We start from the raw sequence: 144,179 nt of genomic DNA, 5'->3' as shown, positions 1-144,179 counted from the left end.
ACAGTGCTCGGCACATAGTAAGAGCTTAACAAATACCACCATTATTATGACTTCACTTCTCTGTGCCTCAGGCACAGTCCATGTCCCAAGTGGGGCTCCCAGTCTTAGTCCCCATTTCACCAATGAGATGACTGAGGCCCAGAGAAGTTCAGCGACTTGCCCAAGGTCACCCAGCAGACAAGTGGCAGAGCCAGGATTAGAACCCACGTCCTCCAACTCCCAGCCCTATGCAATTTCACGTAGGCCATGCTGCTTCTCCATCTACTGTGTGCCCAGCGCTGTACTAAGCACTCGGGGGAGTCCAGTACAACAGAGTTGGGTAGACAAGTTCCCTGCCCACCACAAGCTTACAGTCCAGGGGGGAGGACGAATGTGAAATGTATTACAGACAGGGGGAAAGGGAGGGTGGAAGGATATGTCTCTAAGTGCTGTGGGGTTGAAGATGGGGTGAATATCACGTGATGTTGGGGGTGAGATCTAAGTGCATAGGCTATGCAGAGGCGAAGTCAAATAGGGGAAATCAAGGAAGGCCTCTTGGAAGAGATGCCGCTAACCTCCTCACTGTACCTCGTTCTCGCCTGTCCCGCCGTCGACCCCCGGCCCACGTCATCCCGCGGGCCTGGAATGCCCTCCCTCTGCCCCTCCGCCAAGCTAGCTCTCTTCCTCCCTTCAAGGCCCTGCTGAGAGCTCACCTCCTCCAGGAGGCCTTCCCAGACTGAGCCCCTTCCTTCCTCTCCCCCTCGTCCCCCTCTCCATCCCCCCATCTTACCTGTATATATGTATATATGGTTGTACATATTTATTACTCTATTTATTTATTTATTTATTTATTTTACTTGTACATTTCTATCCTATTTATTTTATTTTGTTGGTATGTTTGGTTCTGTTCTCTGTCTCCCCCTTTTAGACTGTGAGCCCACTGTTGGGTAGGGACTGTCTCTATGTGTTGCCAATTTGTACTTCCCAAGCGCTTAGTACAGTGCTCTGCACATAGTAAGTGCTCAATAAATACGATTGATTGATTGATTGATGTGATTTAACAAGAGTTTTGCATATGGGGAGAGGGTTAATCTGGCAGAGAAGCAGCATGGCTCAGTGGAAAGAGCCCGGGCTTGGGAGTCAGAGGTCATGGGTTCGAATCCGGCTCCACCACTTGTCAGCTGTGTGACTTTGGGCAAGTCACTTAACTTCTCTGTGCCTCAATTCCCTCATCTGTATAATGGGGATGAAGACTGTGAGCCCCACATGGGACAACCTCGATTACCTTGTATCCCCCCCAGCGCTTAGAACGGTGCTTGGCATATAGTAAGCGCTTAACAAATACCAACATTAGTATTATTATTATCTGGCAGAGAGGGAGTGGGAAGGAATTCCAGGTGAGATGGCAGTGAGATAGTTGAGATTGAGGTGCGGTGAGTAGGTTGGAAGTGTACAGACAGGATGTAGTAGGAGAGCAGCAAATTAAACAGGATGGGCAGAGCTGATTGAGTTTCTTAGGGCTGATGGTAAGGAGTTTCTATTCCCTGTAGAGATAGTTGGGCCATCATTATAAGTTCCTGAGGAGTGGGAGCGTTGTGGGTTGAACCTTTTTTAGAAAAACGATCTGGGGAACAGAATGAAATCAGCACCGGAGTGGGTAGAGACAGGAGGTGAGGAGGCTGATGTAGCAGTAAAGGTGGAAATTAACAGGTGCAGGAAGCACGTCTTCCAACTCTGTTATATTGTACTCTCCCAACCACTTAATTCAGTTCTCTGCCTAGTAAGCACTCAGTAAATACAACTTGTTGATAGATTGGATGTGAGGCGGCAGTTTGGATGGAGAGGAAACGGTGGATTCAAGAGATGCTTGGGAAAATAAAACTGACAGGATTCAGTGATAGATAATAATAATAATGATGGTATTTAAGTGCTTACTGTGTGCCAAGCAGTGTTCTAAGCACCGGAGTAGATACAGTAGATTGTCCCATGTGGGGTTCACATTTTTTAATCCCCATTTCACAGATGAGGTAACTGAGGCACAGAGAAGTGAAGTGGCTTGCCCAAGGTCACACAGCAGACAAGTGGAGGAGCCAGGATTAGAACCCACGTCCTCTGACTCCCAAGCCCAAGCTCTTTCCACTGAGCCACGCTGCTTCTCAGATGGAAATGTGAGTTGCTTGAGAGCAATGAATGGAAGATAATGCCAACGTTTCAGATGTAAGAGATGGGGAGACTGGTGGTGGTGTCTACAGTGATGGAAAGTCAAGCGAAAATGGTTTTGGGGGTGGGAAGATGAGGAGTTCTGTTTTGGTTGTGTTTTAGTTTGAGGTGTCGATGGGACAACCAAATAGAGATGTCCTGAAAGCGGAAGGAAATGTGAGACTGAAGAGAAGAGGAGAGTTCAGGGCAAGGATGGTGGATTTGCAAATCATTTGTGTAGAGGCGATTAGTACAGCGGTATGACCTAATCGCTTTCTATGAACTGTACATAAGTGCTGTGGGGCTGGGAGGGAGGATGAATAAAGGGAGCAGAAGAAAAGGAAGAATTCCCTCATCTGCAAAATGGGGATTAAATCCTACTCTCTCCTACATAGATTCTGAGCCCCATGTGAGACAGAGACTGTGTCCAACCTGACTATCTCGTATCTGCCCCAGCGCTTCAAACAGTGCTTGAGACATAGTAAGCACTTAAAATATATAATAATAATAATTAATAATTACTGAGAGAGGCAGGTTTAGAACCCGGGTCCTCTGACTTACAGGCTGGTGCTCTTTCCACTAGGCCATACTGCTTCCTCAACAGATGACATGTAGTGATAGAGAGGGTCAAAGGCCATTGTGACGTGTGGGTGTGTGGCAGCAGTTCATTCCAGTCCTTACACACATGCAACATGACAGCAGAAACCCCTTTACGTGGGCGAAGATAAACCTGTAATTACACTTCCCACCTGCTTGTTTTTCAAACTTTCTGAACAAATCATTAAACATCACTTTGCTTGTGTTACTCCTCATTCATCACCAGACGCACTCGATCATATTATCAATGCAGATTAAGCTGAAATTAACCTTGTTCTCGCCATTTAGTCTATCATAAAGAGTGATATCCATATCTGTAGACTAATTGCACCAAGAAAGTTCCCCGCAGGGATATAATTAATAGACCATAATGTTTGCAAAGGTGACATTTCTTTCTTTCTTTGAACTCTCAACGCGGTATTTCAATTGGAGAATAAGGCATCGAATGTGGGATTTTTAAAATCTAGAGTGGTGTCTAGTTGGTAGTTAGTGGAAAATGCCTCCCTTCCCCTAACAGCCGTAAAACAGAAAGGACTAATTATGTCTTTTTATAAGTGCAATTTGAACTTAAAGCTCTAGAGACTTAAAAGCAGTAAACCAATGTTATAGTTAGTTTCACCATCTGCACCTGAAAATTAGAGCCATGGAACCAAACGGACAGACAGACAACTTTAATCAGTCAGTCAATCGTATTCATTGAGCACTATGTGCAGAGCACTGTACTAAGCGCTTGGGAGAGTACAGTACAACAATATAACAGACACATTTGCTGCCCACAGTGAGCTTACAGTCTAGAGGGGAAGACAGACATGAATAGAATTAAATAAATGACAGATATGGACATAAGTGTGTGGGGCTGGGGGGGATGAATAATAATAATGATAATAATAATATTTGTTAAGTGCTTACTATGTGCAAAGCACTGTTCTAAGCACTGGGGAGGTTACAAGGTGATCAGGTTGTCCCATGGGGGGCTCACAGTTTTAATCCCCATTTTACAGATGAGGGAACTGAGGCACAGGGAAGTTAAGTGACTTGCCCAAAGTCACACAGCTGACAGTTGGCGGAGTTGGGATTTGAACCCATGACCTCTGACTCCAAAGCCCGGGCTCTTTCCACTGAGCCACGCTGCTTCTCTGAATAAATAAATGAATAAAGGGAGCCAGTCAGGGTGATGCAGAGGGAGTTGAAGAAAAGTAAAAGACGGCGTAGTCAGGGAAGGCCTTTCGGAGGAGATGGGCATTCAATAAGACTTTAAATGGCGGTGGGAGTAATTGTCACATATGAGGAGGAGAGCATTCCAGGACAGCGGTGAGATGGATAAGATGGAGATACAGAGAGAAGGTTAGCATTAGAGGAGTGAAGGGAGCGAGGTGATCGAGTGCTTTAAAGCCCATAATAAGGGATTTCTGCTTGATGTGGAGGCAGATGGGCAACCTCTCGTTCTTGAGGGGAGGGGAAAAATTATCCGGGCAGTGGAGTGAAGTGTGGACTAGAGTGGGGAGAGACAGGATGTTGGAAGGTCAGCAAGGAGGCTGATGAAGTAATCAAGACGAGACAGGATAAGTGATTAGATTAACATGGTAGCAGTTTGGACGAAGAGGAAAGGGCGGATTTTAGCAATGCTGCGAAGGTCGAACCGACAGGATTTAGTGATGGATTGAATATGTGAGTTGAATGAGAGGAGTCAAGGATAACGCCAAGTTTACGGGCTTGTGAGACGAGAAGGATGATGGTGCCGTCTACAGTGATGGGAAAGTCAGCAGGAGGGCAGGGGAGTTCTCTTTTAGACAGGTTAAGTTTGAAGTAACGGGAAGACATCCAAGTAGAGATGTCTCTAAGGCAGTAGGAAATGCAAGACAGGCAACCCAGTTCCAAGTTGGAAGATATTCTAGCCACGTTCTCTAGTGACTCTCAGTCAATCAGTAATATTAATTGAGCACTTAGTATGTGCAGTGCACCAGACCGAGTGGATGGGAGAGTACAGTGCAGCAGAATTAGCACGACACATTCCCTTCCCATAACGAACTCCCACTCTAGAGGGGGAAACAGATATCACTGTGAATAAATTATGAATTATGAACAATGAATTATTCAAGTTAAGATTAAGGTGAAATTCATATTTTTCTTTCATTTTTACCAGAGAGCAAGTCATCACTGAGCCATCTGAAAGGCATCTTCTTAATAAAAAAAAAAAGTTTGAATGAACACTGTCTTCTCTCTGTCGTCAATGACGATGCCATTTTTCCGCTCTTAACACTTTTTCCATTTCTTTTATTTTTCGGCAGTCTGGAAGAGTTGAGATCATATGGGGCCTGAATATTCCTTGAGACCCCACTGAGTCCTTCCCCAAATCCTACCGTGATTGGATTTCAGGACTTTTGGGAGCTTTCGGCACCTCCTGGAAAGTTTCTCCTGGATTTTGGAAGTGCTTACCCCCACCAGCAAGAGCAGGGCTCGTGTCATGACCTTTCAGGCCCCCTACTAAGCACTTAATGCTGTTCTGTAAACAGAAGGTGCTCAGAAAAGACAGATGATAGATTGGTGATTATGTCTGCATATTTCGGGATGCATATCTGAGGTTGCCTGTGTGATACCTAACTAGCGACTGCCTGGAGAAATATGCTAAAATGTTTTGAAAGCCATAACTTGGAAAATGCATGACTGACCTATTCCTTTCCTTGAGTTGTAAATGTCAGTGGCAGGGGATATTTTCTGACCAAGTTGACAGGGTGGGATTGGGAGCAGTGATGCCGGTGTGATTGGATTTCCAGAAAGCGGAGGATTGGGTTTCCATCACAACTAAGCCACCCAAATTCATATTCAGAGCAAATATGTCTGGAAGGAAGTCCTCAGGGTTAAAAAATAACAACCAGCGAGTCTGTAAAATGGGGATGAAAAGTGTGAGCACCATGTGGGACAACCTGATTACCCTGTATCTACCCGGTGCTTAGAACAGTGCTTGGCACAAAGTAAATGCTTAACAAATACCATAATTATCATTATTCTCTCCACCTTTGCTTTGTCAATTTTCTATTCCAAGGTGAGGCAGTGGGGAGTAGGGGGGATGGAGAAGCTGTGTGGCTCAGTGGAAAGAGCACAGGCTTTGGAGTCAGAGGTTCAAATCCCGGTTCTGCCAACTGTGTGACTTTGGGCAAGTCACTTCACTTCTCTGGGCCTCAGTATGGGGATGAAGACTGTGAACTCCCTGTGGGACAAACTGATCACCTTGTAACCCCCCTCCAGTGCTTAGAACAGTGCTTCGCACATAGTAAGCGCTTATCAAATACCATCATTATTATTATCCCCATTCTAGACTGTAAGCCCGTTGTTGGGTAGGGACCATCTCTATAGGTTGCCAAATTGTACTTCTCAAGTGCTTAGTACAGTGCTGTGCACACAGTAAGCCCTCAATAAATACAATTGAATGAATGAATGAATAATGGAGAAAGCAGAGGACCAAGAGACCCGAATTCTAATCCCAGCTCCACTGCTGGTCTGCTGTGTGTCCCCAGGCAAGTCACTTAACATCTCTGAGCCTCAGTTTCCTCATCTGTAAAATGTGGAAAAAGTACTGGATCTCCCTCCCTCTTAGATTGCATGTCCCATGTGGGCCAGAGAGTATTTTTGTTGGGTTTTGCAGGTTTCTCATGGTACTTGTTGAGTGCTTACTATGTGTCAAACAGTGTTCTAAGTGTTGGGTGCAAGTCAGTTGGGTCAGACACAGTCCCTGTCCAGCATGGGGCTCACCGTCGCAAGTAGCGTGGCCCAGTGGAAAGAGCCCGGGCTTTGGACTCAGAGGTCATGGATTCAAATCCCGGCTCCGCCAACTGTCAGCTGTGTGACTTTGGGCAAGCCATTTAACTTCTCCTGGCCTCAGTTCCCCCATCTGTAAAATGGGGATTAAAACTGTGAGCCCCCCGTGGGACAACCTGATTACCTTTTAGCCTCCCCAGTGCTTAGAACAGTGCTTTGTACATAGTAAGTGCTTAACAAATACCATTATTATTATTATTATTATTAAGTAGAAGTGATTTGGGTCTGATCTGAAAATCCTGAGTCTTTCCCCAGCTCTTAGTACATAATGAGTGCTCAATAATTATCATAATCATTAAGCATTATGTCCCAGGAGGCCTGGGAGTCAGAAGGACTTGAATTCTAATCCCAGCTCTGCCACTTTCCTGCTGTGTGATCTGGGCATGTCACTGTGCTTCTCTGGGCCTCAGTTACCTCATCTGTAAAATGGGGATGGAGACTGTGATCCCCACATGGGACAGGGACTGCATCCAACCTGATTAGGTTGTATCTACCCCAGCACTTAGTACAGTGCCTGGCACATAAGCGCTTCACAAATACTATTTTTTATTAAATCGTGATTCATTATGGAGCATCTTCTGAGCAACTACTGTGCACAGAGCTCCCTACTAGGTGTTCAGGACCCTATAATAAAAAAAGTTCCTGCCTTTGAGGAATTTACAACTGAATGGTGGGGACAGATGGACAAATTCAATCAATCAGTGGTACGTATTGAGTGCTCACTGTGTGCAGAGCGCTGTTATATACAAAAAGGGGGAGCAGGATGAAAGGAGAGCTACTGTAGGGTAAAAGTCCGGAATAACGACAGGAGTGAATGAAATATTTGACTTGATACGGTACATTAGCAGTATAGGCAGCAGTTTGGATGACATGATCACGGTGAAATTTCTGAAAAGGGAGAGATTTTTCCATCTACTTCACTGAGGTGCTGTGAGATGAGTGTGAAAACTGGCATGAAAGTGCCAAAAGCGTCAATATTATATTCGTGTCCGACTAGCTTTCAAAAAGAGAAAAACCGCGACTTGCTTAAAATATGGTATTGCATGGAATTCTGGAAGAGGTGTCCAAGTTGGTATAAAAATAATAGGGCTAGAGTACAATTTAGAGAGTGGGAAAATGGAAATGAACGGATCTTTTTTTCTCTTCAAAACTCCTCCAATTCCTCGTGAGCCTGAAGGCCCACCTCCCCTGAACCGAGGTGACTCGTTTGAATAATAATAGTATTTGTTAAGCGCTTACTATGTGTCAAGCACTGTTGTCAGCACTGAGGGAGATACAAGGTAATCAGGTTGTCCCATGTGGGGCTCACAGTCCTTAATTCCCATTTTGCAGATGAGGTAACTGAGGCACAGAGAAGTGACTTGCCCAAAGTCACACAGCTGACAGGTGGGGGAGCCGGGATTAGAACCCATGACCTCTGACTCCTAAGCCCGGGCTCTTTCCACTGAAGTAAGCTGAGGCTGGAGGGGAGCAGGGGACTGTGGAAGACTGTTCTCAAGGGAATCATGGCCCCAGGCGTCTGGAGATCCAGTCAAGTGGAAGAGGATTTCCTTTAGGCAGAGTCTCTTTCCAATGTTTTCTCCCACCGAGATTTCCCGGGCACCTGGAAAGTCATCATCATCATCAATCGTATTTATTGAGCGCTTACTGTGTGCAGAGCACTGTACTAAGCGCTTGGGAAGTACAAATTGGCGACATATAGAGACAGTCCCTACCCAACAGTAGGCTCGCAGTCTAAAAGGGGGAGACAGAGAACAAAACCAAACATACTAACAAAATAAAATAAATAGAATAGATATGTACAAGTAAAATAAATAAATAGAGTAATAAATATGTACAAACATATATACATATATCCAGGTGCTGTGGGGAAGGGAAGGAGGTAAGATGGGGGGGATGGAGAGGGGGACGAGGGGGAGAGGAAGGAAGGGGCTCAGTCTGGGAAGGCCTCCTGGAGGAGGTGAGCTCTCAGTAGGGCCTTGAAGGGAGGAAGAGAGTCCAATGGGGACCAACGGGGTCCAGAAAATACTTGGGGAGAGGGAGTATTGTGGGTAACAGACGATAAAAGCCCAGTGTGGCCTAGTGGTAGGGCCAAGGACTGGGTGTCCGGAGGACCTGCATTCTAATCCCGGCCTTGCCACTTATCTGCTGCGTGATCTTGGGCAAGTCGCTTCAGTTCTCTGGGCCTCAGTTACCTCCTCTGTCAAATGGGGATTATTCATTCATTCATTCATTCAATCGTATTTATTGAGCGCTTACTGTGTGCAGAGCACTGTACTAAGCGCTTGGGAAATACAAGTTGGCAACATATAGAGATGGTCCCTACCCAACAGCGGGCTCACAGTCTAGAAGGGGGAGTCAGACAACAAAACAAAACTCTTCCTCCCTTCAAGGCCCTACTGAGAGCTCATCTCCTCCAGGAGGCCTTCCCAGACTGAGCCCCTTCCTTCCTCTCCCCCTCGTCCCCTTCTCCATCCCCCTCATCTTACTTCCTTCCCTTCCCCACAGCACCTGTATATATGTATATATGTTTCTACATATTTATTACTCTATTTATTTTACTGGTACATATCTATACTATTTATTTTATTTTGTTAGTATGTTTGGTTTTGTTCTCTGTCTCCCCCTTTTAGACTGTGAGCCCATTGTTGGGTAGGGACTGTCTCTATATGTTGCCAACTTGTACTTCCCAAGCATTTAGTACAGTGCTCTGCACACAGTAAGCGCTCAATAAATACGATTGATTGATATTAACAAAATAATATTATATATATTATAACAAATAACAAAATAATCGGGTTCTAATCCTGGCTCCGCCACTTGTCAGCTGTGTGACCTTGGGCAAGTCACTTCACTTCTCTGGACCTCAGTCCCTCCATCTGTAAAACAGGGATTAAGATCGTGAGCCCTCTGTGGGACCGGGACTGTGTCCAAGCTGACTATCTTTTATCTACCCTCAGTGCTTAATACAGTGCCTGGCGCTTACAAATGCCACAATTATAATATTAATAATAATAATGATAATAATAATGGTATTTGTTAAGCCTTTACTAAGTGCTGAGCATATAATTATTAGACATGGGCCCTGCCCCTGGAAGGGCTCATAAGCTAGAAACAAAGCCGGGGGAGACTGTTGCATTGGGAGCAGTGAAACAATACAAACAATATAAAACAATATAAGACTGTGACCCCGTGTGGAACAGGGGCTGTGTCCAACAGGATTATCTCGTATTGACCCTGGTGCTTAGTACAGTGCCCGGCACATAGTAAATGCTTAACAAGTACCATTATTATCATTATTATCATGATTATTATTGTATTATAATCATTGTTGGTATCATGATTACCAAACCGACTTGCGCCTCTAAGAGAATTAAACCTTCCCAGATATTTAAAAGAGACGTGAGGGTTTTGTCTTGGAAATGATCTGTCTTTGGTAGTCTTCTTGTATTATATCATCCACTGGTAGCCGGACAGAATTTATTTGGGTGGCGGTGACAGTTACATGATACATCCGTGTGTTTGGATGCGTTCCATCATTTTTATAGCTTCCCCAGGCCTAGTTCTTGTTCTCCAGAGTTATTTTCCCATATATTAATATTAGCTAGGAATCAAACTCATAATTTCAACTAACCCTTCCCTTTCTTCTTCCACAATCATCATTTTTCCACGTTAAAGAAAATAATGCAATTGTAGCTTGGTATTATTCAAGGTGCATAGTGTGCCAGGAGGATTTAGGAAACACCTATTGAGAGTCAGTAACACATCTTTCTGGAGAGATTCAGAATTGTCACCTGAACGTCACTCTCAGTCAGTCCTATCTATTGAGCACTTACTGTGTGCAGAGAACTGTACTAAGCACTTGGGAGAGTACAATATGACAATATAACAGGCACATTCCCAGCCCACAGCGTGCTTACAGTCTAAGGGGGGCTATTCTCTTTGCATTTTTCGGACGCTTGGTTAGTTTTTTCTCCCCTCCTCTTACAGGTGAGGGACAGTTTCAGCCAGGACAAACTGTCTTTGGATCTGTAACAGCCCTGCAGTAGTGGAATTAATTTGTTATTTGAGGCTATGATGACATCTCAATTAATCAATCAGTCATTCAATAAATGAATGGCATTCATTAAGCATTTATAGCATTTAAGTATATATATATATATATACTTAAGTATGTATACTACATATATACTTATTAGCATTAAGTATATATACTACTAATGCTAATCTATATATACCTAGTATATACAATATATATACATATATATATACTTAGCATTAGAACATAGGTTCTAATCCCTGCTCCGCCACTTGTCTGCTGTAAGACCTTGGGCAAGCCACTTCTCTGTGCCTGTCACCTCATCTGTAAAATGGGTATTAAGACTGTGAGCTCCACATGGGACCACCTGATTACCTTCTATCTACCCCGGTGCTTAGAACAGTTCAAAAGTAAGCGCTTAACAAGTACGATCATTATTATTATTGTTGTGTGCAAAGCACTTTACTAAGTGGTCAGGGGAAAGTACAACATAATAGAGTTGGTGGTCACCATCCCTGCCTTCAAGAAGCTTACAGTGTGTTGGGGGAGACAGGCGTTATAATAATAATGATAATTAACTACTATCATTATTATTATTACTGTTATGGTATTCGGTAAGCACTTACTAGATATCAAGCACTATTCTAAGCACTGGGGTAGATACAAGTTTATCAGCAAGGACACAGTCCCTGTCCCACTTTGGGCTCACAGTCTACATAGGAGGGAGAACAGGTATTGAATTCTCCTTTTACAGATGAGGTAACTGAAGCCCACAGAAGTGAAAGTGACTTGTCCAAGGTCATGAGACACACCAGCGAATGAGCCAGGATTAGGACGAAGGTCCTCAAATGTCCAGGACCGGGCTCAATCCACTAGGACACACATAAGGGAACGTGGGTGAGTTTAGGGTTAGTACAAAAGTGCTGAAGGGCTAAGTGTAGGGTGAATATCAAGTTCACAGGTTGACATAGAAGTGAGCCCATGGACAGAGAAGGTCTCTTGGAAAAAGCAAGATTTCCGTGGGGCTCTGAATATGGGGAGTGGTTTGGTCTGTTGGATATGAAGAGGGTGAGAATGCCAGTTCAAAGGAAGGAAATGGGCAAGGGGTTGGCAGGAAGACAGACAAGAGCAAGGTACAGTGAGTAGGTTGGCACTGGAGGAATAGAATTTCTGGGCGGAAGAGGAAGGTAGGCAGGGAGCCCACCTTCAAGACTGTGAGCCCGTTGTGGGCAGGGATTGTCTCTATTTGTTGCTGAATTGTACTTCCCAAGAGCTTACTGTATGTAGAGCACTGTACTAAGCACTCTATAAATAAGATTATACATATATACACCTGTATATATGTATATATGTTTGTACATATTTATTACTCTATTTATTTTGCTTGTACATATCTATTCTATTTATTTTATTTTGTTGGTATGTTTGGTTTTGTTCTCTGTCTCCCCCTTTTAGACTGTGAGCCCACTGTTGGGTAGGGACTGTCTCTATATGTTGCCAACTTGTACGTCCCAAGCGCTTAGTACAGTGCTGTGCACACAGTAAGCGCTCAATAAATACGATTGATTGGTTAATTAAGGTCTGTGCTTCTGTTGCAAGCGCTTAGTACAGCGCACCGCACCTTGGGGGCACTCAGTAAACACCACTACTATTTGTTGCCTGGGGACTAAGCAGGCAATCTTGCTGTTTTATCAAATCAACTTGCTTGCCCATGTAGATATTAAAACATTTGTATTTGGACCAAATATCTTCTTGGACATTGAACCCAGAAACGACAAAGCCCCTGTTCAAGGAAAGACATTGTGATATTGAATTGCGGCATTTGTTAAGCACTTACTAGGTGCCAAACACTGTATTGAGGGTTGCCAACTTGTACTTCCCAAGCACTTAGTACAGTGCTCTGTACACAGTAAGTGCTCAATAAATACGATTGATTGATTGATTGATTGATGATTGACCAGCTAATCAGCCTTGGGGCTCACAGTTTAAGTAGGAGGGAAAACAGTTATCTAGCCCCAAATTTACAGATTTGGGAATCGAGGAACAGAGATGTTAAGTGACTTGTCCAAGGTCACCCAGCAGGCACGTGGCAGAGCCAGGATTTGAACCCAAAGTCAGGATTTGAACCCAGAGCCTCTGACTCGCCAGCCCAGGCTCTTTCCAGTAGGCCACGCTGCTTCAATCGTGAGCCCCATGCGGGACAGCGACTGTGGCCTATTTGATTATCTCATATCAACCCGAGTACCTCCCACAGCGCTCGGTACATGGCGAGGATTTTACAAATACCAGCAGGTTATTCTTTTCTTCCAGGGAGGTGAAAGCCACGGCGTTCTTGGTCTGAGATAGATCAGTGAAGTTGTAATATAAAGCATTAGGTAAAAGGAAACTCGGGTTTCCAAAAGCACATGAAAGTACCCGTTATCATCAAACCTGTCATGAAAACAGGCACTCACACTGTGAAATGAGGAAATAGTTGTGAAGCTTTTAAATGGCTCCATCAGAGCAGTTTATTGTCGAGACCCGAAAGGCCAAACGGAACACCAGAGTTTCCTTCACTAATGACCCCAAGTTCCTTGGTTTGTAAGCCTCGATGGGGAACTAATTAGACCCCTTGGAAACGGCATTAATTCTTTCAGACCAGTAGGGTCCCGCTTGGTGTACCAGAATGGAAATTTACTTAGATGCGTTCCCGATAGACTCAGGGGATTGATTCTGCTTCCTTTACGTGCCCAAAATATCAGGAAGCCCGAGAAGAGTTAGGAGAGATTCCTGGGATGAGAGGCCTGAAATGAGGTTTTGGAAGGAAAAGGTGGAAATATAGAGGAGAAAGTTAAGGAGGATAGATGGTCCATCACTACCCATGATGCAGAAGGCTATAATCAAGAACTATAGTGCTAATAATAATAATTGCAGCTGTTAACTACTTGTTATGCATTCTGCCTTGGGGCAGATAATCAGTGCTATTCATTTATAGAAGCAGCGTGGCTCAGTGGAAAGAGCATGGGCTTTGGAGTCAGAGGTCATGGGTTCAAATTCCGGCTCCACCAGCTTTCAGCTGTGTGCCTTTGGGCAAGTAAATTAACTTCTCTGTGCCTCAGTTACCTCATATGTAAAATGGGGATTAAAACTGTGAGCCCCCCGTGGGACAACCTGATCACCTTGTAACCTCCCCAGCACTTAGAACAGTGCTTTGCACATACTAAGCACTTAACAGATACCATTATTATTATTATTATTATTGGGGACTTGTTGTGTGCAGATCTTTGTGTTAAACACTGATTGACTGCCCAATGCTCTTCATATAGTGGGGGCTTGCTGTCATCCATCCTGTCAGTCAGTCATATTTATTGAGCACATAATAATAATAATAATGATGGCATTTATTAAGTGCTTACTATGTGCCGAGCACTGTTAAGCACTGAGGAGGTTACAAGGTGATCAGGTTGTCCCACTGGGGGCTCATTTACTGTGTGCAGAACACTGTACTAAGTGCTTGGGAGAGCACAACAGAACAAAATAACATACCCTGCCCACAACGAGCACACAGTCTAGAGGGATGGTAATAATAATAATGATGGTATTTTTTTAAGCGGTTACTACTCGTGAAATGCCAGGGTAGATCCAAGCTAGTCACATTGGACACTGTCCCTGTCCCACATGGGGCTCACAGTCTCAATCCCCATTTTCCTGATGAGGTAACTGAGGCCCAGAGAAGCAAAGTGACTTGCCTAAGGTCACACGGCTGGAAAGTGGAGGAGCCAGGATTAGAACACGGGTCCTTGTGACTCCCAAGCCTGGGGCAACATTGCTTCCATGAGGGTGGAAGGAGTTGAGGGTGGGGCCAATCAGCAGTACTGTGGGTGAACTATTCTTGGCCTTCTGTCTTCAGACCGCTCAGAGACTTCCAATTAATCCAGAGTTCTCCTTCCAGGAATTCTCCTATGAGGTTTCTTCCTTTCTAACCCATCTTTTCATTCTGTCAGAAACAAAAGCACCACTCCCATGCCAACACTTTATTCCTTTACATCTCTTTGTCCTTCCCTCATAGTAATAATAACGATTGTGTGGGGTTTTTAAGTGCTTACTCCATGCCAAGTGACATGGTAGTTATAGGGGAAGCAGCATGGCATACTGGATAGAGCCCAGGCCTGAGAGTCAGAAGGTCATGGGTCCTTATCCCAGCCCTGCCACTTGTCTGCTGTGTGAGCTTGGGAAAGACACTTCACTTCTCTGTGCCTCCGTTACCTCATCTGTAAAATGAGGATAAAGTCTGTGAGCCCCATGTGGGGCAGGGACTGTGTCCATCATCATCATCAATCGTATTTATTGAGCGCTTACTATGTGCAGAGCACATAGTCCACAGAGCATAGTCCAACCCAGTAAATTTGTATCCATCTCAGTGCTTAGTACAGTGCCTGGCACATTGTAAGCACTTAATAAATACCAGAATTATTAAGTGGATCAGAAATAGTTCCTGTTCCACACAGGATTCACAGCCTGAATAGGAGGGCACTAGGTATCAAATCCCTATTTTACAGCTGAGGAAATGGGGGCACAAAGTGGTGAAATGACTTGCCCAGGGTTACCCAGCGGGCAAGAGGGCAGTACTAGCTTAAGACCCAGATCTTCCAGCTCCCAGGCCTGAATCCTTTCCTCTCATCCTTTTTCGTCTTATTTCCTTCCTCCTCTCCCCTTCCCCTCTTTCTCTCTCCCAAGAAAATCACCCCACAGTGACAGGCGCTTTGCTCATTGAGACCAGGTCGGCCTTTTGGCGGGATTCGGGCTAAAGAAGAAATCTCTTTCTCTGACAACCCTGGAGTGACTTTTTTTCGGAGGCGGTTCTCGGGAGAACAGAGAGAGGAGCGTCGGCTTCAGTCGGCAGGGCAGAAAGCACTGATTGATGACGCCCAAACCCCCTGCTGAATTCTTTGCCATTTTCTCTGGTACCAACATCCAGACCAGAAGTGAACAAGAGCATATAACTCCTCATTTTCTTTTCCAGGAGGGCTGTTCAGTTGAAATCCTAGCATCCCTCAGGCCGAGCCCGACAGCACAGACAAATTAGGCGGTCACGGCGTCGTGAGGACGGAGAGTCTTGCTGGAGTCCCTCACACACACGGGGCTCCTCTCCCTGCCCCCTGTGCTGAACTTGAACTCGCTTCCCAGTGACCCATGCCTGGTGTGTTACCCTCTCTCCCTTCTCTCCACCCCAAACCCCTAAAACAACTCCGCCAGCGAAAAAGCCGAGGGTTCTTTGCCAAGTGAGCACCAGGTGGAAAACTCTTGATCAATTACAGCGAACTTGACCTTGAAGTCTTAATTATTAAATTGTTTAATACTGTGCCTTGCAGTGAGGACGCTCTCATTAATTTCACAGGATTTCTCATCCCCATGGTATTTGTCATGAAATGAATAATAATTTGGTCCGGGGACTATTCTATTGATTTACATGGTTGCGTATATAGATTATATACAGTCTGTGTTCAGGGTATTAAAATATATCACTCAGACGAAACAAATAGCTACCAGTGATTGGCCATTTATTTTACTGTAAGTGGTTCCATTTTTTACCGGTTGGCGCTTGAACCTACTGTGGGCATTAGAATCCTCGATATGTTTCTCTTGAGTGTCGCTTTTTCACGGACAAGCTCAGCTGTTGGGCTCTGGGGAGTTGACAGTCGGAGGAAGAGAAGAGTTGCAGAAATAGACCCCCTTTTGAATGGTATTTTTAAGCGCTTTCTATGTGGCAAGCACTTCCTAAGCGTTGGGGTAGATGCAAGTGAATTAGGGCAGTCACAGTCCCCATCCCCTGTGGGCCTCACAGTCTAAGTTCACTTTGGGCAGAGAATATGTCTGCTGATTATGTTGTGCTCTCCAAAGCACATAGTATAGTGTTTTGCACATAATAATGGCATTTAAGCGCTTACTATGTGCCAGGCACTGTACTAAGCACTGAGGTGAATACAAGCAAATCGGATTGGACACATTCCCTGTCGCACATGGGGCTCAAAGTCTCAATCCCCATTGTCCAGATGAGGTAACTGAGGTAAGTGAAGTAACTTGCCCAAGGTCACACAACAGACAAGTGGCGGAGCCGGGATTAGAATCCATGACCTTCTGACTCCGAGGCCCGGGCTCTAGCCACGACACTGAGCTGCTTCCAACTCTGGTACAATGCTTGACACAAAGTAAGCATCAAATACCACTATTATTATTATTGTTATTGTTATTATAAACCCATCTGTAAACTGGGGATTAAATCCTCCTCCTTCAGATTTAGACTGAGTCCCATATGGGACCTGATTATCTTGTATCTGCTCCAGCTCTTCTACAGTGCTTGACACCTAGTAAGCATTTAGCAAATACCACAATAATTGTTATTATTATTACCATTGCCCCCTCTGTAAAATGGAGATTAAATCCTCTTCCCTCTATCCTCTTCCCTCTGATTTAGACTGTGAGTCTAAATCACTACTCCTCACTCTGGCCCACGTCCTCCCCCCGGCCTGGAATGCCCTCCCTCCACATATCCGCCAAGCTAGCTCTCTTCTTCCCTTCAAAGCCCTACTGAGAGCTCACCTCCTCCAAGGGGCCTTCCCAGACTGAGCCCCCTTTTCCCTCTCCTCCTCCCCATCCCCCCCGCCCTACCTCCTTCCCCTCCCCACAGCACCTGTATATATGTTTGTACAGATTTATTACTCTATTTTACTTGTACATATTTACTATTCTATTAATTTTAATGATGTGCATTTAACTTTAATTCTATTTGCTCTGACGATTTGACACCTGTCCACATGTTTTATTGTCTGTCTCCCTCTTCTAGACTGTGAGCCCATTGTTGGGTAGGGACCGTCACTATATGTTGCCAACTTGGACTTCCTAAGTGCTTAGTACAGTGCTGTGCACACAGTAAGTGCTCTATAAATATGATTGAATGAATGAATCTCCTTGTAACCTCCCCAGCGCTTACAACAGTGCTTTGCACATAGCACTTAACAAATGCCATCATTATTATTATTATTACGTGGGACAAGAACTGTGTCCAACCTGATTAGCTTGTATCTACCCCACTGCTTCGTACAGTGCTTGGCACATAGTAAGTGCCTAACAAGAATCATAAAAAAAGATTTCTCCATCTGTGATCCAGCTGTGGATTGCACTCATTCATTCTATTATTCAGTCATATTTATTGAGTGCTTACTGGGTGAGGAGCACTGTACTAAGTGCTTGGAAAGTACCGTTGAGCAATCAGGAGACAATCCTTGCCCACACCGGGCTTATAGTTTAGACTCCTGCATCCCCTTAGTCAAGGTGTATGATCCTGTCACTCTAACATCCCTGTCTCCTTGTGGTCACCTGAGTAGCCCTTATATTCCCATATCAATGGAGGAACAGCTTTGGGATTGGGATCTCCCAATCCCCATTTCTTTGGGATGATGAATGTCCTAGTATGACGTAATAATGATAATTGTGTTGTTTGTTGTGCCCTTACTATGTGCTAAGCACTGTACTGAGCTCTGGGGTAGATACAAGATCAACCGGTCCCAGTCTACTTAGAAGGGAAGACACGTTTGAATCCCCATTTGCCGATGGATGAACTGAGGCACAGAGAAGGTCACACAGCATATAAGCCTCTTTACTTCTCTGGGCCTTAGTTCCCTCATCTGCAAAATGGGGATTCAATGGCGGTTAATAGATTCATCGATCAATCATGGTATTATTGAGTTATTATTGGGGGCCGAGCACCGTTCTAAGTGGGTGAGTTCAGTGCAACAGAGTTTTTAGGCCACATTGCTTCTCACAGTCCATTTTGGACACAGTACCTGTCCCACACGGGGCTCACAGTTTTAATCCCCGTTTTAGAGATGAGGGAACTGAAACCCAGAGAAGTGAAGTGACTTGCCCAAGGTCACACAGCAGACAGGTGGTAGGGCTGAGGTTAGAACCCAGGCCTGAGCTCTATTCCTGCTAGGCCACACCGCTTCTCCAGATTAGTGGGGGGAAAATAGAGCAACTCTGCTCCTCACTTCTACCTACGGCTGAATCAGAGGCTCAGTAAAGAGCTTCCGAAAAATGTGATTTGGGTGGTTAAGTAACAGTTAATGTATTTTCAATCACTTTTCTTATTTTTTCTTCAGTTGCTCTGTCAGTAGGAAGTCAAATTTACGGTGTTAAGGGGGACGATGATGCTTCGACTGCACGGCATTCGTGTAGGAATGTTACTTACTGCAATTACGGGGGCATCGGAAGCACTATGGCTAATGCGAAGGTGTTTTCTTCCATCGCCGCTCCGTGGGGAAACATTTCCAAGAGAAATAAAAAGGCTTTTCATCCTCTGATCACCCCATGGTGTCCCCTCCCTCGAAGTAGCTTGGCCTAGTGGCTACAGCCCGGGCTTGGAAGTCAAAAGGACGTGGCTTCTAATCAGTGGTATTGCTTATCGAGTGATTACTTTGTCCATAATTCAGTACTAACCACTTGGGAGGGAAGTCGCGTGGCCTAGTGGAAAAAGCATGGCCCCGGGTGTCCGTGAAGCTCTAATCCCAGCTTTACTCCTTGTCTGCTGTGTGACCTTGAGCAAATTACATCAATTCTCTAGGCCTTAATTTCCCTATCTGTGGAATGGGGATTAAATCCTACTCCTTCCAGCTAAGCTTGTGAGCCCCACATGGAACAGGGATTGTGTGCAACCTGGTTATCTTTGTATCTACCCCTGCACTTAGTACAGTGCTTGGCACAAAGTATGCACATTATTAATATTATTGGGATCCTAGACTCTGGCCCGCTAGACTGTAAACTCAGTGTGGGCTGGAAGCTTATCTACCAAATTGGTTCCGTTATACTCTCCCAAGTGCTTTGTACAGTGCTCTATCCACAGGAATCACTCAATACGTTTGACTGGAAAAGCACAACAAAAAATAAATTAGAGGTGGATATGTATGTCTGTGCTATGAGGCTGAGGGAAGGAGTGAGTAGCAAAGTGCTTAGGCAGGGAATTGAGAGTTTTCACATGAGGAGCCTGAAAGCTTACCTAAATCAAGCTCAAATCATAGGCCCTTACCCCAATCCCTCTCTATTTTTTCGCTTGGCAAGAAAAGACTAAAAGAGATTCTTTTCAGTTGAAAGGAACAGATGAATCTAGTGAGAATTTAGGCGGCACAGAGTTTTATAGCAGAGTGTGTTTGATTAAATATTAATAAGTTGAGGTCATTGTCTTTAGAGAGACTGTATTAGTGAACTGCACACCCGTGGAAAAGCAAAATTCACCCTCAGCATTATCTGCCTTTGTGCTTTGTCCAGGGCTTGGTGATTTGCCCTTTCAGGGTTTGTTTGGCTCATCAAAAACACAAGGAATGTGTCTGTTGTTGCTGTATTAATAATCATCATCAATCGTATTTATTGAGCGCTTACTATGTGCAGAGCACTGTACTAAGTGCTGTACTAATAATAACAATGGTACTGGCTAAGTGTTTACTATGTGCCAAGCTCTGCTCTAAGCACTGAGGTAAATATAAATTAATCAGTTCGGACGCTGTCCCAATCCCACTCGGGGCTCACAGTCTTAATCCCCATTTTATACATGAGGCGACCGAGGCACAGAGAAGTGACTTGCCCAAAGTCACACAGCAGACATGCGGCAGGACTGAGAATCCACTAAGCCTGTATTCGCCCAGGCGTTTAGTACAGTGCTCTGCGTGCAGTAAGAGTTCAATAAAAATGACTAACACCGCTATTATCACCTTGCTAGGAGAAAGAGGGAGAGGGCAGGATTGGATGCATTGAAGAGTAAAATCCCTCAAATAAATCCAGGTTAGAGGCAACCATCGAAGCACGGGAGGGATGATAGAAGTGGCAGATTTGGGACAGATTAAAAAATGGAGGAAGGGAGGAATGGGGGAGCGGGACAAATAGAGTGGAACTGAGGTCAGAGGTCATAGGACTAAGGTCACCGTGTTGGATGTGGAGGAGAAATGACCATCTCATCTCCGGGCTTCGGTCTGCAGGTGGGAGAACTTCCAGGCGATGGAGAAACCTTCATAATTCAGCTGCATTTCACTCATTTTGTGAACCAAGTTAAAGGCACACAGCAGCCCTAGGGACTTAATGATTCAAGATCTAATTGGTCCCACTTTTCCAGTGTTTTGTTGCAAAAACACTTCGCGTCTGAGAATGGGGAATTGAGAAGAAAAGAAATAACCCGGTCGGTTCTCACCGCAGTGCTTTCATTCCATTCACAATGGCCAAGAGAAATTTTTCCCATTTGCGATTTCGTCCTCGCTTACTTGGCATTGTCGGGTTCGTGCGGCCCCTGAATGTTTGACTTTTCCATTATTTTTTTAATGCATGCAAACCACCAAGTTTTCAGAAGCGTGGGAATAACAACTTTTCGGTTAATTTAATCGACCTTGGACAACATTCCCTCGGCAAGATCCAACACACATATTCATAGCTCGACGGGAATGAAGAGTTCTGTCAGTAGCCATGGTTGGGATCCTAAATCTTAAACACAGACCAGAGGCGAGAGAAAACACCACAAATTTCCACAGGGCTTCATGTTAAGGTATTTGTTAAGGACTTATTATCTTTGCACATAGTAAGCACTTAATAAATGCTATTATTATTATTATTATTATTATTATTATTATTATTATTATTATTATTATTATTATGTACCAGGCACTGTACTAAGCACTGGGGGGCATAGAAGAAAATCTGTTGGACACAGTCCCTGTCCCATGTGGGGCTCATAGTCTCAATCCTCATTTTACAGATGAGGTAACTGAGGCATAGAGAAGTGACTGCCCAAGGTCACACAACAAACATGTGGCAGGCAGGATTAGAACCCAGGATTAGAGAGGCAACGTGGCTCAGTGGAAAGAGCTAGGGCTTGGGAGTCTATCAATCAATTGTATTTATTGAGCGCTTACTTTGTGCAGAGCACTGTACTAAGTGCTTGGGAAGTCCAAGTTGGCAACATATAGAGACAGTCCCTACCCAACAGTGGGCTCACAGTCTAAAAGGGGGCTCACAGTCTAAAAGGGACTCTGACTCTAAAAGAGTCAGAGGTCATGGGTTTGAATCCCGGCTCCGCCAATTGCCAGTAGTGTGACTTTGGGCAAGTCGCTTCACTTTTCTGTGCCTCAGTTACCTCATCTGTAAAATGGGGATGAAGACTGTGAGCCCGCCATGGGACAACCTGATGACTTTGTAACCTCCCCAGTGCTTAGAACAGTGCTTTGCACATAGTAAGTGCTTAATAAATGCCATTAAAAAAAAAACCCATGACCTTCCCACTCCCAGACCCAGGCTATATCCACTCCACCATGCTGCTTCTCACACTACCAGACAGGGGCCCAAATGGGACTCCAGCTCCTATCTACTGATTCCCAAATCCAAGCCCTATCCACTAGACCATCCCTCCCTGATTGTCACCATCACCAGAGAGATGGTTGAGCAGTCTCCTCACCACCCCAGTCATATAGAAGGTCATGGGTTCTGGTCCCGGGCCCCGCCACTCGCCTGCTGTGTGACCTTGGGTGAGTCATTTCACTTCTCAGCATAGCTTAGTGGAAAGAGCCCTGGTTTGGAAGTCAAAGGACGTGAGTTCTACTTCCGGCTCTGCCACTTGTCTGCTGTGTGACCTTAGGCAAGTCACTTCACTTCTCCGTGCCTGTTACCTCCTCCGTAAAATGAGGATTAAAGTGTGAACCCCTCGTGGGACAACCTGACTACCCTATCCCAGTACTTAGAACAGTGCTTGGCATGTTGTAAGCGCTTGACAAATACCATTATTATTATTCTCTGGACTTTGGTTTCCTCATCTGGAAAATGGGAATTGAAACTGCAAGCCCCACATGGGACAGGGACTGTGTCCAACCCGATCTTCTTGTATCCACCCCAGCGCTTAGTACAGTGCCTGCCACATAGTAAGCACTTAATACCAGAATTAGTACTATTATTATTAGCAAATCCCATCCTTCCCGATGAGGCGTAGCCCTCTTGATTTCCAGAGCCTTCTGCTCACTGGAACGATCAGAGACTAGAGAGGGTGAGGAAAGTGGAGGCAGGGCCCCCAAAACAAGAGTCTATTGTGGAACGAGAACAAACAGAGATGAGTATGTAGCACTTAGAGAGCATAGAGTTCAATATAAATGCTAAATTATGATAATAATCCCCAGCCTTGAAGCAGCAGCCTACAGTGGTTTCGGTTCATGTTTAAATCCTTTAGACAAATTCAGGCGAAGCAGATTTGTTGTTCTTCCCCATGACGCTGTGCGACCTTCCCATTGACTTGGTGAGGGGTCCCAGTCGAATAACTCTGAAATTTCACTCCGGTTGTACATTTCCGCTTCCAGCGAGGACGGTGCGGGGGAAACCGAGCCAGAAGATTTTCTTCATTTCCTTCCCAGTGAAAGTCCAGACCAAGCACCTCGGTGCATAGCATACGCACTGACTCCATTTTACGTTTTTCCTCCCACCTGCAAAGTTATTCTGTTTCCCTGGCTAGACCGCATGTTCCTTAAGGTCCAGGTAATATTGCCTCTTAAGCACTTCTCCACCAACTAAGCATTTGATTCCTTTTCATTCTCCCTCTACCCCTCCCCATAACCTTTCAACTTGATACTTTAATCTTTTCCTTCTTGCTAATAACTATTATTATGGTACTAAGCGCTTACTAAGGGTCAAGAACTGTTTGTTTTTTATATTTGTTAAGCGCTTCATGTCTCTGGGCCTCCGTTTCCTCATCTGTATAATAGTGATTCAGTACCTGTTGTCATCGTCCCTTGGATTGTGAGACTTCCATGGGGCAGGGACTGTCAGAATCAATTAGCTTGCGTAGAAGGAATTTCACAAATATCAGAGTTGTTGTTATTGCTGTTGCTGAAATAGTCCCTCTAGACTGTGAGCTCATTGTGGGCAGGGAATGTGTCTGTTACATTGGTAGATTGTAGTCTCCCAAGCATTCATTTATTCATCGTTGTATTTTTTTTTTTGAGTGCTTAGTGTGTGCAGAGCACTGTACTAAATGCTTGGGAGAAAACAATCGAACAATAAACACATCCCCTGCCCACCATGAGCAGTGCTTTGCCCAAACTAAGTGCTTGATAAATGCAACACATTGACTAGGCATGTCCCCATTAACCAGATGAGAAAACTGAGGTCCAGCGAGGTTATGTGAATTTCCCAGAGTCAAACAACACTGAAGCAAAAGAACTGGGATTAGAATGCAGATCTACTGATTCACAGCTCCACATTCTCCCTCCCAGACTACTTCTCTATCCCACTTTTCCTCCTCCAACACCCGCGCACATCAGCCAGAGACCCTAAACCTCAAAAGCAGCACCTCGCTCCCGGAGACGAAGGAAAGATAAATTAGATCAACTGTTCTGCAAGAGCCCGGAGGAAAGCCCGGGTTATTACAGTGTTTTTATTGCTATTACGTTGGAAACTCAAGGGTAGAAGCCTTCCCATTGATTACCCGGGAGGATTTACCCAAGCCGAGCTCTAACGGAGATCTTTGTCTTGGGGCCTTTTTGTATTTTCCTTCAAATCCGTAACTCCTCGCCTTGTAAAATTAGTCGGGCCTTTTCAGCCTTCCTTTCTTGTGAACTGTCTGGTAAATAATGCTAAAATACTGGACATCCTTTTTTTTTCTTCTTCTTCTTTTTGGGGAACTCTTGGACTCCCGAATTGTCCATTTTTGAGCTCTGATTGGGGTTAGCCACCTGGGCAAAGAGTACTATTGCCCTCTAGTGAACAAATGCCTTCAGACCGTTGACTGACTTATTTTATTTTCCTTGATTATATTCTATCGAAATGATTTTCCATTAATCGCCTACCAAATCCAAGTGAGGACAGGTGATCGCCAGCCAGAAATCTACCACTGTTTGCCCCCAGAATTCTGTAAGCAAGCTTCCCCGGCGCAATGAAAAGTCAAGGAAATACCACAAATATAAAATGAAAAAATACAATTAAAATTTCCTCTTCATCCCCCCCCACACACACACCCCAAAACTCACACCCACGCCACCCTCACGAGTAAGGAATTGATATTTTCCCTCCTCTCCCTCCCCATCCTCCCTGCCTTACCTCCTTCCCCTCCCCACAGCACCTGTATATAGGTATATATACAAGAGAAGCAGCGTGGCTCAGTGGAAAGAGCTCGGGCTTTGGAGTCAGAGGTCATGGGTTCAAATCCCGGCTCTGCCACTTGTCAGCTGTGTGGCTTTGGGCAAGTCACTGGGCCTCAGTTCCCTCATCTGGAAAATGGGGATTAAGTCTGTGAGCCCCACGTGGGACAACTTGATTACCTTGTATCTACCCCAGTGCTTAGAACAGTGCTTTGCACATAGTAAGTACTTAATGCCATTATTATTATTATTATTATTATATTTTTGTGCATATTTATTACTCTATTTTATTTGTACATATTTAGTCTATTTTATTTTGTTAATGTGTTTTGTTTTGTTCTCTGTCTCCCCCTTCTAGACTGTGAGCCCACTGTTGGGTAGGGACCGTCTCTATATGTTGCCAACTTGGACTTCCAAAGCACTTAGTACAGTGCTCTGCACACAGTAAGTGCTCAATAAATACGATTGAATAAATGAATGAATGAATATATAGTCTCCTCAAATACATTTTTACATGTAAGGGAAGACCTTTAACTCTTTCCAAACGGTGCTCACATTTTAGATCTGATTTTATCCAAATGTGGCTGCGATAGTTATTCCTCAGCTGTGCTGGTAGTAGAAAGATACATTCTATTTGGAAGGCAGAATTTGTCATACCTTTGAGGAAACGGTTGAAATGGATCCATGACTCAGTGTCACGTTCTCTTCAAAGCTCTTTCAAGACCTAATGTGAAGGCACGGCCAGATTTTCTATCCATTTTTCATCTGTTTGGAAAGATGCAGGATGAAAGGAGCTCAAGACAAATCTACAGAGTTGAGCAGCAGCCTCTAAATGAGAATATCTCTTTCCAGATATAAATATCTATATACGTGTGTAAATAGAATAGGAAATAGAATTGCTTGAACTCTCAAAGTTTAAAGTGGCCAAGTCAATGAATTATGCACTCTTTTCTACTGGCCAGACACGTTTTGGGTGAGTTTCTATTTGCAGGATTACTTGACTGCTTTGTCTGTCTTATTATCTCGCTGTTTTGGGTTCATGAGTAAAGGGTTCTAGACATCTGAAGGTTAGGTTATAAAACCACCAGCTTCATGGCTGGCGATGATCAAATCGATCCATGGTACTTACTGAGCACTTACAGTAAGGACTGTACTAATCACTTGGGAGAGTAGGACAGAGAATGTGTCTACCAAATCTTGTACTCTCCCAAGAGCTTAGTATGAAAGTGCTCAATAAATACAATTGATTGGTACAAGCTAGCATATTATTATTATAAAAATAATAATAATTGTGGTACTTGTTAAGTGCTTACTAGGTGCCAAGCACTGCTCTAAGTGCTGGGGTAGATACAAAGTAAGGTTAGACACAGTCCCTGTCCCACATGGGGCTCACAGTCTTAATCCCCATTTTACAGATGAGGGAACTGAGACCCAGAGAAGTGAAGTGACTTGCCCAAGGTCACCCAGCAGAAAAGTGGCAGAGCCCGGATTAGACTCCATGGGCAGGGACCGTCTCTATATGTTGCCAGCTTGTACTTCCCAAGTTCTTAGTACAGTGCTCTGCACACAGTAAGCGCTCAGTAAATACGATTGAATGAATGAATTAATTAATTAATGAGTTTCTGAATCCCAGGCCCATGCTCTGTCCACTATACTATGCTGCTCCACTGTACTAAACGCTTGGAAGAGTCCAACATGTGTGATGCAGAAAGGAGGGTAATAATGTGAGGAGATGAGAGAGTAGTCAGGGAAGGCTTCTTGGGGGAGATGAGCAGCATGGCTCAGGGGAAAGAGCCCAGGCTTTGGAGTCAGAGGTCATGGGTTCAAATCCCTCTCTGACAACTGTCAGCCGTATGACTTTGGGCAAGTCACTTCACCTCTATGGGCCTCAGTTCCCTCCCATGTGGGACAACCTGATCACCTTGTAACCTCCCCAGCGCTTAGAACAGTGTTTTGCACATTGTAAGCGCTTAATAAATGCCATCATCATCATTATTATTATTAAGTGTGGTGGAGGAAGGGAGATCCAGGGAGGAAGGAGAGCATTTCCCTGAATCATCAATGCATTTGGTTCTGTGTCCTCTGGGTATTTGATATTTACCCCACCTTAAACTCCACAACACTAATGCAAAAATCTTTGCATTATGGATTATAAATTATTTATTTATGATAAAGTCCGCCTACTCCTCAAGACTGTAAGCTCGTGTCAAGGAACATGTCCGCTAATCCTCTTATATTGGACTCTCCCACATGCTCAGTATAGTGCTCTGCACATGGTAAGTGCTCAAAAAATACCACTGATTGATTGATTATCTGATTGCAAGAGAGGACTATCCAGCAATCCCAGGATTCTCACTTCAAAACTGTCTACCTAATTTCCAGTAAGGATTCATTGCCCCGTCTTGATTTTTCAATACTGTTCGATGATATTGATCTAGGGGGCATGGCCTATTGCAAAAGTACACACCTGGTGACAAGCAGACTGCCAGCTCTAATCCCAGTTCCACACCGGCCTGCTCTCTTACCTTGGCCTAAGTTTCCTCTTCTGGGCCTTTCTGGGCCTCAGTTTCCTCCTCTGTAAAATGGGGAGAGCACATTCTTTCTCTCCCCTGCCTCTTAGTCTGTGAACCATGTCTGATTATTTTGTATCTGACTCAGAACATGATCCAGTGTCTGGCACATAGTAGGCATTGAACTAACAACTTCATCATTGCTGTTATTTTTAATCAATTAATCGGTTGATGGTATTTATTGAGCGCTTACTACATGCACAGCACTGTACTAAGCACTTGGGAGAGTATTCATTTCATTCAATCGTATATATTGAAAGCTTATTGTGTGAAGTCCATTGTACTAAGCGCTTGGGAGAGAACAATAAAATACAATATAGTAGAATTAGCAGACACAATCCTTGCCCATAACAAGCTTACATTCTACGGGGGAGACAGGCATTAATTTGAATAAACAGTCATTCTAGACAGTGAGTCTGTTGTTGGGTAGGGACCATCTCTATATGTTGCCAACTTGTACTTCCCAAGCGCTTAGTACAGTGCTCTGCACACAGTAAGTGCTCAATAAATAAGATTGAATGAATGAATGAATTTATAATATATAATTTAAAGATATGGACATAGTGTAGTATTATTATTATTACTGTTGTTGTTGTTATTATCTGTGGGGTTTGTTTATACCAGGGGACAGACTGATGAATACAAGACAAGAGACAAAAAACATTAATAAGATTGATATCAGGAAAAGTAATTTCCTGGAAAACCCTGTCTAATTTGAGAAGTGAAATAGTAATGTGAAAAGTATAATTGAGTTCATCCCCTAAATTCAAGGTATCGAAGATAAAAAAAAAAAAGAAAACAAACAGATCGGGGCAATTAGAATTACCAAAACATCAAGAATATGAAAACTCATCTGTTTAGGATAATTGAGGGAATGGTGAATGTTGAGTGGCATGCAAGGCTTCGTCGTGTTCACGGAAAGAGATAGAAAGAGAATAGCATTGTAGCTAGTGGAAAGACCACAGGCCTGGGAGTCCTAATCCTAGTTCTGCCACTTGTCTGCTGGGTGACCTAGGGCAAGTCACTTCCCTTCTCTGTGCCTCAGTTCCCTCATCTGTAAAATGGGGGTGAAGACCTTGAGCTTCATGGGGGTCAGGGACAGTGTCCGACCTGATCACCTTGTATCTATTCCAGCGCTTAGTATAGTGCCTCGCACATAGTAAGTACTTTACCAATGTCTTATGGCCCTCCTGCCTCCCATTTTTGAAGGATCGTGTTTTGCTCATAGTTGAGAAGGAAGATTGTAAGGGCCAAAGGGTGACGGGTATTCGCTTAGGGCACTGCAGTGAAGGTAATGTTTGACTTTCAGCCAAAGTAGCAAAGGTGGAGATGTGAACTTGACTACTCCTCCCAAGGCGCAAGGACACCTTGTTCAAGGTGTCCAGTGGTGGAGGCCAGATTAGAACCCAGGTCCTTCTGACTCCCAAGCTCATGGTCTACCTAGAAGCCAGGTCTCTCGATTTCCAGAGCAGTGCTCTTTCCATCCCCACTAGATACAGGCTCCTTAAGCACAGGGACCGTTTCCACCAACTCCCTTTTATTGGACTCTCCCAAGCGCTTAGTGCAGTGCTCAACAAATCCCCTTGTTTGACTCACAGTAAGACTCAAGGGAGAACAACCGGAATAATGGAAGTAATATTTTCCTTCTCAACATAGTTTCCCTTGGGGGAAGAAAATGAAGGGGCTCACAGACTCAATCCCCATTTTATCCATTCATTCATTATTTATTGAGCACTTACTGTGTGCAGAGCACTGTACTAAGGGCTTGGAAAGTACAATTCAGCATCAGATAGAGACAATCCCTACCCAACAACGGCTTCACAGTCTAGAAGGGGGGAGACAGACAACAAAACAGATCAGGTAACTCAGACACCGAGAAGTGACTTGCTCAAGGTCACCCAGCAGACAAGTGGCGGAGGCGGGATTAGAACCCATGACTTTCTGATTCCCAAGCCCGACCTCTATCCACTAAACCACGCTAGGCCGCCCAACACCCCTAACTTCCTCCCGTCTCCATCCTTAACTCTTCCCTCGAGCATCTCTAAAGATGGAACTTGTACTTCTCAAGCGTTTAGTACAGTGCTCCGCACACAGTAAGTGCTCAATAAATACGATTGAACGAATGAATGGAAGCCGGTACCCTTTACAGCTAGCACATGACCCACGCTAAGCAACGGCAAGAACAACCGCAATCCTGAAAATATCGGAAGGAAAAACGAAGTAGTTTGGCCTTCAGCAACAAATGTGCCTTTGTACTAAATCTAAACCTCTTTAGTAGTAAAAGTTGGTCATTGTTTACTGCTTGTTTCCTCCATTCAGTAAATAAGAAAGGCACACAAAGAAGAATAATTAGCCGTGCTTTATCTTTGTGGTAGCCCTATCATTCCCCCCACCCGGATATTTTATCATCATCATAAAGCAGAGCATATTAAAATGGCTCACTTTTTAAAAGTTTAAGCAAACTCTTCGGAGAATGGATTTTGTGATCGAACTCCAAATGGATTTTTCACTAACCTCTGTCTTTCATTTCCTAGCATACCGGAGGGGTTTTTGTACTCTTTTCCTTCACCAATACTTAGCCAAAAAATGAATAAATAAAATCACCCTTGCAAAGCTCCAAACCGGAGAATAGCTTAATGGTGGGTGGAAACGGGGTTTGCGGGTTTGAAGTAAGAAAACATGCTTATTACAGTTAAAAGAAATAATAGACATGGCAAGAAAGGGGTATTTATCTACCCCATTTGGATGACAATCTTTTCATCAGAGAGAGAGAGAGAGAGAAATCAAAGTCAGGAATTTAATAGCGAAGGTTACCCAGAAATATGATTCAGATAAAATTACTTTATTGAGCATAATTTCTTAATGCCATTTGAATATTCCTATAATTTAGACAGGCACATTTTAGATGAATCACTGCCTTTGGTTCTAAGGATCACAATAAAACACAGTTTACATTAATACACTCTCTCCCCCCCACATCCCCACCGTCGCAGTGCTTTTAGCAATTAATGCTGCATTCCTGCGTGTCCGTCAATAGAATTAAATCTTCCATTTAATGGACCATCGTTTTACCAATGAAGAAATAAAAATCTGCCCAGAGGCTCCCCCGAAAACAAAATGTTCCTCTATAGAGGCGAAAGGTCGAGACTTTCAATTCAAATAATTGCTCCTGGGACAGTTGGGGAAACATGGGCTTTGTCCGTGAAGATGGAGTGTGGGCTGCTAGAATTAGCCCGAAGATAGGATGTTTAGCCCAACAACCAGCTCTTTCTTTCCCTCAAACTTCAGAGAAGAAAATTCAGGACAGTTTTCCATTCATTCCCAGACTGAAAACGTTTAGGGGCTGGTGGCAGTCGGGAGCGGGAGAAAAGTAGAGATCCCACTAGGTTGTAAAATTTTAGAGGGCAGGGATTATCATCATCATCATCAATCGTATTTATTGAGCGCTTACTATGTGCAGAGCACTGTACTAAGCGCTTGGGAAGTACAAATTGGCAACATATAGAGACAGTCCCTACCCAACTGTGGGCTCACAGTCTAAAAGGGGGAGACACAGAACAAAACCAAACATACTAACAAAATAAAATAAATAGAATAGATATGTACAAATAAAATAAATAAATAGAGTAATAACTCTATTTTTAATAATTATGTTAACCAGGACTTGGGTATTTTACTCTCTCCTATGCTGAGAACGGTGCTCTGTGCCCAGTAAGGACTCAATAAATTCCAACAGTTCCATTGATGTCTCTATATGTTGCCAACTTGTACTTCCCAAGCGCTTAGTACAGTGCTCTGCACACAGTAAGCGCTCAATAAATACGATTGATTGATTGATTGATGAGATGCAGCGTGGCTCAGTGGAAAGAGCACGGGCTCTGGAGTCAGAGGTCATGGGTTCAAATCCTGACTCCACCAATTCTCAGCTGTGTGACTTTGGGCAAGTCCCTTAACTTCTCTGTGCCTCATTCACCTCATCTGGAAAATGGGGATTAAGACTGTGAGCCCCCCGTGGGACAAGCTGATCACCTTGTAACCTCCCTAGTGCTTAATACAGTGCTTTGCATATAGTAAGTGCTTAATAAATGCCATTATTATTGTTATTATTATTGTTATTACATTGATTGAGTGAGAAGTAGCCTGGCGTGGTGGATACAGCCCGGGCCTTGGAGGCCACGGGTTCCAATTCTGGCCCTGCCACTTCTCTGTTGTGTGACCTTAGGCAGGTCACTTTACTTCTCCGTACCTCAGTCACCTCATCTGTAAAATGAGGATTGAGACTGTGAGCCCCACGTGGGACAGGGACTGTGTCCAACCTGATTTGCTTGTAACCACCCTAGTGTTGAGTACAATGCCTGGCACATTGTAAGCTCTTAACGAATACCATCATCATTATTATTATTAGACCTGGGTTCTAACTCCGTACTACCATTTGCCTGCTGGGTAACCTTGGGCAAGTCACTCGATTTCTCTGTGCCTCAGTCACCTCACCTGTAAAATGGGGGTTTAATACTTAATCTTCCTCCAAGACTGTGAGCCCTGTGTGGGTTAGGAACTGAACTGGACCTGACTATAGCTACTCTGGAGCTTAATAGAGTGCTTGGCATGTAGAAAGCACTTAACAAATACCTGTCATTTTTTATTGAGCACCCATTGGGTGTAGTGTACTGTACTAAGCACTTGTGAAATTATAACCGAAGCCCACAATACCTTCCCTCCCCACAAGAATCTTCCACTCTAATTGAATCAATTAGTCAGATAAATCAGTGGTATTTGTTGCATGCTTAGTGTGTATAGAGCACTGTATTAATAATAATTAATGCCTTCCTTCCTCTCCCCCTCACCCCCCCTCCATCCCCCTCATCTTACCTCCTTCCCTTCCCCACAGCACCTGTATATATGTATGTATGTTTGTACGTATTTATTACTTTATTTATTTATTTATTTTACTTGTGCATATCTATTCTATTTATTTTATTTTGTTAGTATGTTTGGTTTTGTTCTCTGTCTCCCCCTTTTAGACTGTGAGCCCACTGTTGGGTAGGGACCGTCTCTATATGTTGCCAACTTGTACTTCCCAAGCGCTTAGTACAGTGCTCTGCACACCGTAAGCGCTCAATAAATACGATTGATTGAATTATGGTATTTGTTAAGAGCTTACTATGTGTCAGGTACTGTACTAAGCCGTGGGGTGGATACTAAGCCATGGGGTGGATACAAATTGGATTGGACAAAGTCCCTATCTCATGTGGGGCTCACAGTCTCAGTCCCCATTTTACAGATGACACAATTGAGGCACAGAGACTGAAGTGACTTGCCCAAGACCACAGATTGTCCCACAGGTTGTCCCACATGGGGCTCACAATCTCAATCCCCTTTTTTCAGATGAGGTGACTGAGGTCCAGAGAAGTGAAATGACTTACCCAAGGTCACACAGCAGATAAGTGGCAGAGCCGGGATTAAAGCCCGTGGCCTTCTGACTCCCAAGCCCGGGCTCTATCCACTAATCCATGTTGCTTCTCGTGTATTAAGTATTAAGCGTTTGGGAGAGTACAATATATCCGAGTAGGTAGACATATAATGAAGGAGTCAAAAGTAAAAATATTGACAAGCAGAGAAATTGCCTGGACATTTGATTATATGGATATTCACCGGTGCCGCCTGGGATGAAGATTTTCAGTCTCCCATTTCTGAGTTTCACTGTTTTATCTCCTTGCACCTATAAAATGAGGGGAAAAGACACATTTACCTCAAGAACTGTGCTGACGCTAGGCCTTGACCTTGGAGAAATCACTCAGCTTCTCTGGGCCTCAGTTATCTCATCTGTAAAATAGGGATTAAGACTTGTATCTACTCCAGCACTTAGTACAATGCCTGGCACACAGTAAGCACGAAAAAAAAAAGAGAGAAGGAGGCATTATTTAGAAATCTCTACACTATTAAATATTCCCCATCAAGAGCACGGGCTTGGAAATCAGAGGTCATGGGTTCTAATTCCGGCCCCGCCACTTATCAGCTGTGTGACAACTTCTCTGTGCCTTGGTTACCTCATTTGTAAACTGGAGATTAAGACTGTGAGCCCCACGTGGGACAACCTGATTACCTTCTATCTACCCCAGAGCTTAGAACAGTGTTTGGCACATAGTAAGTGCTTAACAAATACCATCATCATTATTATTCTTATTATTATGTTATTCAAGGCTTTAAGGTTGCATTTGTTCAGAGGAAATCGTAACTGAAAATACGGCCTTGGTTCCTGTGGAGGCCGTTTTCGTCCCTGAAGACACATTGAGTGTGGGTTGCTAAAGACTAAATTCTTCAGGATATTTAGCTTCGGAGCTACAGGGACACTGTGTGTTTTGAGGAGCCTTGGAAAACAATTATCTAGGAAAATCTCTTGTCAGAGTTTAGACCTGTGAGAGGCAGAGAGAATGAAGTTTAGTTTCAGTCTGTTAGTCTTCAGTTTAGGAAGCTCTTCTCTTCGGGTGACCTTTTATACTAATACAACTAATCATCCTTTCTTACCAATCGGAATAGAAAGATGAACAGAGATCGGTTGGAAATAGAGCTGTGCTCCCGGCTTTATTGATTCACTGCAGTGACATTGCAAAATCACGAAGGCAAACGTTTTCTGGGCCGGTGACTGCAGACTCATTGGGTGACTTTCTCCTACAACCCGATGAAACCTAAGGATAATGATTATCACTCTAGTGTTCCTTAAGCACTGCGCTATGTTGAGCTCCAGGGTAGCTATGACACAGTCAGATCGGAAAAGGAATCTGTCCCACTGAGGGGGTCACGGTCTAAACGGGTGAGAGAACAGATATCTTGTCCCTGTTTTTGGATGAAGAAACTCAAGCCCAGAGAAGTCAATAAGAATAATAATAATAATGATGGCATTTATTAAACGCTTACTATGTGCAAAGCACTGTTCTAAGTGCTGGGGAGGATACAAGGTGATCAGGCCACTGGATCTGGAACAGTAGTTCCAGAATTTATTGTGATGTTTTATGAATTTAAGGAAAGGAGATAAAAGGGGAAAAAAATCACATTACTGATACTTTACTGGCGGATACAAGGGTTTCCCCTCTGACCTTCTGATTGCAAATTGCCTTATCTAAAGCAAACGAACTTCTAAACCGCCTGTTATAATCACGGCCCAAAGCATAATGTTGAATTTGGTCAATGCAAAGGGTCACAGTCTATAATTGTGATGTTGAATGAGCAGATGTGGGAAGGGAATGTATCTACCAACTCAGTTTTATTCATACTCAAAAAACAAATTGTGTTATTTCAGTACTTATTCTAGGCTAAGCTCTGGGACTCCGCGTAAGACAAGATAATCAGGTCCCACATAGGACTGAAAGTCTAAGCAGGAGGGAGAAAAGGAATTGAACCCCCATTTTGCAGATCAGGAAACTCAAGCCCAGAGAAGTGAAGTCACTTGCCCAAGGTCACACAGCAGGTAAGTGGTGAAGGTGGAATTAGAACCCAGATCCTCCAACTCCCAGGCCTGTGCTTTTTATACTTTCCAAGCGCTTAGTACAGGGCTCTGCACACAATAAGCGCTCAATAAATACGATTGAATGAATCAGGTTGTCCCACGTGGGGCTCACAGTCTTAATCCACATTTTACAGGTGAGGTAACTGAGGCACAGAGAAGTTAAGTGACTTGCCCAGAGTCACACAGCTGACAATTGGTGGAGCGGGGATTTGAACCCATGACCCCTGACTCCAAAGCCCAGGTTCTTCCCACTAGGCCACGTTGCTTCTCTAGTGATATACTCTCTTTTCCTGATGTGCATCCAGGCTCTTCCTCCTCAAGATGAGGAGTCGGGAAGGAAAATCGGACCCAGGAGGGAAGGTTAAATGAAATGAGGTTGTTTAGCCCTGAGAAGACCAAGTTGAAGGGGAAACTTAATAACTATCTCTGAGTATATTAAAGGGGTTTTTATGAAAAGGAGGCAGGCAAGTCAACTGGACCATTCATTCATTCATTCAATCGTATTTATTGAGCGCTTACTGCATGCAGAGCACTGTACTAAGCGCTTGGGGAGTACAAGTTGGCAACATCTAGAGACGGTCCCTACCCAACAGGGGGCTCACAGTCTAGAAGGGGGAGACAGACAACAAAACAAAGCATATTAACAAAATAAAATGAATAGAATAAATATGTACAAATAAAATAGAGTAATAAATACATACAAACATATATACATATATATATATGTCATAGACGCCTGGGACTCCGTCCCCGAGAGGCCCGCCCGCCCGCCATCACACCACGCGGCCTTGCCGCTCCCGGAAGGATCCTCTCCTCAGAGCGCACCGCCATAGACGCCCGGGACTCCATCCCCGAGACGCCCTCCCACCATCACACCGCGCGGCCTTGCCGCTCCCGGAAGAATCCTCTCCTCAGAGCGCCGCCATAGATGCCCAGGACTCCGTTCCCGAGAGGCCCGCCCGCCCGCCATCACACCACGCGGCCTTGCCGCTCCCGGAAGGCTCCTCTCCTCAGAGCGCCGCCATAGACGCCCGGGACTCCGTTCCCGAGAGGCTCGCCCGCCATCACGCCGCGCGGCCTTGCTGCTCCCGGAAGGCTCCTCTCCTCAGAGCGCCGCCATAGACACCCGGGACTCCGTTCCCGAGAGGCCCGCCCACCTGCCCAACCACCCGCCATCACACCGCGCGGCCTTACTGCTCCCGGAAGGATCCTCTCCTCAGAGCTTGCCGCCACTGACTCCCAGGACTCCGTTCCCGACAGGCCCGCCCGCCCGCCCGCCATCACACCGCGCGGCCTTGCTGCTCCCGGAAGGATCCTCTCCTCAGAGCGTGCCGCCATAGACGCCTGGGACTCCGTTTCTGAGAGGCCCGCCCGCCATCACACCGCGTGGCCTTGCTGCTCCCGGAAAGCTCCTCTCCTCAGAGCGCTGCCATAGACGCTGGGGACTCCATTCCCGAGAGGCCCACCCTCCCGCCATCACACTGCGCGGCCTTGCTGCTCCTGGAAGGATCCTCTCCTCATAGCACCGCCATAGACGCTGGGACTCCGTCCCCGAGAGGCCCACCCACCTGCCCGCCATCACACCGCGCGGCCTTGCAGCTCCCGGAAGGCTCCTCTCCTCAGAGCGCCGCCATAGACGCCCGGGGCTCCGTTCCCGAGAGGCCCACCCACCCGCCCCCCATCACACCGCGCAGCCTTGATGCTCCCGGAAGGCTCCTCTCCTCAGAGCGCCGCCATAGACGCCCGGGACTCCGTCCCCGAGAGGCCCGCCTGCCCACCATCACACCGCGTGGCCTTGCTGCTCCCGGAAGGCTCCTCTCCTCAGAGCGCCGCCATAGACGCCCGGGGCTCCGTTCCCGAGAGGCCCGCCCGCCATCACACCGCGCGGCCTTACTGCTCCCGGAAGGCTCCTCTCCTCAGAGCGCCGCCACAGATGCCCGGGACTCCGTTCCCTACAGGCCCTCCCGCCATCACACCGTGCGGCCTTGCTGCTCCCGGAAGGCTCCTCTCCTCAGAGCGCCAGAGAGGCCCGCCATAGACGCCCGGGGCTCCGTTCCCGAGAGGCCCACCCGCCATCACACCGCGCGGCCTTACTGCTCCCGGAAGGCTCCTCTCCTCAGAGCGCCGCCACAGATGCCCGGGACTCCGTTCCCTACAGGCCCTCCCGCCATCACACCGTGCGGCCTTGCTGCTCCCGGAAGGCTCCTCTCCTCAGAGCGCCAGAGAGGCCCGCCATAGACGCCCAGGACTTCGTTCCCGGGAGGCCCGCCCGCCATCACACCGCGCGGCCTTGCTGCTCCTGGAAGGCTCCTCTCCTCAGAGCGCCGCCACAGACGCCCGGGACTCCGTTCCCTAGAGGCCCGCCCGCCATCACACCGCGTGGCCCCCGCTGCACCAGGAATGATCCTCTCCTCAGAGCGCCGCCATAGACGCCCGGGACTTCGTTCCCGAGAGGCCCGCCCGCCCTCCCGCCATCACACCGCGTGGCCCCTGCTGCTCCCGGAAGGCTCCTCTCTTCCGAGCGCCGCCATAGACGCCCCTGCTTCCACCCCCACCCACTTAAGCGACCTTCCTTCTAGTGCCCCCCAACCCCTCTTCCCGGTCCGGTCCTGACTGACTCTCCCCCGCCACACCACCCCGGGAAAAAGGCCCTTGTTGTCACCAAGTTACATTAACAACAACCTCATTCGCACCTCCTCAGCCTTCCTGTCCCGCCATCGACCCCGGGGCCTGGAATGCCCTCCCTCTGCCCATCCGCCAAGCTAGCTCTCTTCCTCCCTTCAAGGCCCTACTGAGAGCTCACCTCCTCCAGGAGGCCTTCCCAGACTGAGCCCCTTCCTTCCTCTTCCCCTCGACCCCTCTCCATCCCCCGCATCTTACCTCCTTCCCTTCCCCACAGCACCTGTATATATGTTTGTACATATTTATTACTCTATTTATTTTACTTGTACCTATCTGTTCTATTTATTTTATTTTGTTAGTATGTTTGGTTTTGTTCTCTGTCTCCCCCTTCTAGACTGTGAGCCCACTGTTGGGTAGGGACTGTCTCTATATGTTGCCAGCTTGTACTTCCCAAGCGCTTAGTACAGTGCTGTGCACACAGTAAGCGCTCAATAAATATGATTGATTGATTGATTGATATATACAGGTGTTGTGGGGAGGGGAAGGAGGTAAGGTGGGGGGATGAGGAGGGGGAGAGGAAGGAGGGGGCTCAGTCTGGGCCAGCGTCGGGACGGACAGAAGGAAATGGGATGAGGTCAGAATCGGGGATTTCTGTGGGACCTGAGGATGGTCAAACTGATGATCAACCAACCAGCGGTATTGGTTGAGTGCCCGTTGTGTGCAGAGCACACTGTGCTAAAAGCTTGGGCTAACTTGGAGCCCAGTAAAGCCAGAACATATTACCCTGGTCTTAGAAGCCTTCTCCTCTCCAGGGCTTATTTAGGTCAAATGATTTAGTGGAAAGAGCACTGGAAAGGCCTGAGTTCGAGTCATCATCTGGCTGTGTGACCTTGGGCAAATGATTTAAGCTCCCTACCCAACAGTTTCCTCATTTGTCAGGAAGGGATAAGATTCCCTGCTCTCTCTCCTTCTGATTATCTTATATCTACCCCACCGCTTAAGGAGTAGGAAGCACTTAATAAATACCATCATTAACTGGGCGTTCCTATGGCATTCTGGTATTGATTTCCTCCCGCGAAAGGCAGGAATCGGGAGTGACGCATCTCTTTCCGACGGTCGGGAAGGAGCCCAACCATTTCGTCCCTTGAGAGCAGGGAGGGCAGGGAGCATTCCCCAAGAGATTAGTCCGGTGACTTATATCCAGGGGCTATGCCCCATAAATCACGGTAGCGCTTTGTGACTAAAATTCCAAATTCCATCACATTGATTGGTTTTATTTAAGGACCTGCGTGACTGATAATTTCCCAGATAAAAGGGAAACTGCTTAATTGGCATGACTGACCGAACCTTGGGGTTTGAGGAGCTCGTTCTATTTCAGGAGGCAGCGGGAAGCTGTCGAGAACTGAAAGGAGTCCAGTTGAGGTCCTATCAATATTTTGCAGACTCAGTGAAGCTCTATCCCGAAATTATCCTTTAATAAGCCCTTGCTCCCTGGACCCCAAATCATTAGATTCTTTCCATTTGTTTCAAGGAAATAATTGTTTGAGTTTTTCCAGTTAAGAGGCTCTCCTCCCACTGAGTGGCATCGTAATGTTTTTTATTCTTGGAAGTCCTTTAGTGTTTCATGAGAAGGTGGCCTTGGCTAGATCTGTTCTGTGGCGTCTAATTCATCGGGAGAAACGGGGCAAATTGGAACGAATCCAAAGTCATGTATGAGGCAGTCCAAGACGGCGGTGCTTAGCACCATTCTACTGATAGTTGTGGTATTTCTGAAGTGCCTAGTATGTGCCAAGCACTGTACTAGACACTGGGGGAAGAGACAAGTTATTTAAGTCAGATACAGTCCTTGTCCCATGTGGGACTCAAAGTCAAGAGGGAGGGAGAGAAGGTAGCGTGGCTTAATGGAAAGAGCCCGGGCTTGGGAGTCAGAGGTCATGGGTTCTAGTCCTGGCTCCGCCACTTGTCTGCTGTGTGTCCTTGGGCAAGTTGCTTAACTTCTCTGGGCCTGTTACCTCATCTGTAAAATGGGAATTAGGCCCGTGAGCCTCACGTGGGGCAACCTGATTACCTTCTATCTACTCCAGCACCTAGAAGAGTGCTTTGCACATAGTAAACACTTAACAAATACCATCATTATTATTATTATTAGTGGATTGAGCACTGGCCTGAGAGTCAGAAGGTCATGGGATCTAATCCCAGTTTCACCAAATGTCTGCTATGTGACCTGGAGCTTACTTGTACATATTTACTATTCTATTTATTTTGTTAATTTTGTTATTTTGTTAATTTTGTTAATGAGAGAAGCAGCATGGCACAGTGGAAAGAGCCCTGGCTTTGGAGTCAGAGGTCATGGGTTCAAATCCCAGCGCCGCCACATGTCTGCTGTGTGACCTTGGGCAAGTCACTTCACTTCTCTGAGCCTCAGTTACCTCATCTGTAAAATGGGGATTAAGACTGTGAGCCCGGCGTGGGACAACCTGATCACCTTGTATTCCCCCCCCAGCGCTTAGAACAGTGCTTTGCACATAGTACACAATAAATGCCATCATTATAATTGTTATTAATGATGTGCATTTGGCTTTAATTCCATTTGTTCTGACGACTTGACACCTGTCCACGTTTTGTTTTGTTGTCTGTCTCCCCGTTCTAGACTGTGAGCCCACTGTTGGGTAGGGACCGTCTCTAGATGTTGCCAACTTGTACTTCCCAAGTGCTTAGTCCAGTGCTCTGCACACAGTAAGCGCTCAATAAATACAATTGAATGAATGAATGAATGAAATCCAAATGCAAGGGTGACACAGAAGAGAGTAGGGGAAGAGGAAATGAGGGCTTAGTCAGGGAAGGCCTCTTGGAGGAGATGGGCCTTTAATAAGGCTTTGAAAGCTGGGGAGAGTGATAGACTGTTGGAAATGTGGAGGGAGGGCACTTATGTTGCCAACTTGTACTTCCCAAGCGCTTAGTACAGTGCCCTGCACACAGTAAGCGCTCAATAAATACGATTGATGATGATGATGAGGGTGTTCCAGGCCAGAGGACGGGGTTGAGAGGTTGGCGGAGAGATAGATAAGACTGAGGTACCGTGAGTAGGTGGGATTCAGAGGAGCAAAGTGTGCCGGCTGGGTTGTAATAGGAGGGGGCAAGGTGGTGGGGGGCTACAAAGGTGACGGTGGGGAGCCTTTGATGCAGAGATGGATGGGCACCATTGCAGGTTCAGTTTGAATGAAGAGGCAAGGGCAGACTTTAGCGCTGCTGTGAAGATTGAGCATGATGGTGTTGCCTACATTCATTCATTGTCGTATTTATTGAGCGCCTACTGTGTGCAGAGCACTGTACTTAACGCTTGGGAAGTACAAGTCGGCAACATACAGTGACCAGAAAGTCAGGGGGAGGACAGGGTTTGGAGAAAAATGATCTGTTTTGGATATATTAAGTTTGAGGAGTAGGCAGGACAAGTTGGCGGACGAGGAGCAAAGGGTAATGGGAGGAAGGTGAGAATGGGAGAGGGGCGAAGCTAGGAGAGGGCTGTTTGGGCACCTTAAAGCCGATAGAGAGGAGTTTTTTCCTCAGTGTACCGATAATGATAATTAGAGAAGCAGCGTGGCTCAGTGGAAAGAGCATGGGCTTTGGAGTCAGGGGTCATGGGTTCAAATCCCGGCTCCACCAATTGTCAGCTGTGTGACTTTGGGTAAGTCACTTCACTTCTCTGGGCCTCAGTGACCTCATCTGTAAAATGAGGATTAAGACTGTGAGCCCCCTGTGGGACAACCTGATCACCTTGTAACCTCCCCAGCGCTTAGAACAGTGCTTTGCACATAGTAAGCACTTAATAAATGCCATTATTATTATTATTATTTCTTTGAATCCTCCCAAACAGTATAGTGCCCTGAACACAGCAGGCAGCTGGAACAGTGCTCTGACCAAAATAGGCACCTAGTACAGTGCTCTGCCCACAACAGGCAGACCACTATGGGCAGGGACTGTGTCTGTTTTTATTGTTATATTGTACTCTTCCAAGTCCTTAATAAAGTGCTTGGCACAGTAAGCGCTCAATAAATACAGTTGAATGAATAGTACAGTGCTCTGCCCACAACAGATATCTAGTACAGTTCCCTAGTATAGACACCTAATATAATATAGAGAAGCAGCATGACTTAGGGGAAAGAGCCCGGGCTTGGGAGTCAGAGGTTGTGGGTTCTAATCCCGGCTCCTCCACTTATCAACTGTGTGATTTTGGGCCAGTCACTTTGCTTCTCTGTGCCTCAGTTCCCTCATCTGTAAAATGGGGATTAAATCTGTGAGCCCCACATAGGAGAACCTGATTACCTGGTATCTACCCCAGCGCTTAGAACAGCAGCGGAAAGAGCACGGGCTTGGGAATCAGAGGACATGGGTTCTAATCCCGGCTCCTCCACTTGTCTGCTGCGTGACCTTGGGCAAGCCACTTAACTTCTCCGTGCCTCAGTTACCTCATCTGGAAAATGGGAATATAAACTGTGAGCCCCAAGTGGTATAACCTGATTATCCTGTATCTACCCCAGGTCTTAGAACAGTGCTTGGCACATAGTAAGCGCTTAGCAAATACCATCATTAGTGGTAATAATAATAATAATAATAATAATAATGTTGGTATTTGTTAAGCGCTTACTATGTGCAAAGCACTGTTCTACTAAGCACTAAGCACTACTAAGTGTTAGTAGTAGTATAGAAGCCTAGTATAGTATAGAGAAGCAGCATAGTTTAATGGAAAGAGCCCGGGCTTGGAAGTCAGATGTCATGGGTTCGAATTCCCGCTCTGCCACTTGCCAGCTGTGTGACTTTGGGCAAGTCACATAACTTCTCTGTGCCTCAGGTCCCTCATCTGTAAAATGGAGATTAAGACTGTGAGCCCCATGTGGGACAAACTGATTACCTTGTATCTACCCCAGTGCTTAGAACAGTGCCTGGCACGTAGTGAGCGCTGAACAAATACCATTATTATTATTATTATTATTATTATTATTATTATTATTACTATTATTATTATTATTATTCCCTGCTCACAATGAGCACGCAGTACCTATTAGGTGGCCTACATTGTTTTCACCAACCCAGTTGACCTTAATATTTGTGTTTTGAAATTATCAGGGAAAAAAATATAGTTCAAACCTGATTAGCTTGAAGGTCATGTGTTAGACGCATCCTGTGTGGGTGGAATGTTTGCTGGTGAATCCAAAGTCCTGCAAGCATTTATCACTTTTCAATCTACAATGACTGGCGAATTACTTTTTACAACATCATTTTAACTTAATTAGGTGCTCTTTTCTCCATTGGGACCGAAGTCAGCGTAAGGACCTAGGTTGGAAGTGTGAAAAATAATCTATTCAATTGGAGAAGACTGAAGCACATGGAGGAAATCCCAGGGGACTGTTCTTAAACGGAAATTTCCTACAGAACAAGAGTCGGGTTTTTGTAAAGATAAATATTCCCCCGAAGCTTAGATTGCTGAGAAAATAGATGTAAAACCACATTTATATATGTTTGTACGTATTTATTACTCTATTTATTTTACTTGTCCATATTTATTCTATTTATTTTATTTTGTTAATAGGTTTTGTTTTGTTCTCTGTCTCCCCCTTCTAGACTGTGAGCCCGCTGTTGGGTAGGGACGGTCTCTAGATGTTGCCAACTTGGACTTCCCAAGCGCTTAGTACAGTGCTCTGCACACAGTAAGCGCTCAATAAATACGATTGAATGAGTGAATGAATTTAGCCCAGAATTCAATTAATGGTGTTAACGATATCGTGAGGCAGTGTGGCGTAGTGGACAGAGCAAGGAGCTGCTGGTCAGAAGGTCATCATCATCAATCGTATTTATTGAGTGCTTACTGTGTGCAGAGCACTGTACTAAGCGCTTGCACTGTACTAAGTGTATTAGGTCGTGGGTTCTAATTCCGGCTCCACCACCTGTCTGCTGTGTGACCTTGGGCCAGTCACTTAACTTCTCTGACCCTCAGTTACCTCCTCTGTAAAATGGGGATTGAGACTGTACCCCCCTCGTGGGACAGGGACTGTGTGTCCCACCCAATTCCCTTATATTGACCCCACCGCTTAGTACAGTGCCTGGCATGTAGTAAGCGCTTAACAACTTCGAGAAGCAGCGTGGCTCAGTTGAAAAAGCACAGGCTTGAGAGTCAGAGGTCATGGGTTTGAATCCCAGCTCCACCACTTGTCAGCTGTGTGACCTTGGGCAAGCCACTTAACTTCTCTGTGCCTCGGTTACCTCGTCTGTAAAATGGGGATTAAGAATGTGAACCCCATGTGGGGCAACCTGATCACATTGCATCCCCCAAGCGCTTAGAACAGTGCTTTGCACATAGTAAGCACTTAACAAATACCATTATTATTATTATTATTATTAAATACCACTATTAGTATTACTGTTATTATTATTACCCCCGAGGAACTTACAGTCTATTGTGTGCAGAGCACTGTACTGAGTGCCTACATTTGAGTAGGTGGACATGATCCCTGCCCAAGTAGTTGACTATCTAGTGGAGGACTTTACAATATCACGGAATTAACAAGGATTTCCAGAAATCCCTCTCTAGACTGTAAATTGGTTGTGGGCAAGGAACGTGTCTACCAATTCTATTGTATTATTCTCCCCCAAGCGCTCAATACACTGCTTTGCAGATAGTAAGCGCTCAATAAATACCACTAATTGAATAGAGCGAGCTCTTCAGTCTGTGGCCTGCAAATCTCAGCAAGAGATTCACTGGGGAAATAGAGTATAAATTGCTTAATGATAATAATAACTAAGGTGTTTGTAAAGCGCTTACTATCTGCAAGGCATTGTATTATTATTATCTATCCCAGCACTTAGTTCAGTGTCTGGAACACAGTAAGTGCTTAACAAGCACTATTATTATTATTATTATTATTATTATTATTATTATTATTATTATTATTATCCATCCCAGCACTTAGTACAGTGTCTGGCATACAGTAAGCACTTAATAAGTGCCATTATTATTATCATTATAATCCATCCCAGCACTTAGTACAGTGCCTGGCACACAGTAAGGGCTTAACAAGTGCCAAAATTATTATGATTATTATCATCCATCCCAGTGCTTAGTACAGTGTCTGTCACACAGTAACAAGTACCATAATTATTATGATTATTATCATCCATCCCAGTGCTTAGTACAGCGTCTGGCACACAGTAAGCACTTCACAAGTACCATAATTATTATTATCATCCATCCCAGCATTTAGTACAGTGTCTGGCACACAGTAAGTGCTTCACAAGTAACGTAATTGTTATTATCATCCATCCCAGCATTTAGTACAGTGTCTGGCATACAGTAAGCGCTTCACAAGTACCATTAGTATTATTATCATCCAACCTAGCACTTAGGATAGTGTCTGGCACTTAGTAAGCACTTAATAAGTACCATTATTATTATTAGTAGTAGTAGTAGTAGTATCATCCATCCCAGTGCTTAGTACAGTGTCTGGCACACAGTAAGTGCTTAACAAATACCATTATTATTATTATTATTATTATTATTATTATTATTATTATTATCATCCATCCCAGCACTCAGTACAGTGTCTGGCACATAGTAAGCGCTTAACTTACTTAAGCCCCTTCCTTCCTCTCCCCCTCGTCCTCCTCTCCATCCCCCCCATCTTACCTCCTTCCCTTCCCCACAGCACCTGTATATATGTCTATATGTTTGTACGTATTTATTACTCTATTTATTTATCTTGTACATATCTATTCTATTTATTTTATTTTGTCAGTATGTTTGGTTTGGTTCTCCGTCTCCCCCTTCTAGACTGTGAGCCCACTGTTGGGTAGCGACCGTCTCTATATGTTGCCAACTTGTACTTCCCAAGTGCTTAGTACAGTGCTCTGCACACAGTAAGCTCTCAATAAACACGATTGATTGATTGATTGATTGATTAACAAGTACCATTATTATTATTATTATCATCCATCCCAGCATTTAGTACAGTGTCTGGCACACAGTAAAGCCCTTCACAAGTACCATTATTATTATTATCATCCAACCTAACACTTAGGATAGTGTCTGGCACACAGTAAGCACTTAATAAGTACCAGTAGTAGTAGTAGTAGTAGTAGTAGTAGTAGTAGTAGTAGTAGTAGTAGTAGTATCATCCATCCCTGTGCTTAGTACAGTGTCTGGCACACAGTAAGTGCTTAACAAATGCCATCATTATTATTATCATCATCATCCATCCCAGCACTCAGTACAGTGTCTGGCACATAGTAAGTGCTTAACTTAAGCCCCTTCCTTCCTCTCCCCCTCATCCTCCTCTCCATCCCCCCCATCTTACCTCCTTCCCTTCCCCACAGCACCTGTATATATGTCTATATGTTTGTACATATTTATTACTCTATTTATTTATCTTGTACATATCTATTCTATTTATTTTATTTTGTCAGTATGTTTGGTTTAGTTCTCTGTCTCCCCCTTCTAGACTGTGAGCCCGCTGTTGGGTAGGGACCCTCTCTATGTGTTGCCGACTTCCCAAGGGCTTAGTCCAGTGCTCTGCACACAGTAAGCGCTCAATAAATATGATTGATGATGATGATGAAGCGCTTAGTCCAGTGCTCTGCACACAGTAAGCGCTCAATAAACACGATTGATTGATTGATTGATTAGCAAGTACCATTATTATTATTATTAGCATCCATCCCAGCACTTAGTACAGTGTCTGGCATGCCACAATTATTATTATTTTTATTACATTTGCTGGATTGAGCAACGTAGTCCAGGGCCTGACTCCCGGTGAGCTCTCAGTAATTGCTCTCTCTGCTCCTCTTGGGCGCTTCAGTGCCGAGCGCGGCGATCTGGTCGGCGACCTTTTGATTTTGACCCCCGGCCTCGTGAGCAGGTTGTTTCGAGTCGGGTACGGCCATAAACCAGCTGAACTCTGCCCTCCCCTTCCCCTCTCTGACCCCGAGGAGCCAGGCCCACCGTGTCTCTGGGATTTTCCCACCGGAGGCCCGACCGGGGCCTATCTCCCCTCCCTGCTTCACTTCTCTGGGCTTCAGTTACCTCATCTGTAAAATGGGGATTAAGACTGTGAGCCCCATGTGAGACAGGGACTGTGTCCAACCTGATTACCTTTTATCTACCCCAGCACTTAGAACAATGCTTGGCACGTAGTAAATCCTTAACCACCACATGCCCCAATTCCCACTCACGAGTCCTCCCCCGTCACCCACACTGCTAACTGCGCTCCCCTGCTCCAAACCGGGCTGGACTTGAACCCGGGACCTTAGACCGGCCCTGCCACGTTCCCGGGCCTCCTTCGCGGCCTGGATTTTGACAGAAGCGGCGTTGGCAGGGCGGAGGGGTAGGCGTGGATAGATACCTCCGTAGCTTTGATTTATTTATATATGTGTGTGTAATGTATAGTATATGTATTATTCATTCATTCAATTTATGTAATAATAATAATAATAATAATGGCATTTATGAAGCGCTTACTATGTGCAAAGCACTGTTCTAAGAGCTGGGAAGGTTACAAGGTGATCAGAAGCAGCAGCTGCTCAGTGGAAAGATCATGGGCTTTGGAGTCAGAGGTCATGGGTTCAAATCCTGGCTCCGCCAATTGGCAGCTCTGTGACTTTGGGCAAGTCACTTAACTTCTCTGTGCCTCAGTGCCCTCATCTGTAAAATGGGGATGAACCTGATCATCTTGCATCCCCCCAGCGCTTAGAACAGTGTTTTGCACACAGTAAGCACTTAACAAATGCCATTATTATTATTCTTATTATTACTAAGCGTTTGGGAAAGTGCAATATAACGGAGTTAGGAGACACGTTTCCTGAGCCCGTTGTTGGGTAGGGATTGTCTCTATCTGTTGCTGAGTTGTACTTTCCAAGAGCTTAGTACAGTGCTCTGCACACAGTAAGCTCTCAGTAAATACGATTGAGTGAATGAATAAATAAATTGATCTGAACAAAGACTGAGCTGTGAATGCATTAAGGAGAACGCCAGTGAATAATGTCCAGAACTTTAGATCCAGGCCTCCTTATTATTCTCACGGTCATTATTTTTATGATCACTTGGGTATTTGCTAAGTGCTTAATATTTCCTCATCTCCCACTCCCTTCTGCATCTCCCAGACTTGCTCCCTCTGATCTTACCCTCTCTCCCGGCCCCAAAGCACACTTGCATACAAATCTCTCACTTCATTTATTTATAATGATGTCCGTTTATTTGTACTAATGTCTGTCGGCCCCCCTAAAGACTGTAAGCTCACTGTGGGCAGGGATTGTGTCTATTGCTGTATTGTACTTTCCCAAGTGCCTAGTTGGTTCTCAGCTTAGTTGCTGAGCAGCAGCGTGGCTCAGTGGAAAGAGCACGGGCTTTGGAGTCAGAGGTCGTGGGTTCGAATCCCGACTCCACCACAAGTCTGCCGTGTGACCTTGGGCAAGTCACTTAACTTCTCTGAGCCTCAGTTACCGCATCTGTAAAAATGGGGATTAAGACTGTGAGCCCCACGTGGGACAACTTGATCACATTGTATTTCCCCCCCAGCGCTTAGAACAGTGCTTTGCACATAGTAAGCGCTTAACAAATGCCGTCATTATTATTACAGCACTCTGTACACAGTAAGCACTCAATAAATACGATTAAATGAATGAAGCACGGTACTAAAGGCCCCAGTACAGACCAGCTGACCAGGTTGGACCCATTCTCTGTCCCACACGGTTTTCCCAGGCTAAGTAATCTGACAGGATATTAATTCCTCATTTTTCCCATTGGAAATCCAAATGATCAGCGGCCAGAAACCTCGAGTATCAGCTTTCCTGATCACCTGTCACAAAGACCAATGCCAAGCTATTAGCCAATCCTCATTATTAGCCTTTACAACTCTGAGTGTTTGTTTACTGGTGTGTTTTCTTAAAGATTAACTTGCCTCTCTCAGCTCCTCAATGAATAAGACTAGAACCTCACAATATGACACACCCCCGTGTCCCGTCCTCCCTAAGAGTGAGGAGATTTTAATTTATGAACATTCCCTATAAATATACCCATCTCCCTGGGAGAAACAGCCCAACCGCTCAGGACTTCACTGAAGCTCATCTTTCTAAAAGACAGAATGAGTAAGAGGTTGTCACCTGCGATCCGTCGCCCTCTCAGTAATTATGAAATCTTGTTGTCTGCCCTTTTTGTCGTTTTTGCGCTTTTCAGCATCGGGTTACTGGCGGTTTCGTGGTTGGCCGTCCGTGATGCGGAAACGGGTAAGTCCGTAGATCCATTTACTAAAAGAGCTGTATTGGAAATGTAGTAGTAGCAACTGTATGTATTGAACAATCAATCAATCAATCAATCAATCGTATTTATTGAGCGCTTACTATGTGCAGAGCACTGTACTAAGCGCTTGGGAAGTACAAATTGGCAACACATAGAGACAGTCCCTACCCAACAGTGGGCTCACAGTCTAAAAGGGGGAGACAGAGAACAGAACCAAACATACCAACAAAATAAAATAAATAGGATAGAAATGTACAAGTAAAATAAATAAATAAATAAATAAATAGAGTAATAAATATGTACAACCACATATACATATATACAGGTAACACCCTCTGAGTACGGTGCTCTGCGCACAGGAAGCACTCGATAAATGTCACTGATCGATTGAAGAATGGGTGAAATGTGGTGAGAACCTTCAGACAATTTGGAACCTGAAAACTCTAAAGGGGACCTATAATAAAAAGAAAATCACAGTCCTTATCACTGTGTTAAAGGGAAACGGAATGCAGCTAGTCTGAATAATTATTCTCCGAGTTGATCGAGATGTACTGAATATTTGGAGAGAAAGAAAAAAATATCTTTTGGAGAGCTGGGGGAAACTATAAAATCCCCACCGGATAGAGAAGCAGCGTGTCTCAGTGGAAAGAGCCCGGGCTTTGGAGTCAGAGGTCATGGGTTCAAATCCCGGCTCTGCCAATTGCCAGCTGTGTGACCTTGGGCAAGTCACTTAACTTCTCTAGGCCTCAGTTACCTCATCTGGAAAATGGGGATAAAGACTGTGAGCCCCCCGTGGGACAACCTGATCACCTTGGAACCTCCTCAGTGCTTAGAACAGTGCTTTGTACATAGTAAGTGCTTAATAAATGCTATCATCATTATTATTATTATTATGTGATTTTTTTCTAAATGTTAAAAATCTGAAAATAGGGCAAAGAATGGTTTTACATCTAGTAAGTCAAGGTAGTAAATCAATAAATCTCTTCATGAGTAATTTTTATGGTGGATCTGTCCTAGCAGTCAGTCTTTAGTTTCAATAAATGAGTTGGGTTTCAATGTCTGTATCTGTCTGTATTGCTAATGCTTGGTGTAGATCTAGAAATGGAGACATATACAGATATATACAGATTTAGAAGCAGCATGGCATTTTGGCAACAGCACAGACCTGGGAGTTGGGTCATGGGTTCTAATCCCAGCTCCTCAACCTGTCTCCTGTGTTACCTTGGGCAAGTTGCTTCACTTCTCTGTGTCTCAGTTACCTCATCTGTAAAATGGGGATTGAGACTGCGAGCCTCACGTGGGACAGGGACTGTGTCCTGGCCGATTTGCTTCTATCCACCCCAGCACTTAGTAGAGTGCCTGGCACATAGTAAGTGCTTAACAGATACCATAATTATTATAATTATAGAGATATAGATTCAGATATCATTCTAACCAGGGCGCCCCAACTTTCCATCCGTGCCAACCTGAATGCTGATTAGCTGGCACCGAGAGATGGGCCACCCAGGCCAGACAATTGGAAGCCAAAAATCCCAGCAGGACGGCAGGCTGATGGATGGGAATGTCAGCAGGAGAGACATGGAAGATTGACAGGGAGAGACGGAGAAAAGAACTAGAGAAGGGGGGAGAGGGAGAGGAAATGATGTGAATTGGAGAGGGAAAGGAAGGGGAGATGAAAAAGGAAAGTCTGTGTCACTGACTGATCGATTGATTTGACTGAGAAGAGCCACCAGGAAGAAAGCGGAGAGACGAAATACAGGGCCTACAAGTCTAGGAGCAGGGAGTGCGATCAATAAGTAGACATGGTTTGTTCACAGAGGGAGAAAGTCAAGAGGAAAGAGAGCTGACTGCGGAGAGGAGAGTAACTGAAGATTTGGAGGAGGAGAGGAGAGGAAATGGGAAAGAGAAGGAAAACGTCCTCTTTTTCCTAACCTGAGCCAAGACAGGATTTTCCTCTTAGCTTTTAAAGGGAGTTTCCCTCCTCAGTGCTTCCTTCCTGATTAGTGACAGTTTTTCCCACTAGATGGCAATTAATCAATTAATGGATTTATTGTGGTATTTGTTAAGCGCTTACCCTGTGCTGGACACCGTTCTAAGAGCTGGGGTAGTTACAAGGTCGTCAGGTTGGACACAGTCCATGTCCCACATAGGGCTTACTGTTTTATTCCCCCCCATTTTATAGATGAGGTAACTGAGGCCCAGAGAAGTGAAATGACTGGCCCAAGGTCACACAGCAGACAAGTGGTGGAGCCGGGATTAGAAACCAGGTTCTTCACAACCTAAGGGAAAGAGGGCCTGGGAGTCTGAGGATGTGAGTCCTAATCCCGTCTCCGCCAATTATCTGCTGTGTGATTTTTGGCAAGTTCCTTCACTTTCCTCAGTTTCCTCAACTGCGAAATTGGAATTTAATACCCATTATCCCTCCTACCAAGAATCTGAGCCCCACGTGGGACAGGGACTGGGTCCAACCCGATTAACTTGTATTTAACCCAGCGCGTGGTTCAGGGCTTGGCACATAGTAAGCACTTTAGAAATGCCTTTCATTATCATTTATGAAGAATCCTACCTATATCCCCGCTGAAAGAGGGTGCAAACTTCTCCCCCTTGATCAGATCTCCGTTACCCTCTTTCTCATGGAATCATTCATGGACAGAATCCGGTAATAGCCACGGAACCAGGGGAACCTTCAAGATAGTGTCAGGGGCGTCTTTCAGCTCAGGCTTACGAGAAAATTCATCGGCCGACTTCAAGATCCTGGCATTTGACGTCCAGCAAATGGTAGGATGTGTGGTCAATCCCTCTCTCTCTCCCCCCCCCCCTTCTCTCTCTCTCCCCTTTTTCTCTCTCTCTCTCCCCTTTCTCATAGGATGTGTGGTCAATTCCTTCCTCTCTCTCTCTCTCCCCTTTCTCTCTCTCCCCTTTCTCTCTTTCTCCCCTTTCCCTCTCCCCTTTCTCCCCTTTCTCTCTCTCCCCTTTCTCTCTCTCCCTCTCTCTCTCTCTCTCTCTCTCTCTCTCTCTCTCTCCCTCTCTCTCTCTCTCTCTCTCTCTCCCCTTTCTCTCTCTTACCCCTTTCTACCCTTTCTCTCTCTCTACCCTTTCTCTCTCTCTACCCTTTCTCTCTCTCTACCCTTTCTCTCTCTCTACCCTTTCTCTCTCTTACCCCTTTCTCTCTCTCTCCCCTTTCTCTCTCTCTCCACTTTCTCTCTCTCCCCTTAATCTCTCTCTCCCCTTTCTCTCTTTCCCCTTTCTCTCTCCCCTTTCTTTCTCTCTCTCCTTTCTTCCTCTCTCCCCTCTCTCCTCTCTCTCCTCTCTTCTCCTTCTCCCCCTCGCATCCTCATTCCCTCCCTTCCTTCCTTCCTCCCTCCCCCTCTTCCTTCTAGACTGTGAGTTCATTGTGGGCAGGGAATGTGTCTGTTTATTCTTATATTGGACTCTCCCAAGAGCTTAGTACTGTGCTTTGCACGCAATAAGCACTCTATAAAAATGATTGAATGAATGAATTCCCTCCCCATTCCATCATCATTATCATCAATCGTATTTATTGAGCACTTACTATGTGCAGAGCACTGTACTAAGCGCTTGGGAAGTACAAATTGGCAACATATAGAGACAGTCCTTACCCAACAGTGGGCTCACAGTCTAAAAGGGGGAGACAGAGAACAAAACCAAACATACTAACAAAATAAAATAAATAGGATAGATATGTACAAGTAAAATAAATAAATAAATAAATAAATAGAGTAATAAATATGTACAAACATATATACAATATATGTATATATACATATACTATATATATATACAATATACAATACAAACATATATACAATACATCCTGTTATTGAAATATCATAGAGCCAACCTTAATGGATAATAAACAACATTCCAAAAGCTCTGTAAGCATCAGTAACCTCTTTTTCCCATTCCCCTTTCTTGTAGATAGATGAAATCTTTCAAGCAAGCCACCTGAAGAATGAGTTCAAAACCTCTAAAGTTCTACAGTTCAGGTGAGTGCAGTTCAGTTTCCCCAAGACATCCATCATCGCTGAGAGCCAAGTAGGCCAACTTGTACTTCCCGAGTGCTTAGTACAGTGCTCTGCACACAGTAAGCTCCCAATAAATGCGATTGCATGAGTGAATGAAAGTAGGCCGGGCCCAGGCCTACAGCCCAACTTCTTTATCCCCCTCGAGCCCCGTAGCGTCCATCTTAAGGAGAGTACAGTGGTGACCGCCAGCCTCAAACCATCAATCTGAGGTATTTTTGAGCACTTTCCAGATGCTGAGCACTTTTCTAAACACTTGGGAAAGTACAGTACAGCAAAGTTACCTCAAGAAGACAGGATCTGGGATTTGGCTAAAGTCAACTCCCTCACATCCCTTTGAATAAGGTTTAGAGACTGTTCTGTTAGCACAGAGGCCAGGAATTATTGGGCTCTTCCAGTTAACCTCAACTTTGAAGGCACCGCTTTTTTGTGACGTGAGACAGGAAGAGGTCCACTTGCCTGCTGGGTAACCTTGGGCAAGTCACTTTTCTTTGCCTCAGTTTTATCATTTATAAAACAGGGAGTCAATACACGTTCTCTCTCCCTCTTAGACTGTGAGTCCTGTGTGGGTCCTGATTACCTCATTGCTACCCCAGCACTTAGAACAGTGCATTTCACATAGCATTTAACAAAAGCCACAGTAATCATTACTGCCTTTGAGTTGGAAAGTGTCTCTTCATACCTGTGTTTCCTTCCTTGTGTGTTTATCCTTTCGTTTCCTTTAATTATGACTTCATCTTTCTTCATGCTCTTGGCTTCTTGGGGTCAGGCTGCCACCATTTTGCTGGGCCAGTGGAATTTGACGAGGAGGCCTTTGGCCCCATCGTTCCTTTTCCAAAGAAAGAATTACCCTGGGGGCCAATGGGCTTCTCAATTTGCCCTTTGAACCCACTGAGTCATCACGTGGTGAGAAACAGGCCTTCGGTTTCCTCAGCAAACTCTCAAGTTATCGGCAGCCTTCAATAATGAAGGCGATAAGCGTGCTTTTGATTTATAACATTCAGCTCTCCGGAGCTGGGTGGAGTTACCGGCTCATTCCAATGCTGCTATCTGATCAGAGGCTCTATGAACAGCCTTGAATTCATTCAATCATATTTATTGAGGGCATACTGTGTGCGGAGCACTGTACTAGGTGCTTGGGAGAGAACAATATAACAATAAACGGACACATTCCCTGCCCACAATGAGTTTACAGTCTAGAGGGGGACAGGCATTAATATAAATGAATGTGACTGATATGGACATAAATTCTGAGGGGCTGGGAGGGGGGGATGAATAGAGGGACCAAGACATAGCGATACAGAAGGGAGTGGGGGAGAGTTGAGGAGACCTTAGTCAGGGAAGGATTCATGGAGGAGATGGGCCTTCAATAAAGCTTTGAAGTGGGAAAAGAGTCATTGTCGGATATGAGGGGGGAGGGCATTCCAGGCCAGATACAGGACTTGGACGAGAGGCCGGCGATGAGATAGATGAGGTGGAGATCCTCAGCTCCCTCAATTGGTAAAATGGGGATTGATTGTGAGCCCCATACGGGACAGGGACTGTCTCCAACCTGACATACATCTACCCCTGCGCTTCGGAAGAACACCTTAGAGGCCTTTCCAGACTGAGCCCCCTTTTTCTTCTCCTCCTCCCCATCCCCCCTGTCCTACCTCCTTCTCCTCCCCACAGCACCTGTATATATGTTTGTACAAATTTATTACTCTATTTATTTGTACATATTTACTATTCTATTTATTTTGTTAATGATGTGCATCTAGCTTTAATTCTATTCGTTCTGATGACTTGACACCTGTCCGCATGTTTTGTTTTGTTGTCTGTCTCCCCTTTCTAGACTGTAAGCCCGTTGTTGGGTAGGGACCATCTCTATATGTTGCCAACTTGTACTTCCCAAGCATTTAGTACAGTGCTCTGCACACAGTAAGCGCTCAATAAATACAATTGAATGAATGAATGAACACTTTGGTAAACCACTTCCATACTTTTACCAAGAAAACTCTACGGATCCACCACCAGAACGATTGCAGACGGAGGTGGGGTGTTCTGGGAGAGATGTTTCCATGGACTCACTAAGGGTCGGAAATGACTCGACAACATAAGACTAGACCCTGGTGCTTAAAATGGTGCCTGGCACATAGTAAGTGCTTAACAAAGACCGTAAAATTTTAAAAAGTGAAAGGGGAAACGTTTGGAAAGTAGATGCAGTGCTTCCAGGGGCAGGCTGGCTAGGCAACGAGCAGAAATCTCAACACATGTGGACACTGGCTCCCTCTTTTCTGGAAGCTCGTCGTGGGCAGGGAGTGTGTCTGCCGACTCTGTAGTACTGTTCTTCCCCCATGAGCTTGGTACAGTGCTCTGCACACTGTAAGCATTCCCCCAATACGCTCGATCAGTTGATTGTTTCCTCCCTCTCCCAATTCTGCAGGAACGGGAGCGTGATGGTCGACTTTGACCTTTTCTTCTCCCAGCGGGTGTCCAATGGAAACGCCAAAGATGTGCTAGTTCAAGGCATAGAGACCAATAGTTCGAGCCTTTTACTGACCCTTCGAGTGGATCCAAGCAGTGTGACCATCCTAGGTAGGTGGGCTGTAGCCACTTTGACTTTTTTTGTCCCTCCCCACCATGCACTTGACCTGTCGGGAGCTTAGTACAGTGCTCTGCACACAGTAAGTGCTCAATAAATACGATTGATGATGAGCTGATCAGTAGGTGATGTACCCGTGACTGCTCCGTCCCGGCCCCACCTTGACTCATTCACTGGGTCAGTGTATTTGTTGAGCACCTAATAATAATAATGGGATTTATTAAGCGCTTACTTTCTGCCAGGCACTGTACTGCGAGAAGCAGCATGGCTTAGTGGAAAGAGCACAGGCTTGGAAGTCAGAGGTTGTGGGTTCTTATCCCGGCTCCACCACTTGTCAGCTGTGTGACTTTGGACAAGTACTTCTCTGTGCCTCAGTTATCTCATCTGTAAAATGGGGATTAAGACTGTGAGCCCCTCGTGGGACAACCTGATCACCTTGAATTTACCCCAGTGCTTAGAACAGTGCCTGGCACATAGTAAGCACTTAACAAATACCATCATTATTATCATTATTATTATTATTACTAAGCACTGGAATAGATACAAGCTAATCAGGTTGGACACAGTCCCTGTCCCACGTGGGGCTCACATTCTCAGTCCCCTTTTTCCAGATGAAGTAACTGTGGTACCAAGAAGTAAAGTGACTTGCCCAAGGTCACCCATCAGATGAGTGACAGGACCAGGACTAGAATCCAGATCCTCCTAACTCCCCTGGGCCAGGCTCCATTTATTTGTATATTGATGCTATTGATGCCCGTCCACTTGTTTTGTTTTGTTGTCTATCTCCCCCCGATTCTAGACTGTGAGCCCGTTGTTGGGTAGGGATTGTCTCTTTGTGTTGCCGAATTGTACTTTCCAAGCACTTAGTTCAGTGCTCTGCACACAGTAAACACTCAATAAATATGAATGAATGAATAGGCCCACATCTTCTCCAGCAAGGCTACGCTCATGAAGCAGTGTGGTAGTGTCCAGAAGCAGTCTTAATTTTGTGGTGGTGTGTTTTTTTTGACCAGGACCTGAAGGCCTCCCCACAATCAATCCTCAGGTAACACCAGGTGAGCTCTTATGAGAAAAAGGATCGTTTCAACAAGTACCTGGGAGGACGCATCCCTCAAATGCTCTCACATTCAAATCCTACATCCCAACCAGTCCGTAAGCAATCCAGGATATTTATTGAGCATCTCATTTATGGCAGAGCGCTGCACTTAGAACTTGAGAGCGTATAGTGCCTGCCCTTGAGGCGTCTACAGCATGGCTCAGTGGAAAGAGCATGAGCTTGGGAGTCAGAGGTCATGGGTTCAAATCCCGGCTCTGCCACTTGTCAGCTGTGTGACTTTGGGCAAGTCACTTAACTTTTCGTTGCCTCAGTTACCTCATCTGTAAAAATGGGGATTAAGACTGTGAGCCCCCCGTGGGACACCCTGATCCCCTTGTAACCTCCCCAGTGCTTAGAACAGTGCTTTTCACATAGTAAGCGCTTAATAAATGCTATCATTATTATTATTATTATTCTCTGTGCCTCAGTTACCTCAACTGTGAAATGGGGATTAAGACTGTGAGCCCCACGTGGGACAACCTGATCACCTTGTAACCTCCCCAGCACTTAGAACAGTGCTTTGCACATAGTAAGCACTTAATAAATGCCATTTTTATTATTATTATTATTATTCTTTGTGCCTCAGTTACCTCAACTGTAAAATGGGGATTAAGACTGTGAGCCCCACGTGGGACAACCTGATCACCTTGTAACCTCACCAGCGCTTAGAACAGTGCTTTGCACATAGTAAGCGCTTAACAAATGCCATCATTATTTTTATTATTACTGTGTGAAGAACACTGCCCCAAGTTCTCGGGAGAGTAGGATACAGTAGACCGGATGCCTATCCTTTCACAGTGACATCAAGTAGTCAATCCGTGGTATTTTGTGAGCCTTTCTTATGCAAGTCTGCAAGAGAAGCAGTGTGGCCTAGTAGAAAGAGAATGGGAATCAGAGGATCTGAGTTCTAATCCTGACTTTTCCAATGTTTGCTGAGTGACCGTGAGCAAGTTGCTTCTCTGTGCCTTAGTTTCCTCTTCTGTAAAACGGGGATTAAATCCTGGTTAGGCAGTGAGCCCCGTGTGGAACTAGGCCTGTGTCCTACCTGATTATCTTGTATCAACCCCAGAGCTTAGTACAGTTCTTGGCACACAATAAGCACCATTTTAAAAAATGGGGGGGAGGTGGAGGAAATGAGGAGAGGAACCCTCCTGAGAAGCACTGTGGAAGTGTCCATAACATTTTCTTCATTTTATGTTGGGTTTTTTTGACCAGGAACTGAACACACTCTGACCATCAGCCCTCAGGTAACACCAGGTGAGTTCTTTCAAGAACAACAATTGCACAGTGTCTAAGACAAACTGCATTGTCTGGTGGGAAAAAGCATGGGATTGGGAGTCAGAGGACCTGGGTTCTAATCACAGCTCTACCAATTGCTCTGCCCATTGCTCACTGTGTGACCTCAGGCAAGTCGTTTAACTTCTCTGTGCCTGTTTCCTCAACTGTAAAATGGGGGGTTAAGATTGGGAGCCTCATGTGGGACATGGACTGTGTCCAAAGTGATTACCTTGCATCTACCCCAGTGTTAAGTATAGTGTCTAGCACAGAGTAAGCGCTTAACAAATAGGGGAAGCGGCATAGCTCAGTGGAAAGAGCCCCAGCTTTGGAATCAGAGGTCATGGGTTAAAATCCCAGCTCTGCCACTTGTCAGCTGTGTGACTTTGGGCAAGTCACTTAACTTCTCTGTGCCTCAGTTACCTCATCTGTAAAGTAGGGTTAAGACTGTGAGCCCCCCATGGGACAACCTGATCACCTTGTAACATCCCCAGTGCTTAGAACAGTGCTTTGCACACAGTAAGTGCTTAATAAATGCCATTATTATTATTATTAAATACCATGAGAATTCCCAGCCATGGGATTCAGAGGGCAGCATCAAAGTAAGGGGAGGCTGGAATCTGCAGATAAAAGTACTAGACATGAAAGAATCTGATGCCGTGTCTGTAAAGGGGACAGACCAGCCAAAAACCAGACTGTCCGGTGTCAAACTAGGCAAATGCTCTCCTTTATGGGCCATGAAGGAAAAGTGCTTGTTTTTTTTTTTCCAAATGACTTTATCCACCTTTTCCAGGAACTTTTTCCATAGGAAATGATAAGCCTTTTACTTCCCAGGAGATGGCAGCATAGTTTTGCTTTTGGACTGAGCACCAAATTTAAGAAGCGTTTCTGTGTTTAAATAACCTCGAGCCGTGAAACCACTTCAAGCCAGAAATAATAGATATGGCATTGAGATCATAGAATCCCTAGCTTCTCCTGTATTTATTGAGGAAGTCTGTTTTTTCGGGTAGAAAATACCAGCAGGTTCCAGAGGAAATTGAGTTGAGAGGGAAATTTAGGAGTGGCGGGATGTTTGGTGTAGGCTCGGTCACTGGAGGGGGAGAATCGGAGGTGTGGGATGATCATTCATTCATTGCTGCATTTATTGAGCACTTACTGTGTGCAGGACACTGTACTAAGCGCTTGGGAAGGTACCATACAACAAAAAACAGTGACATTTCCTGTCCACAACAAGCTCACAGTCCAGAGTGGTGGAAATGGATATCAATAGAAATAAATCAAATGACAGATCTGTACATAAGTGCTTTGGGGCTGGGAGTGGGGAAGAGGAAAGGGATAAATCAAATGACAGATCTGTACATAAGTGCTTTGGGGCTGGGAGGGGGGAAGAGCAGAGGGATAAATAAAATGACAGATCTGTACGTAAGTGCTTTGGGGCCGGGAGGGGGGAAGAGCAAAGAGAGCAAGTCAGGGGGATGCAGAAGGGAGTGGGAGATGAGGAAAAGTGGGGCTTAGTCTGGGAAGGCCTCTTGGAGGAGATGGGCCATGCTGGGTCACTGTGGGAAGAGTCAGGGATGGAAAGGCGAGAGTCAGGAGTGTTTGAGTAAGCCATGCTGGGTCCCTGGGGGCAGTCTGGGAAGGAAGGGGGAGTTGGGGTGTTGGGCGATCCCTCTCTAGCCATGAGAATGGATGGCCTCAATGGCAACCAGCACACAATTCCTCCGAGCAACTCAGTCCCTGTCAGAGACCTGGATGAACCCAGAAGCCGAGCTACAGACGTTCTCAGGCTCTGATATGCTTTTGCAGGTTTGTGACTTAGTGGATGGAGCACGGGCCTGGGAATCAGAAGGACCTGGCTTCTAATCCCCGATCCCCCATTTACCTGCCGTGTAACCTTGGGCAAGTCACTAGCTTCTCCCGGTCTCCGTTCCCTCATCTGGAAAATGGCCATTCAATACCCATTCTCCCTCCTTCTTAGACCATGAGCCCCATATGGAATCTGATTACCTTGTATCTACCCCAGAGCTTGGAACATTGCTTGACTCTTGGTAAGCACTTAAATCCCACCATGATTATTATTTTGACACTACTATCATTAAAATCAATCGGTCATATTTATTGAGCACCGGGATAGGTATAAGATCATCTGGCCCCCGTCCCACTTGGGGCTGACAAGAAGCTTGTTGTGGGCAGGGAATGTGTCCGTTATATTGTTCTATAGTACTCTCCCAAGCTCATAGTACAGTGCTCTCCAGTCAGTGCTCAACAAATACCGCTGACTCAGTAGGAGAGAAAACAGAAATGGAATCCCCTTTTTTGGGCTGAGTTAGCCAAGGTACAGAGAAGAGAAGTGACTTGTCCCAAATCACAAGGCAGGCAAGTTGCAGAGGCGGGATTCCAAACCCGGTCCCCCTGAGCTCCATGCCCTTCCCCTGTGGAATTTCAGAAGCTGGGTTGTCCGGCTGGGATGACCGAAGGGAAATGTCCTTTTCTTCCGGGCCCATGATCCATTTGTGTGGCGGTTCTTCCAGGCATCAACTCTTCTGTGTGCTCCCCCGGGACCAAGCTGTGTGCCAGCGGCAAGGACTGTATCCCTCGGGAATTCCTCTGCGATGGCTTCCCGGACTGTCCCGACGCCTCAGATGAAGACCCCCGGGATTGCGGTGAGGGGTGAGGGAGTGACGGGACGGGGGAGAAATGACCCCCTCGAGCTCTGTGACTCCGATGCTATTCTTGACTGGCTCTTGTCATCGTCAGACGGATGAGTAGGTGGGGAGGGGGTGGTCTCCGAATCCCCCAGCGGCCTTCCAGATGGAGCATGTGCCCTGGAAACCCCTTTAATCAGGATCATGGGGGATGTGTTAAGTCCGGGCTAAGTGACCAGCACTGTACTAAGCACTGGGATAGGTACGGTATGATCAAATTCCTTCACTCATTCAGTCGTATTTACTGAGCACTTACTGTGTGCAGAGCACCGTACTAACCGCTTGGGAAGTACAAATTGGCAACATATCAGATGAGACACAGGCCCTGTCATTGCTTCAGTCGTATTTGTTGAATATGATTGAATGCAGGGCTTGCAATCTAAGTGGGAAGAAGAACAGCATAAGAATAGTATTTGTTCAGCACTTTCTATGTGTCAGGCACTGTACTGAGCGCTGGAGAGGGCAGAATACAATCGGCTCAGATGCCATTTCCATCCTGCCTGGGGCTTACAATCTAAACATGAGGGAGAACAGATGTAATGATAATAATAATTATTATTATAGTATTAGTTAAGAACTTAGGATACGGTGGCAGAATACAGTCAGATCAGACACCATTTCTATCCCACCCAGGGCTCACAGAGCAGAGAAGCAGCGTGGCTCAGTGGAAAGAGCCCAGGCCTTGGAGTCAGAGGTCATGAGTTCAAATCCCTACTCTGCCACTTGTCAGCTGTGTGACTTTGGGCAAGTCACTTCACTTCTCTGGGCCTCAGTTCCCTCATCTGTAAAATGGGGATTAAGACTGTGAGCCCCACGTGGGACAACCCAATCACCTTGTATCCCCCCAGCGCTTAGAACAGTGCTTTGCACATAGTAAGTGCTTAACAAATACCATCATCATCATCATCATCATCATCATCACAGCCTGAGGGAGGGAGAACAGACAGAATGATAATAATTACAGTGATAATAATAATTGAGGTATTTGTTAAGCACTTATTATGTACCAGGCACTTTACTATGCACTGGGCTCATACAAGATTATCAGGTTGTATAGAGACTCTGTCCCACATGGGGCTCACAGTCTCAATCCCCATTTTACAGATGAGGGAAAGTGAAGCCCAAGGTCACACAACAGACAAGTGGCAGAGCCGGGTTTAGAACCCAAGACTCCAAGGCCCGTGCTCTATCCACCGGGACACGCTGCTTCTTTCTCTCCCCATTTTACAGATGAGGAAGTTAGAGCTGCTCATGAAGGTGTTTAATTTGCACTCTGGGATGAGGTCACAATAAATACCCCAGCTGGTTTACAATAATTTTCTCTCATTTTCCCTACTGATTAGGCAGTGGGTACTATGTCCAGAATATCTTATTTAGTGGGTAGCACATGTGACTGATTGTCAAAAGACCTGGCTTCTAGTTTCAGCTCTGTTTCCTCATCCGTATAATGGGCTTAAGATGAATTGTGAGCCCCGTGTGAGACAGGAACTGTGTCCCATTTTATAATCTCAAATCTACGGAGCCCAGAATAAATCCCATAATTAATCAATTCTGGACCTAACGGTAATCAGGGGCAAAAATGATAGGTCCTTTTCTTTAGGGAGGGATGACAAGAAGTAGCATGGCCTAGTGGAAAGAACCCACTGGCTGTGTGACTTTAGGTAAATCACTTCACTTCTCTGTGCCCCAAATCCCTTATCTGCAAGATAGGGACTCAGTATCTGTTCTCCCTCCTATCTTAGACTGCGAGGCCCATGTGGAACCTGATCATCTTCTATCTACTGCAGCGCTCTCCATGTACTAAGCATTTAACAAAAACCACTGTTATCATTGTTGTTACTATTACTGTTGTAATCATATGGTATAATAATGATACTCTATTTATTTATTTATTTATTTTACTTGTACATATCTATTCTATTTATTTTATTTTGTTAGTATGTTTGGTTTTGTTCTCTGCTTCCCCTTTTAGACTGTGAGCCCACTGTTGGGTAGGGACTGTTTCTGTATGTTGCCAATTTGTACTTCCCAAGCTCTTAGTACAGTGCTCTGCACATAGTAAGCGCTCAATAAATATGATTGATGATGATGATGATGATGATGATAATAATCCTCCTTGAGCTCGGCTGACGTCCATTGCCGCTTCTTCCCAGCTACCGTTTGTGATGGCAAATTTCTGCTGACTGGTCCCTCCGGGAATTTCCACTCAATGAATTACCCGAAGCCTTACAACTCAAACATCGTGTGCCAGTGGGTTATACGGTAGGCGCCTTCCGAATCTTCCCGAGTCCTAGAGTCACGCTGGTACGAGGAATCATCTTTAGGGCCGAAAGCTTGCTTTGGGCAGGAAATGTCCACCGATTCCATTCAACTGCACTCTCCCAAGCACTTAGTACAGTGCTCTGCACATTGTAAGCACTCAGTAAATACCACTGATGGATCGTGATGGATCGACTGATTGATAGGGGACCCCCCCACACACCACCTGTATATATGGATATATGTTTGTAAGGATTTGTTACTCTATTTAATTTGTACATACCTATTCTATTTATTTTATTTTGTTAATATGTTTGGTTTTGTCATCAGTCTCCCCCTTCTAGACTGTGAGCCCGCTGTTGGGTAGGGACCGTCTCTATATGTTGCCAACTTGGACTTCTCAAGCGCGTAGTACAGTGCTCTGCACACAGCAAGCGCTCAATAAATACGATTGATTGATTGATAGAGCCCTCATAATAATAATAATAATAATAATAATAATAATAATGATGGCATTTGTTAAGTGCTTACTATGTGCAAGGCACTGTGCTAAGCACTGGGGAGGATACAAGGTGATCAGGTTGTCCCACGTGGGGCTCACAGTCTTAAATCGTATTTTACAGATGAGGTAACTGAGGCACAGAGAAGTTACGTGACTTGCCCAAAGTCACACAGCTGACAATTGGCGGAGCTGGGATTTGAACCCATGACCTCTGACTCCCAAGCCCGGGCTCTTTCCACTGAGCCACGCTGCTTCCCCAATAATAATAATAATTAATAATAATGATAATTCTGGTATTTAAAAATAATAATAATAATGATGGTATTTAAGTGCTTACTATGTGCCAAGCACTGTTCTAACCACTTGTATCTGTTAAGCACTTACAGTATGCCAGTACAGCAGACTATGTACTGGGATATTTACAAGCTAATCAGGGTGGACACAGTCCGTGTCCCACGTAGGGCTCACAGTCTTCATCCCCATTTTACCGATGAGGGAACTGTGACCCAGAGAAGTGAAGTGACTTACTCAAGGTCACACAGCAGAAAAATGGAAGAGCCGAAATTCGAACCCAGGTCCTTCTGACTCCCAAGGCCGTGCTCTATCCGCTAGACCATGCTGCTTCTCGGTATGGCTGTTGCTCTTTAATCTTTGAAGATGTGCATTTGAAAAAGGAACAGCTTCCTCCCTCTGCTTCCAAAGGCATCCAAGAGGTCATCCCCGCCTAAAACCTACCCTTATCCGCTCTCGCTCCTCCATTGCTTCTGCGCTTTGTTTCGTAGCCTTTAATCACTTGATAGTCACCCCACAACACTTAGGCACATATTCATTATTTATTTTAACATCAATCAATCAATCAATCGTATTTATTGAGCACTTACTGTGTGCAGAGCACTGTACTAAGCACTTGGGAAGTACAAGTTGGCAACATATAGAGACAGTCCCTACCCAACAGTGGGTCTCCCCCCGCTAGACTGTAATCTTCTTGAGAACAGGCCTTGTGTCTACAAACTCTGTTGCATTGTACCCTCTCAAGCCTTTAGTACAGTGCTTCGCACACAGTAAGTGCTCAATAAATACCACCAGTCGACTGATCTAGCCCGTAGGATGATCGTGTGGGTTGTCTTGGGTTGGTCTAGACTGTGAGTTCGTGGTGGGCAGGGAATGTCACTGTTTAGTGTTGTATTGTAGTTTCCCAAGCGCTCAGTTCAGTGCTCCGCACACAGTAAGCGCTTAATAAATATGATTGGATGAATGAATGAATGAATGACTGGCTCTTGGAAAATCTTGGCAAAATCCAAACCAACTCAATTCATTCATTCATTCAATCATATTTATTGAGCGCTTACTGGGTGCAGAGCACTGTACTAAGCGCTTGGGAAGCACAACTCAATCCGAGTTGCAGATTGTGCCTCAGTTCCCTCATCTGTAAAATGGAGATGAAGAATGTGAGCCCCGATTGGGCCCAACCTGATTACCTTGTATCTACCCCGGCACTTAGTACAGTGCCTGGAACATAATTAGTGCCTAACAATTACCATTTTTTAAAAAAAAATCTGAAAACCATCCAGAGCTGTATGTGTCCTCTTGATCCCAAAATGGCTTGCTTTCAGCTCTCAGTTTTTGCCCATGTCCTGTCATCCGAAGCAGCCCTGGCCCTTCCTCCCTCTCCCCCTCATCCCCCTCTCCATCCCCCTCATCTTACCTCCTTCCCTTCCCCACAGCACCTGTATATATGTATATATGTTTGTACATATTTATTACTCTATTTATTTATTTCACTTGTAATATCTATTCTATTTATTTTATTTTGTTAGTATGTTTGGTTTTGTTCTCTGTCTCCCCCTTTTAGACTGTGAGCCCACTGTTGGGTAGGGACCGTCTCTATATGTTGCCAACTTGTACTTCCCAAGTGCTTAGTACAGTGCTCTGAACACAGTAAGCGCTCAATAAATACGATTGATTGATTGATTGACTGGCCCCCTCCAATTTACATCCAGGAGCAGCAATGCCCTAGTGGATAGAGCCCGGGCATGGGAGTCATAAAGTCCTGGATTCTAATCCCAGCTCCACCGCTTGTCTGCTGTGTGACCTTGGCCAAATCCCTTCACTTCTCAGGGCCTCAGTTCCCTCATCTGGAAAATGGGGACTAAGCCCATGAGCCCCAGGCGGGACAGGGACTCTGTCCAACCAGATTTGTTTGAACACTTACTTACTGTGTGCAGGGCGCTGTACTAAGCGCTTGGGAGAGAACAGTAAAGGGAGGAGCCCCGGGAGAGGTCGAACTTGAAACTGCCCTCGCTTGATTTCAGGGTGAATCGAGGATCCGCCATTCAGCTGAACTTCACCTCTTTCGACACCCAGGATTACACGGACGTGCTCGATATTTACGAAGGGACAAGACAAAGCAAGTTCCTCCGAGGTGAGATGGGGTTTGTGGATTCGCATCTAGCTGAGGCCTGCTGTAATCGATCCATCCGTGGTGTTTTATTGAGCGCTAACTATGCGCAGAACACTGTGCTTAGTACATACCCACGTGGGACGGACTGTATCCAGCTTGATTACCTTGTATCTACCCAGTGCTTGCCTCATAGTAAGCTCTTAACAAGTACCATAATTATTATTATTCCCTGCTACTTATACACCCCCTCAACTACATAGTAGACACCCTGCTACTTAAACACTCCCTAAACTACTTACCTACTCACCTTCTTCCTTCCTATCTATAAATTCAGTCGGTCAGTTGTATTTGAGCGCTTACCGTGTGCAGAGCGCAGTACTGAGAAGCAGCGCGGCTCGGTGGAAAGAGCATGGGCTTTGGAGTCAGAGGTCGTGGGTTCAAATCCCGGCTCCGCCGCTTGTCAGCTGTGTGACTTTGGGCAAGTCACTTCACTCTTCTGTGCCTCAATTACCTCATCTGGAAAATGGGGGTGAAGACTGTGAGCCCCCCGTGGGACAACCTGATCCCCTTGTAACCTCCCCAGTGCTTAGAACAGTGCTTGGCTCATAGTAAGCCCTTAACAAGTACCATAATTATTATTATTCTTGGCTACTTATATACCCCCTCAACTACATAGTAGACACCCTACTACTTAAACACTCCCTAAACTACTTACCTACTCACCTTCTTCCTTCCTATCTATAAATTCAGTCGGTCAGTTGTATTTGAGCGCTTACCGTGTGCAGAGCGCAGTACTGAGAAGCAGCGCGGCTCGGTGGAAAGAGCATGGGCTTTGGAGTCAGAGGTCGTGGGTTCAAATCCCGGCTCCGCCGCTTGTCAGCTGTGTGACTTTGGGCAAGTCACTTCACTTTTCTGTGCCTCAGTTACCTCTTCTGGAAAATGGGGGTGAAGACTGTGAGCCTCCCGTGGGAGAACCTGATCACCTTGTAACCTCCCCAGCGCTTAGAACAGTGCTTGGCTCATAGTAAGCCCTTAACAAGTACCATAATTATTATTATTCTTGGCTACTTATATACCCCCTCAACTACATAGTAGACACCCTGCTACTTAAACACTCCCTAAACTACTTACCTACTCACCTTCTTCCTTCCTATCTATAAATTCAGTCGGTCAGTTGTATTTGAGCGCTTACCGTGTGCAGAGCACTGTACTGAGAAGCAGCGCGGCTCGGTGGAAAGAGCATGGGCTTTGGAGTCAGAGGTCGTGGGTTCAAATGCCGGCTCCGCCTCTTGTCAGCTGTGTGACTTTGGGCAAGTCACTTCACTTTTCTGTGCCTCAGTTACCTCTTCTGGAAAATGGAGGTGAAGACTGTGAGCCCCCCGTGGGGCAACCTGACCCCCTTGTAACCTCCCCAGCGCTTAGAACACTGCTTTGCACATAGTAAGTGCTTAATAAATGCTATCATTATTATTATTATTACTAAGCGTTGGGGAGAGTATAATGCAACAATAAGCAGACATTCATTCATTCAATCGTATTTATTGAGCACTTACTATGTGCAGAGCACTGTACTAAGCGCTTGTAAGACACTGATCTAAGACACATTCCCAGCCAACAGCGAACCCATAGTCTAGAGGGAGAGACAGACATTAATAGCAATAGATTACACATACATAAATAAGTGCTGTGGGTAAGGATGGGGGGATGAATAAAAGGAGCAAGTCAAGGCGACGCAAAAGGGAGTGGGAGAAGAGGAAAGGAGGGTTTAGCCAGGGCAGGCTTCTTGGAGGAGATGAGTTTTCAGTAAGGCTTTGAAGTGGGGGAAAGGAATCGTCTGTTGGATATGAGGAGGGAGGATGTTCCAAGAAATTATTTTGAGATCTGTTTCCCCCACTAGGTTGTAAGAGCCTTGACGGTAGGGATTATGTGAATTAATAATAATAATGATAATGATGGTATTTGTTAAGCACTTACAATGTGCAAAGCACTGTTCTAAGTGCAGGGGGGATACAAGGTGATCAGGTTGTCCCACGTGGGGCTCACAGTCTTAATCCCCATTTTACAAATGAGGGAACTGAGGCAACGAAAAGTTAAGTGACTTGCCCAAAGTCACACAGCTGACAACTGGCAGAGCTGGGATTTGAACCCATGACCTCTAATCATAACACTAATAATGATGGCATTTGTTAAGCGCTTACTATGTGCAAAGCACTGTTCTAAGCGCTGGGGGGGATACAGTGTGATCAAGTTGTCCCACGTGGGGCTCACAGTCTTAATCCCCATTTGTACAGATGAGGTAACTGAGGCTCAGAGAAGTTAAGTGACTTGCCCAAGGTCACACAACAGACTTGTGGTGGAGCGGGATTAGAACCCATGACCCCTGACTCTAAAGCCCAGGCTCTTTCCACTGAGCCACGCTGCTTCTCAATTAGCTTTAGGGAACTCTCCCAAGCGCTTAGTGCAGTGTGCTGTGCACAGTAGATACTCGATGGATATTTAGTTTGGGCTGTGCTTGGTTTGGGTTGGAATTTCCTGAGCAAACTCAACTTTTAGATCCTGCCTTTAGAGATGAAAGGCAGGGCACAAAACGGTGCCAAGTTGTGAAAGCAGAGTTCACTCACATATGGGTCCTTCCTTCGTCCAAGCCTGCGTCCGCGACTCAGAAGGACCCAGGTTCTAATCCTGACTCTGCCACATGTCAGCTGTGGGCCCTTGGGCAATTCACTTCACATCTTTGTACCGCAGTTATCTCATCTGTAAAATGGGGATTAAGACTGTGAGCTCCCCGTGGGACAACCTGATTGCCTTGTAACCTCCCCAGTGCTTAGAACAGTGCTTTGCACACAGTAAGCGCTTAACAAGTACCATTATAATTATAATTATTATTAGCCGGCTGGCCCACCAGCCCCAGCCAGGGTGTCTGATCTCTGTGTCTCTCTGATAGTGTCCCTCTGGGGAACGGACCCCGGAACTTTCCGCGTCTTTTCGCACGAAGCCACCGTAGAGTTCACGGCAAACTTTGACGAAAACTACCACACGGGCTTCCACGCGATGTACACGGCGTTTAGCGTCGACAGGCTGAGCGGTAGGTACCCAAGAAACAGCGTGGCCTGGAGGATAGAGAACAAGCTGAGAATCAGACTTCTCTGGGACCACTGAGATGATTTTCCAGCGTGCTCCGCCCCAAGTACGATGAAACGTGAGTGCGTTCTCTTTCCGGACAGATGGTGAAAAAATCAACTGTGATTTTGAGGATGGCTTCTGTTACTGGATCCAAGATCTCCAAGATGAAGACGAATGGGAGAGGATTCAGGGATACACCTTCCCTCCGCAGACTGGACCAAGTTTCGATCACACTTTGGGCAATTCATCAGGTACCTCAGCTCTGTGTGTGAGGGGTAACGGTCAGCATAGATGCTCTGTCCTCCTGGAGGCCTTTGGCCTCAGTATTAGACAGTACATGCAAATCTCGCCTCGCCAAGTCGGGTGATGGAAGCGATTTTGCAAAGTAATTATCATCGGGATGGTGTCGGTGAAGCGCTTGCTGTGTGCCAAGCACTGATCTAAGCGCTGGGGCAGATCCGAGTCAAACAGCTCAAACGCAGTCCGTGCCGCACGTGGGGCCGTAGGCTAAGTAGGAGGGAGAAGAGATGCTTCAACCCCATTTTAAAGATGTGAAAACTAAGGCACAGAGATGGTAAGCGGCTTGCCCGAGATCACACAGTGGGACTAGAACCCAGGTCCTCTGGACTCCCATGGCTTCTTCAGACCTCAGGTTCCCCTGTAGCACTTTACCATCATGATGTAAGCTCCCTCTAGCTTATTGCGGGCAGGGAATATGTCTGTTTATGGTGATATTGTACTCCCCCAAGCGCTTAATACAGCGTTCTGCACACGGAACGCGCTCAGTAAATGCGACTGAAAGAACGAATGAATGAACATGCAGGTCTAGCCCTCCAGCTAAATGAGGAAGGGGGACTCTATCTCACAAGCGCTTCTGGGAATTGAAGTCCTGGGCTCCCAAAATGGGTAAAACTCTGCATAATATGTTGTACAATAAATCACCTATGTCAGCCCCACGGATCCCCACACAGGTGGAAATTAGAGTTTCAGGTTTAGCTCCCCGCCAGGAAAAGACGAACGGCACTCCCCCTCGCCCTTCATCCGTTCCCCGCAATTAACGCCAACCCTTACAGTTGACGCTTTTTGCCATTTTACAGGGTTTTATATTTCTACGCCCACCGGACCTGGAGGCAGACAAGGGAGAGTCCGGCTTTTAAGTCTCCCTTTGGTGCCCGCCTCGGGTCCTGTGTGTTTCAGCTTCTGGTACGATGGAATTTATGACTCCGGTTTCATGTCGACATGGTTCCCGCTGGAATCTAGGCCTTTGAGGCAAACTGGCCAAGCGTTCTGCCTCAAAGTTCCACTAGAAAAATTTTCTATAGATAGATTAATTGAGACGCAACCCTCTAAATCATTTACTCTGCCATCAGCCGGAGTGTTTGCCTAGCGCTTAGCCTGGGCAGAGCACTGTAGGACACGGTTGGGAGAGTATGATTCAATTAGTAGAAATGATCGCTGCCCCCGAGGACCTTATCCGACGACAGAGGAATCAGTTGCTAAAAAATTACAGCTAGAAGGAAGCAATAAAGCATCAAAAGATGCTATAGGTGCTACAGCTACAGTTAGGGAGTCGGGGTAAGTGCCCTAGTGCTCAGCTGAAGAAGCAGTTGTGGGGGTTATAGAGTGAGAAGATGAAGGATTAATCAGGGAAAGCCTTCTGGATGAGATGTGATTTTTGTACAGTCTTGAAATGGGAGAGCAGTGGAGGCAAGGGGAAAATCTGATCTGTCTGAGCTTCTGTAAAATGGGAAGAAAATAATTGTTTTCATTCCCTCTTAGACTGTGAGCCCCATGAGGGAGAGATACTGTGTCCCTTTGGATTATCTTTACCCCAACACTTACCGTTTATCTTGGTGTGTGGTGGATAGGGCACGGGCCTGGGATTCAGAAGGTCTTGGGGTCTAATCCCAACTCTGCCATTTGTCTGATGTGTGATCTTGGGCAAGTCACTTCACTTCTCTGGGCCTCAGTTACCACATTTGCAAAATGGGGATTGAGAGTGGGAGCCCCAGGTGGGAGCCCGTTGTTGGGTAGGGACCGTCTCTATATGTTGCCGACTTGTACTTTCCAAGCGTGTAGTACAGTGCTCTGCACACAGTAAGCGCTCAATAAATATGATTGAATGAATGAATAAATGAATGAATGACAGCGACTGTGGCCTACCTGATTTGCTTGTATCCACCCCAGTATAGTAAGTATATAGCTTAGTATAGGGCACGTAGTAAACACTTAACAAATAAAACAATTATTATATACCAATGTGAACCATTGTCCTCACTGTTGCTATTAGGAAGACATTTTTAAAGTGCCCTTCTCCAAATTTTCTTACCACAAATGAGAGTGGAGGTGGACATACTATGAAAATATTCATTTGATGATATACACTACCCTGCAAAAATTTCAGATTTTTTTTCCACAGTTCTCTAGGCCATATGGTCATTGTGGGCAGGGATTGTGAACACCATCTCTTTATATTGTACTCTCCCAAGCAAAAATACAGTGCTCTAAACATAGTAAGGGCTCAGTAGTATAATTAATTGATTGGGTTGATTTTTGTTTCCAATCCAGGTATCATATGTATGGGGATGCTGTATATCGTTTGAGCGTTAATATCAGCAACGAACACAATGGTGAAAAGACCGTTTTCCAGAAGGAAGGCAATTATGGGGACAACTGGAATTATGGCCAAGTCACGTTGAATGAAACCATTCCATTTCAGGTGAGCCGAGATGTCATATTGTTTTTTGCAGTTGTTCATTCATCCACTCATTCATTCAGTTGTATTTATTGAGCACTTACTGTGTGCAAAGCACTGTACTAGGTGATTGGGAAAGTATGATATAACAATAAACAGCCACATTCCCTGTCTATAACAAGCTTACAGGATAGAAGGGGAGACAGATACTAATGGAAAGAGAGAGAAAGAAAGAGGAAGAAAGGAAGAAAGAAAGCAGGAAAGAGAGAAAGGAAGAAAGAAAGGAAGGAAGGGAGAAAAGGGGAGAAAAGGAAGAAAAGGAGGAAAAAGGAAGAGAGGAATGGAGGAAAAGGAAGAAAAGGAGGAAAAAGGAAGAGAGGAATGGAGAAAAAGAAAGAAAGGAAGGGAGGAAAAGAAAGAAAGGAAAGGGGAAAAAGAAAAAGGAAGGGAAAAAAAGAATGAAGGGAAGGGGGAAAAAGAAAAAGGAATGGAAAGAAAGAAAGAAAGAAAGAAAGAAAGAAAGAAAGAAAGAAAGAAGGAAAGAAAGAAAAAGGAGGAAAAGAAAAAGGAAGGGAGAGAAAGAAAGAAAGAAAAAGAAAGAAAGAAAGAAAGAAAGAAAGAAAGGGGGAAAAGAAGAAAGAAGGGAGAAAAAGAAAGAGAGAAAGAAAGAGAGAAAGAAAGAAAGAAAGAAAGAAAGAAAGAAAGAAAGGAAGGAAGGAAGAAAGAAAGGAGGGGAGAAAAGAAAAAGGAAGGGAGAAAGGAGGGGAGAAAAGAAAAAGGAAGGGAGAAAAAAAGAAAGGAAGAAGGAAAAAAAAAGGAAGGGAGAAAAAGAAAGAAAAAAGAAGGGAGAAAAAGAAAGGAAGGGAGAAAAGAAAAAAGAAGGGGAGAGAGAAAGAAAGGAAGGGAGAAGGGGAGAAAGAGAGGAAAGAAAGGACAAAGTTGTTGAGCTGGCAACCATGTGCTCCCTGAAAAGGAGGAGAAGGGGCAGAGTAGAATCGGTTTGGCCGGATGGCTACCATGGGGAGGGGAGGGGAGGGAAGGAGCACCAGGAGACCCAGGGTTGGGCCCCAGATGGCACCCGATGAACCTGACCACAAGATAGTGGAGTGCCAGCCTCACTGCTGCTCTCTGAGGGCCGAGCCTCCGGAGCTGAAGGGCTGCGGGCCGTCGGGTATTGATTCCGCAACCAGCCATCTTTTGGGAATTTCAGGTGGCCTTTGACGCCTACAAGAACCGTGGACTGAGCGACATAGCATTGGACGACCTCAGCCTGGCCTCCGGAAGCTGCGATGCCAGCCCGTATCCGGAGCCCACGCCCATCCCAACCACGACGGCAGCTCCGGAGTTTCCCAGTGAGTAGTGCCCAAGGAAACTGGCAGGCCTGGCCTGTGGCTGGCTCAGGAGCAAGACCAGGATTTGGGAGAGGATTGTTGGAGACCCAAAGACAACCTCTGGGGGAGGATTGGAGCCTCCAGACCCTCTTTGGGGGGGAGGGTTGGAGCCCCCAAGACTCTCTTCTGATCTAGTTAAGACTCCAAGGCCTCAGGATTCCTGCATCTCCTCCAACTCCTCGACAGGGAGGAGGGTCTAGGACTGGGTCTCCCCCTCCACCCCGGCCCTACCCCACTGGACGATGAGGGCAGAGTCTAGTTCCCTCATCTGTAAAATGGGGATTAAGACTGTGAGCCCCACTTGGGACAACTTCATCTCCTTGTATTCCCCCCAGCACTTAGAACAGTGCTTTGCACATAGCGCTTAACAAATACCAATATTATTATTATTATTATTATTATTATTATTTTTATCACCCTGCACCCTCCCCACCCTCTCAGGGAGGCCATGGGACTCACCGGAGCTTGGATCCCAAAAACCACAGGTGCCCATTGGCTGCTAACCAAACAGCATCCCAAAACATCCCATCATTCACTCATTCGATCCATCAGTCCCTCCAGGGTGACGGGGCTGTGTCAGAGGATGCTTTTTGAAGCCACGTAACTGACCGACTGATTGATAAACTTGAGCCCTCTGAGCCATGGCTGTAGAGCAGAGGGCATAACTCCTCAGGGAATGTACCAAAACACAAAGACTGTGCCAATTAAAACCGGGGTATGAATGCAATGGGCATCATCCTCCCTTGCAAGAAGAGGATGACTTTCTCTTTCCCTCAGAAATTAAGTGCTCCTTTTTCCCCACTTTCCGTGAGATGTTAAGCTCTTCGTGAGTGGACATTTTGGGTTCTCCCTATGTCGGACCCTCCCAAGCACTTAGTTCAGTGCTCTGCACACTGTACGGGGAAGGAGTGCTTAGTACAGTGCTCTGCACATAGTAAGCCCTCAATAAATATGACTGAATGAAAAGGAGAGTGGTGTAGCGGGTAGATCATGGTCAAGGGAGACAGAAGGATCTGAGTTCTAATTTCATTTCACCACTTGTCTGCTCAATGACCTTGGGCAATTCACTTCACTTCTCTGGATCTCAGGTTCCTCAGCTGTAAAATGGAGAGCAAAACTATGAGTCCCATGTGGACAGGATACAGTCCAACCTGATTAGCCTGTATCTATACCAGTGCTTAGTACAGTGCCTGGCACATAGTAAGCACCTTCTTGACTGTGAGCCCACTGTTGGGTAGGGACCGTCTCTATATGGTGCCAACTTGTACTTCCCAAGCGCTAGTACAGTGCTCTGCACACAGTAAGCACTCAATAAATATGACTGAATGAATGAATGAAACATTATTAAAAAGTTGAAGGACTTATTCATTTCTTCAGCAGTGACAGCTGCTCTTGTCAATTAATCCATAGGATTTATCTGAAACCTTGCTTTTTTATGGTATTTGTTAAGCATTTAAAAATAATAATGATAATTTTGGTATTTGTTAAGCACTTACTATGTGCCAAGCACTGTTCTAAGAGCTGGGGGAGATACAAGGTAATCAGGTTGTCCCACATGGGGCTTAGAGTCTTAATCCCCATTTTCCAGGTGAGGTAACTGAAGCACAGAGAAGTTGTGACTTGCCCAAAGTCACACAGCTGATAAGTGTGCCAAGCACTATTCTAAGCACTGGGGTAGATACAACCTAACAAAGTTAATCGGACTCCATGTCCCACACGGTCCTCACAGCCTTAATCCCCATTTTATAGATGAGGGAACTGAGGCACAAAGAAGTGAAGTGACTTGTCCAGAGTCGCACAGCAGACAAGTGGTAGAGTAGGGATTAGAACCCACGTCCTCTGACCCCCAAGCCCGTGTTCTTTCCACTACGCCTCGCTGCTTCACAGAGTAGGGGAGAATGCATTTATTCATTCAGTGGTATTTATTAGGCGCTTATTGTGTGCAGTGTGTAATGTGTATACAATACAACAATAAACAAGACGCACACCGTGACACAAAACTAATAGTCGTGATATCTGCCCTCAAGAAACGTGTAGGGAAACCCTTCAATCCTCATCTTCCCTCTCAGGCGTAAATTCCCCAAGACTTTCTCTGTCCCTCAGCGTCCTATAGGAAAAGCAGCATGGCGTAAGGGATAGAGCACAGGTCTGAGGGTCATGGGTTCTAATCCCGGCTCAGCCAAATGTCTGCTCTGTGGTCTTGGGCAAGTCATTTCACTTCTCTGTGCCTCAGTTACATCACCTGTAAAATGGGGACTGAGACTGTGAGCCCCCGTGGAACAGGGACTGTGTCCAACCCGATTTGCTTGTATCCACCCCAGTGCCTGGCACACAGTGCTTAACAAATACCATTTTTTTTAAAGCTGACACTTTTTTCCAGTTCCAAAAGGACATAGAACAAAAGAAAGGCTTGCTGTAAGGTTGAGGCAACTAATCTTCCCACCTAACATTTGTACTTCCCAAGTGCTTAGTACAGTGCTCTGCATACAGTAAGCGCTCAATAAATACGATTGAATGAATGAATCTATATTCTTTCCCCTACAAAATGGGGATTCAATACCTGTTCTCCCTCCTACTTAAACTTTGAGCCCCCTGTGGGGCCTGATTATCTTGCATCTACCCCAGCGCTTAGTACAGTGCTTGGCACACTGAAAGCACTTAACATATACTATTGTCATCATTGTTATTATCATAGTATTATTATCATCATCGTCATCGTTATTTCTGTAAACCAGAAGATGCCATCAGTGAGACTGAAGCTTTGGAAAAAGAGCAGAAACCACCAAATGAAATATGTCTATATATCATTTGGCAACCACCGGCCATATTGTTTTAAAACGTCTGTCAAGGGAGCAAGCCCTTAAAAATCAATCCTGCCAACAGAGAGAGAGATGGATGGGTAGAGCGTGGCAACCTCTCACTACTTCAGAGCTTAGAATAGTGCTTGGCACATAGTAAGCGCTTAACAATGCCATCATTATTATTTATAAGAAAAGCTCAGCAGGTTCATCTTTGCTGGACTAGTCACGTCTCACCCTTTCCCCCATTAACATCATTAATAATAATAATAATGATAACGATAGTGGCATTTGTTTAGCAATCACCACATGCCAACAGCTGAGGTAGGTCCAATAGTCAGATCAATCAGATTCAGTCAGTAATAAAGATCACCTCCTCCAAGAGGTCTTCCCAGACTGAGCCCCCTTTTTCCTCTCCTCCTCCCCATCCTCCCAGCCCTACCTCCTTCCTCTCCCCACAGCACCTGTATATATGTTTGTACAGATTTATCACTCTATTTATTTTACTTGTACATATTTTCTATTCTATTTATTTTGTTAATGATGTGCATTTAGCTGTATATATGTATATATGTTTGTACATATTTATTACTCTATTTTACTTGTACATATCTATTCTATTTATTTTATTTTGTTAGTATGTTTGGTTTTGTTCTCTGTCTCCCCCTTTTAGACTGTGAGCCCACTGTTGGGTAGGGACTGTCTCTATATGTTGCCAACTTATACTTCCCAAGCGCTTAGTACAGTGCTCTGCACACAGTAAGCGCTCAATAAATACGATTGATTGATTGATTGATTTAGCTTTAATTCTATTTGTTCTGACGACCTGACACTTGTCTACATGTTTTGTTTTGTTGTCTGTCTCCCCCTTCTAGATTGTGAGCCCGTAGTTGGGTAGGGACCATCTCTATATGTTGCCAACTTGTACTTCCCAAGCGCTTAGTACAGTGCTCTGCACACAGTAAGTGCTCAATAAATACGATTGAATGAATGAATGAATAATAATGGTATTTGTTAATAATAATAATAATGATGGCATTTCTTAAGCACTTACTATGTGCAAAGCACTGTTCTAAACCTATAGTAAATGCTTCAAAAATAACATAATTATTATTATTATTATCATTATTAAGCACTTAATAGGTGCTAGGCACTGTAGTAAGTGCTGGAGTAGATGCAAGTTAATCAGGTTGGGCATAGTCCCTGTCTCATATTATAATAATAATGATTATGGTATTTGTTAAGCGTTTACTATGTGCCAGACACTGTACTAAGCGCTGAGGTGGATACAAGCAAATCAGGCTGGATGCAGTCCCTGTCCCCCATGGGGCTCACGGTCTCGATCCCTGTTTTGCAGATGAGGTAACTGAGGCTCAGAGATGTGAAGTGACTTGCCCAAGGTCTCCCAGCAGGCAAGTGCAGGAAGCAGGATTAGAACCTGTGACCTTCTGAATCTCAGGCCTGTGCTTTATCCATTACTCCACGCTGCTTCTCAATATAGATTCATTCATTCAATCGTATTTATTGAGCGCTTGCTATATCCACACCGCAGACTTTCAGAACCATGTTTTAGGAGCCGACGATTGCTCAAGAAAGATAATCACGCAGCCTCTCCCACCTGGCTGGGCTTCCGGGAGAGTAGATGGGCTTAGCTGCTCAGAGAAGCAGCATGAGTGGAAAGAGCACGGGCTTTGGAGTCAGAGGTCATGGGTTCAAATCCCAGTTCTACCAGTTGTCAGCTGTGTGACTTTGAGGAAGTCACTTCACTTCTCTGGGCCTGTTACCTCATCTGTAAAATGGGGATTAATACTGTGAGTGCCACGTGGGACAACCTGATCACCTGGTAACCTCCCCAGTGCTTAGAACAGTGCTTTGCACATAGTAAGCGCTTAATAACTACCATTATTATTAGCGTGATGAGATGCTAGCAGATCAGTGCTCTGGCCAGCCACGTGAAGTTCCCCACACATCTCGTTAAGCCAAAGGTAAAAGAACCCATACTCGCCAGCTCTTTGACGTAATAATGGGATTAGAAATTCATCTCGAAGAGTGCCTCTCTGATAGTCCAAAGACGAGGAACCACTTGGGCCTTTTTTCTTTCTCCCTGAAGATTCCCAGAGTCAGCATCTTTGGATGCGGGGAGGCAGGGCTCTGCTTCCATAGTGCTCTGTGCCTCCGGGTTTCAAAATAATGGAGGGTCAGGGAAGGCCAGAGATGCAGGCAGAAGGCAGGATGCCATTATTTCCAGAAGGGAATGGTCTCTCCGACTCTGTCAGCTGGCACAGGCCGTGGGCTGGGAGACTTGGTGAAATTGCAATTGTGTTCCTCTCCTCCCTTTCCCCTAACAACAAGAATAGTTTTGATATCTGTAAAGCACTTACTGTGGGCCAAGGATCCTACTGTTTTTACCAAGCAAACTATGGCTCTATATACCGGATTCATTCATTCATTTATTGAGCGCTTACTGTGTGCAGAGCACTGTACTAAGTACCTGGGAAGTACAAGTTGGCAACATATAGAGACGGTCCCTACCCAACAGCGGACTCACAGTCTAGAAGGGGGATACAACAACAAAACAAAACATATTAACAAAATAAAATAAATAGAATAAATATGTACAAGTAAAATAAATACAGTAATAAATACATACAAACATATATACATATATACAGGTGCTGTGGGGAGGGGAAGGAGGTAAGGCGGGGGGATGGGGAGGTGGAGGAGGGGGAGAGGAAGGAGAGGGCTCAGTGTGGGAAGGCCTCCTGGAGGAGGTGAGCTCTCAGTAGGGCTTTGAAGGGAGGAAGAGAGCTAGCCTGGCGGATGTGCGGAGGGAGGGCATTCCAGGCCAGGGGGAGGACGTGGGCCGAGGGTCGACGGCGGGACGGGCGAGAACGAGGCACAGTGAGAAGATTAGCAGCAGAGGAGCGGAGGGTTCAGGCTGGGCTGGAGAAGGAGAAAAGGGAGTTGAGGTACAGAAGAACGAAGATAGGATGTTCTGGAGAAAATATATCCATAGAGTCGCTGTGGGCATATTCCATATGGGGCTCGCAATCTAAGTAGGAGGGAGAAAAGGAATTGAATCCCCATTTTACAGATAAGGGACCTGAGGTCTAGATCATTTCAGTGACACAGCAGGCAAGTGAGAAGTAGCATGGCCTGGTGGAGAGAGCACAGGCCTCGGAGTCAGAAGCTATCTGCATTCTAATTCCGGCTCCTCCACATGTTTGCTGTGAGGCTTTGGGAAAGTCACTTAAATTATCTGGGCCTCAAAACACCTCATCTGTAAAATGGGGTTTTAAACTGTGAGCCACATGTGGGACAGGGATTGTGACCAAACTGATTCACTTGTATCTACTTCTGTGCTTAGTACAGTGCCAGGCACAGAGTAAGGGCTTAACAAATAAGATTTTTTAAATAAATGGTGACAGAGCAGGGATTAGAGGACAGGTCCATTGATTCCCAGGTCCGTGATCTTTCCTGGGTTGTGTATCCCTTCTGCTTCACCCCTATTGCCTGCAGGGAGATTAAAGATGGGGCAGTGACTGAGAACCCATCTTTTCAGGGAGCAGTGTAGCCTGATGGGGAGTGTGTGAGTGTGGGAATCAGGAGACCTGGATTCCTTGTTGACTCCTCTTATAGAAAAAAATAGAAGTAAGATACCCCCTTGCACAAGCAACCCCTTATGACCCAGGGGACGGTTTCCAATCCAATTATGTTGTTTCTAATTCCAGGTTGGGCATAGTTTTGACACTGAGTACATGCTGAATAGATGACGTAACTAACGAGTTATTGAAGCCCGGTTTTGAGGCAGAGAAGCAGGGTGGCTTAGTGGATAGAGCACAGGCCTGGGAGCCAGAAGGTTCTGGGTTCTAATTCCAGCTCCACCACTTGTCTCTTATGTGACCAGGAGCAAGTCACTTCACTTCTCTGGGCCTCAGGTCCCTCATCTGTAAAATAGATTCGAGGCTGTAAGTCCTATGTGGGACAGAGTCTGTGCCCAACCTGATTACTTTGTATCTACCTCAGCACTTAGAACAGTGTCTGGCACAAAGTAAGCGCTTAACAAATACCATAAGAAAAAAAGAAAATCAGGGAGGCCTTACTAATCTGGGACTTGTCTGTGCATCTTTCCCAGCGATGGCTCACAGACATGAATGACAGGTGTTTAACAATTCCCGCTCTTGTTCCTTCCAGCCGACTGCGGAGGGCCCGTAGGACTCTGGGAGCCCAATTCAACCTTCAGCTCGATGAATTACCCGAACATCTACCCCAATCAAGCTTTCTGTGAGTGTGTCTCCACCCCTCCCCACCCCCCCAGTCTCAAAAACTCCTCACCATTGGCTTTAAAGCACTCAATCCCCTTGTCCCCTCCTCGCAAGCAGTGGCCTCACCTCCCTATTCTCCTATAACAACCCAGCCCGCACACTTCATTCCTCTAATACTAACCTTCTCCCTGTACCTCCATCTCATCTATCTCACCGCTGACATCTCACCCACATCCTACCTCTAGCCTGAAATGCGCTCCCTCCTCTTATCAGACAGATAATGCTCTCCCCCACTTCAAAGCCTTATTGAAGGCACATCGCCTCCAAGAAGCCTTCCCTGATTAAGCCCTCCTCTCGTCTCCCTCTCCCTTCTGCATTGCTCTTTCTTGCTCCTTCATTCACCCTCCCTTCCAACCCCACAACACATTAAGTATAGATCTGTGTATATCTGTACTTTATCAATTTAGGTATATTAATGTCTGTCTCCCGCTCTAGACCGTGAGCGCACTGTGGGCAGGAAATGTTTTCTGTTGTTATATTGTAATCTTCCAAGTACTTAGTATAGTACTTTGCCCAGTAAGCATTCAGTAAATACGATTGAATGAATACAACAATACCACAAAATTAGCAGCCACATCTCCTGCCCATAAAGAGCTTATGGTTTGGACTGCGACAAGCGAGCCTGATCGATGAGTTCGAAGAGGAGTTGTAAAATGAATGAACCCAGAAATCTCTCAGTAGTCTCCAAGGGCAAATAATTTGCGCAAGTTCTCCTATAAGGAGAGAGGTGTCTAGAAAATCACAGAAGGAAATTGCCTCAAAATCGTTTTCACTTTTGACTCAAAAACTTCACAGTTAATCCCTTCCTGCTGCAATAATAAAATCAGATAGGCGGGCTAGTTTGAGTTTGCATGGAGGAAAGAGAAATTTTGAAAGGGTTTTTCCTCTTTTAAACATTGGACCAGATATTCTCTAGATTGTAAATTTGTAGTGGACAGGAAATGTGTCCGTTTATTGTTCTATTGTACCTTCCCAAGTGCTTATACAGTGCTCTGCACACAGTAAGCACTCAATAAATATAATTGAATGAATAAATGACTTCATGGAAGTGTGAGCTATAGGGGAAGAAAAGGGGGGTTTGTCGTTTCCAGCATAAATGCCATTGTGATGAGGAGTGGATGTTTTTACCCTCATTCCAGGTATCTGGTATTTACATGCGGAAGAAGGGAAGAATATTCAACTTCACTTTCAAACGTTTGACTTAGAGAATGTCGTGGATGTGGTCGAAATCAGAGATGGCAGCGGAGAGGACTCACAGCTTCTAGGCAAGTGTCATTGATGGTGGGGGAAATCTAATAATAATAATAATAATGTTGGCATTTGTTGAGCGCTTACTATGTGCAAACCACTGTTCTAAGCGCTGGGGTAGGTACAAGGTAATCAGGTTGTCCCACGAGGGGCTCACAGTCTTCATCCCCATTTTACAGATGAGGGAACTGAGGCCCAGAGAAGTGAAGTGACTTGCCCAACATCACACAGCTGACAAGTGGTGGAGCTGGGATTTGAACCCATGACCTCTGACTCCAAAGCCCGTGCTCTTTCCACTGAGCCATGCTGCTTCCCCTAATGGGAAGCTCTTGTGCATCTCCACACCCTCTTTTATCCCCCTGTATGTGAAATCATCCTTTTTAGTAGGTAGGGTGATCCTGAATCCAGATTGTATGTGTGTTGGGGTAGGGGGGGTCCCCAAAATGTTTGATTTTTTTTTTCTAATCACCCAGAGTGTCACCCAAGATCCAGAGAAGCAGTGTGGCTCAGTGGAAAGAGCGTGGGCTTTGGAGTCAGAGGTCATGGGTTCAAATCCTGGCTCCGCCACTTGTCAGCTGTGTGACTTCGGGGAAAGTCACTTCAATTCTCTGTGCCTCAGTTACCTCATCTGGAAAATAGGGATTAATAATAATAATAATAATAACATTTATTAAGCACTTACTATGTGCAAAGCACTGTTCTAAGCACTGGGGAGGTTACAAGGTAATCAGGTTGTCCCACAGGGGGCTCACGGTCTTAATCCCCATTTTACAGATGAGGTAACTGAGGCACAGAGAAGCTAAGTGATTTGCCCAAAGTCACATAGCTGACAATTGGCAGAGTCAGGATTTGAACCCATGACTTCTGACTCCAAAGCCCGGGCTCTTTCCACTTAGCCACGCAAGACTGTGAGCCCCACATGGGACAACCTGATTGCCTTGTATTCCCTCCCAGGCGCTTAGAACAGTGCTTTGCACATAGTAAGCATTTAATAAATGCCATTATTATTATTATTATCACACAAAGCATGGGGCATGTGCTTAGAATAGTGCTTTGCACGTAGTAAGTACTTAATAAATGCCATCGTATTTATTATTGTTATTAATAAATGTAACATATGTTCTACTTGGAACATGCTTTATTGTGTGTCCTTCCTTCACACATTAAAAAAGAGCAACCTCTAACACAGTTTTATTTTGTAGTAGAACTTGACAGCCCGTCTATATCACATGCGTTGGATGAAAACTCTTTTTGAACAATGCCCATGTAATAGCTCCTCTGGCATATCTACTGTGTTACCCTTTTACTTGTACTTCCCAAGCGCTTAGTACAGTGCTCTGTGCACAGTAAGCGCTCAATAAATACAATTGAATGAATGAATGATGGGAAAGTGAGGGGTGGATGGTGTCACCCAAGAGTGACTCTCTTGGCTTCTGGCTGGGAGTGCCGGGGAAGCCACCATGATTTCTGGAAAATGGTGCCCCGACAGAAGTCAACGCCACCCAAGTCGGACTGGAGCATCAGCCTCCTCCTCTCCCGTGTCCCAAGTGCGATTCTCCAGTGAAGTGGATTTGGTAGCCATCCACCGAGTTGACCGACTGACCCAGAGAGATGGGGAAATCTGAGGTTGAAGTTACAGAGACAGACTCCTTCTCTCAGGGCTGGCCCGAGCCCAGTTGAAATTTGATTCAGAAGAGGACCCTTTCCCCCAAGTTTCCTTTCCCAAGCCACCCTGGCCCAGTCACGATCGGCGTGCCCTGTCTCTCCCCGAGTTACTGACCCCATCTGTGTTTTCTACGAACACAGCCGTGTACACGGGGCCTGGGCCCATGCAGGACGTCTACTCCATCACCAACACGATGACCGTCCTCCTCATCACCGACAAGACTGTGGGGAAAAGTGGCTTCCTGGCCAACTTCACCAGTGGCTTCCTTCTGGGGATGGCAGGTAGGCAGATGGCCTACGAGCTAGTCCCCCAAGGGGTTTCCTCCAAACTTCATCATCCAAGCTCCCCCCGATTGGGAGACCTAAGACTGCGACTTGCCTTATTTCTAGGGGTAATCTCTGCCTCAGTGGGTAATAACCATTAGGCTATGCTTCCAGTTCACCTGCCACTTCACTTCCGTGGACCTCACTTGCCTCCTCTGTCCAAATTAGGACCAGCCCTTCCAAGATCCACCTCATTTGGGCTTTTCTCTCTCCCTCCCCTCCCCTTGCACCCCCACTGCAACCAGAACCGTGCCAAGGAGGAGGTTTCAGATGTGGCAGCGGAGAATGCATCGCAGCCGGGCACCTCTGCGACCGACACCGACACTGCCGAGATGGCTCGGACGAAGCCGAGTGCGGTAGGGGATCCCCGAGGGCAACTCTTCTCTCGTCCAACTTGGGAGATGGGCGGTGGCCTGGAGGAATATGGTGGCGGAGTCCTGTTCTAGCCAACTGGGGAGAGGAGCGTTGGGCAGGAAGGAGGAAGTGGGGAAAAATCCTCACAGCCACTGAGATTGCGAGGACCGAAAGACACCGGAGGAAGAAATGTGTCACTGACCAGGTGTAATTGTCCCTGGTGGTTGTCTCGGCAGTGGCCATGATGAGTATCTTGGTGGCGGTTGCCGTGATGCTTGGCATGGTCATGGTAGTGGTTGCCAAGATGGTTCTTATAATAATAATAATGGCATTTATTGAGCACTTACTATGTGCAAAGCACCATCCTAAGCACTGGGGAAGTTACAAGGTGATCAGGTTGTCCCACAGGGGGCTCACAGTCTTCATCCCCATTTTACAGATGAGGTCACTGAGGCCCAGGGAAGTTAAGTGACTTGGGCAAAGTCACACAGCCGGCAAGTGGCAGAGCAGGGATTTGAATCCATGACCTCCGACTCCAAAGTCTGTGCTCTTTCCACTGAGCCACGCTGCTGGTTCTTGTCATGGCAGTGGTGGTTGTTGTGAATAGAGAAGCCGCATTGCATAGTGGACAGAGCCCGAGCCTGGGAGTCAGAAGGTCATGGGTTCTAATCCTGCCTCCTCCACGTGTCTGTTGTGTAACCTTGAGCAAGTCACTTCACTTTTCTGGGCTTCAAATGGGGAACGAGACCAGGAGCCCCACATGGGACAGGGACTGTGTCCAACCCGATTTGCTTGTATCCACCCCAGCGTTTAGTACAGTGTCTGGCATATCGCAAGCACTTAACAAATACCACAATTATTATTATTAGTTATCATTATGAAATGGCCGAGATGGGATTAGAACTTCCATGTCCTTCTGACTCACAGGCCTGTGTTCTACCCACTAGGCAACTCTCCTTAATAACAGTGGTATTTTTTAAGCTCTTACTAAGCGTCAGGCATTGTACTAAGTGTTGGAGCTGCTTGGTGGGAATATTCCCAGCCTACGGGGTCGGAAAAGAGTCCAGGGAAACTCAGCAGTTGCAAAAGAATGGAGGGAAATTCCAGGACCAGAGAGTTGGAGCTGCGGGAGTTTGAAATCTCCTCATGGTTGTGTGGGGATGGATCCACAGGTCGAAGAGGGCAGAGGAGGGAAAGGGGGATTGATATCTAGAGATACGTTGCCAACTTGTACTTCCCAAGAGCTTAGTACAGTGCTCTGCACACAGTAAGTGCTCAGTAAATATGATTGAATGAATGAATGAATAAAGAAAGGAGTCCGTGGTGAGCGGAAAAGTGGCGGAGATCCCAGAAGATGATCCTCCCGGGGAGAAGTTTGAATTGTTTTCCTGGAATTTCCCTTAGGGGGAGAGAGCCTGGCACATAGTAAGCGTGTAACAAATACCACAACTGTTGCTATTGCAGAGCACTGTTCTAAGCGCTTAGGAGAGTTCAATGCAGCAATAAACAGACATATTCCCTGCCCACAATAAGCTTACAGTCTAGAGGGGGAAGACAGACATCAATAGAAATGAATAAATTGTAGCTATCAAATACACTGCATATACCTACAGATATACCTATACCTACATATATAGATATATATATAGATAGATAGATATAGATATATAATAGATATAGATATACATATACCTACAGAGCCCCCTCCTTCCTCTCCCCCTCCACTCCCCCGCCTTACCTCCTTCCCTTCCCCACAGCACCTGTATAGATGTATATATGTTTGTACATATTTATTACTCTATTGATTTTACTTGCACATATCTATTCTATTTATTTTATTTTGTTAATATGTTTTGTTGTCTGTCTCCCCCTTCTAGACTCTGAGGCCGCTGTTGGGTAGGGACCGTCTCTATACGTTGCCAACTTGGACTTCCCAAGCGCTTAGTACAGTGCTCTGCACACAGTAAGCACTCAATAAACACGATTGATTGATTGATTGATTGATATACACTACGACCCCCTCTCAGGATCACACCCGGAGAATTTCCAGTACTTTACCAGTCTCGGCTACAGGAGAGAGAGTCAAGCAGGGGACTTAGCCATTCCGCTCCTTGCTTGGACAGTGGCTAGCGAGTGGAAGGCAATCTGCTACAAGTCCAAAGTCACCCATGCTGGGCAGCAGCAGCAAAGGAGGGAGTCGAGGGCGGGGACTCGTGTTTATTGCATGGAAAGAGGCAGTGGTAAACCACTTCTGGATTTTTACCAGTAAAAATCTACGGATCCACGAACAGAATGATTGCAGACGGAGGTGGAGCGTTCTGGGAGCGATGCGTCCATGGAATCGCTATGGGAATCGTCCTGTCCCCCCGTGTGCTTGCCCATCTCTGACCGGCCTTCTGTCTGTCCAACTGGTGACATCTCCTATTTACCAGTGCGTCTGCTCAACGGCTCTCTCAGCAACAACGGGCTCGTCCAGTTTCGGGTCGAAAGGGAATGGAGGACAGCTTGTGCGGAGAACTGGAGCCCCAGCGTTTCCAGTGAAGTTTGCCAGCTGTTGAGCCTGGGGTAATGACGCTAATGATAATAACTATGGTGTTTAAGCGCTTCCTATGTGCCAGGGATTGTTCTAAGTGCTGGGTTGGATACAGGCAAATCGGATTGGACGCTGTCTCTCCGTACCACATAGGGCTCACAATCTTAATCCCCATTTTCCAGATGGGGGAACTGAGGCCCAGAGAATTTAACTCTGGTATTTAAGTGCTTACTATATGCCAGGCACTGTACTAAGCGCTGGAGTGAAGATCATCATCAGCAATCGTATTTATTGAGCACTTACTATGTGCAGAGCACTGTACTAAGCGCTTGGGAAGTACAAATTGGCAACATATAGAGACAGTCCCTACCCAACAGTGGGCTCACAGTCCAAAAGGGGGAGGGGGTGAAGATAAGCAGATCGGGTTGGACACAGTCTCTGTCCCATGTGGGGCTCAAGTCTCAATCCCCATTTTACAGATGAGGTAAATGAGGCTCAGAGAAGTGAATAATAATAATGGCATTTTGTTAAGCACTTACTATGTGCCAAGCACTGTTCTAAGCGCTGCAGTAGATACAAGGTAATCAGGTTGTCCCACATGGGGCTCACAGTCTTAATCCCCGTTTTACGGTTGAGGGAACTGAGGCACAGAGAAGTTAAGTGACTTGCCCGAAGTCACTTAGAACCAACAACCTCCCACTCCCAAGCTTGTGCTCTTGACATTAAGTGAAGTGACTTGCCCAAGATCACAGAGCAGACATGTGGCAGAGCCGGGATTAGAACCCGTGACCTTCTGAATCCCAGGCCCAGGCTCTATCTTCTACGCCACATCACTTCTCTATCCTAGTGGATAGAGCCCAGGCCTGGGATTCAGAATAACCTGAATCCCATACCTAGAGGCACTTATCATCTGGGGAATGTCTGAAGCTGCGATGCATTTTCTTCCCAGGCATATGAACACATCCCAATCCGTCTTATCAACGGGAAATGGATCATTTGTGATGCTAAGCCCAGCTCCAAATGGCAGCTTAATACTGATACGCAGGTAAGCTCTCAGGATGCCTGAAATCATCATCATCATCAGTTGTATTTATTGAGCACTTACTGTGTGCAGAGCACTGTACTAAGCGCTTGGGAAGTACAAATTGGCAACATATAGAGACAGTCCCTACCCAACAGTGGGCTCACAGTCTAAAAGAAATCTATTTTTTAATGGTGTTATAATAATAATAATAATAATGGCATTTGTTAAGCGCTTACTATGTGCAAGGCACTGTTCTAAGTGCTGGGGAAGATACAAGGTGATCAGGTTGTCCCACGTGGGGCTCACAGTCTTCATCCCCATTTTGCAGATGAGGGAACCGAGGCCCAGAGAAGTGAAGTGACTTGCCCACAGTCACACAGCTGACAAGTGGCAGAGCTGGGATTAGAACCCATGACCTCTGGCTCCCAAGCCTGTGCTCTTTCCACTGAGCCAAGTAATAATGATGGCATTCGTTAAGCGCTTACTATGTGCAAAGCACTGTTCTAAGCGCTGGGGAGGTTAGAAGGTGATCAGGTTGTCCCATGGGGGGGCTCAGTTTTAATCCCCGTTTTACAGATGAAGTAACTGAGGCACAGAGAAATTAAGTGACTTGCCCAGGGTCACACAGCTGACAAGCAGGGTATGTATTCATTCATTCAATTGTATTTATTAAGAGTTTACTATGTGCAAAGAGAGTGCAGTGTAACAATAAACACTTTCCAAACGCTTAGTACAGTGCTCTGCACACAGTAAGCCCTCAATAAATATGATTTAAGGAATAAACAGGCACATTCCCTACCCCCAGAGAGTTAAGCACTCTGTGTCAAGCACTGTTCTGAGCGCTGGGGTAGAAACACATTCATCAGGTTGGACTCAGTCCCTGTCCCACGTGGGGTTCACAAGCTAAGTAGATGGGAGGAGGATTTAATCCCCATTTTACAGTTGAGGAAACTGAGGCACAGAGAGTTAAGTGCCCTAGGTCAATCAATCATTCAAGGATTCGAGCAATCGCTCCTCTAAGGGACGACTTCCTCACAGCCCAGGGGGTTTGAAGTGAAAACCTTTCAGCACACGACATTTAGATGGAAAGTCTGGAAAGGTTGACGGTGAGCTCGTTGAGGGCAGGGAATGTGTCCATTTATTGTTACATTGTCCTCTCCCAAGCGCATAGTACAGTGCTCTGCACATATTGAGCACTCAATAAATACAATTGAATGAATCAACGAATGAAATGGCAAATGAAGTGCTGTGCGATTTGCAGGAATCAGTGCCCCGGAGACCAGCTAATTCATCTGCAGTGCAATTACCTCCGTGAGTAATTAATTACCTCAGCGCAACAGGGAGCCATCTTGGCCAGCTGGGGGTGAGGGTGGGGGGTGTCCATGTTAGCCCACAGGGCCAAGGTTCTGAAGCAGGATGGGGGAAATGGTACAGACAGACTGTGAAGCAGAAGAGTAGTGTGGTTTAGTGGATAGAGCCCGGGTTTGGGAGGCAGAAGGACCCGGGTTCTAATCCTGGCTCCATCACATGTCTGCTGTGTGACCTCGGGCAAGTCACTTCGCTTCTCTGGGCCTCAGTTCCTTCATCTGTAAAACGGAGATGAAGACTGTGAGCCCCCTGGGGGACAGGGACTGTGCCCAACCTGAATGACTCGTATCTACTTGAAGCAGCGTGGCTCAGTGGAAAGAGCCCGGGCTTTGGAGTCAGAGGTCGCGGGTTCAAACCCCGGCTCTGCCACTTGTCAGCTGTGTGACTTTGGGCAAGTCAACTTCACTGGGCCTCAGTTACCTCATCTGTAAAATGGGGATTAAGACTGTGAGCTCCCCGTGGGACAACCTGATCACCTTGTAACCTCCCCAGCGCTTAGAACGGTGCTTTGCACGTAGTAAGCGCTTCATAAATGCCATCATTATTATTATTATTATTACTCCAGCTCTTAGAATGGCGCTTGGCACATGGTAAGCAATTAATAAGTACCGCAATTATTGTTACTGTTATAATTAATAAGTTCCGGTAAGACCCTGGGAGCACAGGGAGGGTGTAGGCATGGACATCCTTTTCTGACACTGGGGCTGCTCCTGGGATCAACCGTCATTGTGGATGAGACCCACCTCTTCCTCCCAGCCCAGGATTTTCCCAGATTGTCCCGGGGCTCCTAGGGAAGGAGGGCCCAGAGTGTTTCCTCCAGGGCCTTGGTGGGGGGACCGGGCAGCCTTCAGGGGTGCTCCAGGGTCATTCTTCCACCCCCTGGTCTTCGGGTAGCCTGTGGACGGAAGATGGTAACCGAAGAAGCCGGGCCCAAGATCGTCGGTGGAGTGGACGCCCGTGAGGGAGAGTGGCCGTGGGTAGTGGCACTCTTCTACAATGGGCGTTTCTCCTGCGGCGCTTCCCTCGTGAACCAGGAGTGGCTCGTGTCTGCGGCGCACTGCGTGTACGGGTGAGTGCCACAGTCCTGCCGTGGGAGAGGGAGGGAGATCACCCCGCCACCTCCTTCCATCATTCATTCGTTTATTCATTCACTCGAATTTATTGAGCTCTTCTTGTGTTGTTTTAATTGGTTTTTGGTAAGCGCTTAATATGTGCCGGGCACTGTACTAAGGGCTGGAATAGATACAAGCTAAGCAGGTTGGACACAGTCCTCCTCTTGACCGCTGTGTGAACTTGGCCAAGTCACCTAATAATAATAATAATGATGCTTGTTAAGCGCATATTGGGTGCCAAGTACTGTCCTGAGTCCAGGGATAAATACAAGTTAGCAGATTGGACACAGTCCCTGTCCCATATGGGGCTCACAGTCTTAATCCCCATTTTACAGATGAGGTAACTGAGGCCCAGTGAAAGTGAAGTGACTCGCCTGAGGTCACCCAGTTGCCTTGGCAGAACCTGGATTAGAACCCAGGTCCTTGGGACTCCTAGGCCCTATGTTCTATCATGCTGCTTCCTTCTCTTGGCCTCATTTAATTGATCTGTAAACTGGGGATTAAGAGTGTGAGCCCCATGTGGGACAGGTACTGTGTTCAATGTGAATGACTTGTTTACACCACAGTGCTTAGTACAGTGCCGGGCTCATAGTAAGTGCTTAACAAGTACCATTAAAATATATGTTTGTATAGATGGATGGATGTGTGTGTATATGTATTCTGGCATTAGAAGTCACCTGGAGCACACTAGCACACCTTTAAGACTGTAAGTTCCTTGAGGGCAGGAATTGTCTGCCAACTAAGTTGTACTGGACTCTCCCTAGTTTAGTACAGTGCTCTGCCCCCAATAAGAGTTCAATAAATATCGCTGTGTGATTTCCTGAATGACCTGAACAGCAGCTGGAGGAAAAGAGTAACTTGGAATTGAATCCTATTTCCTCGAGGTGTTAAGTTAAATTGACCCATAACCGTGTTGACTGCACCTGAATTACTCAATCGCTCGGTCTGCTCCCACCGTATGCGAAGCACTGTGTTAAGTGCGTGGGAGAGTGTTCTAGAAAGCCAAAGACATAAGCCACGTCCTCAGAGGCTCACCATCTCAAAGCAGCATGATCTGACCCGGAGGGAGAGTGGGTATTGAATCCCCATCTCGCAGATGAGGACAACGAGGGCCAGAGAAGTGAAGTGACTCGCCCAAGGTCACCCAGCAGACAAGCAGAGGAGCGGCATTAGAACCCAGGCCCTCCGACTCCCAGGCTCTAGCTCCATTCACTGGGCTGTGCTGCTTCTCACTTGGTTTCTGAACTTGGTAGAGTCGGATCTCGACGTCTGAAACGTTCAGTTGTCTCGGCCTTTGACTCGGGTACTAATGGAGTTATTGGCTCCCACCCAACTGGGAGCCTTCCAGACTACAAGCGACGCTCTGTTGGCTCGAGTCCCCAAATCCATGGAAAAATCCTGTATCCGGGAGCGGCCATCTCCCAGATTGGAAGTCGGAAGCACTCGCAAATCGAAATGCCCAGCATTTATCCCACTTAATCTGTAATGATGGCATTTATTAAGTGCTTACTATGTGCAAAGCACTCTTCCAAGCGCTGGGGAGGTTACAAGGTGATCAGGTTGTCCCACGGGGGGCTCACAGTCTTCATCCCCATTTTACAGATGAGGTAACTGAGCACAGAGAAGTGAAGTGACTTGCCCAAAGTCACACAGCTGACAATTGGCGGAGCCGGGGTTTGAATCCGTGACCTCTGACTCCAAAGCCCGGGCTCGTGCGGCCCAGTGGAAAGAGCACTGGCTTGGGGGTCAGAGGACATGGGTCCTAATCCCGGCTCCACCGCTTGTCTGCTGTGTGACCTCGGGCAAGTCACTCAACATCTCTGGGCCTCAGTTCCCTCATCCGCCAAAATGGGATTCGATACCCTTTCTCCCTCCTACTTGGACTGTGAGCCCCTTATGAGACCTGATCATCTTGCCTCTACCCCAGCACTTAGTAGAGAAGTGGCGTGGCTCAGTGGAAAAAGCATGGATTTGGGAGTCGGAGGTCATGGGTTCTAATCCCAGCTCCACCACTTGTCAGCTGTGTGACTTTGGGCAAGTCACTTCACTTCTCTGTGCCTCAGTTTCCTCATAGGTAAAATGGGGATTAAGACTGTGAGCCCCATATGGGACAACCTTGATTACCTTGCATCCCCCCCAGCACTTAGAACAGTGCTTGGCACAGAGTAAGCGCTTAACAAATACCACATTATTATTACAGAGCTTGGCACATGGTAAGCATTTTACAGACACCACAGCTTATAAGTAAGAGGCCGGGTCAAACGTTCATTCATTCATTCAATCATTCAGTAGTAATTATTGTGCGTCAGAGCACTGTACCAAGCGCTTTGGAGAGTACACTATAACAATAATCAGACACATTCGCTGCCCACAACGAGCTTACAGTCTAGAGAGGCAGCACGGCACAATGGCTAGAGCACGGGCCTGGGAATCAGAAGGTCATGGATTCTAAGCAGCGTGGCTCAGTGGAAAGAGCACGGGCTTTGGAGTCAGAGGTCAGGGGTTCAAATCCTGCCTCCACCAGTTATCAGCTGTGTGACTTCCCAGACTGAGCCCCTTCCTTCCTCTCCCCCTCGTCCCCCTCTCCGCTCCCCCCATCTTACCTCCTTCCCTTCCCCACAGCACCTGTATATATGTATATATGTTTGTACATATTTATTACTCTGTTTATTTATTTATTTTACTTGTACGTATCTATTCTATTTATTTTATTTTGTTAGTATGTTTGGTTTTGTTCTCTGTCTCCCCCTTTTAGACTGTGAGCCCACTGTTGGGTAGAGACTGTCTCTATATGTTGTCAATTTGTACTTCCCAAGGGCTTAGTACAGTGCTCTGCACATAGTAAGCGCTCAATAAATATGATCGATGATGATGATGATGATGACTTTGGGAAAGTCCCTTAACTTCTCTGTGCCTCAGTTACCTCATCTGTAAACTGGGGGTTAAGACTGTGAGCCCCTCGTGGGACAACCTGATCACCTTGTAACCTCCCCAGTGCTTAGAACAGTGCTTTGTGCAAGTAAGCACTTAATAAATACCATCATTATAATCCCGGCTCCTCCACACAGTGCCAGGCACAGGGTAAGCACCAAACAAATACCACAAGTATTATTATTGTTACTCCCGATTCTGCCACATGTCTGCTGTGTGACCTGGGCAAGTCACTTGACTTCTCTGGCCCTCAATTCCCTTATCTATGAAATGGGGATTGAGACGGTGGGGCAGGGACTGTGTCCAACCCGATTTCCTCGTATCCATTCCAGTGCTTAGTACAGCACTTGGTATGAAGTAACCACTTAACAAACACCATTATTACTGTTATTATTAGAGTGGGAGACAGACATTAATAGGAATAAATAAATTACACCTATGGACATAGAAGTTTAAAGACAGACACTCACGCCCCACGGTTGTCTGTTTACTTGTTTTGATGTCTGTCTCCCCCTTTCTAGACTGTGAGCCCATTGTGGGCAGGGATCATTTCTATTTGTTCATTCATTCACTCAATTGTATTTATTGAGCGCTTGCTATGTGCAGAGCACCGTACTAAGCACTCGGGAAGTACAAATCGGCAACATATAGAGACGCTCCCTACGCAACAACGGGCTCACGGTCTAGAAGGGGGAATTGTTGCTGAACTGTACTTTCCAAGAGCTTAGTACAGTGCTCTACACACAGTAAGCGCTCAATAGATACGATTGAATCCATGAATGACTAATTGTTGGAGTCTCTGCAAGGATCTGAAGAGCAGAATGCCTTGACTCTGCTCTCCAGGAGGAATTTAATCCCTTCCCAGTGGCAGGCTTTCCTCGGGCTCCGCAGCATGCTGAGCCTCACATCTCCTCACACCGTCCGACGGACAGTTGACCGGATCGTCATCCATCCTCTCTACAACAAGCGGACCAAGGACGCTGACATTGCCATGATGCGGTTTCACCTCCGAGTGAATTACACAGGTAAAGGACGTGGCCCCGAGCGGCCCGATGGGTTTGCGCACTTTTTTCACGACCGGATTAAATGCAGTTCATCCAACTGGCAGCTCCTGCTGACACAAGTCTACCAAATCTGCTGTACTCCCTTCTCCCAAGCACTCAGTACAGTGCTCTGTACTTGGAAGAGCCCAATTATTGCCATAGAGAAGCAGCGTGGCTTAGTGGATAGAGATCGGGCCTGGGAATCTGAAGGACTTGGGTTCTAATCCCAGCTCCGCCACATGTCTGCTGTGAGGCCTTGGGCAAATTATTTCACTTCTCTGGGCCTCAGTTTCTCATCTGGGAAGCAGCGTGGCTCAGTGGAAAGAGCCCGGGCTTTGGAGTCAGAGGGCACGGGTTCAAACCCTGGCTCCGCCAAGTGTCAGCTGTGTGACTTTGGGCAAGTCACTGAACTTCTCTGTGCCTCAGTTACCTCATCTGTAAAATGGGGATTAAGACAGTAAACCCCCGTGGGACAACCTGATCACCTTGTAATCTCCCCATCGCTTAGAACAGTGCTTTGCACATGGTAAGCGCTTAATAAATGCCATTATTATTATTACTATTTTCTGGGATTAAAATGAGATTAAGATTGTGAGCCCCAAGTGGGACAGGGATTGGGTCCAAACTCATTATCTTGTAATAATAATAATGATGGCATTTGTTAAGCGCTTACTATGTGCCAAGCACTGTTCTAAGCACTGGGGGGGATATAAGGTCATCAGGTTGTCCCATGTGGGGCTCACAATCTTCATCCCTATTTTACAGATGAGTGAACTGAGACCCAAAAAAGTTGAGTGACTTGCCCAAAGTCCCACAGCTGACAAGTGGCAGAGCCGGGATTAGAACCCATGACCTCTGAATCCCAAGCCCGGGTGCCAACCCCAGCAGTTAAGACAGTGCCTGGCACATAGCAAACGATTAACAAATACATTTGAAAAAAAAAACCTGCCACTATTACTACAACTACTACTATTACTAATTATAATGACTATGGCTTTGTTAAGCCTCTTCTATGAATAGACATCTTATCGTAGGAGGAGAGTTTGATGAAGCTTAGAGCTGTGCCCTTTAGGATTATCAAGACTGGAAAAGTCGAAGCCGAAGTGTCAGACAATGTCAATTGACCTGTGCTGGCAAAAGCAGAGACTCAAGGTTTTGCTGCATGGAAGAAGGCGATAGGAAACCACTTCCGTATCTTTACCAAGAAAACTCCACGGACACACATACCGGAATGTCTTTGTGACAGAAGATGGGATGTTCTGAAGAGGGCATATCTGTGGAGTTGCTATGGGTCAGAAATGACCCACCGGCATCTGACGAAAGAGGATTTGCAAAGCACTCACTATTTGCCAAGCACTGGGACAGATAGGAGGCAATCAGGTTGGACACAGTCCCTGTCTCACCTAGAGCTCAGAGTCTTAAAATCCCCATTTTACAGATGAGGTAACTGAGACTTGCCCAAGGTCACTCAGCAGGCAAGTAGCAGAGCCGGGATTAGAACCCAGAACCTACCACTGCCAAATTGTACCCAGTGGCTTCTCAATAAATACGTTTAGGATTCCTCGTGGTTTGTCTCCTGCTATCTTGTGGCTGGAAGCCCCCAAGATTTGTCTCTAGACCAGACTGAGCCCCAGAACTGTACTGTGAAAACAGTATGGCCTAATGGATAGAGCGGGGGCTTGGGAGTCAGAAGGACCTGGGTTCTAATTCTGGCTCTGCCACATGTCTGCTGTGTGACCTTGGGCAAGTCACTCCATTACTCTGTGCCGCAGTTACCTCATCTGGTAAAGCTTGTATCTACCCCAGCACTTAGAACAGTGCTTGACGTATAGTAAGTGCTTAATACCATCATTATTACTATTATTATTATTGTTATTATTATTACTGTCCCAGGACCTCAGAGTGTCCACAGAGTTTAACTCCATGGAGAGGAAGGGAAATGGCAACTGAAAGAAATCCAAGGGGCTGTGATGAACGTTAACCAGACCAGAGGCCAGGAGGATGAGCAGGGGAACTTTCATTTGGATGAAGAAAATGGAGGGGTCCTTAAAAGGAATTGATGAATGGGGTGGCAGTGCCTTCCAACGTGAATTAACATGATTTAGTGCTTCTGAAGAGCTTCTAAAATCCCATTGCTTGTCTGACAAAGCGTTAGAGCGGGTTGAAAGGAAGCCGGGATGAACAGGCCCTTTTCCATTAGACGCCGGGACTAATCGGCATTCCAAAATGGTGTCTGTGTTTCCAGATTACATCCAGCCCATCTGTTTACCGGAGGCCAGTCAACCGTTTCCCCCTGGGATCGACTGCACCATCGCCGGATGGGGGAAAACTTCTCAGGGTAAGTCTTTAGGCTTCGAGGTCGGGAGGTTGGTGGTGACCCTATCATTCATTCACTGTTATATTTATCGAGTATTTGGTATGTGCAGAGCATTGTACTAAGTGATTGGGAGGGTACAATATAATAATAAACAATAAACACCATCCTACTGGGGATGGGGGAAACGGTCCACGGTCCTGACCCTCTCCGCTTGACCAAGAGATCATCGCCCAAACCCAAATGGTGGCCACCAACCAACTTCCATGTTTCTCGTCAAATCTCACCAGTGGGGGTCTTCCATTCATCACAAAAGCCTTCCCTCAAACCTCCGATCGATCAACCTCTCGATTGACTAACTGCCTTTAAAACTGAAGGAGAAAAGTGACTCTGTATCCTCTATCTTAACGGGACACAGCACAATCAATCAGTGGTGACGATGGTACTCGTTTAGAGCTTACTATGTGCCGAGTATTGTTCCAAGTGCAGGGGTAGATACAAGTTCATCAGGGTGGTCACAGTCCCTGAACCACACGGGGCTTTTAGTCTTAATCCCCATTTTACAGATGAGGTAACCGAGGCCCAGAGAAGTGACTTGACCAAGGATGCCCCGCAGACACGTGGCAGAGCCAGGACTAGAACCAGGTATTTCCGACTCCCAAGCCCATGCTCTGTCTACGAAGCCATGCTGCCTCTCTATTTATTGAGTAATTACAGAGTTGTTTGACACGTTCCTCGTTCTCCAAACTAAGTTGGATTTCTTGAAATATGCAGGCCCTGATGTATCCTAGCACACAGAACTTTTTTAGAGCCAATTAAGATGGTTTTCGTTGACTTGAGGAAGCAAACATTATCATCTTCCCTCATTCAATTCCCTATGGGAACTAAAAGACAGAAGGTACCTTAGACCAAGCACTCAGAATCGTGCCCTGCCTCTGTGGGGGGCACTCAATAAGTGCCCCAGCTACTTTCACAAGACGATGCTTCTAATGCATTTTATGGATCCTTGCCCATGATTGACCTCCACCCATGATGATTTTACCTCTCTGTTTTGTTCGGTAACTAGGATAACCATGAAGTTGTAGGTTGGTTGCTAGGAGGACCACAGGTAAGAGGGTGATGAGGGGGTCTTCAAGAGTTATATTTTTGAACAGTTGCTTAGGAGTTCAATCAGCCCTCACTTCCCTTGCTGCTAGCCACAGGAATAAAATGGATGTCCTTCAGGAATTCCCCAAAGTCTCCTTTGCCCCATAGCAAGACGAGGGCGGCAGACTGTAAATCCACTGTGGGCAGGGAATGTGTCTGTTCATTGTTATATTAGTACAGTGCTTTGAACACAGCACGCATGTGATAAATATGACAATGAGTCAACAAATAAATGACAGAGCAAAAAGTTCTGATTATCTTCTGGCTGATGTGATAGAAAAGCAGCGTGGCTCAGTGGAAATAGCATGGGCTCTGGAGTCAGAGGTCATGGGTTCAAATCCCGGCTCCGCCAATTGTCAGCTGTGTGACTTTAGGCAAGTCACTTAACTTCTCTGTGTCTCAGTTACCTCATCTGTAAAATGGGGATTAAGATTGTGAGCCCCCCATGGGACAACCTGATCAATTTGTAACCTCCCCAGCGCTTAGAACAGTGCTTTGCACATAGTAAGTGCTTAATAAATGCTATTGTTATTATTATTATTATGACCAGCAGTTTGTAACATCAAGTCTATGCCGGGGAGGAGTGGAAGAGGAGGAAGAAGTGAAGGAAGATGGGGGTGGGAGCAGATTATCTCCCTGAGGGCAGGGACCTTGAATTTTGACACCATTATACCTTTCCAAGTGTTTAAAACAGTGCTTTTTTCCAAACCCACTCAGTTCCTAACCAGTACGGTATAGCGCTCAGTTTTATTATTATTATTATTATTATTATTATTATTATATGTAAGTGCTTGCTATGTGTCAGGCCCTGTACTAAGCGCTGAGATGGATATAAGCAAATTGGAGTGCTCACAGTCCCCGTCCCACATCGGGCTCGCAGTCTTAATCCCCATTTTACAGATGAGGTAACTGAGTCACAGAGAAATAAAGTGACTTGCCCAACTTCTCACAGCAGACGTGGTGGAGCTGGAATTAGAACCCAGGTCTTTCTGACTCTCAGGCCTGTGCTGTAGCCACTAGTTAAGGCTGTTTCTTCTAACATAACACATAACCACAATGGAGTAGCGTTCTGTACATAACCCGTACCGAGTGACGCTCAGTACATAACCAGTGTAGGAGGATAGAGAAAGCACAGCTGACTTGATCCACAGCCCTCAAATACAAGGGAACTGGCATCTCCCAAAGCAACACTCCCTTTTCAGGGTGAGTAGGCACCCAGGGGAAGTTGATGCCCCAAACAAATGGAATGAGAATCAAGATAATCCCGATATTTGTTAAGCATCGTACAATACAATAAGATCAGACACGGTAAACCAATCAACCGATTGTATTTATTGAGCACTTACTACGTGCTTGAAAACAAAAATCAGGTTAACTTGGAAGTTTTAACACATTTGTAGTGGACGGAGAGAAGATTGAAATAGTCAACAGTTTTTCTCTCCTGGGATTGATAATCAATAATAAAGGAACTAGTAGCCAAGGAATACACCAAAGATTAATGTTAGGAAGACTTGCTATGAAGAGCCTGGAAAAAGTCATGAAATGTGCTGATGTAACAATTGCAACAGAGATAGAAATTGTCAACTCTGTGGTGTTTCCAGTGACAATGTATGGTTCCAAAAGCTGGACGGTGAAAAAACAGGATAGAAAGAACATCGATTCTTTTGAAATATGGTGTTGGAGAAGACTATTGTGAATACCACAGTTGGCCCAAAAAACAAACAAATCGATTTTAGAGCAAAATTAAACCAAAGTGGTCTTTGGAAGGCCAAATAACTCAACTTAGTCATTGACTCCCCCTTTTAGACTGTGAGCCCACTGTTGGGTAGGGACTGTCTCTATATGTTGCCAACTTGTACTTCCCAAGCGCTTAGTACAGTGCTCTGCACACAGTAAGCGCTCAATAAATACGATTGATGATGATGATGAACTTAGATTAGCATATTTTGGTCACATAATCAGGACTAATTTTCTGGAGAAGACACTATTGCTAGGAAAGTTCAGAAAAAAAATGGAGGAGGCAGATGAGCAGCTAGATGGAGACCATAACAGTGATAATCAATCAATCAATCAATCGTATTTATTGAGCACTTACTGTGTGCAGAGCACTGTACTAAGCACTTGGGAAGTACAAGTTGGCTAATGATAATGATAATGGAGAGACCATTAGAAAGGTTGCAGATTATGGCAAAGGACAGGACGTTCTGGAGAAAGTATATCCATGGAGTCAATGTGAATTGGAAACGACTCGACGGGACTCAATAATAATAAAAAAAATGCTATGTGCAGAGAACCATGTTGAGCATTTGGGAGAATACAGGAGAACAGAGTTAGAAGGTCCTGGGTTCTAATCCTGACTCCGCCCCTTGTCTGCTGGTTGACCTTAGGTAAATCACTTCACTTCTCAATGCCTCAGTTCCCTCATCTGTCAAATGGGGATTGAGACTGTGAGCCCAATGTGGGACAGGAACTGTGTCCAACCCGATTAGATTGTAACTCCCCCAGCACTTAGTACAGTGCCTGGCACATAGTAAGCACTTATACGATTAACGAAAAAAAAAGGAGATGCAGGTTTGCAGGATGGAGGAGAGATCAGGGCTGGAGAAATCAGCCAGCTCCATTGAGTATATCCACAGTGCTCGGTAATTGCCTAGTGGAAAGAGCACAGGCCTGGGAGCCAGAAGAACGTGATTTTAATCCCAGCTCCACCACATGTCTGCTGTGTGACCTTGGCCAACACACTTCACTTCTCTGGGCCTCGGTTCGCTCACCTGTAAAATGGGGATTAAGACTGCGAGCCCCATGTGGGACAGGGACTGTGTCTAACCTGATTACCTTGTACTTACCCCCGTGCTTAGAACAGTGCTTGGCACAGAAGAAGCACTTAATGAATACCACAATTATTATTATTAATAATTACTATATAATTATTAATTATTTATTCATCATCAATCATATTTATTGAGCGCTTACTGTGTGCAGAGCACTGTACTAAGCGCTTAGGAAGTACAAGTTGGCAACATATAGAGACAGTCCCTACCCAACAGTGGGCTCGCAGTCTAAAAGGGGGAGACAGAGAACAAAATCAAACATAGAAACAGAATAAAATAAATAGAATAGATTTGTACTGATTGACACCTGTCCACATGTTTTGTTTCGTTGTCTGTCTCCCCCTTCCAGACTGTGAACCTGTTGTTGGGTAGGGGCCACCTCTAGATGTTGCCAACTTGTACTTCCCAACTGCTTAGTACAGTGCTCTGCACACAGTAAGCGCTCAATAAATACGAATGAATGAATGAATGAGAGGGAAAGTTCTGGAACCTTACAGGCGGTTGGTTGCCCGCCATGCCTTATCATCATCATCATCAATCGTATTTATTGAGTGCTTACTATGTGCAGAGCACTGTACTAAGCGCTTGGGAAGTACAAATTGGCAACATATAGAGACAGTCCCTACCCAACAGTGGGCTCACAGTCTAAAAGGGGGAGACAGAGAACAAAACCAAACATACTAACAAAATAAAATAAATAGGATAGATATGTACAAGTAAAATAAATAAATAAATAGAGTAATAAATATGTACAAACATATATACATATATACAGGTGCTGTGGGGAAGGGAAGGAGGTAAGATGGAGGGGATGGAGAGGGGGACGAGGGGGAGAGGAAGGAAGGGGCTCAGTCTGGGAAGGCCTCCTGGAGGAGGTGAGCTCTCAGCAGGACCTTGAAGGGAGGAAGAGAGCTAGCTTGGTGGATGGACAGAGGGAGGGCATTCCAGGCCTGGGGGATGACGTGGGCCGGGGGTCGATGGCGGGACAGGCGAGAGCGAGGTACGGTGAGGAGATCAGCAGTGGAGGAGCGGAGGGTGCGGGCTGGGCTGGAGAAGGAGAGAAGGGAGGTGAGGTAGGAGGGGGCGAGGTGATGGACAGCCTTGAAGCCCAGGGTGAGGAGTTTCTGCCTTATGATCAGATTGATGGGAACAACGACTCTGTTCTCGACCAGGTTCAACCGCCACCATTTTACAAGAAGCCACGATCCCCCTGATCTCCAATGAACAATGCCAGCAGTGGATGTCGGAATACAACATCACCGCCAAGATGATGTGCGGCGGCTATGAGGAAGGAGGGGTAGATTCCTGCCAGGTAAACAAAAGCCCCTCAACCCTTCTCCCCCATCCCACCATCTCCCAACCCAGGGGACGAGGAACCGTAAGGGCAGGAGTAGTTACCCACCTGCAGCCAGGCACTTTCCTCGGCGCTTGGTGCATAAACTCCTTCTCTAGACTGCAAACTCGCTGTGGACAAGCGGTGTGTCTGTTAATCAGTAATAATAATAATTATGGTACTAGCTTGGCACATGGAACTTAACAAATACCATCATTATTATTATTATTACAACAGCATCGGATTGGACATTATTACGTTGTACTCTCCTAAGTGTTTAGTATAGTGTTCTGCACACAGTAAACGCCCAATAAATATAATTGACAGACTGAGTCTGTGAAGGACCTGGGTTCTAATGCCGGCACTGCTCCTTGTCCGCTGTGTGATCTCGGCACAGAGAAAGCACTTAATTAGTAGCAATAATAATAGTAATAGCAATAGCAGTCAGATGAATCGGACAGGTTTGATCAGATCCTGCAGTTCTAGGATGCTGGATTTGGCTCAAGCCCACAGCACTTATGTCTATGTCTATGAATTCTAGATTATAAATTATTTATTTTTAGCACTGTCTTCCCCTGTAGACTGTAAGCTCGGTTTTTTGTTTTTTGTTTTTTTTTTGGTCTTTACTACGGTGTATTTGTTAAGCGCTTACTACGTGTCAAAAACTGTTTTAAGTGCTGGCTCAGGGAATGTGTCTGGTGTGTCGTCCTCTCCCTAACACTGCGCTCTGCAGAGAAAAAGTGCTCTGCAAATACCGTTGATTGACTGATGGATTGGTTGATTAGGCTCCGGCTGGGACTGGTCCCGGAATCGAATTCCTCTCACCCCGATACAAGAGTGAGGGATCTCAGGCCAAACGAGGCGGGGGAAAGGTTAAGATAAAAGGGACATCCAGTCAGCAGGGTCTGGTTTATTCATTCATTCATTCATTCAATCATATTTATTGAGCGCTTACTGTGTGCAGAGCACTGGACTAATCATCATCATCATCAATCGTGTTTATTGAGCGCTTACTGTGTGCAGAGCACTGTACTAAGCACTTGGGAAGTACAAGTTGGCAACATATAGAGACAGTCCCTACCCAGCAGTGGGCTCACAGTCTAAAAGGGGGAGACAGAGAACAAAACCAAACATACTAACAAAATGAAATAAATAGAATAGATATGTACAGGTAAAATAAATACATAAATAAATAGAGTAATAAATATGTACAAACATATATACATGTGCTGTGGGAAGTACAGGTTGGCAACATATAGAGACGATCCTTACCTTAGTTAATCTTAATCTAAGGCCTTGGTTTAGGCCTTAGATTCCCACCGGGAAGCTCAGGGGGATGAAAGTCAAGTGCTCTTGGATGAACAGGAAGGCCAGCATCATCATCATCATCATCATCATCATCATCAATCGTATTTATTGAGCGCTTACTGTGTCCCTACCCAACAGTGGGCTCACAGTCTAAAAGGGGGAGACAGAGAACAAAACCAAACATACTAACGAAATAAAATAAATAGAATAGATATGTACAAGTAAAATAAATAAATAGAGTAACAAATATGTACAAACATATATACAGATGCAGTGGGGAAGGGAAGGATCGGGGAAGCATCGGGAGCGGTAGGTGAGAGGCGTCGTCTTCTCTCCCTTGGTCCGTGGGAGGTCTGGCGGATGCTTTCTTAGGTGGGGCCTGGGTCTCAATCAATCGATCGTATTTATTGAGCGCTTGCTGTGTGCAGAGCACTGGACTAAGCGCTTGGGAAGTACAAGTTGGCAACATATAGAGACGGTCCCTACCCAACAGTGGGCTCACAGTCTAAAAGAAGTCTTTCTTGGCAGGGGGACTCGGGCGGACCGCTGGCCAGGCGAGAGGGCGGCCGCTGGCTCCTGGTGGGCGTGACCTCCTTTGGCTACCAGTGCGCCCTGCCCCGTCGTCCGGGAGTCTATGCCCGCACCACCATGTTCACCCACTGGATCCGCCATTTCCTGCGCTAGTCAGATGGACGGCGCCCGCAGGCATCACCGGGCTCTGGGAATTCGGACGGGCCTCCCGGGACTGATGGCGGGCGGATGCAGGCTCACGAAAGGGCCTAGTGCTTAGAGCACTGTCCTGGGATTCAGGCTCTCTAGACTGTGAGCTCATGTTGGCAAGGAATGTATCTTCTCCCACGCACTCAGTACAGTGCTTTACACACAGTAAACGCTCAATAAATACAATTGAATGAATGAATGAGTCAGATGGACCTGGGCAAGTCACTTCACATCTCTGGGCCTCAGTTCCCACCTCTGTAAAATGGGGTTGAAGACCGTGAGCCCCACGTGGAACCTGGATAGTGCCCAACCTGATTACCTTGTATCTATCCCAGTGCTTAGAACAGTGCCTGGCATATGGTAAGCACTTAACAGATAGGGATTGTCTCTATTTGTGGCTGAATTGTATTTTCCAACTGCTTAGTACAGTGATCTGCCTACAGTGAGTGCTCAATAAATACGATTGAAGGAAGGAAATACCATTCAAGGAAAAAAATAAAAGAGGAAGGGAGACCAGAGGAAACCTTCCCATTTTACAGGTGAGGAAACTGAGGCTCAGAGAAGGGAAGTGACTTGTCCAAGGTCACAGAGCAGGGAACTGGTGGGGTCAAGATTAGAACTCAGGTCCTCAGACTCTCAAGCTCTCTCCACCAAGTCATCCCGATCCCTAAACTCCCAAAACTGAGAGCAAGGAAAATTAGTTACCGTCTTATCGATTGCTGTTTGGAACTAATTTGGAAGTTCAATTTTTTTTAACTTCAGCCCCTTGTACTGCCACCTTCTTCATTTCCTACCCCTTTCAAGTCTTCTGGCCTATTTTCCCAAATTTAGAGAAATCAATCAATGAGTGGCATTTACGGTGCACTTACTGTGTGCAGAGCACTGTACTAAGCGCTTGATTGTTATTGCAAAGCATATTTGCCCTAGTGGAAAGAGCAAGGTACCGGGAGTCAAAAGATCCCCGGATCTAGTCTCAGCTCTGTCCCGGGTCCGCTGTGCGGCCTTGGGCAAATCACCTAACTTCTCTGTGCCTCAAATTCCTCACCTGTAAACCATATCCATATAGCTGCCCTTCGTATTCAAATAAGTCCCTGCTGAAGGCAAAGTTCACCTATGAAAAATGGTTTTTCAATAGCCAATTTCTCTCCTCAAACTGTGAATCCCATGTAGGACAGGGACTGTCTGATCTGATTATTGTCTGTGTACCACAACATATAGCACAGTGTTTGGCAAATATTAAGAACTTAACAAATCCCAGACATTATCATCATCATTATCTTTAGAGTTGCCATTATGATTATTACTTTCCCCGCTCTCCTTTCCCCTTAGCCTGAGACACAAAGATAGTACCTGATCTGATGAAAAATATCTCCGCGCTTGGCATCGAGTAATAAATTACTATTGTTTCATCATGAGGGAATGTGGTCAGTTTAAGCCACCATTCTGCCTCTGATTTTTCCCGTGTTCTGAAAGTCAGTCCCTTAAGATCTCATTCAACAAAGGGATAAAAGCCCGCACGCATAAATCAATGTAAAACGGCCAGTAAATTCATCTTGTCAAGATCAACTCCGAGGAGAAAAAAAATGTATATCTAGTGAGTGCAAAAAGCAATTTGCAGCATAAATTTAATTGAGCATTTAGCGGGGAAAGTGAAAATCCAAACAATCCACATCTCCATTTACTCCATCAACCCCAGATCACTTTTGCAAGGAGTAAATCCAATTTGGTCGAAACTGAACAGCTGAAGTGGGATGAGGAAATAAATCTGGAATTTGACTGGCCACTTGCACTTATTAGATTCAACCCAGAAAAAAATGCTGATAATCAACTCCTCCTGACTACAGTATAAGCTCTCTGAGGGCAGGGATGGTATCTGCCAACTCTGTTTTATTGCATTCTCCCAAGTGCTTGATAAAGCGCTCTGCACATAATAAATAGAGAAGCAGTGTGGCTCAGTGGAAAGAGCCCGGGCTTTGGAGTCAGAGGTCACGGGTTCAAATCCCGGCTCCACCAATTGTCAGCTGTGTGACTTTGGGCAAGTCACTTAACTTCTCTGGGCCTCAGTGACCTCATCTGTAAAATAGGGATTAATCGATCAATCGTATTTATTGAGCACTTACTGTGTGCAGAGCACTGTACTAAGCTCTTGGGAAATACAAGTTGGCAACATATCATCATCATCATCATCAATCGTATTTATTGAGCGCTTACTATGTGCAGAGCACTGTACTAAGCGCTTGGGAAGTCCAAGTTGGCAACATACAGAGACAGTCCCTACCCAACAGCAGGCTCACAGTCTAAAAGGGGGAGACAGAGAACAAAAACCAAACATACTAACAAAATAAAATAAATAGACTAGATATGTACAAGTAAAATAAATAAATAAATATTATTTATTATTATTATTATTATTTATTAAGACTGTGAGCCCCCCATGGGACAAACTGATCGCCTTGTAACCTCCCCAGCACTTAGAACAGTGCTTTGCACGTAGGAAGCGTTTAATAAATGCCATTATTATTATTATAAATGCTTAATAAATACCACTGATTGATCGATAGGCTAGGCCTTACTTTCCTTTGTCTCCAGTGGTGTTTTTTCTCCTCTTTGGTCTGTTTGTTGGTTCAGATGCTCTTAGGGCTCATCAATCACTGGTATTTATCGAGCCTTTACTGTGTGCAGAGCAGTGTACTAAGCGCACATGGATGCCAGTGAAGAGGACGGCACGTGAGTGAATTTGGTAACCTGAGTTTGGGCCCTTCATTTGTCTGCTCTGTGGCCTTGTCAAATGGGGATCGAGACCGTGAGTCCCACGTGGGACGGGGACTGCGTCCCACCCGATTTGCTTGGATCCACGCCCGAGCTTAAAATCCCGGCTCCGTTGCTTGGGCAAGTCACTTCACTTCTCTGGACCTCAGTTCCCTCATCTGTAAAATGGGGATTAAGACTGTGAGCCCCACGTGGCACAGGGACTGTGTCCAACCCAATTTGCTTGTATCCACCCCAGCGCTTAGTACAGTGCCTGGCACACAGTAAGAGCTTAACAAGCACCATCATTATTATTGTTTTATTATTATTAATAATAACAGTGCCTGGCCTATAGTAGCACTGAAAAACTACCATCATCATTATTATCATTAATTATTATCTAGGGAAGCAGCGTGGTTCAGTGGAAAGAGGCCAGATTTGGGAGTCAGAGGTCGTGGGTTCTAATCCCGGCTCCACCAATAGTCAGCTGTGTGACTTTGGGAAAGTCAATTCACTTCTCTGTGCCTGATACCTCAACCGTAAAATATGGATGAAGATTGGGACAACCTGATCACCTTGTATCCTCCCCAGCACTTAGAACAGTGCTCTGCACGTAGTAAGCGCTTAAGAAATGCCATCATTATTATTATTATTTTCATCTAGTACATCAGCCAAATTCAAGGAGAGAGAGGAAGCTTCGCTTTTGAGAAATAAATAGCCAGAGGGACGACAATGTAGAACAATCCATTTTTATCAAACATTTATGCAAAGATAAAATGCTTTGTACACCGTAAATGCGTCGAACAGAACACTGGCTACATTACAGGCTTATGAGATGAAAGAAAACACGGACCTTGGCCTCGGTTTCACCACAAGCGTACGGCTGGTTCCGGGCCCGGACGGGCATGCTCCCGTCCTCGCCCGCGACCCGGTGAACCCCAGAAGGTCCCTCGAGCAAAATAAGCACGGCGTCATTCTTCACAGCGCACGGCCGGCCAACGGATCACAAACACGGGAAAACGATCGGCGCGGAGACCTCTTCCGGGGACTTTCAGTTCCACCGGCTGACCCTCGGAGACGGTCAAGCCATTCCAAGCTGAGGGGTGCAGGCCGCAGGCAAGGCCCCGCCCCCCGGCAATCGATCGGTGCTATCTATTGAGCGCATACCGGATGCAGAGAACTGTCCTAAGCGCCCTCGGTAAGGTTTCTTCGCCTACACAGAGGCCCGCCTCCCCCCGGCTGCTAGACTTCCATGCTGGTCTCCTTCCTCGAGTTCTTGGAAATCCAGAGTGTGGATTGGTTGGCGTTGGTTTGAGTTCTTCCTTTACTGAAAGAAAGAGAGGAAAATCAAGAGGTTCCTTAGAATGGGGGCTCTGGGAGGGGACGCAAAGCTGCTCTCCGGGGTCTCGGACATTTGGGGTCTCCCCTGGCCTGCTGGCAGTGTGGTCTAGTGGATAGAGCCAGAATGACCTGGGTTCTAATGCCGGCTCCGCCGTTCGTCTGCTGTGTGACCTTGGATGTACCACGTCACTTCTCTGGGCCTCAGTTCCCTCATGTGTCAAATGGAGATTAAGACCGTGAGCCCCATGTGGGACAGGGAGTGTCCAACATGATTTGCTTGTTTCCACCCCAGCGCTTAGTACAGTGCCTGGCGCGGAGTAAATGCGTAACGAATACCATAATAATAATAGTTACAGATACCTTTTGTGAAGCATCTGGAAACAGCAGGTCCCAAAGGCCACCAGGATCAGTAAAAGCAAAGGAATCGTCGGGATAACCACATAAATGAGGTTCGGAATTAAACCTAGAAGAGAAAGTGGGCATGAACTGGGTTTGAATCCCAGCTCTGCCACTTGTCAGCTGTGTGACTTTGGGCAAGTCACTTAACTTCTCTGGGCCTCAGTTCCCTCATCTGTAAAATGGGGACTAAGACTGTGAGCCCCATGTGGGACAACCTGATAACCTTGTATCTTCCCCAGCGCTTAGAACAGTGCTTTGCACATAGTAAGCGCTTAACAAATACCATCATTATTATTATTATTATTATGAACAACAGTAAGGATAATGCCAACAGTATACCCTTGTTGGAACTTTTATTTCTCCAAAGAGCTTTCCATTAACTTTCTCATTTTACCCTATCTACCACTCTCTGGGGGGATAGGAATCATTATCCCATTTTACAGATGAAATAATTGAGATCCCCAGAAGGTCAGCGACTTGCCAGAGGTCACACGGCTGGAAAGAGGCGGGGCGGGAACTGAAGCCATGACTCTTGACCTGTTGGCCCACATGCCACCCTCCAGACCACGCAGAGGTCTGCGTTTGAGAGCACTTATAATAATAATAATAATAATAATAATAATGGCATTTATTAAGCGCTTACTATGTGCAAAGCACTGTTCTAAGCGCTGGGGAGTTTACAAGGTGATCAGGTTGTCCCATGGGGGGCTCACAGTCTTAATCCCCATTTTACAGATGAGGTAACTGAGGCCCAGAGAAGTGAAGTGACTTGCCCAAAGTCACATAGTTGACAACTGGCAGAGCCGGGATTTGAACCCATGACCTCTGACTCCAAAGCTCACGCTCTTTCCACTGAGCCACGCTGCTTCCACCCGCTAAAAACCCTAAACCCGAGATGCTCATTTCGGGAGCTGGCTGGCTTCATAAAATGTCAGAGCAGCAAAGTAAAAACTGACGTCTCATTAGAGAAGCAGCATGGCTCAGTGGAAAGAGCACGGGCTTTGGAATCAGAGGTCATGGGTTCAAATTTCGGCTCCGCCAATTGTCAGCTATGTGACTTTGGGCAAGTCACTTAACTTCTCTGGGCCTCAGTTCCCTCATCTGAAAAATGGGGATTAAGACTGTGAGCCCCCTATGGGACAACCTGATCACCTTGTAACCTCTCCAGCACTCAGAACAGTGCTTTGCACATAGTAAGTGCTTAATAAATGCCATTGTTATTATTATTATTATTATTCCCCCATCAATCAATCAGCGGAATTTATCAAGCACTTACTGTGTGCAGGGCACTGTACTAAGCACTAGGGAGAGTACAACATTATAACGGACACGTTCCCTGCCCACAACGAGCTTACGGCCTAGGGAAGCAGTGTGGCCTAATAAAAACAGCACCATCCTGGGAGTCAGACATCCTGGGTCCTTATCCCGGTGCTGCCGCTTGTCTGCAGTGTGACCTTGGGCAAGTCACTTCACTTCTCTGGGCCTCAGTTTCCTCATCCATAAATGGGGAGAAAATTCTCTTCCTTCTTAGGACTGTGGGAGCGGGTGTCCCAGCCTGCATCAGGATGTGTGTTTCTGGGCCAACCGTTGCCATGGGGACCACTCACCCGTCTCTGTGACGACCACGTGGTAAGAATCCTCCGGTTTGCTTGCATCATAAGGCTTTTCCGCAGCTACCGTTGGCACGTTCTCTGAAACCGAAGACGGATAGGTGAGTAGGGCCCATAGGAAAGAATACGAGTGACGTGGGTCATACATGAGGCCTCAGATGACCCCAAAGCATGATGATGATAGCATTTTTTAAGCGCTTACTATGTGCCAGGCACCGTACTAAGTGCTGGGGTGGATACACAGTCCCTGTCCCATATGGGGCTCACCGCCCATTTTACAGATGAGGGAACGAGGCCCAGTGAAGTGACTTGACCAAGATCACCCAGCAGACAAGCAGCGGAACCGGGTTGGGAGACTTTCTCCCTTCTTCTCGTTTCATGAAATGATGGATGGTTGTGTCCCCGTTACCCACCCGATCCAAGTTTTAGGGGATCTTACCTTCTGCTCCCGTTCGGTCTATTTCTAGAGCACTCTCTGTTAAATCAAGAGGTCAGTGAAATAATAGATTAGATGGCTTCCACCGAATCTTTTTCACATTTCTTTTTCGTGGAATGCCTATGATTCTTTCCCAGACTAAAAATCCGGCGGAAAAGAAAAGACATAGGCCCCGGGAAAACAACTGCATAAAAATTGGAATACACCCAAATGCATCATAATCCTCGTCCTCATCAATGGTGTTTACTGAGTGCTTACTGTGTGCAGAGCACTGTATGAAAGCACTTGGTAAAGTACAATGCAACAGAGTTGGTAAACGTGGTGGGAGTCAGAGGTTCTGGGTTCTAATCCCGGATCTGCCTACTGCTTCCTGTCTGACCTTTTCCAAGTTGTTTCACTACTCTGGGCCTCAGTTTCCTCCTCTGTAAAATACCTGTCCTACTTAGATTGTGAGCCCCAGGTCGATCAGGGACTGTACCCAACCTGATTAACTTGCATCTCCTCCAGCGCTTAGAACAGTGCTTGACACATAGCGAGCGCTTAACAGATACGATAATAATAATAATCACAATAACAATAGCCTCCATTAATTTTTCTGCTCAGTACAGTAAGTCGGCAAATATTTTCCAAGCTCTTTGGAGTTGTAGTCACCCAAGGCTGATTAAGGCGAACACATCCTGGCTTTTCAGAGTGGATTTGAGCCGGAGAAAGGACGGCGACAGAGAGGAGAGCTACTCTAGGGCTTTGTTGGATTACGCGTTGCCCAAATCCAACCGAGTCCCCTGCAGAGCGGTTGTGAGGATCAGTCGGTTAATCGGTTTTAGACTGTGAGCCCACTATTGGGTAGGGACTGTCTCTATATGTTGCCAACTTGTACTTCCCAAGTGCTTCGCACAGTGCTCTGCACACAGTAAGCGCTCAATAAATACGATTGATGATGATGAGAGGCCAGGGCGAGCTCCTTCTTCGACAAGAGCCACCTTCCCCTTCCCTTTCCCCTCTCTACCCCTCCTCCCACCCACCCCCAACAGCCCAGCTGGGGCACGGTCCTACCTGATTCGTACTTGCAGATAAAGTTGTGCTTCATGTTGCACCGGTCGTCGTTCCATTGGTAGAGGTAAGGCCCGCCGAGACCGGGGTTGGCCGTCGGCTGATGATACATCACCACGCACGCCTCGCTTCCACAGGAAGGTTCGTCTGTGTACCAGTTTCTGCAGAGACACGTGCCAGGGAACGGGCTTTTGACTCTTTGGGGAGGCCGCCTGGCCTAGAGATTAGAGCCAGCTGGGTGACCTCGGACAAGTCCCTTCTCTTATCCGGGCCTCAGTTTCCTCGTCTGTAAAATGAGGATCCAACACCTGTTCTCCTTTCTACTTAGACTGTGAACTCCATGTTGGACAGGCACTGTGTCTGGCCTGGTTAGCTTGGATCTACCCCAGCGCTTGACACATAGTAAGCGTTTAACAAATACCATATTAAAAAGATAAAAAAAGAGGAAGGTGATTTGTCCGGTAGGGCCTTGAGAGGCAGAAGACCCGGACTCAACCACCGGGCAGGTCGCTGGACCTCTCAAGGACTGAGGCACAGAGAAGTTACAAGACTTGCCCAAAGTCACCCAGCAGACAAGTAGTTGTTCAGCACCATGCATGGAATCGATTCCTGGGCAAGATGCAAAAAAATGCAAAAAAATACTAATAATTAATAATCATGGTATTTAATTGTGTGGCAAGTGCTGTTCTTAGTGCTGGGGTAAGTACGAGTTGATGAGGTTGAATAGAGTCCCTGTCCCACATGGGGCCAACAATCTTTGAAAAGGTGTATTTCATCCCCATTTTACAGATGAGGAAACTGAGAAGGTAAGGGACAAGCCCAAGGTCACATGGGAGGTCACATCCCAGACTGAGCCCCCACCTCCCTCCCCCCCCCCATCCCCCCCACCTTACCTCCTTCCCCTCCCCACAGCACCTGTATATATGTATATACGTTTGTACACATTTATTACTCTATTTATTTTACTTGTACATATTTATTCTATTTATTTTATTTTGTTAATATGTCTTGTTTTGTTGTCTGTCTCCCGCTTCTAGACTGTGAGCCCGCTGTTGGGTAGGGACCGTCTCTATAGGTTGCTAACTTGTAATAATAATAATAATAATGATGGCATTTGTTAAGCGCTTACTATGTGCAAAGCACTGTTCTAAGCGCTGGGGGGGGAATACAATGTGATCAAGTTGTCCCACGTGGGGCTCACAGTCTTAATCCCCATTTTTACAGATGAGGTAACTGGGGCTCAGAGAAGTTAAGTGACTTGCCCAAGGTCACACAGCAGACTTGGGGTGGAGCCGGGATTCGAACCCATGACCTCTGACTCCAAAGCCCGGGCTCTTTCCACTGAGCCACGCTGCTTCTCTTGTACTTCCCAAGCGCTTAGTCCAGTGCTCTGCACACGGTAAGCGCTCAATAAAGACGATTGAATGAATGAATGAACAGTAAGCGCTCAATAAATACGATTGATTGATGAGGGAACTGAGGCACAGAGATCAATCAATCGTATTTATTGAGCGCTTACTGTGTGCAGAGCACTGGACTAAGCGCTTAGCACTGTACTAATTTGAGAGATTTAAGGAGTTAAGTGAATTAAGGCGCACGGGGTGGCCAAGCTGCCCTTCTACCCCCCCCCCCCCCCCCCCCGGCCCGCATACCTGTAGTGCTCAGCACATAGTGAGCGCTCAATAAATACGATTGATTGATTGATACCTGTACTGGTCAGCGCTTCCGTCGGCCCAGCGGTAGAGGTCCGGACAGACCGCCGTAGAGGCCTGACCCTCGCCGCTCCGCCAGAGCCCGATCCAGAAATCCCCGTCGGAGAGGCCCGAGCCGGAGGCGGTGAGGTTCTGGAGCAGGCCCTCCATCAGCCTCTGCTCGGCCCGGCTCCGGACGCTGACCAGGGCCCCGCCGTCCAGCTCACAGGCCTGCCGGGCTTCCTGGAAGCCCACACGCCGTGCCAGGTCCTGGAAGTAGGCGATCTTGTAGCAGGGCTGCTGTAGGGCCGGGTAGCACACCTTCTGACCTGAAGGAAGAGGGGTAATAATAATAATAATCACCGCGGCGGGAACTGCTAAGCGCTTACTACGGGTCGGGCACCATACTAAGCGCTGCGGTGGCGTTCTCGCAGAATGCCGCGCTAAAGAAAACTCCTGCCATTGTTCTCACCTAGTTTGAGAACCCACAACCTGCTCGTTCTTCCGCCACTCGCAGCACTCAGCGCCCCGGCAGCCCTGTTGTCACTCGATCGGTCAGTTGTATTTATTGAGCGCTTGCTGTGTGCGGAGCGCTTGGGAGAGTACAGTATAACGATAGAACAGACTGTTCTATTTCTAGAATAGAAATGTTCTATTCTATTCATGTTCTATTTATTTTATTTTGTTAGTATGTTTGGTTTTGTTCTCTGTCTCCCCCTTTTAGACTGTGTGCCCACTGTTGGGTAGGGACTGTCTCTATAGGTTGCCAATTTGTACTTCCCAAGCGCTTAGTACAGTGCTCTGCACACAGTAAGCGCTCAATAAATACGATTGATGATGATGATGATGATGGGGTGGATTCAAGCAAATCAGGTTGGACGCAGGCCCTGTCTCACGGGGAGCTCACGGACTCAATCCCCATTTTACAGAGGAGGGAACTGAGCTAAAGAGAAGTGAAGGTCACCCAGCAGGCAAGTGACAGAATCAGCATTAATAATAGCAATAAAAAATTATAATTATGGTGTTTGTTATCCACTTAATACATGCCCAGTACTGTACTAAGCACTGGGGTGGATACAAGCAAATCGTTTTGGACACAGTCCCTGCCCGACATGGGGCTCACAGTCTCAATCCCCATTTTACAGGTGAGGGAACTGAGGCACAGAGAAGTGAAGTGACTTGCCCAAAGTCACACAGCAGGCAGAGGGACGGAGTCAGCATTAGAACCCAGGTCCTTCTTAGTCTAAGGCCTGGTCTCTGTCCACTAGGCCACACTGCTTCAAGGTCACACAAATGGGCGATCAAGTGATCAAAGACCACAGAGTTGATTATTTTGTTAGATTCAACCACCCCGCTGGAGTCAACTAGGCGCAGTCACGGTATTTATCGGGGACTCACTGTATTCACTGCACCATACCAATCAATCATTGCTATTTATGGAGCGCTTATTTGGTATGGAGCACTGGATTGAGCAATTGGGAGAGTACAGTACAATACAGTTGGTAGACACCACCCCTTGCCAATGGGTTGATGTACCTCAGGATGAAGGGGGGAATGTTGCTAGGAGATGTGGAATTTGAGGAGGGTTTTGAAGGTGGGGAGGGATGGGATTATGTCATTTTACTCCATCTTGATTTTAACATATGACATATTTAATAATCGGTCTTCCAGACTTCTTTCTCATAAGGCACAAGTGCAATGCGAGCCATCAATTTTGCCTTCCAAGGCATCAAAGCGAGGGATATTGTCGTTTTTTTTCTAATTCTGCCAACCGAGAAGTGGCTAAAAAAAATAAGTCCGTATTGACTTAGGTAAAGTGGCTTTTCTCTTCAGGCAGAGATGATAAAACTGACACCGCGCTATCTGCGTTCTGCATTTTCTCCCTCCTCTGTCCTTTCCTAGAAAAAGAGATCGAAATGGCAAATGTAATAACTCCCTTGTAGCGCCCTGCCTCTAGGGTGAACATCTAAAATGGGATTTAAAAAAAATGATCACTCCATACTCAAGTTCATCCCTAATGAGTTTCTTTTGAACGAGTGACTCAGAAATCATCTGACGAGTCTCGCCTTTTGACATTTTGCTACTCTTCTCCGGGTTGTCTCATTTCCTTTGAAGACTGTCTGTCCGGTGAGGTTGGAAGAGGGGACACTTGAGAAGCCAAAGAAGCAGTGTGGCCCAATGGCTAGAGCTCAGGCCTGAGACTCTAATCCCCGCTCTGCCACTTGTCTGCTTGGTGACGTTGGGCAGGTCACTTCAATGATCTGGGCCTCAGTTTCCCCATCTGTAAAATGGGGATTAAGCCCGTGAGCTCCAGATATTGGATTGGGTCCAACCCGACTAGCTTGCATCTACCCCAGTGCTCAATACAATGCCTGGCACACAGTAAGCACTTAACAAATACCATTAAAAAAAAAAATAAAGTTCAAGAGGCTAGCAGAGGGGTGAGACAGAGTGGATCCTGGGGTGGGGAAGGGTCTCCTAGAATAATCTTGGAGGAAATCACCCAGGGCATTTTTTGCATTTGACTTTCTCCTGGGAGAATGGAAAATCTGGTAACTCTCCTTGGGATGAAGAGTATAATAATGATAATAATAATATTGGTGGTATCTGCTAAGTGTTTATTATGTTCCAGTCACCAGCCTAAGCACTGTGGTAAATACAAGTTAATCACGTTGGACACAGTCCCTGTCCCTCATGGGGCTCACAGTCTTAATCCCCATTTTACAGATGAGGCAGCTGAGGCCCAGAGAAGTGAAGTGGCTTGCCCAAGACCATATAGCAGACAAGTGGTGGAGCTGGGATTAGAACCCATTACTTTCAGACCTGTGCTCTACCCATTTGCTGATGTTGACCTAGTTCATTTTCAATCCATCAAAGTTATTTATTGAGGGTTTACCGCGTGCTTCTAGACTGTGAGTCCACTGTTGGGTAGGGACTTTCTCTATGTGTTGCCAACTTGTACTTCCCAAGCGCTTAGTACAGTACTCTGCACACTGTAAGCACTCAATAAATACGATTGATTGATTGATTGATTGCAGAGCACTGAACTAAGCGCTTGGGAGAGGACACTAGAGTTGGTAGAAGCAGCCCCTGATTTCAAAGAGTTTACAGAGCATGGTAGGCCGGGTCCTGTACTAAAATGCTCAGGAGAGGACAGTAGAATTAACAGAAATTCCAGATAAGCAGCGTGGCGCAGTGGAAGGAGCATAGGTTTGGGAGGCAGAGGTCATGGGTTCAAATTCCGGCTCTGCCGATTGTCAGCTGTGTGACTTGGGGCAAGGCACTTAACTTCTCTGTGCCTCAGTTCCCTCATCTGTAAAATGGAGATTAAGACCGTGAGCCCCCTGTGGGACAGCATGATCACCGTGTAACCTCCCCAGCATTTGGAACAGTGCTTTGTACATAGTAAGTGCTTAATAAATGCCATTATTATTATTATTGGTGTATTGAACTCTTCCAAGAGTTTAGTACAGAGCTCTGCCCGCAGTAAGCACTCAATAAATACGATTGAATGAATGAATGGATCTAACCCATGGCAGAACCTAGCCAAAGGTAAAGGTACCAAAAACCAAGGACAGAATTAGGGAGTTAAACCTTTTTTTTTAAACAAAATGCTCACCATGTTAGGATGAATAATAATATATTGGAGAAGCAGTATGGCCTAGCGTAAAGAGACTAGGCCTGGGAATCAGAGGACCTGGGTTCTAATCTCGGCTCTGCCGAAAGCTTACTGAATGACCTTGGGCAAGTCACTTCACTTGGTGGTGCCTCAGTTCTCCCTCAGACGGTGAACCCCATGTGCACCAGAGACTGTATCCAACCTAATTCACTTATATTTACCCCACCATTTAAAACAGTGTTTGATACATAGTAAGCACTTAACAAATACCATAAAAATGATATTTATTGAGTACTAAGTGTGTGCAGAATACTATACTAAGCACAGCTTTTAGTGGCAAAGCAATGGGCATGATAAAACTAACCAATTTGCCCTTAAATGATCTGATTGAGAAGAGTTGGGTGATCCTGGGATTTTCTCTGGCAAACTAGCCCGTGGCCAAACCAGGATTCTCAAGAATCTTCCCAAAACAACACATCCACCAAGTCCCTCACAGTTTATGCTCAGATTTCCTGAGCAAAGATCGTGTTTATTTCCTGTTTCGATGCAAAACGCTCCTTTGAAATCCTTCTCATCTGGCCCGTATCCTGTTTGTCTTTGATTTTATAAATATATGGGATCTATGGTCAGTGAGCAGTGGATTTTCACGTTCTTTTCCAAATCCTAACCACTGGAGCTCCCCCGCAGGATTTTAGTAAATTATTATCGTCATCATTACTATTAATATTCTCTATGTTAAGTGCATACTCTGTGTTAAGCACTGGAGTAGATACAAGTTAATCAGTCCAGACACAGCCCCTGTCCCACATGGTGATCACGGTCTACGTAGGATGGAGAACAGGCATTGAATCCCCATTTTACAGATGAGGAAACTGAAGCACAGAATTGTTAAGTGACTTGTCCATGTATATATGTTTGTACATATTTATTACTCTTTTTATTTATTTATTTTACTTGTCCATATCTATTCTATTTATTTTATTTTGTTAGTATGTTTGGTTTTGTTCTCTGTCTCCCCCATTTAGGCTGTGAGCCCACTGTTGGGTAGGGACTGTCTCTATATGTTGCCAACTTGTACTTCCCAAGTGCTTAGTACAGTGCTCTGCACACAGTAAGCGCTCAATAAATACAATTGATGATGATGATGATGATGATCACACAGCGGAAGACTGGCAAAAACGGTAACAGAAATTCCATCCTTTAACTCCCAGACCTGGTATTTTTCCAATCTCGTATTTTCCTAATTAGAGGGTTGTGATCCTGTAAGGCTCTTTCTTTTTCATCTGCAAGTGAAGCAGAGAAGCAGGGAAAGAGCTCAGGTCTGGGCATCAGAGGACCTTGAGTCTCATCCCTGCTCTGTTATGTGCTTGCTATGTGACCTTGGGCAAGTCCCTTAATTATCTGGGCCTCAGTTTCTCTCTGTAAAATGGGGATTGAAACTGTGAGCCCCATGTGGGACAGGGGCTGTGTCCAACCTGCTTAGCTTGTATCTACTCCAGTGGTTAGTCACCATGCATACCTGTCTCTCCCTGTAGACCGTATGCTTCTTGCAGGCAAGGACTGTACTCTCCCCAGTGCTTAGTACACTGCCCTGCACACAATAAGCACTAAATAAACACCACAGGTTGAGTGATTGAAATGAGGAATTTAAGACTCAAACCGCAATGTGAGAAGCAGTGTGGGAATCAGAGGGACCTGGGTTCTAATTACGGCTCCGCCGCTTGTCTGCTGTGTGTGACCTTGGGCTAGTCATTTCATTTCTCTGTACCTCAGTCACCTCAACTGTAAAATGGGGATAAAGACTGTGAGCCCCATGTGGGTCATAGACCGTGTCCAACCTGATTAGCTTGTATCTACTTCAGTGCTTAGTACAGTTCCCTCAACACAACGATTAAACCAAGCTCCTCAAATCAATAGGGGACGGTTTGATGCGGTGAAATGACAAAAGGCAACCAAGTATTCAGGGAGATGCTGACGGTATTAAATGCTCCTTTTTTAAGAATTCTAGTTCCCGCTAGCTCTCTAGCAAGCGGCAGACCCGAAGGTGCCAGGAATCAGCACCGCACAGACACAGAACAGAATCTCGTCACCGATGCCTTAGAAATCCTGAGAGACCTCCCTTAATTAGGCGGAGAGGGTTTTTCCTCAGGTTTAGAACTTGGCCCGAAACTCTCCCTCTGGACTCAGTCTTGGCCAAGCGAAGAATGTCTTGGCTGAATGCTAGAATATTATTTTATCATTAAAAAAGAGAGAGAGAGAGAGAGAGAATTGTTGTTGTTTTTATAATACAGAGTACCGGTAACGCTCACCTAATTCAGGAGTGGTTTCTTGAATCCTGATCTCAGCTTTCACAGCTTCAAGAATCGAGGAACCTTAAACGCCGCTTAAATTTCCAAAGTCTTTCCCCTGTGTCCCAGAAAACATTGTTTTCCAGAGGGATTTTAATATCCAGAAGAAGCGTGGAAGTAGCAAAGAAGCAGCAGTGTGCTTCTTTATTAGAGAAGCAGTGTGGCTCAGTGGAAAGAGCACGGGCTTTAGAGTCGGAGGTCATGGGTTCAAATCCTGGCTCTGCCAACTGTCAGCTGTGTGACTTTGGGCAAGTCACTTAACTTCTCTGTACCTCAGTTACCTCATCCGTAAAATGGGGATTAAAACTGTGATCCCTCCATAGGACAACCTGATCACCTTGTAACCTCCCCAGCGCTTAGAACAGTGCTTTGCACACAGTAAGTGCTTAATGAATGCTATTATTGTTATTACTGTTATTATTATTACTGCATGCAGAGCAGGGCACTATGTTGAGTGTTTCAGGGTGTGTAATAATATTAGAAAACAAAACCATTGCTCTCAACCATTGATCTTTAGGGAAGCAGCGTGACTTAGTGGAAAGAACACGGGCTTGGCAGTCAGAGGTCGTGGGTTCTAATCCTGACTCCACCACTTGTCAGCTGTGTGATTTTGGGCAAGTCACTTCTCTGGGCCTCAGTTACCTCATCTGTTAAATGAGGATTAAGACTGTGACTCCCACATGGGACAACCTGATTACCTTGTCTCTACCCCAGTGCTTAGAACAGTGTTTTGCACATAGTAAGCGCTTAATAAATGCCATTATTATTATTATTATTATTATTATTATCATTATTGTTATTATCCAGAAGCCTCAGAGGGCCCTCTCTACTGTGACCACCCAAACTGTCCCCACAGCCCATTTTAGCCCATTAGATCCCCAAGTAACAGAGTCTTCAAGAATTTCTCAGTTTCAGAGACTGCGACTATCTCTTTGGAGAGAACATCTCATTCGATCAAGGATATTTGAGCACACTTGTCAGAATCGTCAAAACAAATAGAATTAAAGCTATGTGCACTTCATTAACAAAATAAATAGAATAGTAAATATGTACAGGTAAAATAGAGTAATAAATCAGTACAAATATATATACAAGTGCTGTGGGGAGGGGAAGGAGGTAGGGTGGGGGGGTGGGGAGGAGGAGAGGAAAAAGGGGGCTCAGTCTGGGAAGGCTTCTTGGAGGAGGTGAGCTCTCAGTAGGGCTTTGAAAGGAGGAAGAGAGCTAGCTTGGCGGATGTGGGGAGGAAGAGCATTCCAGGCCTGGGGAAGGATGTGGGCAGGGGGTCGTTTTCTCCAAATCAATGAGAAGCAGGATGGCCTAATGGAAAGATCTAGGGCCTGGGGGTCAGAGGGCCTGTTTTCTAATTCCGACACCGCCACTTGTCTGCTGTGTGGCCTTGAGCAAGTCGCACTGCTTCTCTGTGCCTCAGTTCCCTCATCTGTAAAATGGGAGTGAAGACTGTGAGCCCCGTGTGGGACAGGGACTGTGTCCCACCCGCTTAGCCTGTATTCACACAGGCGCTTAGCCCAGTGTCTGGCTCATAGTAAGTGCTGAACTGCAAATGAAAACTGCAAATACTGTTCAATTAAAAAAACTCTCTAAAATTACAGTCAACCGATTTAAATACCATGGAGGGCTCTTAAGAGCAGTGTGTGAACTTATCCAGCAGCCTGCGAGGACCAGAGTAGAGATTTTTTAATGGAATTATTTTGATTAAAGAGGCTTTCTAGAACAAAGAGACCTCTTGTCTCGTTAAAGCTAATTGAACATGAATTTATTGTTTCGTTTAATGTCACGGCCTCGGAGATTGAAGGGGCGGATTGTAAGTGTTTGGGCGAAACACAAACTCTCCTCCCTCCCGCTTTGAATAGAGACCCTCTCTCCAGAAATAAGTTTCCCAGCTCGAAACCGAAGGCAGTTGCAGAAAAATGTGTAATCCTGAATTCTAACAAAAGCCTCATCGTCATTTTAATATCCTCAGTGGGGTGGACACATCCTTAGAGTGATCTGAATCAATACGAGGGAAATGCAGGCTCAAAAAGGAAATGGAAAAATATATTGAGGGAGCACAAATGAAGTTCAGTTTTAGCCTTTGGATTAAGTAGTCTTTTTATGAAAAAAAAATCTATATGACATTTCCTGATTGGAGGGGGAGAAGGGGAGGGGTACAAAGCCATTAAATCATCAGAGTTCTCCCTTTTTTGTCTATGTGGAAGATACCTATTTCTTTGGCTTTAGTTCTGCTTATTAACTTAGCATTCCTTAAATTAAAAGCTCTTTCCGTAATAACTGCTTCCATTTTTCTCGGCCCTGCCATTAGGGAGTTGGCCATAATCAATTCTGCGCGCGTAAGTGTCCGTGGAAATTTTATGTGCGTCAGCAAGCCACTGCCCCCAACAATTCAACGTGAAATTTGGATTTCTCACCATTTTTCACTAAGCGTAACTCATTTATCAACGACACTCTCGCAGTGTTGGGAGCCCAGAAGTCAGCAGGGTGTTAGAATCCGTTTGATTCGGGTAGCTCGTGGGTTGACAAACTCTCCCGCTGTTAGGGGTTTGAGCGTTTCCATTTGTACTCATTATCAATCAATCAATCAATCGTATTTATTGAGTGCTTACTGTGTGCAGAGCACTGTACTAAGCGCTTGGGAAGTCCAAGTTGGCAACATTTAGAGACAGTCCCTACCCAACAGTGGGCTCACAGTCTAGAAGGGGGAGACATTATACTCATTATGACAACCAGAGTCAAAGAATGCAAAAAAATGCCAATGAGATGATACTTTTTCTCATTTCCCACTCCCTTCTGCATCGTCCTGTCTTGATCCCTTTGCTTTTGACCCATTCCAGCCCCACAGCACTTAGGCCCATATCTGTCATTTAATTTTTTGTATTGATGTCTGTCTCCCTGCCTCTAGACTGTAAACTCATTGTGGGCAGGGAATGTCACTATTTATTGTTGTACTGCACCTTCCCAAGCAGTTAGTACAGTGCTAAGCACACAGTAAGCACTCTGTAAATATGAATGAATGAATAATACTAATTATAATAACTTGTTGTGGGCAGGGAATGGGTCTGTTTATTGTTATATTCTCCCATGCACATAGTACAGTGCTCTGCACATAGTAAGCACTCATTAAATACTAATCGGATGAATGATAACAATCATAATAATTATAATAACTGGTTGTGGCTCTGCACTCAGTAAGCGCTCAACAAATACGGTCAAATGAATGAATGATAACAATTATAATAATTATAATAACTGGTTGTGGCTCTGCACTCAGTAAGCGCTCAACACATACGATCAAATGAATGAATGATAACCATTTTAATATAATAACTGGTTGTGGCTCTGCACTCAGTAAGCACTCAACAAATACAATCAAATGAATGAATGATAACAATTATAATAATTATAATAACTGGTTGTGGCTCTGCACACAGTAAGCGCTTAATAGGTATGAATGAATAATTATTGTTATTATTATAAGAACTCGTTGTGGGCAGGGAATGTCTGTTTATTGTTATATTGTAGTTCCCAAGCATTTAGTACAGTTTTCTGCACACAGTAAGCGCTCAATAAATACGAATGAATGAATAATAATAATAATAATTATAACAACTTGTAGTGGGCAGGGAATGTCTGTTTATTGTTATATTGTAGTTCCTAAGCACGTAGTACAGTGGTCTGCACACAGTAAGCGCTCAATAAATACGAATGAATGAATAATAATAATAATAATTATAACAACTGGTTGTGGGCAGCGAATGTCTTAATTGCTATATTGTACTCTCCCAAGTGCATAGTATAGTGCTCTGCACACAGTAAGCACTCAATAAATACAATGGAATTGAATAATAGCAATAATTGTGGAATTCGTTGAGCGCTTAGTCTGTGCCAAGCACAATACTAAACGCTGAGGTAGATTCAAGATAACCAGGTAGGATGCAGTCCCTGTCCCACATAAGGTTCATAGTCTAAGTTGGAGGGAGAACAGGTATTCAGCCCCTAATTTACAGATGAAGAAACCGAGGGACATAAGCGCTTAGTACAGTGCTCTGCACACAGTAAGTGCTCAATAAATACGATTGAATGAAAGTGAAGTGATGTGTCCAAGGCCACACAGCCGTCATGTGGCAGAGCCGGGATGCGAACCCAGGTCCTCTGCCTACCAGCTCTGTGTTCTTTCCACTAGGCCATGCTGCTTCCTAGTAATAAGGAACTAGGAATAAGTAATAAGGATCATGGCATTTCTTAATTGGGGACTCTCTACCAAACCCTGTGCTAAACGCTGGAGTAAATAGAATAGAATCAGATCAGACACAAGATTCCCCATCCCACAAGGGGTTTTAAGTCTAAGAGGGGAAAAAGATAAAATAAAAATAAATAATGGTATTTGTTAAGTGCTTACTATATGCCAGGCACTTTACCAAGCACTGGAGTAGATATGAGTTAATCAGGTTTGACAAAGTCCCTGTCCCATGTGGGGCTCAGAGTCTCAATCTCCGCTGTGCCAATGAGGTAACTGAGGCCCAGAGAATAATAATAATAATGATGATGATGATGGTATTTGTTAAGCGCTTACTATGTGCCAAGCACTGTTCTAAGAGCTGGGGGAGCTGGAGGCCTTCCCAGACTGAGCCCCTTCCTTCCTCTCCCCCTCGTCCCCCTCTCCATCCCCCATCTTACCTCCTTCCCTTCCCCACAGCACCTGTATATATGTATATATGGTTGTACATATTTATTACTCTATTTATTTATTTATTTTACTTGTACATATCTATCCTATTTATTTTATTTTGTTGGTATGTTTGGTTTTGTTCTCTGTCTCCCCCTTTTAGACTGTGAGCCCACTGTTGGGTAGGGACTGTCTCTATGAGTTGCTAATTTGTACTTCCCAAGCGCTTAGTACAGTGCTCTGCACATAGTAAGCGCTCAATAAATATGATTGATGATGATGATGATGATGATGATGCAAGGTACTCAAGTTGTCCCACGTGGGGCTCACAGTCTTAATCCCCATTTTACAGATGAGGTAACTGAGGCACAGAGAAATGAAGTGACTTGCCCAAAGTCACACAGCTGACAAGTGGTGGAGCCGGGATTAGAACCCACGACTGCTGACTCCTAAGCCTGTGCTCTTTCCATTGAGCCACGCTGCTTCTCTCACAGCAGGTCACACAGGAGACAGGTGGCGGAGGCAGGATTAGAACTCAGGTCTTTCTGACCCCAGGCCTGTGCTCTAGCAACTCGGCGTCTGAACCTCAGACGCACATCCTCACTAATGCTGACTAAACACCCACAAGGGGAAGAGCACTGGACTAGATGTTGGGAAATTAACTGACGATCGGCCCCTGGTCCATAGGGGCTCACTTTCCAAGTGCAGGAAAGACAGACTCCCCGAACAATAAGAATCTAAGATATCTGCAAGAAAACCACATGAAATGGCCCGGGGTGGGGCAGGAGTCCTGAGTTTGAATCTCAACTCTGCCTGCTTCCCACAAGGGGTTCTCAGTCTGAAATAATAATAATAATAATAATAACGGTATTTATTCAGCACTTACTGTGTGACAAATATCTTTCTAAGCACTGGGGTTGATACAAGCTAATCAGGTCCTTGTCTCCCCATGGGGTATACAGTCTTAATCCCCATTTTACAGATGAGGGAACTGAGGCACAGAGAAGTGAAGCGACTTGGCCAGGGTCACACAGAAGACAAGAGGATTAGAACCCAGGTCTTCCTGACTCCCAGTCCTATCTACTAGACCACGTTGTTTCAATATAAGGTAGGGAGAGCCGGTATCTTATCTCCGTTTGATAGAGGAGGAAACAGGAGCCCAGAGAGTTTAAGTAACTTGCCCAAGATCACACAAGAGAGCGGGGACTAGAATAATAATAATAATAATAATAATAATAATGGCATTTGTTAAGCGCTTACTATGTGCCAAGCACTGTTCTAAACGCTGGGAGGGGGTTACAAGGTGATCAGGTTGTCCCACGTGGGGCTCACAGTCTTCAGCCCCATTTTACAGATGAGGGAGCTGAGGCTCGGAGAAGTTAAGTGACTTGCCCAAGATCACATAGCAGACATGGGAAGCAGCGTGGCTCAGTGGGAAGAGCACGGGCTTTGGAGCCAGAGGTGATGGGTTCAAATCCTGGCTCCGCCAACTGTCAGCTGTGTGACTTTGGGCAAGTCACTTAACTTCTCTGTGCCTCAGTTAACTAATCTGTAAAATGGGGATTAAAACTGTGAGCTCCCCATGGGACAACCTGATCCCCTTGTAACCTCCCCAGCGCTTAGAACAGTGCTTTTCACATAGTAAGAGCTTAACAAATACCACCATTATTATTATGTGAGGGAGCCGGAATTAGAACCCATGACTTCAGACTCCCAAGCCCCTGCTCTTTCCACTGAGCAACGCTGCTTCTCTAGAACCCAGATTAGCTGACTCCCAGCCCTAAACTCCTTCGCCTCACTCCCGTTCACATCGAGATTCACACAGCAGAGAAAATAGAGGATGGATCCTCTCTTGGATCATGCGGACAAAGACAAAGCCAGTTAGGAAAGAGAGACGGATCCCATCTCTCACCGCCCCCCTGGAGATGAGTGGATTTGCTGTTTCCCTTAGCCCCGCTTTTCTACTTTTCAGCTGTTCCACCAGAAGAGCTTAGAACAGTGCTTTGCACATAGTAAGCGCTTAACAAATGCCAAAAAAAAAAAAGAGCAGCGTGGCCTAGTGGATAGACCACAGGTCTGGGTTCTAATGCCGGCTCTGCCGCATGTTTGCTGTGAGATCTTGGGCGAGTGTACCTCGTTCATCACCTGTCCCACCGTTGACCCCTGGCCCACGTCCTCCCTCTGGCCTGGAATTCCCTCCCTCCGCACATCAAGCTGGCTCTCTTCCTCCCTTCAAAGCCCTACTGAGAGCTCACCTCCTCTAGGAAGCCTTCCCACACTGAGCCCCCTTTTTCCTCTCTTCCTCCCCATCCCCCCCCCCCCTACCTCCTTCCCCTCCCCACAGCACCTGTATATATGTTTGTACAGATTTATTACTCTATTTTACCTGTACATATTTACTATTCTATTTATTTTGTTAATGATGGGCATCTAGCTTAACTTCTATTTATTCTGATGACTTGACACCTGTCCGCATGTTTTGTTTTGTCATCTGTCTCCCCCTCCTAGACTGTGAGCCCGTTGTCGGGTAGGGATCGTCTCTATATGTTGCCAACTTGTACTTTCCCAATGACAGTGCTCTGCACACAGTAAGTGCTCAATAAATATGATTGAATGAATGAATGAATGAATGAGTGACTTCTCTGTGCCTCAGTTACCTCATCTAGAAAATGGAGATTGAGACTGTGGGCCCCTTGTGGGACGGGGGCTGTTTCCATCCTGATTAACTTGTATTGATCCCTTGGTACATAGGAAGCGTTTAACAGGTACCATTATTATTATTATTATTATAAAATGGAAAGGTTTCATAACATTAAACCAAACGCTTATTCGTTCCCTCGCCAAAAAGGTGCCCTGCCCCAAAGGAAGAAAATTCCCCTGGAAAAAACCCTCTGTGAAATGGCTGCTGGCTGTAGTTTGGGCACCGTGCCGGTGATTAATATACAGCTTGTTAAGTGGCCAGTCATAAGATTAGGCTGGCCCTTTCCTGCTCGATAGATACTTAAAGTAATTGCTTCTTTGAAAACTGCATTATCATCACTTCATGCCTCGCATAACATCAGGGAACTTCCCAGAGTCCAGGGTTGAGAAAATCCCGGCTGCTTCCCCAGACCTCCCCGGGGCCTTGGCGGAGAGGGCTTCAACAGGGGGACATGTAATAATAATAATAATAATGGTATTTGTTTTGTACTTACTATGTGCCAAGCACTGTTCTGAGCACTGGGGGGATACAAGGTGATCAGGTTGTCCCATGTGGGGCTCACAGTCTTAATCCCCATTTTCCAGATGAGGTAACTGAGGCACTGAGAAGTTAAGTGACTTGCCCATAGTCACACAGCCGTTAAGTGGCAGAGCCGGGTTTAGAACCCAGGACCTCTGACTCCCGAGCAGAAGCCGGGGATCCTGGGCCTCTCACTCGCAACTCCAAAAAGACTTCCTATCAGTCTGCCATCAACGTTGGGCACTATACTAAATGCTATGTCAGGTTGGACACAGTCCCTGTCCCGTGTGGGGCTCACAGTCTCAATCCCCATTTTACAGATGAGGTAACCGAGGCCTGGAGAAGTGAAGTGACTTGCCTGAGGCTACACAGCAGAGTTGTGGCAGAGCCAGATTGGAACCCAGGTCCTTCTGATTCCCAGCTTCATGCTCTACCCACTAAACCACGCCGCTTCTCCAGATGTTAATCCCAGCTCTGCCACTCGCTTGCTGTGTGACCTCGGGTTGGTCACTTCACTTCTCTGGGCCTCAGTTCCTTCGTCTGCAAAATGGGGATTCAATACCTGTGCTCCCTCCTATTTAGACTGGGAGCCCCATTTGGGACCTGATTATCTTGTAGCTTTGGATAGTGCTTGGCCCATAGTGAGAACTTAAGAAACACAATTATTATTATTGTGATTATTATATAATCAATATACAATAATATATGATACTAATAATATTATTTATTCTATCACTATAATATATTTCATGATACATAATATATCATAATGATAGAATTAATGATATCATTATATAATTTACATACTATATATGATACTATTTATTGTATCATTGTGATACATTATGATACTATCATATAATATATCATAATAATATAACTAATAATAAGATAGCCCCTGGCATCTGCTAAATTCAGGGAAGACCATGGATCTCACGGTGGCAATGACCTACCCAAGTGGTTCAATCAGTCAAGCAATGGTATTTATTGAGCACTTACACTGTACTTAGCTTTTGGGAGATGGCATGCTTAGTATAGTGCTCTGCACACAGTAAGCACTCAATAAATACGATTGATTGATTATAACAGTACCTCCCACGGAGTTCACACGCCTTCTAGGGAATCTAAGGAAGTGAACTCTTCACCCCAGGTGCAAGGCAGGTTGCCCAGGGGTCTCCCAGAAGCCTCCAGGACTTGGCATCCCGGCCCGCCGCTCACATTTAATAGGTTGCCCTGGGATTGTCTGGGCCCGATTGGACACACTGACAAATTCTTCCACAGATGTTCACGCTGCAGTCGGGGTCTATTTCACGGTCAGGGACCGTTAAATCGCTCCTGACGAAAACACATCTTAGGAATTGTTTGAACATCAAGTAAACATCATTTATGCCAATTGGGGTCCTGGAAATCCAGTTCATTTATGAACCTTCCAGATGTCGCCTCCTGATTCTGGAAAAACAGGGCAAAGGACGAGGGGTTTCGACTGCTGTGCTGTCAAACTGCCACTTCTCAAAATGGCACGGCCTGGTGGGAACTGTAAGCTCAACGTACTCTCCCCAGTGCTTAGCAGAGTGTTCTGCCCATAGTAATCACCCAATAAATATCATCGGTTACTCACACAGGCCGGTTTTACTCTGGCTCATCCTCCTCTTTCTCAGATAAATACAGAGCCGTGTCCCGTGTTGAAAGGGACAATCATCTTAAAATTCAGTCGGTATTACCGGAGCATGTGTTTGAGGATGGCTTTGGCAATTATTTTTAATGTCTGTCTCCCCCACGGTCTCCCCCCACAGACTACAAATTCCCTGGCCTGTTAATTCTCTTGTACTTGCCCAAGCCCTGAGGACTGTTCTCGGCAATAGTAGTAATAGCATTCTCTTTCCTTCTTTGCAGTCCCGCATTTCCTCCCGTCTCTGGGACACGATGATGATGATAATATAAATAGTGCTAATTTTTCACTGCTTACTATATACTAAGCAGTGGGGTGGATGTAAGCAAATCGGGTCGGACACAGTCCCTGATCCACACTGGGCTCACGGTCTTCATCCCCATTTTACAGATGAGGTAATCGAGGCCCAGAGACGTGAGGCACCTTGCCCAAGGACACACAGAAGACAAGTGGCAGAGCAAGGATTAGAACTCTCCACTTGGATGTCCCACCAACACCTCAAACGTGTCCAAAACAGAACTCCACACCTTCACACCCAAACAAACCCTGTCCTCTCACCGACTTTCCTTTCACTGTAAATCGCATCACCATCCTCCATGTCTTCCGAGTCCATAAACTTGGCATCATCCTCAACTCATCTCTCTCATTCAACCCTCACCCTGCACTTCGAACAGTGCCTGGCACATAGTAAGTGCTTAACAAATACCATTATCATCATCATCACAATCAATCCAGTATGAAATTCTGTTGGTCTACCATCACAATATCTCTAGAATCCGCCCTTTCGTCTCCAAACCGCTCCTGTGCTCATCCAAAGACTCATTATTTCCCACTTTGCTGCATCAGCCTCCTCGCTGACCTCCCCGCCTCCTGTCTCTCCCCACTCCAGTCTACTATTATTAATATTATCATTTCACTCCTCCAACACCAATTTACTCACTGTACCTCAATCCATCTACCCCACCTTCGACCCCTTGCCAACAACTTCCCTTGAGTTCTCTCCCCCTTGATACCTGAAAGACCACCACACTCCCTACCTTCAAAACCCACCTAAATCACAATTCCTCCAAGAAGCCTTCCCCAACTAAACCCTATTTCCTCTGCTCGCACTTCCTTCTGAGGGGCCTACGCATTAAGACCTGTAACTTATAATTTGCCATTTTCTCTGTAGTTTATTTCAACGCTGATTTCTCCTCTAGACCGTAAGTGCCTGCGGGCAGAGATCATTTCTGCCAACTCTGTCGTAATGCACTTTCCCAAGCACTTAGTACAGCCCTCTGCACCCAGAAAGCACTCAATCAATACCATAGACTCTTCCTAAGCTCTTAGGAAGTGCAAAACAAAGACATACTCCCTTTCCACAGCAAGTTGACACTGTATTGGAGAATTTACAGAAGAGTCAAAATTCATTCATTCATTCATTCAATCGTATTTAATGAGCACTTACTGTGTGCACAGCACTGTACCAAGCGCTTGGAAAGTACAATTCAGCAGTAAAGACAATCCCTGACCAACAACAGGATCACAGTCTAGAATCAATAAGCATATATATAAATGAATAAACACGAGGGTGAGTTCCCTGCTAGAGGGTAAGATCCTGTCAGAGAAGCAGCATGGCTCAGTGGAAAGGGCACTGGCTTTGGAGTCAGAGGTCATGGGTTCAAATCCCTGCTCCGCCAACTGTCAGCTGTGTGACTTTGGGCAAATCACTTAACTTCTCTGGGCCTCAGTGACCTCATCTGTAAAATGGGGATGAAGATTGTGAGCCCCCCCGTGGGACAACCTGATGAACTTGTAACCTCCCCAGTGCTTTGCACATAGTAAGCGCTTAGTAAATGCCATCATTATTATTATTATTATTATTGCGGGCAGGAATCATGTCTCCCTCAACTGTACTCTCCCAGTTGCTTAGTACAGTACTCTGCCATCAGTGAGCACTCAATAAATGCCATCGATCAAATGATTGATCGCTGAAGTTATATGTAAGTGATGGCACATTTCAGCGCTCACTGAAATACTATTGATTGATCGATTGATTGTGAGTTATGACTCCAGAAGTGCCCTCTGAGCCTAAGCAAGCAAATGCAAGACCAACCTGAGCCTCTTTCAACATCAGAGCAAGGGGACAACTTATCAGCAGCTTGGAATTTGGAGTTAGAAAATGATCCTTGGCCTTACAAAGCTTTCCATATGCTTTAAGGCTAACAAAAGCCCTGGGGAGTGAATGAAAGATTTCCATTTTTATGGCAGGAATTCTACACCCAGAATCACACCAACTAAGCCAGTCTACGCACCTCCTTCTCAAGCACAGTAAGCAGCGAAATAGCGTCTGGAGAGGAAACTGCTATCAGGGGCATCTGGGAGGGTCCCTGAGAGTCTCTCACACACCATGCCTGTGAAATATGGCCAGGCATCTTCTCTGGCCCCTTGGCATTGAGGCACTGAGAGGCGATGTTGCCTCAGGGGCTAGAAGAGGGAAAGGGATGGCCGACAGCCAGCTGGTTTTTTGCAATAGTGGTGACAGTCCGGACAGAGCAATCCATATTCTCCTGTCCGCTCCCCAGGGGCCTAGTGACATCAGTGGGAGCCAGCAGAGAGAACGGGTGTGGATGGGGGGGTTACAGAGCTTACCATATGAGTTCTCAACAGAAAAAGGCTTCCTAGAGTCTGGGTTTGGGAGATAAAATTGACCCCCGGCTCTTCAAAGCATTCCCTAAGCAATTCTCCTTTAAGACAAACGAAAGCTGTGGGTAGTGGATGACAGAATTCCATTTTTATAAAAGGAATTCTACAGCCCAGAATCGGGCAAACTAAGCCACTGGGTTGCCTTCCTCGAGTGCCATCTTCAGAGTGGCCTGGGAAGGGTATGGGGGCAGAGGGGGAGGAAGCAAGGGTCCGCTTTCTTGCACATACAAGAAATGGAGAACAACAGTAATCTTCCTCCGTCCAATTCCTAGCCAACGTTCACCTGGTCAGGAGCGCTGCCCGAGAACCTGGACACTTGCCAGCCACGGCCTTGCTTGAGGGATGGGGGAAGGCGGAGTGTGGAGGATCCTTTACATCAATAAATCAGGTAAAACTCACAGCTCTTGGCTCTGAGATTAGGGGGACAAATTAGGTTCGAGCTAACCAGGCGTCCCCTGGGTTTTGTCAGGGACAAATCATGGTTTGCCCGACTCAAGGAGCCTTCCTTGCTAGGTGGCTGGGACTCCTCCCATGTTTGCCTGGATGCCTGGCTTGACTCTCCGGTGGGATGACCACTGCTGGCACCAGAGGTGGGGCTCGGGGCTTTGCTGGAGAAGAGGTGAAGGGGAGAGGAGGAGGCTAGAGAAGGGGCGGGGGAGAGGGTTGGGAGAGAGGAGGAGGAGGATGGAGAAGAAGGTGGAGAGAAAGAGGAGGATAAAATTGGAGTTTGGAGAGAGGAAGAGGCTAGAGGAGAGGGTTAGGGGAGCGGAGGAGGAGGAGGAGGATGGAGAAGAGGGTGAGGAGAAAGAGGATGAAATTGGGGTGTGGAGAGAGGAAGAGGCTAAAGAAGAGGGTTGGGGAGAGGAGGAGGAGGAGGATGGAGAAGAGGATGGGGAGAAAGGATAAAATTGGGGTGTGGTGAGAGGAAGAGGCTAGAGGAGAGGGTTGGGGAGAGGAGGAGGAGGAAGATGGAGAAGAGGGTGGGGAGAAAGAGGAAAAAATTGGGGTGTGGAGAGAGGAAGAGGCTAGGGGAGAGGGTTAGGGGAGAGAAGGAGGAGGATTGAGAAGAGGGTGGGGAAAAAAGGATAAAATTGGGTTGTGGAGAAAGGAAGAGGCTAAAGAAGAGGGTTGGGGAGAGAAGGAGGGTAGAGCTGGGGTGAGGTGAGGGGAGAGATGAGGGTGAGGAGGAGAAAAGGAGGAGGATAGAGTTGGGGTGAGGGGAGAGGTGGAGGGGAGAGATGAGGGGGCCGGGGAGAGGAGGAGGAGGCTGGAGAAGAGGGTTGGGGGAGAAGAGAGGAGGAGGGGAGAGACGAGGGTGAGGAGGAGAAAAGGAGGAAGATAGAGTTGGGGTGAGGGGAGAGATGGAGGGGAGAGATGAGGGGGACAGGGAGAGGAGGAGGAGGCTGGAGAAGTGGGTTGGGGGAGAAGTGCTTTGTACAGTGATTTGCACGGGGCTTGGGGCACAAAGACTTCTGGGAGGTGTAGTCTGTAGTGTTCAATAAATAGAATTGAATGAGTGAATGGGAGAAGAGAAGGATAGAGTTGGGATGGGGGGAAGGAGGAGAATAGAGTGGGGTGCGGGGAGAAGAGGAGGCTATTATTATCATTATTATGATATTTGTTAAGCACTTACTATATGGAGAAGCAGCATGGCTCAGTGGAAAGAGCATGGACTTTGGAGTCAGAGGTCATGGGTTCAAATCCCGGCTCTGGCAACTGTCAGCTGTGTGACTTTGGGCAAGTCACTTAACTTCTCTGTGCCTCAGTTACCTCATCTGTAAAATGGGGATTAAAACTGTGAGCCCCCCGTGGGACAACCTGATCACCTTGTAACCTCCCCAGCGCTTAGAACAGTGCTTTGCACATAGTAAGTGCTTAACAAATACCATTATTATTATATGCCAAACACTGTTCTGAGTGCTGGGGTCGATACACAGTAATCAGGTTGTCCCACGTGGGGCTCACAATCTTAATCCCCATTTGACAGATGTGGGAACTGCGGCACAAAGAAGTGAAGTGACTTTCCCAAAGTCACACAGCTGATAAGTGGTGAGCCGGCATTAGAACCTACGACCTGTGACTCCCAAGCCTGGGCTCTTTCCAGTAAGCCCAGTTGCTTTTAGAAAAGAGGGTTGGGGGAGGCGAGGAGTGAAGAAGAGGATGGTGGGAAGAGGTGGAAGATAGAGCTGGATGGTATTTGTTAAGTGCTTACTATGTGCCAAGCACTGTTCTAAGCACTGGGGTAGACACAAGGTCATTAGGTTGTCCCACGTGGAGTTCACAGTCTTAGTCCCCATTTGACGGGTGAGGTAACTGAGGCCCAGAGAAGTGATGTGGCTTGCCCAGGGTCACACAGCAGACAAGTGGCAGAGCCAAGCAGGAGTGAGGGAAGAGGAGGCTGAAGACGAGGTTGAGGGGAAGAGGAAGAAGCCAGAGGTGGGGAAGAGGAGGCCGGAGGAGAGGGTGAATAGGCAGGACGCTTAAGAAGGAAAAGGAGTGGAGAAGGGGAAGAGAAGGGATTAACTAGTCTGACACTTGAGTCCTCGGGAAAATTTGTTGTGGAAGGTGGAGGGGTCCTGGGCCCCCAGCGGGCGTGGGGTCTGGGCCAGGCCCTTGTTGGGCCTAGGTCTCACTCTCTGCGCTCTCCAGTCCAGGGTCAGGCTCACAAGGCCCTGCAGAAACTTGGCAGCCTTCCACTGCTCCGGACCCTCCCGCCCCAACTGCCAGTAGGCCCCAAATGGCCCCTCCTCCCTCAGGGGATGCCCCCTACTCTTCTTCCTCAGGGGATGCCCACCACCCTTCTCCCTCAGGGGTGCACCCTCCTCTCTCAGAGGATGCCTCCTCCTCCTCCTCTCTCAAGGAATGCCCCCTCCTCTCTCGGGGGATGTCCCCTTCTCCCTCAGGGGCTTCCCCTCCTCTCTCACAGGATTTCTCCTCCTCCCTCAGGGAATGCCCCCTCCTCCTCTCTCAGGGGCTGCCACCTCTCCCTCTCAGGAGCTGCACCTCCCTCTCAAGTGATGCCCTCTCCTCCCTTAAGGGTTGCCCTCTCCCTTTCTCCCTCAGGGGCTTCCCCTCCTCCTCTCTCAGAGGATGCCCCCTCCTCCTCTCTCTGGGGTTGCCCCCTCCTCTCTCAGGGGCTGCCTCCTCTCCCTCTCAGGAGCTGCCCCTTCCTCCCTCAGGGGTTGCCCTCTCCCTTCCTTTCTCAGAGGATGCCCCCTCCTCCTCTCTCAGGGGTTGCCTCCTCTCCCTCTGAGGAGCTGCCCCCTCCCTCTCAGGGGATGCCCCCTTCTCCCTCAGGGAATGCCCCTGCCCCTTCTCCCTCTGGGGCTTCCCCTCCTCTCCCAGAGGATGCCCCCTCCTCCTCTCTCAGGGGATTCCCCGACTTCCCTCGGGGGCTGCCCCTTCCTCCCTCAGAGGTTGCCCCCTCCTCCTCCTCCCTCCGGCTGTGCCCGTGGCCTGCCCCCCGGCCCCGGGCCTGGCCGGTCCTGGCACTCACCGCTGAAGACCCTGAGGGCTCGGGCGCGTTGAGCCCCGAGCATCGAGGCCCCGAGCAGGAGCAGCAGCGCGGGAGGCGACGGCGGCAGCATCGTGGCCCCGGCCCGGCCCGGCCCGGCCCGGCCGTCCGAGGCTCCCTCCCTCCGGACCGTCCGAGGCTCCCTCCGGGCCGTCCGAGGCTCCCTCCGGACCGTCCGAGGCTCCCTTCCCGGCCGTCCGAGGCTCCCTCCCTCCGGACCGTCCGAGGCTCCCTCCCGCCCGTCCGGTCAGTGGGGTGATGCGGCCGGGGCGGAGGAGAGGAAGGCTCCGGCCGTCCCGGGGGGTGTCCCGTCCCCGTCCCCCCCGCAGCCCCGACCCCAGCCCGGCCCGCTCACTGGCCCCGCCGCCGCCACCGCCGCCGGGGCATCTCCCGGGGACGGAGGACCGGGCCCGACGGGACAGGACCGGACTGGACCGGACAGGACCAGATAGGACCGGACGGGACCGGACAAACCAAATAGGACCGGACAGGACCAAATGGGACCGGACAGGACCAGAATGGACCGGACACGATCAGATAAGACCGGACAGGACCGGACCGGACCAGAGAAGACCAGAGAGGACCGGACCGGACAGGACCAGATAGGACCGGACAGGACCGGACCGGACCAGACAGGACCAGATAGAACCGGTCCGAAAAGGACCGGACCGGACCGGACCGGACCGGACGGGCGGGTCTGTGGCTGTGAGTGGTGGCCGGGACCGGGTTTATATACCCGGGGAGGGACACTCCGCCCCCTCCCCTCCTCTCCATCATCCCCCTCCCCTCCTCTCCATCATCCCCCTCCCCTCCTCTCCATCACCCCCCTCCCCTCCTCTCCATCCCCATCTCCCTCCTCTCCATCCCCATCTCCCTCCTCTCCATCCTCCTCCCCTCGCCCCTTCCCCGGATTCCCCGCCCTCCCCCCCAACCCCAGTGGAGTGAAGTTTGGAGGGACCGCGCCCACCCCGCCCCCCCGCCCCGCCCGATCTGGGGGTCCGTTCTCCCAGGGAGCCGTGCCGGGGCACCGGGGGACCCTCAGGGGTGGACAGGGGACAGTCACTGGGGGACCCTCAGGGGTGGACAGGGGAGAGTCAGAGGGGTTGGGGGGTCCGTGCGGGGGCACTAGGGGACTGTGAGCCCACTGTTGGGTAGGGACTGTCTCTATATGTTGCCAACTTGGACTTCCCAAAGCGCTTAGTACAGTACTCTGCACACAGTAAGCGCTCAATAAATACGATTGATTGATTGATTGATTGACACTCAGGGGTGGACAGGGGAGAGTCAGGGGCTTTGGGTGGTCCGTGAAGGGGCACTGGGGGACAGTCGGGGTAGACAGGGGAGAGTCAGAGGGGTTGGGTGGTCCGTGCGGGATCACTGGGGGACACTCGGGGTGGACAAGGGAGAGTCAGAGGGGTTGGGTGGTCCGTGCGGGGGCACAATAAGGAGTGGACAGGGGAATCGGGGGCTTTGGGTGGTCTCGGGGGGCACTGGGGGACACTCGGGGTGGACAGGGGAGAGTCGGGGGCTTTGGGTGGTCAGTGCGGGGTCACTGGGGGACAGTCGGGGTGGACAGGGGAGAGTCAGGGGCTTTGGGTGGTCCGTGAGGGGGCACTGGGGAACAGTCAGGGGTGGGCAGGGGAGAGTCAGGGGCTTTGGGTGGTCCGTGAGGGGGCACTGGGGGACAGTCAGGGGTAGACAGGGGAGAGTCAGGGGCTTTGGGTGGTCCGTGAGGGGTCACTGGGGGACTGTCAGGTGTAGACAGGGGAGAGTCAGAGGGGTTCGGTGGTCCGCGCGAGGGCACTGGGGGACAATCAGGAGTGGACGGGGGGAATCGGGGGCTTTGGGTGGTCCTGGGGGGCAGTGGGAGACACTCAGGGATGGACAGGGGAGGGTCAGGGGATTTAGATGGTCCGTGCTGGGTCACTGGGGGACAATCAGGGGGTGGACAGGATGGAATCAGGGGCTTTGGGTGGTGCTGGAGGGGCACTGAGGGACAGTCGGGGTGGACAGGGGAGAGTCAGGGGCTTTGGGTGGTCCGTGCTGGGTCACTGGGGGACAATCATGGGTGGGCAGGGGAGAGTTAAGGGCTTTGGGTGGTCCTGGAGGGGCACTGAGGGCCAGTCAAGGGTGGACATGGGAGAGTTAGGGGCTTTGGGTTGCCCTGGCGGGGTCACTGGGGGACAATCAGGGGTAGACAGGGGAGAGTTAAGGGCTTTGGGTGGTCCGGGCGGGGTCACTGGGGGACAGTCAGGGGTGGACAGGGGAGAGTCAGGGGTTTTGGGTGGTCTGTACTGGGTCATTGGGGAGAGTCAGGGGTGGACAGGGGAGAGTCGGAGTCGGGGGGGATGATCCGTGCGGGGTCACTGGGGGACAATCAGGGGTGGGCAGGGCAGAATTAGGGGATTTGGGCGGTCCTTGAGAGGTCACTGGTGGTCCGTGCTGGTTCACTGGGGGACAGTCAGGGGTGGACTGGGGAGAGTCAGAGGGGTCGGGTGGTCCTTGCGGGATCACTGGTGGTCCGTGCTGGCTCCCTGGGAGACAGGCAGGGACGGACAGGGGGAATCAGGGGCTTCGGGTGGTCCATGCTGGGTCACCTGGGGGTAGTCAAGGATGGTCAAGGGAGAATCGGGGGCTTCGGTGGCTCTGCATGGGGTCACTGGGGAGAGTAGGGGATGGAGAGGGGAGTATCGGGGGGTCAGATGGTCTGTTCCGGGACACTGAAGAGAGTCAGAGATGGAGAGCGCTTAGCCCCGTCCTCTGCACACAGTAAGCGCTCAATAAATACGATCGAATGGAGAGGGGAGAGCCCAGGGGTGTGGAATGGCCAGGGCTGGGACACTGGGGGAGAGTCAGGGATGGACAGGGAAGAGTCAAGGGTGGGGGATGGTCCAGTCTGGGTCACTGGGGGAAGTCAGGGATGGAGAAGTAGTGTGGCTCAGTGGAAAGAGCGTGGGCTTGGGAGTCAGAGGTCATGGGCTCTAATCCCAGCTCTGCCATTTATCAGCTGTGTGACTTTGGGTAAATCACTTATCTCCTCTGTGCCTCAGTTACCTCATCTGTAAAATGGGGATTGAGACTATGAGCCCCATGTGGGACAATCTGATTACCTTGTACCCCCCAGCGCTTAGAACAGTGCTTGACAAATAGCATTTTTTTGATGAAGCAGTGTGGCTCAGTAGAAAGAACAAGGGATTGGGAGTCAGAGGTCTTGAGTTCTAATCCCGGCTCCACCGCTTGTCAGCTGTGTGACTTTGGGCAAGTCACTTCACTTCTCCGGGCCTAAGTTACCTCATCTGTAAAATGGGGATTAAGACTGTGAACCCAATGTGGAACAACCTGATTACCTTGTATCCCCCCCAGCGCTTAGAACAGTGCTTGGCACATAGTGCTTAACAAATACCATCATTATTATTATTATTATGGACAGGGGAGAGTTAGGGGTGTGGGATTGTCCACGCTGGGTCACTGGGGGACAGTCAGGGCTGGAGAGGGGAGTCAGGGTCAGGATAATCCACCAGAATTAGCCCCTGACAAGCTCCATGGACCCAAATTCAGGTATTCCACCCTACACTTGTCTATTTGATGTTTCCTCTTTCCCCCAGTTCCCTCTCTCTGTAAAATAATTTTTGGTCTGGTTCATCTTCCCCGTTGGACTGTAAACTCCCCGTGGGCAAGGAGCCATGAATCTCACTTCTGCTGTTTTCTCCCAAGCACTTAACACAGCGTTTAGTGCTGAGTGTATAGCACTCAGTGGGTGTTCAGTAAATGCTCTTGAACGATCGATGGGATTAGTCTCTCCCCAACGCCTAGTTGAGCTTCTCTCCTGGGGAATTGGAAAGCAGTCAGTCATTTATTCATTCATTCAATCGTATTAATTGAAGGCTTGCAGTGTGCGAAGCACTGTACCAAGCATTTGGAAAATTCAATACAGTGAAAAAGAATGAAAAATCCCTGCCCACAGTGGGTTTACAGTCTACAGGATGGGTTTTACAATCAATCAGTCCACCCACCAATGGGATTTCTCGGCTGCCTACTTTGGGCAGAGCACTGTACTGAGCACTTGGGAGAGCACTGGACCCCCCCACCCCATTTTTTATGGTATTTGTTAAGTGCTTACTATGTGCAAAGCACTGTTCTAAGCGCTGGGGAGGGTACAAGGTGATCGTGTTGTCCCAAGGGGGGCTCACAGTTTTTAATCCCCATTTTTCAGATGAGGTAACTGAGGCACAAAGAAATTAAGTGACGTGCCCAAAGTCACACAGCTGACAGTTGGTGGAGTCAGGATTTGAACCCGTGACCTCTGACTCCAAAGCCCGTGCTCTTGCCACTGAGCCACGCTGCTTCCCCTTCCCACACGCCCCAAAGGCGACCATATATATATAGTGTATACAGCTATAATTCCTTTTATCTACTTTGATGGTATTGACACCTGTCTACTTGTTTTGCTTTGGAGTCTGTCTCCTCCCTTCTAGACTGTGAGCCCATTGTTGGGTAGGGACTGTCTTTATCTGTTGCCAAATTGTACTTTCCAAGCGCTTAGTACAGTGCACATAGTAAGTGCTCAATAAATATGATTATGAGAAGCAGCATGTCTTATGAGAAGCAGCATGGCTCATGAGAAGCAGCGTGGCTTGGTGGAAAGAGCACGGGCTTTGGAGTCAGAGGTCATGGGTTCAAATCCCAGCTCTGCCACTTGTCAGCTGTGTGACTTTGGGCAAGTCACTTCACTTCCCTGTGCCTCAGTTACCTCATCTGTAAAATGGGGATTAAGACTGTGAGCCCCCCCGGGACAGCCTGATCACCTTGTAACCTCCCCAGCACTTAGAACAGTGCTTTGCACATAATAAGCGCTTAATAAATGCCATTATTATTATTAATGAATGAATGAAGGGACAGGATTCCTAATTGGCATCCAGACCATACTTCTAAGGGGGTGGAGAGAGGGACATAAGAATGAGAGACCAACACAAACTAAGATGGCACCCACAGAGACCTTGTTGGGTCAGAGGGCCTAGGTTCAAATCCCAGCTCCTCTTCTTGCATGCCATATAACCTTGGGCAGGTCATTTCCCTTCTCTCCGTCTCAGTAGCCCAGAGAAGCAGCGTGAACTAGTGGCTACAGCTCGGGCCTTGGAGTCAGAAGGATCTGGGTTCTAATCCCTCCTCTGCCATTTCATTCATTCATTCATTCAATCGTATTTATTGAGTGCTTACTGTGTGCAGAGCACTGCACTAAGCGCTTGGGAAGTACAAATCGGCAACATATAGAGACAGTCCCTACCCAACAACGGGCTCACAGTCTAGAAGGCCATTTGTCTGCTGTGTGACCCTAAGCAAGTCACTTCGCTTCTTTGTGCCTCGATTACCTTGTCTGTAAAATGGGGATTACAACCGTGAACCCCACGTGGGACAAGGACAGGGTCCAACCTGTTTTGCCTGCTCCCACCCCATCGCTTAGTACAGTGCCTGGCACATAGTAAGTGCTTAACAAATAACACGATTATTAACCTCATCTGAAAAATGCAGGGAAAATACCTGCTTTCCCCCTGGCATTAGTCCGTGAAGCTCATAGAGAAGCAGCGTGACTCAGTGGAAAGAGCCCGGGCTTCGGAGTCAGAGGTCATGGGTTCAAATCCCGGCTCCTCCACTTGTCTGCTGTGTGACTGTGGGCAAGCCACTTAACTTCTCAGTGCTTCAGTTCCCTCATCTGTAAAATGGGGATTAAGACTGTGAGCCCACGTGGGACAACCTGATCACCTTGTAACCTCCTCAGCGCTTTGAACAGTGCTTTGCACATAGTAAGCACTTAATAAATGCCATTATTGCTATTATTATTACTATAATGGCAGCGCCCAACCTGCTTGTCTTCTGTCTACCCCAGTGCTGAGTACAGTGCTTAGCACAGAGTGAGTGCTTAACAAAATCCTACCATTATCACACTTCTCCCGAGTTCCTCGGGGGAACGCAACGATCTGATCTTTACGTGCCTTCCCCCAGAATGATGCTTTGTAGGTCCTGGGGCCTGAAATCCATCCACAACTGGCCGGGCTTCTGTTTCTCCGATTTAGCTCTGGCAATGAACTCCGCCTCCCCATTCCCCAGCTCCTCCCCACCGCCCCCCCAACCGCCCCACTTCCCCAGGGAATCCTGATCCTATCTAACAGATGTCTGTTTCCTCTCTCAAATCCTCATTAGGGGGTCCCTGGCTGTCCGCATGCTTTATGCTTTCAGACTCAATGGCCATGTCGACCCAGAGCCAGGCGTAGCCTTTTTTATTTTTATTTTTATTTTCTGCCAGGCATTTGTGAGTGGAAAATTACTTTCCTAGGCCAAATCCTCAAAGGGCAAACATGGTGGGGTAAGGGCCTAGTGGAAGAGGATCTCAGAAACGACGCCCCATGGATTCTGCTCAAGTTTTTCCAGATCACCACTTAGACTGGAAATCCCACACGGGACGGGGACTGTATCCAACCTAATTCATTTGGACCTACCATGATCGCTTAGAACAGTGTCTAAAGCATAGTAAACGCATAACAAATCCCCCTTTTGAGCCAGCAGGGAATTCTGAGATTCAAGCTGGTTTGCCTCATAGCTTGGGAATCAGAGGTCCCCAAAATTCACTGCCCTCCTAAAAATCCCACCTCCTCCAAGAAGCCTTCCCCAATTAGTCCCAAGTACCTCGAATCAAACAAACCTGCCAGACCATCCTCAGCACTTGAGTACATATTTATCTCCCTCCTGAGCTCTTTCTTATATACATTACTCAATCATATGTTCAACTATTTAGATTATACTCTAATTGTAAATATTTTTATATCTGGCTCTCTCATTAGACTGTAAGCTCCATGAGGGCTGAGTCCTATCAATTTATTCTACTCTCTCTAGGGTTTATCACAGTGTTTTTCATGCAGTAGGCCCTCAAGAAGCAGTGTGGCCTAGTGGAGAGAGGCCAGGACTGGGAGTCTGAGGACCTGGGATCTGGGTGACCTCAGGTAAGTCACTTAAACTCGCTGTGGGCAGGGAATGTGTCTGTTTATTGTTATGTCGTACCCTTCCCAACACAGTGCAGTGCTCTGCACACAGTACGCGCTCGGGAAATATGATTGAATGAATAAATTAATGAACTTCTCTGGACCTCCATTTCCTCATCTGGAAAATAGGGATTCCATTCCTGTTCTCCCCCTTACTTAGCCTGTGGGTCCCCATGTGGGACAGGGATTGTCTGACCTGATTATTGATAATGATAATAATAACTGCGGTATTTGTTAAGCATTATGTGTGAGGCACTGCCCTAAGTGCTGGGGTATATATTAGCTAATCGTGTTGGACACAGATCATGTCCCACGTGAAGCCCCCAGTGTCAATCCCCATTTTATAGATGAGGTAACTGGGGCCCGGAGAAGTGAGTGACTTGCCAAGTTCATATGGACAGCAAGTGATATCTTCTATCTATCCCATGCTTAGTACATTGTGGAGAGAGCTGCCTGCCCGTCCTCATTTTCCATCTCCCATGAAGGGACACAGGGGAAGACCAAGTCTGCCGTTTTGGGGAGTTTTTTGTTACTTTCTTTTCCATTCATTCATTCACTCAATCATATTTATTGAGCTCTTACTGTGTGCAGAGCACTGTACTAAGTGCTTGGAAATCCAATCTGGCAACAGATAGAGACAATCCCTACCCAGCAACGGGCTTTTCTCCGCCTGCCTTTGGCTCCGGCATCCACTTCCAGGAAGAATGCCGCTGAATACTCGCCTGGTCTCTCGTGGCTCTTCAGAGCTGACAAGTCAGCATCTGTGAGTTGGCACCACTGCCAGGCAGAACAGTTGGCCGGGATCCCCAGAGAGCCGTCTCGTCCTTCTCCTCCGGACCATGCCCCCCACCCCTCCATCCCTCTCCCTCCTCCAGACCCACGGTCCTAACCGGGAATGCTGCCCCTCCAACACCTGCTCAATCCAATAGAAGCTCCGCACAAAGAAGCAGTGTGGCCGAGCGGATGGCCCGTTGTGGGCAGGGATTGTCTGTCTTTGCTGCTGAATTGTACCCCAACCCCATGCAGCAGACAAGTGGCAGCAAACCTTGTGACTCCTTTTAGACTGTGAGCCCACTGTTGGGTAGGGACCGTCTCTATGTGTTGCCAACTTGTACTTCCCAAGCGCTTAGTGCAGTGCTCTGTAGACAGTAAGCGCTCAATACATACGATTGATGATGATGATGATGATGACTCCCAGGCCCGTGCCCCAACCCCATGCAGCAGATAAATGGCAGCAAACCTTCTGACTCCTTTTATACTGTGAGCCTACTGTTGGGTAGGGACCGTCTCTGTGTGTTGCCAACTTGTACTTCCCAAGCGCTTAGTGCAGTGCTCTGCACACAGTAAGCACTCAATACATACGATTGATGATGATGATGATGATGACTCCCAGGCCCGTGCCCCAATCCCATGCAGCAGACAAGTGGCAGCAAACCTTGTGACTCCTTTTAGACTGTGAGCCCACTGTTGGGTAGGGACCGTCTCTATATGTTGCCAACTTGTACTTCCCAAGCGCTTAGTGCAGTGCTGTGCACACAGTAAGCACTCAATAAATACGATTGATGATGATGATGATGACTCCCAGGCCCGTGCCCCAACCCCATGCAGGAGATAAATGGCAGCAAACCTTCTGACTCCTTTTAGACTGTGAGCCTACTGTTCGGTAGGGACCGTCTCTATATGTTGCCAACTTGTACTTCCCAAGCACTTAGTGCAGTGCTCTGCACACAGTAAGTGCTCAATAAATATGATTGATGATGATGACTCCCAGGCCCGTGCCCCAACCCCATGCAGCAGATAAATGGCAGCAAACCTTCTGACTCCTTTTAGACTGTGAGCCTACTGTTGGGTAGGGACCAACTCTATATGTTGCCAACTTGTACTTCCCAAGTGCTTAGTGCAGTGCTCTGCACACAGTAAGTGCTCAATAAATACGATTGATGATGATGACTCCCAGGCCCGTGCCCCAACCCCATGCAGCAGACAAATGGCAGCAAACCTTGTGACTCCTTTTAGACTGTGAGCCCACTGTTGGGTAGGGACCGTCTCTATGTGTTGCCAACTTGTACTTCCCAAGCGCTTAGTGCAGTGCTCTGCACACAGTAAGTGCTCAATACATACGATTGATGATGATGATGATGATGATGACTCCCAGGCCCGTGTCCCAACCCCATGCAGCAGACAAATGGCAGCAAACCTCGTGACTCCCAGGCCCGTGCCCCAACCCCATGCAGCAGAAACCTTGTGACTACATTTTAGACTGTGAGCCCACTGTTGGGTAGGGACCGTCTCTATGTGTTGCCAACTTGTACTTCCCAAGCGCTTAGTGCAGCGCTCTGCACACAGTAAGCGCTCAATACATACGATTGATGATGATGATGATGATGATGACTCCCAAGCCCGTGCCCCAACCCCATGCAGCAGACAAATGGCAGCAAATCTTGACTCCTTTTAGACTGTGAGCCTACTATTGGGTAGGGACCGTCTCTATGTGTTGCCAACTTGTACTTCCCAAGCGCTTAGTGCAGTGCTCTGCACACAGTAGGCGCTCAATACATACGATTGATGATGATGATGATGATGACTCCCAGGCCCGTGCCCCAACCCCATGCAGCAGACAAATGGCAGCAAACCTTGTGACTCCTTTTAGACTGTGAGCCTACTGTTGGGTAGGGACCGTCTCTGTGTGTTGCCAACTTGTACTTCTCAAGCGCTTAGTGCAGCGCTCTGCACACAGTAAGCGCTCAATAAACACGATTGATGATGATGACTCCCAGGCCCGTGCCCCAACCCCATGCAGCAGACAAATGGCAGCAAACCTTGACTCCTTTTAGACTGTGAGCCTACTGTTGGGTAGGGACCGTCTCTATGTGTTGCCAACTTGTACTTCCCAAGCGCTTAGTGCAGTGCTCTGCACACAGTAAGCGCTCAATAAATACGATTG

The 144,179-nt window shown here is 46.5% G+C and overlaps 2 protein-coding genes across 3 annotated transcripts; one reads left to right on the top strand and one right to left on the bottom strand.

The window, feature by feature from the left end:
* Positions 1-48,584: 48,584 nt before the first annotated feature.
* Positions 48,585-103,154, top strand: TMPRSS15 (transmembrane serine protease 15). The gene is made up of 25 exons (XM_038766172.1): positions 48,585-48,726; positions 51,393-51,517; positions 52,679-52,746; positions 55,208-55,359; positions 56,380-56,421; positions 60,269-60,400; positions 62,596-62,704; positions 65,516-65,625; positions 68,549-68,689; positions 68,829-68,978; positions 69,825-69,930; positions 71,296-71,446; positions 72,633-72,774; positions 79,806-79,895; positions 81,076-81,201; positions 82,991-83,131; positions 83,419-83,529; positions 85,960-86,092; positions 87,010-87,105; positions 88,346-88,395; positions 89,347-89,521; positions 93,339-93,520; positions 95,784-95,876; positions 101,002-101,141; positions 102,999-103,154. Exons 1-25 carry the CDS (start codon positions 48,585-48,587, stop codon positions 103,152-103,154), a joined length of 3,063 nt encoding a protein of 1,020 aa, XP_038622100.1.
* Positions 103,155-106,729: 3,575 nt separating this feature from the next.
* On the bottom strand, positions 106,730-134,259 carry CHODL (chondrolectin). Of its 2 annotated transcripts, none has more exons than XM_038766327.1 (7): positions 134,184-134,259; positions 112,482-112,794; positions 110,778-110,935; positions 109,728-109,763; positions 109,286-109,369; positions 107,640-107,742; positions 106,730-107,265 (listed from the first exon to the last, which is right to left on the bottom strand). In XM_038766327.1, the coding sequence occupies exons 1-7, from the start codon at positions 134,224-134,226 to the stop codon at positions 107,181-107,183; spliced, it is 822 nt and encodes a 273-aa protein (XP_038622255.1). In that variant the 5' UTR covers positions 134,227-134,259; the 3' UTR covers positions 106,730-107,180. The 2 variants fall into 2 exon arrangements, with proteins under 2 accessions (XP_038622255.1, XP_038622254.1); XM_038766326.1 differs by having other exon boundaries at positions 106,730-107,260.
* Between the last annotated feature and the right edge of the window lie 9,920 nt (positions 134,260-144,179).

This window comes from Tachyglossus aculeatus, chromosome 24 (genome assembly GCF_015852505.1).
Source record: "Tachyglossus aculeatus isolate mTacAcu1 chromosome 24, mTacAcu1.pri, whole genome shotgun sequence".
In the NCBI taxonomy this organism is placed as follows: domain Eukaryota; kingdom Metazoa; phylum Chordata; class Mammalia; order Monotremata; family Tachyglossidae; genus Tachyglossus; species Tachyglossus aculeatus.
The sequence above is the reverse complement of the archived record's forward strand: the minus strand, read 5'-3'. Positions and strand labels throughout refer to the sequence as shown.

Excerpts from the sequence above, each read along its gene's own strand:
- TMPRSS15 (XM_038766172.1), top strand. The coding sequence starts at position 48,585 with ATGAGTAAGAGGTTGTCACCTGCGATCCGTCGCCCTCTCAGTAATTAT. Across the intron at positions 79,896-81,075 it reads CTACCCCAATCAAGCTTTCT|GTATCTGGTATTTACATGCG; the intron begins GTGAGTGTGTCT and ends CCCTCATTCCAG. Across the intron at positions 93,521-95,783 it reads CCTCCGAGTGAATTACACAG|ATTACATCCAGCCCATCTGT; the intron begins GTAAAGGACGTG and ends CTGTGTTTCCAG.
- CHODL (XM_038766326.1), bottom strand. The coding sequence starts at position 134,226 with ATGCTCGGGGCTCAACGCGCCCGAGCCCTCAGGGTCTTCAGCG. Across the intron at positions 112,795-134,183 it reads AGCCCTCAGGGTCTTCAGCG|GTCAGAAGGTGTGCTACCCG; the intron begins GTGAGTGCCAGG and ends CTCTTCCTTCAG. Across the intron at positions 110,936-112,481 it reads GGAAGCGCTGACCAGTACAG|AAACTGGTACACAGACGAAC; the intron begins GTATCAATCAAT and ends GTGTCTCTGCAG.